The 141,102-nt window shown below is 37.8% G+C and overlaps 15 protein-coding genes, 3 long non-coding RNA genes and 1 pseudogene across 25 annotated transcripts in view; 10 read left to right on the top strand and 9 right to left on the bottom strand.

The window, feature by feature from the left end:
• The window catches only part of LOC121762490 (low affinity sulfate transporter 3-like), an 8,170-nt gene extending 3,427 nt beyond the window's left edge, over positions 1-4,743 (bottom strand). The window contains exons 1-7 of one of the 4 annotated variants that reach the window (XM_042158374.1): positions 4,372-4,743; positions 4,225-4,273; positions 3,481-3,863; positions 2,716-2,781; positions 2,387-2,632; positions 1,849-2,020; positions 1,276-1,562 (exon numbers count right to left, since the gene is read on the bottom strand). In XM_042158374.1, the coding sequence (XP_042014308.1) occupies positions 1,276-1,562; positions 1,849-2,020; positions 2,387-2,632; positions 2,716-2,781; positions 3,481-3,863; positions 4,225-4,273; positions 4,372-4,683 (1,515 nt within the window). In that variant the 5' untranslated portion in view covers positions 4,684-4,743. The remainder of the gene's footprint in view (positions 1-1,275; positions 1,563-1,848; positions 2,021-2,386; positions 2,633-2,715; positions 2,782-3,480; positions 3,864-4,224; positions 4,274-4,371) is intronic. The other 3 variants (XM_042158376.1, XM_042158375.1, XM_042158377.1) reach the window with 3 other exon arrangements.
• Positions 2,445-2,893, top strand: LOC121762491. Its single transcript, XR_006042227.1, has 2 exons — positions 2,445-2,586; positions 2,672-2,893. It is a non-coding gene; the product is annotated as an uncharacterized LOC121762491 (long non-coding RNA).
• A 7,200-nt stretch (positions 4,744-11,943) lies between the features above and the next one.
• Positions 11,944-14,375, top strand: LOC121763063 (putative late blight resistance protein homolog R1A-4). The gene is made up of 2 exons (XM_042159123.1): positions 11,944-13,310; positions 14,038-14,375. Exon 1 carries the CDS (start codon positions 11,944-11,946, stop codon positions 13,303-13,305), a length of 1,362 nt encoding a protein of 453 aa, XP_042015057.1. The 3' UTR covers positions 13,306-13,310; positions 14,038-14,375.
• A 1,226-nt stretch (positions 14,376-15,601) lies between these two features.
• On the bottom strand, positions 15,602-16,749 carry LOC121761848 (somatic embryogenesis receptor kinase 2-like). The gene is made up of 2 exons (XM_042157536.1): positions 16,703-16,749; positions 15,602-15,987 (listed from the first exon to the last, which is right to left on the bottom strand). Exons 1-2 carry the CDS (start codon positions 16,715-16,717, stop codon positions 15,730-15,732), a joined length of 273 nt encoding a protein of 90 aa, XP_042013470.1. The 5' UTR covers positions 16,718-16,749; the 3' UTR covers positions 15,602-15,729.
• A 4,637-nt stretch (positions 16,750-21,386) lies between these two features.
• On the top strand, positions 21,387-24,434 carry LOC121761347 (putative disease resistance protein At1g50180). 2 transcript variants are annotated; one of them, XM_042157005.1, is made up of 3 exons: positions 21,387-23,139; positions 23,229-24,102; positions 24,218-24,434. In XM_042157005.1, exon 1 carries the CDS (start codon positions 21,472-21,474, stop codon positions 23,008-23,010), a length of 1,539 nt encoding a protein of 512 aa, XP_042012939.1. In that variant the 5' UTR covers positions 21,387-21,471; the 3' UTR covers positions 23,011-23,139; positions 23,229-24,102; positions 24,218-24,434. The 2 variants fall into 2 exon arrangements, with proteins under 2 accessions (XP_042012939.1, XP_042012938.1); XM_042157004.1 differs by having other exon boundaries at positions 21,387-24,102.
• A 10,223-nt stretch (positions 24,435-34,657) lies between these two features.
• On the bottom strand, positions 34,658-39,264 carry LOC121762320 (somatic embryogenesis receptor kinase 2). Its single transcript, XM_042158160.1, has 11 exons — positions 38,687-39,264; positions 38,021-38,153; positions 37,868-37,939; positions 37,463-37,606; positions 37,285-37,356; positions 37,112-37,183; positions 36,898-37,010; positions 36,680-36,811; positions 36,257-36,598; positions 35,773-36,167; positions 34,658-35,238 (listed from the first exon to the last, which is right to left on the bottom strand). The coding sequence occupies exons 1-11, from the start codon at positions 38,775-38,777 to the stop codon at positions 34,924-34,926; spliced, it is 1,881 nt and encodes a 626-aa protein (XP_042014094.1). The 5' UTR covers positions 38,778-39,264; the 3' UTR covers positions 34,658-34,923.
• Positions 39,265-48,806: 9,542 nt separating this feature from the next.
• LOC121761070 lies at positions 48,807-52,913 on the top strand. 2 transcript variants are annotated; one of them, XM_042156659.1, is made up of 4 exons: positions 48,807-49,115; positions 50,320-51,354; positions 51,665-52,511; positions 52,589-52,913. In XM_042156659.1, the coding sequence occupies exons 2-4, from the start codon at positions 50,386-50,388 to the stop codon at positions 52,594-52,596; spliced, it is 1,824 nt and encodes a 607-aa protein (XP_042012593.1). In that variant the 5' UTR covers positions 48,807-49,115; positions 50,320-50,385; the 3' UTR covers positions 52,597-52,913. The 2 variants fall into 2 exon arrangements, with proteins under 2 accessions (XP_042012593.1, XP_042012592.1); XM_042156658.1 differs by having other exon boundaries at positions 48,809-49,115; positions 51,665-52,913.
• Positions 52,914-53,568: 655 nt separating this feature from the next.
• On the bottom strand, positions 53,569-60,931 carry LOC121761069 (exocyst complex component SEC6-like). 2 transcript variants are annotated; one of them, XM_042156656.1, is made up of 25 exons: positions 60,635-60,930; positions 60,269-60,307; positions 60,014-60,102; positions 59,816-59,906; positions 59,301-59,390; positions 59,139-59,218; positions 58,614-58,706; positions 57,933-57,959; positions 57,736-57,843; positions 57,471-57,579; positions 57,342-57,386; positions 56,863-56,918; positions 56,618-56,726; positions 56,315-56,455; positions 56,049-56,228; positions 55,670-55,747; positions 55,494-55,580; positions 55,316-55,360; positions 55,123-55,201; positions 54,813-54,882; positions 54,606-54,693; positions 54,421-54,510; positions 54,071-54,187; positions 53,925-53,987; positions 53,569-53,824 (listed from the first exon to the last, which is right to left on the bottom strand). In XM_042156656.1, exons 1-25 carry the CDS (start codon positions 60,761-60,763, stop codon positions 53,705-53,707), a joined length of 2,223 nt encoding a protein of 740 aa, XP_042012590.1. In that variant the 5' UTR covers positions 60,764-60,930; the 3' UTR covers positions 53,569-53,704. The 2 variants fall into 2 exon arrangements, with proteins under 2 accessions (XP_042012590.1, XP_042012591.1); XM_042156657.1 differs by lacking the exon at positions 57,736-57,843 and having other exon boundaries at positions 60,635-60,931.
• A 1,551-nt stretch (positions 60,932-62,482) lies between these two features.
• On the top strand, positions 62,483-66,499 carry LOC121761042 (laccase-14-like). The gene is made up of 7 exons (XM_042156628.1): positions 62,483-62,615; positions 62,787-62,938; positions 63,077-63,321; positions 63,416-63,544; positions 64,689-64,899; positions 65,225-65,958; positions 66,335-66,499. Exons 1-7 carry the CDS (start codon positions 62,517-62,519, stop codon positions 66,463-66,465), a joined length of 1,701 nt encoding a protein of 566 aa, XP_042012562.1. The 5' UTR covers positions 62,483-62,516; the 3' UTR covers positions 66,466-66,499.
• A 490-nt stretch (positions 66,500-66,989) lies between these two features.
• LOC121761043 lies at positions 66,990-68,583 on the bottom strand (annotated as a pseudogene).
• A 16-nt stretch (positions 68,584-68,599) lies between these two features.
• LOC121761041 (TELO2-interacting protein 1 homolog) lies at positions 68,600-75,869 on the bottom strand. Of its 2 annotated transcripts, XM_042156626.1 has the most exons (17): positions 75,528-75,869; positions 75,094-75,292; positions 74,397-74,690; positions 74,198-74,287; positions 73,547-74,014; positions 73,344-73,451; positions 72,682-72,812; positions 72,464-72,596; positions 72,022-72,346; positions 71,477-71,943; positions 71,201-71,380; positions 70,964-71,122; positions 70,803-70,877; positions 70,569-70,731; positions 69,756-69,931; positions 69,407-69,622; positions 68,600-69,320 (listed from the first exon to the last, which is right to left on the bottom strand). In XM_042156626.1, the coding sequence occupies exons 1-17, from the start codon at positions 75,752-75,754 to the stop codon at positions 68,673-68,675; spliced, it is 4,059 nt and encodes a 1,352-aa protein (XP_042012560.1). In that variant the 5' UTR covers positions 75,755-75,869; the 3' UTR covers positions 68,600-68,672. The 2 variants fall into 2 exon arrangements, with proteins under 2 accessions (XP_042012560.1, XP_042012561.1); XM_042156627.1 differs by lacking the exons at positions 75,094-75,292; positions 75,528-75,869 and having other exon boundaries at positions 74,198-74,319; positions 74,397-74,530.
• Positions 75,870-76,765: 896 nt separating this feature from the next.
• Positions 76,766-79,383, top strand: LOC121760212 (probable F-actin-capping protein subunit beta). Its single transcript, XM_042155858.1, has 7 exons — positions 76,766-77,005; positions 77,855-77,925; positions 78,145-78,258; positions 78,476-78,558; positions 78,635-78,708; positions 78,777-78,896; positions 78,984-79,383. The coding sequence occupies exons 1-7, from the start codon at positions 76,877-76,879 to the stop codon at positions 79,179-79,181; spliced, it is 789 nt and encodes a 262-aa protein (XP_042011792.1). The 5' UTR covers positions 76,766-76,876; the 3' UTR covers positions 79,182-79,383.
• Positions 79,384-82,928: 3,545 nt separating this feature from the next.
• Positions 82,929-87,835, top strand: LOC121762514 (GPCR-type G protein 1). The gene is made up of 13 exons (XM_042158408.1): positions 82,929-83,411; positions 84,123-84,223; positions 84,466-84,573; positions 84,856-84,976; positions 85,441-85,570; positions 85,842-85,920; positions 86,015-86,103; positions 86,233-86,325; positions 86,454-86,480; positions 86,603-86,689; positions 87,093-87,164; positions 87,262-87,392; positions 87,528-87,835. Exons 1-13 carry the CDS (start codon positions 83,197-83,199, stop codon positions 87,679-87,681), a joined length of 1,407 nt encoding a protein of 468 aa, XP_042014342.1. The 5' UTR covers positions 82,929-83,196; the 3' UTR covers positions 87,682-87,835.
• Positions 87,836-88,398: 563 nt separating this feature from the next.
• On the top strand, positions 88,399-89,064 carry LOC121761946. Its single transcript, XR_006042134.1, has 3 exons — positions 88,399-88,528; positions 88,663-88,726; positions 88,833-89,064. It is a non-coding gene; the product is annotated as an uncharacterized LOC121761946 (long non-coding RNA).
• Positions 89,065-91,327: 2,263 nt separating this feature from the next.
• LOC121761016 lies at positions 91,328-91,964 on the top strand. Its single transcript, XR_006041889.1, has 3 exons — positions 91,328-91,377; positions 91,458-91,618; positions 91,735-91,964. It is a non-coding gene; the product is annotated as an uncharacterized LOC121761016 (long non-coding RNA).
• Positions 91,965-93,051: 1,087 nt separating this feature from the next.
• LOC121760032 (uncharacterized protein At1g76660-like) lies at positions 93,052-97,009 on the bottom strand. Its single transcript, XM_042155635.1, has 4 exons — positions 96,757-97,009; positions 95,791-95,950; positions 93,880-95,005; positions 93,052-93,510 (listed from the first exon to the last, which is right to left on the bottom strand). Exons 2-4 carry the CDS (start codon positions 95,842-95,844, stop codon positions 93,326-93,328), a joined length of 1,365 nt encoding a protein of 454 aa, XP_042011569.1. The 5' UTR covers positions 95,845-95,950; positions 96,757-97,009; the 3' UTR covers positions 93,052-93,325.
• Positions 97,010-97,903: 894 nt separating this feature from the next.
• On the top strand, positions 97,904-99,372 carry LOC121761302. Its single transcript, XM_042156954.1, has 4 exons — positions 97,904-98,024; positions 98,132-98,441; positions 98,529-98,678; positions 98,994-99,372. Exons 1-4 carry the CDS (start codon positions 97,974-97,976, stop codon positions 99,293-99,295), a joined length of 813 nt encoding a protein of 270 aa, XP_042012888.1. The 5' UTR covers positions 97,904-97,973; the 3' UTR covers positions 99,296-99,372.
• A 6,394-nt stretch (positions 99,373-105,766) lies between these two features.
• Positions 105,767-108,675, bottom strand: LOC121761080 (polyadenylate-binding protein 5-like). Its single transcript, XM_042156673.1, has 7 exons — positions 108,369-108,675; positions 107,333-108,108; positions 107,192-107,269; positions 106,943-107,032; positions 106,551-106,835; positions 106,242-106,463; positions 105,767-106,174 (listed from the first exon to the last, which is right to left on the bottom strand). The coding sequence occupies exons 1-7, from the start codon at positions 108,610-108,612 to the stop codon at positions 105,959-105,961; spliced, it is 1,911 nt and encodes a 636-aa protein (XP_042012607.1). The 5' UTR covers positions 108,613-108,675; the 3' UTR covers positions 105,767-105,958.
• Positions 108,676-118,624: 9,949 nt separating this feature from the next.
• Positions 118,625-122,740, bottom strand: LOC121761122 (protein PIGMENT DEFECTIVE 338, chloroplastic-like). Its single transcript, XM_042156717.1, has 8 exons — positions 121,810-122,740; positions 120,574-120,648; positions 120,412-120,483; positions 120,251-120,331; positions 120,067-120,164; positions 119,835-119,960; positions 119,401-119,449; positions 118,625-119,329 (listed from the first exon to the last, which is right to left on the bottom strand). The coding sequence occupies exons 1-8, from the start codon at positions 122,602-122,604 to the stop codon at positions 119,150-119,152; spliced, it is 1,476 nt and encodes a 491-aa protein (XP_042012651.1). The 5' UTR covers positions 122,605-122,740; the 3' UTR covers positions 118,625-119,149.
• Between the last annotated feature and the right edge of the window lie 18,362 nt (positions 122,741-141,102).

Here is a 141,102-nt window from a genome sequence, read left to right as displayed (position 1 = left end):
AAATATAACTAATTTTCACCATTATTTATTGGATTGATCGCATGTTAATTTTATCGGTAGCTACCCGATTAACCCGATGGGCTAGCCCGAAACCCGAGCTTTTAGGGTTAGGGCTGAACTTTTATAACCCGAAAAAATAACAACCCGATTAGCCCGCACCCGATTGGCCCGCAACCCGAATAGGGTTGGCCCGAAACCCGGTGGGCTGGCCCGATTGACATCCCTACCGAAAAGGATACAGTAATAATTCTGACAGCAACATAATCAATCTTAGCATGAAAGGTGCATAAAATAAACTAATAAATACAAAAACCAACTTAAAACATGATAAGTATAACACACACAAAAAATAATCGACTTAATTATGTATTGTAAATTTTAAATTCATTGAACCTAGACATTTTAATAAGATTAAAAATACTGTATACCACGAAATGATTGATGGAAACATATGCATTTCTTTAGTTGTTGATGGATTTTATTTAGTGGGTGTATATTCGTTTATAGTGGTGTCACAATTCAAGAATTCACTAGTAAACAAATTGGTCTCACACAACACGACATTGGTATGAGTCGACTATTGTGGAATTTAGTTACTATGCACATTTAAATATTTAGACCAAAATCATAGTAGAATAAATGATGTGCCCTACCAATAATTTTGGGTGTCTCTTATTGTATAAGACATTAATTAGTACTGTATGGAGTCATTTCTCACTTCTGGAATTTTGATCATTTTCAAGGTCAATGAGATCACAAGGCACACAGTAACTGCCACATAATAAAACTATATTTTTCAAAAGTATATTTAATCCTAATAATTCTAGTATTTTATACTCCACATGTTAATTTAGAGGTCATACCTAGTGATTTGAAGCACATCAAATTCAGGATGTAATATTCTGTCTCACAATATTATATTTTATGCCTTCGCACCATTAATTTTATGATAGTATATTAAAAAAAATAAAAAAACTTATTATATAAAGAATCATAATCATTAGCCCCAATAACCAATTATCAGCTTAACATTTGGAAACATAAAAAATTGATAAAGCTTAGTTAATCATCTTAAAATAATACTATTAGAATATAATAAACCTAAAATTGAAGAAAACAATACTAAAAGTTATAGTAGTTATAAAATAGTGACACATAAAAATTCAAGTTCTTATCTACCTACCTATCTACTAACGTAATTCAAGAAATTGTATACTTTAAATAAGACATTAAACACACAAAGAGAAAAATCGACAAGAAAAAGAGAAGGATTACCGCGACGAGGAGGCCGATCTCTATGGAGCCGAACAAGACGCCAAAGAAGGCGCCGAGAGAAACGAGGAAATCCAACTTGTCCACTTTCCATATGTTGTAAGCTCCATTGATGTCTATAAGTCCAGGCAACGCAGACAAGATTATGGATGCCAAAATAGCAAGTGGAGTGTAGTATAATAGTTTCGTGAATAACAACAGTGATATTAGCACTGTGATTGACATCACAATGTTCGATACTACAGTCTCGCACCCTGCACTGAAGTTCACCGCAGTTCGAGAAAACGAACCTGCATCATAAAGTCAGAATTTTATAAGTGGACATCTTAAATGAGACATCATCTCATATTTTTGTTATCGATATGGATAGAATTAATAGAATGCCCATGATCTACAAATCATAACTAGTAGAAATGAAAATTTATAAAGTATATACCCTATGAATGTATAGGTGGAGTATTAATTAATTATAAAAATTATTCCATAAAGCCAAAATTAAAGTTTGCAAAATAAATACCACTCCATAAAGCCAAAATTTAATTAGTGAAGTTAAATTAATAATATTAAAAGTCTCACCAGTTGCAGTGTAACAAGAAGTGAAAGATCCAACAATGTTCATGCATCCCATAGCCACCATCTCTTTGTTCCCATCCAAATGATACCCTTTAATCGAAGCAAAAGATCTCCCAACAGCAATAGCTTCCTGACCACATATACATACTGAGACTCCCAACAGCAACAGCAATAACTGAGACTTAGTAACTGAGACTTAGTAAAAAAATAACTGAGACTTAGTAATAACTGAGACTTAGTAAAAAAATAAATCAAACTATTTTTAAAAAAATAACTACAAAAATGCTAAAATCAAAACTTTTTGAAGAATTTTTGAAAACTTTACATGTCATTTGTGATTTTACACTTTGTGATAGGTCTATTTAAACGATCAAACTTTGTGATTTTACACAATTAACCCTTCAAAAAATATAATATATAGCACCAATAGGTCTATTTTTATGGGACGAGAGATTATAAATTTGTAATTCAGTTTTTCAAAAGACAATTTTCCTAGTATTTTACTAATGACTATGCTTTGCACGAGAGAAGAGGGACTCACAGTGAGAGCTATAAGTGCACAAATCAATCCAATTTTAGCTGCTTCTCCAACATGTTGAGCTCCGAAATCAAGCTGATGAACCGAGACGGGATTGAGGCCACCTTTCAGATGTTTGACGATCTTGACGCCGTGCTTATCGGCCTTTGTCAAGTAGACGATGAAGGTGGAGAGCACGACGGAGAAGAGCGGCGCCACCGCCGGTAACCAGAACACCTTCTTGTATCTTCTTCCCTGCACTTTCAACACCTTTCCTTAATTAATTAATTACAAACATTTTTAAATTAGGTCAAGAAATGGATGTTTTTTCAGACTAATTGTGATTAACTTACGATGAAACGGGTGGCTAGGATGAAGATCAGAAACGAACAGCCGAGGACGAAGTTCAGTGGATACCACTGTTGTTGCATAAAATATTTTAACAAATTTGTCAATACATATGAAGTTATTGAGAAATATAAAAGTTATTAATACTCCACATAAATTATAATATAAGTACCGTTTTTTTAATTTATGAAATATGACACTTAAATTACAAATTTTGGTCAAATTATAATCAGTAGCGTCAGTAAATGAAATATTAAATTACGAAATATCAATTTTTCGTTAATTGTCCATTTTATATTTCAAATATTCTAAATTGTGCAAATTATTAAATGGTATGAAAATATATTAAGAAATTCTATAAAAAAAAATTTGTACTCCCTCGTCCCCAATATTTGTCCACTTTGGTTCCGGCACGGATTGTAAGAAATATAAACAAACAGTTAGTTGAAAAAATTAATGGAATATGAGTCTAACTTTTATATATTGGTTTTATAATAAAATATGAATGAAATTGGTTTGTGGAATGTCGGATCTACTACTATTTATGGTTAAAAGTGAAAATGAACGATTAATGAGGGATGTACAAAAGTGGACAATTAATGGGGTGGGGGGAGTATGTCTGTTACCAAGAAAGATGGTTCAAGAAAAAAATTAAAGAATCGCCGTGAATTAAAATATGTCAAAGTTAACGTTATAAACTACTACTATTAACCACATGCACCTAAATAAATTAATTATATCAATTTTGAGAAAGTAAAAATCAATATTACTTGGTGATGAAGGGCTTCGACCACAGCCCCCAAAACGGATATAACATCCGTTTTAGATGTGAAATGGCTGATTCCGAGCAATCCCTTGAGCTGCTGCAGTCCAATAACTATGGCGGCGCCGCCCATGAATCCGATGACCGCAGCATGCGAGAGAAAATCGATCAGAAATCCCAGCCTGAATACGCCAAACAAGGCCTGAAATGCGCCGGTGAAAAAGGTGACGGTGAAGATTATCCGCCGGTACAATGCCGGGTCGGCCGCGGGGTCCACCACCTTTGACACCATGGCGGAGAGGAGCAGCGAGACGACGGCCACTGGGCCGATGGCCAGCTCTCTCGAACTCCCCATCATGGCGTAGATCAACGGAGGCACCACGCTCGTGTCTGAGGTCATTTATCGTTAGTCTAGTTCGAGTAAAAACGATGTTTTTTTGGGGATAATAGTCATTTAAATTAAAAAGTTTGATTAAAACAGAATAATAAATTACAAATTTTCAATTTTTTTAATGTATAGTATAAAAAATTCTTTCAATAATATGCAAGACAACATTTCATTAATAATAAATTAAGAAAAATAAAAATAATTATTTTAGTAAAACTATGCTGTTTTCAGCCTCAAATAAACCAACTAAAATAAATTGAAATTTAGTAGTAATATTTTTTTTTCAATTAAACTTTATGAGACCAAAAAAAATTTGATCATATTTTATATTTAAGTGATTATTATGTTATTTTTTTCACTTACATAATCCATATTGAGGGTCAAGCTTGGCTAGATTAGCATATCCAATACTCTACAAAAAAAAATACACATATTAATATACAATTGGAAAAAAAATGTAACATGCACAAAGCTCGAAAATGTGTATAAAATGACATCATCAGTATAAACCTGTGGGATGCAGAGGCTGGCGAGAGTCAACCCGGCAAGGAGATCATTCTTGAACTTTGTAGCCTTATAGTTTCTACCCCATTTAAGAATCGGAAACAAGCCTTCTACGAAGACTAGAATCTTGCTCCGACGAGGCTGCTGCCTGGATTTTGATCCGGGCAGCACAGACTCCTTGACGGAGGTGTAGACCTGCCTCCACGGGGCGGGCGGGGCGGGGGAGCTAAGCAGCCATTTGGCCCTCTCGGACGCGGCCGTGGCAGCGTCAAATGGCTGTAGCTCCATTGTGAAGGCCTCGGCTGGCTTGGTGGCCATGTATAGTGGCAATTTGAAGTGTTTGGGTGAACCCAATGAGAGAGAGAGAGAGCTAAGAAGAAAGAGAGAGGGATAGGAAGAGTACTTTAAATACAAACCCTCCATGGGGTGAGGGGCATTGAAATCGCCACGATATTTAATTTTTTTAGTCATATTAATGTAGGCATAAAGGAATTTTGGTACTATTAGATTTTGGTGATATAAATGTGCATGATGTTTAGATGTTACATCTAGGTAGAATATGGTCAATCTGATATTTTTTTTTACTTTTTGAACATGCCAACATGCTGAGAAAAATAAGAAAGAATTATCCTCAAGTTCATGTATATCTAAAATTAGCCTATAACGTTCACGATTAAGTGTGTTTTGATCTGATTAATGAATTAAATATGGATTAAAACATATTGTCTAGACCAGAAGTTAACAGGTTTAATGTGTAGGAACAAATAAGTTTTTGCACAAACGTTTTGGGTCCAATTTGGAACTCTAAAACGTGATTGACCGTTAATTGTTGACGAAATCGTTAAATATAGACCAAAACATATTGTTTAGCTATGACAATAATCAATTCTTTTAGCAACTGTACGGTTCTAATTTTGAACTTTAGTCCAAATAAATAATAATCATATGAGAAACTTGTGTTTTTTTAGGTGAATTACATGAATGACCTGATTTTTGGATTGGTATCATGGTAAGTCATATTATGGCCAAATAACATCATTTTTTTAAACGGAAATACAATTTTGAAAAATTCGACAAACTATATTATGAAAAGTTTTGCCTAATTACACCCACAAATAACTAAACCTAACGAACATATAATATATTCTATGGTGGGTTTTGTTTTTCGCCAACTCTCCACTAGGGTCTTCTACCACAAATTAATTGCAATTTATTATTCATTTTTATATTTCCTCTAACTTATTCTATCAGACGACAATGTATATACCAAACTGTGGAATATAAGACTTCCCATAAATATCTATTTATAGTTAAAACAATGTTTCAAAAATTAGATCAATAAGCGCACCGTCAAAACTATCGGTTCACGATTTAATCGACCAGACTACGTAACAATTAACCCTATATATAAATCACCACCTCTAGAAGGAACCACCTTTTGATACAACAAAAGTTGACCTACATAAGTATAGAGCGGCCTATCATAAGGTATGGAATAGTGATGGAATTTGGAGAGAACCATCCATTTGGAATGAATAATTTGGTCCAATTCCAAACCCATGGTCATGTGGTTAAAAACAATACACTTGTCAACTGCACTAGATAATTAGCTAATTGATAATTTGAAAATAACAATAAAAATACAAATAAACATATCTTATACAAAATATTGGATTATACCAAAAATAATTATTTTGTAAAATTTTTAAAATACTTGAATATGGTGTGAGTGTTCTTATGTTCTCATAAATAAGAGGGTTTTATTTCATCCAACCTTTAGAGATAGTACAAACTGAAATGCTACATATATATATGTATGTGTATATGTTACATTTATTCTTTTTGTTGTGACAGGGAGATCCAACAATTTTTCATTATAACTGAAATGTATAGAGAATCATTTTCCTTCATTAAATCGTGAAGATTACGATGAATGCATCACATCGCTGGATTAATGCAGTATTCGAGTTTGAATCGATCCTATATGATGTCAAAATTTCATTTTCTAAGTGAAGTTAATTTCTTCGTGGGTTGGAAGTCAAAATACATCAACAGAAAATGTCATGTCAACGGTTGAAGCTGTGTTGAAAACGTGCCGACATTTTCTGTTGGTCTTATTTTGTCATATGTTGACATTTTCTAACGGTACATAGAGTTTGTACACTATTTTGTATTTTTTCACTACCCTACGATTTTTATGGTAACTCAACTCCGAGTATATATGTATATATCGCATAAATTTATGTGCATAATTTCAAAATATAATCTCTATTACATTCAACTCATAAAACAATACCGAATAAAACAAGTGTCTAAAAAGAAATGATTCGATTATATCTAAACTTGCCGACCAAATCTTATCTTAACTTCATCTCTATCCATAGAGTATATCTAACTAGAGTGAACTCATGCAATTAACATGTGCTCTAAAATTTTGAAATTAAGTCCAACCAAAAATGAGACATTTATTCTCCATAAGTTTGATTTGTCGAAGAAAATGGAAGCCATCTTGATGGGCTGATAGTTTAGTTTTTATCGGGCTGAGGCCCGAAATATGACTTCATGAGAGTTTGGGCCTATCACATGACTCTACATGGAACCCTATCATCTAACGTCATTTACTTATTTTTTGATAAAATACAAAACAAATATCACAATAATTGATATTTTTCTTATGGTCATATCCTTTTAATTTTTCCAAATTCATGAAATATTTCGATTTTATTTTCAATACCGTCGTACCAATTTGAATGCAAAATGGGTACGACGAAGGTATGCATAAATGGTGTCTGCAGTTGTGTAACAACCCCAAAACTTTGAATGGATTTTTACAAGATTAAATAAAACACATTGCGGCTTATGTTTGTTGTTTCACAATTATTTTCAATGACTATCAAAAAAATAAATTCAAAATAAAAATTTATAATGTCTAATACATGCATTAAAAGTCCGATAAAGTGTAACATTACAAAATAATTGGATCCTAATCTATTACAATTAAAGAAAAGAGACGTGCAAGTCTAAGGCAGCCCGTTTGATAGTCGACACTCCAAGGAAAAATCTCCAAAAATAATTTCCCTACATGAAAGGGGAGTTAAAGAGTGAGATAAGATAAGCATTTAATACCAAAAATCGATCGAGTTCAGATTTACATATAGGAAGGATTTGCAAATCTCTACCAAATCCATGACCATAGGGATTTCCTTAATATAGTAAGAAAAATAAAATATGCCATCCACTTGCCAAAGATAACAAAAAGTATATATATCCCCTACATCAAGTATTTAAGTAGCAAGACAATTGTTCAAAATCATCAAATTTATAAAATAGATAAACCAATTTCTACAACTATAGTGAGCACAAGTTATGAACTTATCTCAAGAATACAAATCTGCCGGAATGCCAGCGATTGAGTTCCGGGACACCGTTGTTTTATTTATCTCTCTCATTTTTATTTACATATATAAATACCCCAAAAAAATGATTTATCTGTTGTTGGGATTTTTGAGCAATAATAAAGCCTTTTATTTATTTGTTGTTGGGCTATTGATTTGTTTACTTGGGCTAAGGGAGTGAGGATATAAATCCGGGCCCAACTCTCTTTTTATATAGTTGCAGTAAATAATTAGAGGGAGGCCCAATTCCGAGATTTGTTTGGGCTTAAAATGAAGTGAATCTTGGCCCAACTTCAAAAACAGAAATTAGTGGGAAGAAAATTTAATATTAAATTTTAGTCTAAGTTTTAAGTTAAGGTTCATCTAGTGTTTTTATAGTATTAATTGATTTTCATGGTTTTTCTAATAGTGAAATTAAGGCTAAAAGAGTTTTTTTTTTAATGTTTTAGCATGAACTAAATTAATTTTAGAACTAAATATTAGTAGAAGAAGAAGCATGGGATGAGATGCATGTCATCAAGTTATTATATTTTTCCTTGAAGCTTAATTTAGTTTTATATGTGTCCAAAAAAGGGAGAATCCAGAACAAGTAATATTGTGGAGCGGGGATTTTTTTTCAAAAATATTGGAAAGCTGAACTTTTCTATTCTAAGTACTAATGTGGATAAAATTGCAATATATGTTTAAAAGTTATTTTATGAAAACTCGAACTTATGTTCGTTGTTTATTTCAAGTGATGTTGTCTTGCCATAAATATTTTATGTGTGATGCCTATCATTTCAGCTAAGCCCAAGAAAGTGAGTTGTGAATCGAATTTAGGTTCCAGTGAGGGTGGTGTCCCTACTCGGACTAGTGTACACAGGAGACCTATGGCCAAATGACGGGTCTAGTGACCGTAGAAGGTGGCCACCTTTCCGGGACAAGAAAGTTAAGGTGACCGTAGGAGAACACCATCTCTACAGCACAAAATGTCCAGATATGATAAGGAACATAAAGAACTTAGATTGCGCAGTCGATCAAATGTTTTTTTTAAGTAAGCTCGGGTCTTTTCAATAAAACCCCTGAGTGTTACTGCGATAATGGCTTGACAATATTTTTAAATGTATATTTGTATAGTTTTCGGCAATGTGTTCACTGAGTACATGGTATCTACCATATCTATCAATAATTGAATAGATTGGAGATTTTGTCTCCAAATCAATTAATTTGTGAGTCATTATATGATTCTGTTTGTTTTATAATCGACAATCGCAGTTGCAAAAATCTATCTCTTTCCTCTTTTTTTTTGCATGTTTACGAAATTGGGATGATGATATGAATAAATAGAGTCGTGTGCCAATTCCAACACTTTTTTTATAAGCAAATTATAAACATAAATTTTGTCATATCATGTGGACTCGAACAACCACATAAACATCCCAGTCCTAGGAATTCAGCCTCGTGAAATTACGCATAAAACATTGAGACAATACCTACAAAATTGATGTACTTAAAAAATAGCATATGTTACAAAAATTGTTGGGTTCAATTGTAGAGTATTATGTTATTAGATGTTAGTTGATCATTTTGTTACTAGTTAATTAGTCCATGAACGAGAATTGGACATATAAAATGAGATAGTTGTTACAATTGAAAATCATTGTTTTAGCCTTTAGGTATGTCTTAAGAATGCCGATTGTTGACTTCAATAATTGAGCAGGTATGGTATATTTAAATTATAGTTCTACCATTAAACAAATCGAGAAGCAAGATAAGATAGGATGATTATATTTAAATTATAGTACTCTTTAGATTTATTTATGATCTTTTGGGGTTTTCTAACACTAGCTAGTACTTCGGTTGGTTTTCTCATGTAATTTTGTGTAAATAATTTTATTTATGATTATAAATAAAAACATTTTTTTAACTCCACGAATGTAGTAAAATTAATTTAAAAGCTATATGCTCGTTGTTAAATTACGTTTTTTAAATTTTCTAACATTAGTAAATTTTCATTTACATTTTTTTATGAATTTTCGCTTAGTACTACTATTTTTTATTGAAATTCTCATAGCTAGCCAATAATTTTGAAGAAATAATTTTTATAATTTAAGAATAGAAAGTAATTCTTTAATCCCATAAGTATGCAAAAATGTAAAATCAATTTCAATACACTACGCTATTTATTACTCCCTCCGTCCCCTATTAATTGTCAACTTTTGTCATTTTCGTTCGTCCCCCATTAATTATATCCACTTTGACTTTTTATCATAAATAGTAAGTAGTTTCCACATTCCACCAACTCATTTCACCCACGTTTTATTATAAAACTAATATATAAAAGTGGAACTCATATTCCACTAACTTTTTCAACCTACTTTTCTTTACATTTCTTAAAACCCGTGCCGAAACCAAAGTGGACAATTTACGGAGGATGGAGGGAGTATAAAAAATCTAAAATAAAAAAAATCTTTAATCTCAGAAATATGTATACCATAGTATAGTATTAGTAAAATCAATTTCAATGCCATAGCCTTTATTATAAAAAAAGCCATTCTTTTAATTATTTTAATATTGATATTGTCACTGTATTTAAGATTGTTTATTAATGGCACTACATGTTAACCACCTAACTTATTACCAAAATCGAAAATTAATTTGACTTTTCGATTCTCAGTCTATTTTTCTTCTATTTAAAATAATCAATGATCTGCAACTAATACTCATATTTTTAAAACAAAGTTAGTAAAAGATTACATATAGGTTGTGGGCTGTGTGCATGATTTATCACCCACCTAAAACTTGTTCGTCATCAATAAAATACAAATGATCTCACTGTAATTGGTTTTAATATTGTAGCATATTGTACATTTTGTTTATGATTAATTTGCTTTCTGTTTGCAATGCTGATTGTTGACTTGAACAGGTAGTATAGTTATATTTAAATTACTACTAATTTGTCATTAGTATAGTTATATTTAAATTACTACTACTTGCCAATGACAAATGTTGAACAGGTAGTATAGTTATATTTAAATTACTACTACTTGCCAATGACTTAATTTAAGATGGTAGTTTATTGTCTATTGGTTTCGGATATTCAGTTTTCGGTTTTTTTCTCACCCCTAGAAAAAAGTTGGAACATATGCTTATGGTGAAGGCACATAATTTTCCAATTGCAGCAAACAATTTCAGAATCCTCCTCCCTCTTCAGTCTTCACCACCACTAACTCAACTCTCCACAGCTGTTATTTCAAACAACCGAACCGATCATGGCGGCTTATGGTGCAGCCATATCTCTCAAGACTACAATTCGGCGTATTCTGCAATCGTCTCGCACTTGGCTCGTTCCCCATTCTCGAACCATCTTAAAACCGGCCTACGAGGCCATGGACCATTTGCAGGAAGTTGTGCTGAAATTGGAGTACACCGGGTACAGCAAGATGAGGACGAAGGTGAATGCTTTGGATGAACGTATCAAAGAGGCCATATGGGAATTCGAAGATTTACTCGAATCCCATTTCACCCATCAGATTCTTCCGCAACTCGAAAGCGACAGAGATCACATGGCAGCTTTCTCTGTGGATTTGCAGAGTCTGCGGCAGAGTGTTGATAGCTTCGTCGAGAGGGTGACGGTGATGGAGGCGGATTATGATATTGAACTGGCCAATATGCCTGAAGAAGAAGGCGAACCTATTTCCTCAAGGATTGATTTCCGTGGAATCGACTCAAAGATGGTTGGATTATCTCATGAATTTGAACGTGTCAGGAATCATCTGCTTGCAGAAGATAGAAGAAATTGGTCAGCACTCATTGGGATGGCAGGGGTTGGAAAGACAACTTTAGCTATGAAAGTATTTGACGATCCATCCATTCAGAGCCATTTCGAGCTTCGAGCATGGGTCAAAGTGGGCAGAAAATGTGAACCTAAAGAAACATTGCAATGCATTCTAGCTCAAATGGATCCCAACAACCACGGCCACATGCTTTCCAAAGGAGACGATCGTGACGACGAGGAATTGGTTGGAGTCTTGGAAGAGAGATTGAAGGATAAGTTGCTGAGCTCCTATCCAAAGAAGACAAGACTGTAGAAAACTGGATTGAGGTAGCTGAAAAACAACAAAATTCAGTGTTCGTGAATGCATATGATCAAATATCAGAGGTACTTTACCCAAGCTATAACTACTTACCTCAATACTTAAAAATGCTTTTTCTCTACCTAGGAGCTTTCCCTCCATATGTTGATATCAAAATACACAACCTCTTACGTCAGCTAATTGCTGAGGGGTTTGTTGAAGCGCTTGAAAAACAAAATTTGGATGATTTTATGGTCGATTGCATGGTAAAGCTTTCTCGTGGATATCATCTTGTTCTATTAGAATCGAATCGGCAATCTATGCTTTCAAGGCATGAGTTTCGTGTGCATTCTTGCTGGCAGCACTTGTGTAAGAAAGAAGCTAGTAAGACCAAGTTTTTACATGTTTTACAAAGTTGGGATGATGATGATGATATTATGAAAAACCAACGTCGGTTGTGCGTCCATTACAACACTCTATTTGCCTTCAAACATGTATGTGATTCAATAAAAAGTGAGTGCGCATCCACCGTCCGCTCTCTCCTTTGTTTGGGTCCTTACCACAAATATCCGGTGCCAATTCATGCCATGGATTTTAAGTTGTTGAGGGTACTAGATGCTCTTGCAGTCCGATTTTACCATATTCCACTTGAAATTATGAAACTAGTCTGTCTAAAGTACATTGCTCTGACTTGCAATACAAAGCTCCCTAGTTCCATATCTAACCTTTTTCACCTTCAAACCTTGATTATCCATCCACATATGTGCATTAGAAAGCGTGGAACATTGTCACATATGCCAGTGGAAATATGGGACATGCAAGAGCTACAACAAATTGACGTTAGAGGAAGAGACCTACCAACCCCTAACTCTGATGCTACTTTTCACAAACTCTCATTTCTTTTTGGTGTGAGTGCAGAAAGTTGCACTAGAGAAATCCTGAAGAGAATCCCTAATTTAAAAAGATTAGATATTCAAGTGGAGTTGAAGCCTTACGATGATGACAATGATAGCAATCCATTGAGTAGCCTAGGCTATATCTCAGAGGAACTTCGGAATTTGGAGGTTCTTAGATACCATGTCGAGAATCCTAAGATGGAGCATGAGTCTATCATTCCTCTTTCAATGTTTCCATCAAGTCTGACATCTTTGTATTTGAGTGGCTTCGGGTGTCCATGGAAGCACATAAATGACATTTGTTCGCTGCTACCGAATCTTATGGACCTCAGCTTACAACAGTATGCTTTTCGAGGCTCGGAGTGGGAAATAGAATCAGGTTGTCTTTTGAAACTTGAGGAACTTATAATTGGAGACACCAATTTATTGCGATGGAGAGCTCGACATGGAAGCCTCCCAAGGCTTCGCCTCCTAAGCATACATCACTGCTACAAATTACAACAACTTGATTGGACGCGTGTGATACGATCCCACATCGGTTTCACACGAAAGTGTGGAATAGCATATAATAGGGAGTCAACCCTTTACCTTTGACCATGGTTTTGGGTTAAGTTAGGGCTTCCTATCTTATATGCTTATCAATTTGGTGCGGTGAACGTGGATCCGGATGTCCTACGGAAAGGGGCTACCCGTAGGTGTGACCAAGGGGTGCCACCGAAAAAAACGTGGGCCCGAAAGGAAAAAGGGCCGTAAAGCGGATGGTGGGCCCGTGGCGTGTGCCGTCCGTGGACGTCCGGTTTAAAAGAGGGATGGATTGATACGATCCCACATCGGTTTCACACGAAAGTGTGGAATAGCATATAATAGGGAGTCAACCCTTTACCTTTGACCATGGTTTTGGGTTAAGTTAGGGCTTCCTATCTTATATGCTTATCAATTTGGTGCGGTGAACGTGGATCCGGATGTCCTACGGAAAGGGGCTACCCGTAGGTGTGACCAAGGGGTGCCACCGAAAAAAACGTGGGCCCGAAAGGAAAAAGGGCCGTAAAGCGGATGGTGGGCCCGTGGCGTGTGCCGTCCGTGGACGTCCGGTTTAAAAGAGGGATGGATTGATACGATCCCACATCGGTTTCACACGAAAGTGTGGAATAGCATATAATAGGGAGTCAACCCTTTACCTTTGACCATGGTTTTGGGTTAAGTTAGGGCTTCCTATCTTATATGCTTATCAATTGATAAGCATATTTAGTGGTAAGAATTCCACGTTCACCGCACCAAATTGATAAGCATATAAGATAGGAAGCCCTAACTTAACCCAAAACCATGGTTTTGGGTTAAGTTAGGGCTTCCTATCTTATATGCTTATCAATTTGGTGCGGTGAACGTGGATCCGGATGTCCTACGGAAAGGGGCTACCCGTAGGTGTGACCAAGGGGTGCCACCGAAAAAAACGTGGGCCCGAAAGGAAAAAGGGCCGTAAAGCGGATGGTGGGCCCGTGGCGTGTGCCGTCCGTGGACGTCCGGTTTAAAAGAGGGATGGATTGATACGATCCCACATCGGTTTCACACGAAAGTGTGGAATAGCATATAATAGGGAGTCAACCCTTTACCTTTGACCATGGTTTTGGGTTAAGTTAGGGCTTCCTATCTTATATGCTTATCAATTTGGTTCACCGCACCAAATTGATAAGCATATAAGATAGGAAGCCCTAACTTAACCCAAAACCATGGTCAAAGGTAAAGGGTTGACTCCCTATTATATGCTATTCCACACTTTCGTGTGAAACCGATGTGGGATCGTATCAATCCATCCCTCTTTTAAACCGGACGTCCACGGACGGCACACGCCACGGGCCCACCATCCGCTTTACGGCCCTTTTTCCTTTCGGGCCCACGTTTTTTTCGGTGGCACCCCTTGGTCACACCTACGGGTAGCCCCTTTCCGTAGGACATCCGGATCCACGTTCACCGCACCAAATTGATAAGCATATAAGATAGGAAGCCCTAACTTAACCCAAAACCATGGTCAAAGGTAAAGGGTTGACTCCCTATTATATGCTATTCCACACTTTCGTGTGAAACCGATGTGGGATCGTATCAGCGTGATCCTTCAATGGTGACAACGCCTACAATTGAATTAGTTGAGTGCAATCCCTTAGCTGTCGCTTCTGCCATGCAATTAAGCCCAGAGTCTCTCTTTAGAGTTCGTTGCCACTCTTCTTTTTGAGATGAGAAGTCGTAGCTAGACTCTCAATTCCGGTAACGGGTTAGTCTTCATACTTTATTTAATTTCACATAAGTTTATATCTTTCTTAATGAAAATGTTTGTGCTTGTGGTTTGAACTTGAGTGTTTTAGGTTGGTATCTACTCTTTCTTACTCATATTCGATTTTTCGTTTATTGTTTTCCAGGCAAATAAGAGAACACAAGGGTCAGACGTCAAGTTGAAGTAGTAGTAATAGTAGTAGTAGTAGTAGAGTCCTTTGTGTTATTAAATCGTTTTCTGTAATCGAGTTGTAATCAGGTATGATCATGTTACGTGTTCCTTCATGGGTTTTTCTTCGTTTGATTCTTTTCCCATGTCGTAGCCTTTGAATCAAACAGAAACTCTTTTATTTATAGAAGGCATCCAAAGAGAATATGAATGACCATGTAAATCTATAAACAAAAACAAAAATTTGGAAGATACTAATATCCAAAATGAATACATTGAAAAAAATGTTAATGCTTTTCTACTTACATAAGCAATTTAACTGCCTATGTATAAAAATGAAAAGTGAAAACCAGTCTAACTTGTTAACCAACTTTTAGATTTTTCTCTTTTTTTTATTGTGTAGGCAAATAGGGGCCTTGGATTACAAAAGGATTGAACAATTTATGCACAAATGTGACAAGACAAAGTTCACAATGCCACCCCATACCATAAATCAAATTTGTTAATTCCTCAACCCTAAGAAAGTGACATCTCAAAAATTAAAGTGCCTAACAATTTTCTTCTTTTTGGTTTCTCCATGTAGGTCACCTGGGACCAGACAACTCGAAGGCGTGTAAATTTTCAGTCGAGTCGACTATCCAATCGGAAGTCGGGTGGGGGGCGAGCTCTACCTCCTGCTGATGAACCTCCACCTTCTGCCACTCGTCCCATTTCTCTGCCAGCCCGTCGCCTTCTAGCATCCTCACCACTTCCGATATCTTGGGCCGGTCCATCGGGGAGCTCTGCGTGCAGAGGAGAGCGACCTGGATCAGCTGCTCGACTTCTGATTCGATGTAATTGCTCTGCAGATCAGGATCATCATGCGTTTCATTAAAAAGGAGACGCACGAGGGTCATGCGTCTCTCCCAAAGCCGGAACCAAAAAAAAGTCCAGTACACTAGAGGAATGACAATTGTGTTCTAGAACAAAAAAAGAAAAAACCCGGCAGTTCGTACTATCCGTACACAGTGATTCGATCCGAGATGCTAACCGATCCCCCTTTATTTAATACTACTAGTAAACTCAGGGATAACGAAATAACCTAGCAACGTGCACAACAGCTCATATTGCATCGATCGGGTCATCGTCTGTGTCAAGAAAATTCAAGAATCTACTAAATCTTGCTTATGAAAAGTCTTGACAATAGACTATTACATGTAAAATCTTACTGCTATTTTTGTTGGTTGGTCATATGCTAAATGTAACAAAATGGAATAAACAATAAATATAACCTTTTAAGTTACTCATAGGTCAAAACATAGCTCTAACATAATGTTAATAATTCACAGGTCAAACATCATACACTAATTAACCTTAGCTAGCTTTAATCAGTGATAAATTATTCATTTGACCATTCTTTATTTATACCAACTGCTTATAATTATTTAACTGACATTATTATTTCATTCCTCTACAATCACAATAAGACTGTCTAGTGAGATGCAACATTCCTACCTATCCATCTTCACTCGAAATTCGAATATATTAAAATTAACGAATAAAAGGAAATTTACGTACCCAATCGAGCAACATGACATCATCGTCATTCGCAAGGCGAGCCAGATCGAAAGCTCTGTTACGAATGCACCAACCCCATCGGCGGAGAACGTAGTGGAAGAGGCGGCTGGCGAGCAGACGAGGGACGCGCCAGCCGAGGATGAGGAAGACACGGAGAGAGAGACGCAGGCACCGGCGACTGCGTAATGTGACATCTAAAAGGTGAACTTTAAATCCCTAACTAATGTGATTAAAAGCTGAAAATGAAAAGGAGGAAAGAGAGATAGAGCACCCACAACCGTGCTCTTGCCAACGAGCATGGTTGTGGGCCCGGCGCCACTATTCCTGCCTGCTCTTAGGCAAGAGCACAACACCCACAGCTGTGCTCTTCCGCAAGGACGAGCACAATTATTTTTAAATAAAAACATTTCCATAACATTAAAATTCATTAGAAAAATCGAAATAATATTACAAATTACAAATAAATAAAAAAGACATAATTAAAATCCTAAAAAATAAAAATTACATAATTAAAATCCTAAAAATAAAAATTACATAATTAAAATACTAAAAATTAAAAATTACATACTTAAAGCTAAAAATATCCTCGTGGAAGACTACTCATCCGGCGGCACTACCCCCAATTGTTTTTGGAGGCAAAATATCATGTCATCGCGCGATCGAAGTTGTAAGGGGGTCATAGTTGACCTATCGGTCATATTGAGTTGGGCCAAAAGGGTCCACAACGAGTTGGTGGGGGTGGAGGTGGCGCATAGGGAACGGGAAAGGGAGCGGGGTCGGGAGCATCACCAGATGGAGTCGCGGCGCGATGGCGGTTGGCCGCCGCCTTCTTCCTTCCTTGCGGTCGGCATTGGGAACCGCTCGGGCCGGCGTCGGGGCTACCCAAGTTAGCTCCGACGAGTTGGCTAACCACGTCTTCGGAGCCGGAGCCGGAATCGGATAGGGATACCGACCTTGACCGATTGGAGGAGCCGCTAGAGGATGATGTTACGCCTCCCCTATACTTCGGATGCGACCGCGTCTCCTGACAAATGTTGAGGTACTTGAACGCCTTTTAGTTCATGGATAGGTAGGTCGACATGGCGGAACTGATGATGTCGACCTCGCTCCGGCAGCTCCCCGCTGACCGCTCTTCCTGGAGGTAATACCCCTGGCACGACGTGCCAGCGGCCCGAGTGCAGCGGCGGACGACGTCTTCCGTACCGCTGGCATGGACGAACGAACGCCGTCCGTCCACCGCCCGTGTATGCTCTTATAAATCTGATTCTAAAAGACATTAGACGGGAGAGCTAAAAGCTGATGGTACTTGTGTTCCCTTGAGGCTATTGTCCAATGGTTAAAACTAGTGGGTAAAAGTTTATAACTAATGTATCTCTAACTAACTCCTAAAAGCTGATTTCTCTTCTACTCCTACACTAAAAGGCACGGAATCATGGAGGAGAAAGAGAGTATATTGCTGCAAATTTGAATTACCAAAACTAGAAACACAAAATCAACAAGCAAATTAACAAAATATGCATTGAAAACAACAAAGTAAAAGCTGAAAATTAACCATTTAGACCATCCACAATGCTGCCCAGCCGACCGCCCACCCGAGCGCCAGCGCTGGGCGGTCTATTGCAGTCGCCCAGCGGGCGAATGGAGAGAGAAACCGCGCAGCGCTGGGCGGTCGCGTGGCGCTGGGCGATCCGCTCGGCGCTATTGCAGCGCCCGGATCGCCCAGCGCATCGCCTAGCGCGAAATTAAAATTTTTTTTTCCGAAACACTATATATATCATTCGCACCACTTGTTTTAACGAGTACTCTCTCTATCTTAATTTCTGTACAAGAGCAACAACGCGAAATGAGTAACGCTGGTGGTGGTAGTGGTGGTAGCGGAGGGGATGCTGAGGAGTACGAACGTCGAATGGCCGAAGCGTTGGACGCCTATACGACCAACGCGATAAACCAATGGATGGAAAGGGCCTTGCAGCCGGCGATACCTCGACCTCCCCAGTGGTCCACCGCCGCAGTGTGATTGATCGGGATCACGTAGCTGCACATCAGCGCCTATACGAAGACTACTTCGCACAGGAGCCTCGGTTCAACGCCAACCTTTTCAGGCGTCGTTTTAGGATGAGCAGGGACCTGTTTATGCGTATTGTCAACGCATTGGAGTCTCGATATCTGTATTTCCGCTTCAGGCACGATGCGGCTGGCAGACCCGGCCACACACCTATTCAAAAGTGAACTGCGGCAATCCGGCAGTTGGCCTACGGAGGCGCGGCAGACATGTGGGACGAGTATCTCCACATCGGTGAGACGACTGCCCTGCAATGTCTGAAGAATTTCTGTATGGGAGTGATAGAAGTATTCGGTGATCAGTATCTCTGAACGCCTACCCCCGAAGACTTCCAAGATCTGTTGCAGATGCACGGGAGTCAGCATGGGTTCCCGGGTATGTTAGGCAGCATAGATTGTATGCATTGGGAGTGGAAGAACTGTCCCGCAGCCTGGAAGGGGTTCTACACGTCCGGCTACAAGGGAAAGAATCCTACGATGATCCTGGAGGCCGTAGCTGATTACCGGCTTTGGATTTGGCACGCGTATTTTGGGATAGCTGGTTCGAACAACGACCTCAACGTCCTCAACTCGTCGCCACTTTTCAACGAGCAGTGCCAGGGCGTCGGTCCGGCCATCAGTTTTGTCGCCAACGGCAACCAACATGATATGGGCTATTACTTGGCGGATGGGATATACCCTAGGTGGCCCGTCTTTGTGAAGACGATCCGATGCCCAGGAGATGAGAAGAAGGCCTACTTTGCGGCACGGCAGGAGTCGGCGTGCAAGGACGTGGAGCGCGCATTTGGTGTGCTCCAGTCTCGATGGGCGGCAATTAAGGGTCCAACGCGTTTGTGGAATGTCCAATGCATTGCTGATATAATGTACGCCTGTATTATCATGCACAACATGATTGTCGAAGATGCAGGTGGCGAACTGACCAATTGGGTCAACGACGATAATGAAGCCGGTCCAAGCCACGGCGTGGCCACCCCCAACGTACGGAGTGGGGTACCTCACGATGAAGCCGGCCTCCTACAAGCACATGCCGACATGCGCCAAACGACGGCTCATATTCGACTCCAAAAGGATTTAATTGAAGAGTTATGGGCGCGGATGATTGACCGCCGTTAGTTTTTTTTAATTATGTAATTTTTTTTAATTAATGTACTTTTTAAATTTTATTAATATTAGTGAATTTTCTTGTTTTTGTGTCGTAAATTTAATTCCGTATATTGTATGATTGTTAATTATTTCATTTTGTATATATTTGTTAATAGTGATGTGAATAGTATGTGGCTGGGCTATGGCTGGGCTATTGCTGGGCTATTTGCTTGTTTTGATGATGTGGCAGGAGGATTTTTAGTGCTGATGATGTGGCAGTGGCTAGGCTATGGCTGAACTATTGCTGGGTTATTCCTATTGTGGATGGTCTAATGGAGATGAACAAGAACACAAGAGCACTTCACAATGGAGTTAAAATAACTAAAAATACGAAACCAACAAGATCTACACTAAAACATATTAAAAAAAGCAACTAGACAAGGAAAAATCACTAACTATTTGTTACTTGCACATACAAAATATTCTCTTTTCTCGACTAAAATTTGAAATCAACAAGAGCAAACTTTGAAACACCTTAAATATAAAAACACTTAGAGAAATAACTACTTGAAATGAGCTTTTAAAACAAGAACAACAACAATAATTAAGAGTGAGATTGATACAAAAGAATTCCAAAATTTAAAAACAAGCAACTAGAGAAATAAAGAATACTACGAAATTACTACTATTTCAACCCAAGGTGAACAAAGATCTTGGCATCCTTGAGTTTGAGATCTCTCTTCTTAAGGAAGAGAGAAAAGTTTCCTAGAGAGAAAGAACTCAACTAAAACTAAAACTAAAGCAATGAGTGAGTGTTGGAAAGTTTTGTACTTTTAATACATATATATATAATAAAAGATATTTTTTCTTCTTTTTTAGTCTCCCACTTTAACTATTTTATTATGATTTTTATAAAACAGTTGTGCAAAAGTGACCCGGACTCCCAAAGTGGGACGGATGGAGTATTATTTTAGATCAATTGTTTAAACTAAATAAATCAATTGAATATTTTTAATTAAATTGCTTTATGTAGTATCATTTTAGATCAATTGTTTAAACTAATTAAATTAATTGAATATTTTTAATTAATTGTTTTATAGTACTATCATTTTAGGACTAAAACATCTAATTTGAAATACTCAGTCGCTTTATATTATTATAAATATAATTCAATCGTTGGCACTCTTCTTTTTCAGACGAAAAGTCGTAGCTAGACTCTAATATAAAATGACATAGGATGTTAGTTGATCTTTTCGTTACTAGCTAGCCTTTCAATTGGGAATTAAGTATTATTTTAGTTTTGTTGACTTCAGTAATTGAGCAGGTATGGTTATATTTAAATTAGTATTAGACAAATCGAGAAGCAAGATATATGCAATAGGATGATTTTATGTTGTATTTTTGGTATGACTTTATATAAAAGGGTATAGTTTATTGACCATTTGTTACATATTTAGATTAAATAAAACAGGATGATTGTTATGTTGTATTTTCTGATTTGTTATTCCATTCATTAGCTCATTGCTTATCAGTTGCAGCCTACAATTTCATTATACCACTCCACCACCACCAACAACAACAATTGCAGCCTACTCTTCCTTGATCCTTCATATTTCCATCAAGTGATGGCGGCCTATGCCGCAGCGGTCTCTCTCAAGAATACGATTCAGTGTATTCTACAATCGTCTCGCATTTCGCTGGTTCCTCCCTCTCCACAAATCTTACACCCGGCCTACAAGGCCATGTGTCGCTTGCAGAAAGTTTTACTAAAATTGGATGAGACGGGCTACAGCAAGATCAGGACGAAGGTGAATGCTTTGGATGAACAAATCAAAGAGGCCATATGGGAATTCGAAGATTTACTAGAATCTCATTTCTACGATCAGATTCTTCAACAACTTGAGAGGGATCACTCATCTTTCTCTCTAGATCTGCAGACTCTGCGAGAGAGGGTTGATAACTTCATCGAAAGGGTGACGGTGATGAAGACAGAGTACGATACTGAACTGCTGAGTATGCCTGAAGAAGAAAGCGAACCTATCTCCTCAAGAATTGATTTTTGTGGAATCAACTCAAAGAGGTTTGGATCATGCAATTGTTATAAGTTTACCAAAGATAATATTCTTGCAGAAGGTCAAGGAATTTGCTTTTCCGTTATTGGGATGGCAGGGGTTGGGAAGACAACTCTGGCTAAGAAAGTATTTGACGATCCAGCGATTCAGAGACATTTCGAGCTTCGAGCATGGGTCAAAGTGGGCAGAAAATGTGAATCCAATGAAACATTACGATGCATTCTGGCTCAACTGGATCCCAGCACTCGCGACCAAATGCTTAACCAAGGAGAGGATGGCGACGACGACTTTGAGAAATTATTTGGAGTCTTGGAAGAGAGACTGAAGGATAAGAAATGTCTCATTGTGATGGATGATGTATGGGAATGGGACAGACAACTGATGGATAGATTTCCAAAAGAGAATGTCCGAGTCTTGCTTACAAGCAGGCTTAGAATGAAAGAATTTCCATTTCTAAGAATGTGCCTGTTAGATGAAAAAGAAAGTAAGAAATTACTTGGTGAGAAGCTGTTTGGTGAACATGGTTTCCCTCCTCACCTTGAGAAACTAGGAGAGAAGATTGTCAAAAAATGTGAAGGTATTCCACTTTTGATAGTCACAGTTGCAGAGCTCCTATCTAAAGAAGATATAACCCCACAATACTGGACAGAGGTAGTCGAAAAACAACATAACTCAGTCTTCGTGGATGCATATGATCAAATATCAGAGGTACTTTTCCCAAGCTATGAATACTTGCATCAACATTTGAAAATGTTCTTTCTCTATTTGGGAGCTTACCCTCCATATAGTGATATCCACAAAAGTGAATTCGAGCATCAGATGATTGCTGAAGGATTTCTTGAACCGATTAGAGAACATACTATACAAAAATATATCCAGAACTGCTTAGCAATGCTTCATGACAGGTATAATCTTATTATACACAAAGGCAATGTAAATTCTTGGTTTTCACAACACAAGTTGTGTGTGCCTTCTTGCTGGCAGCACGTGTGTAAGAAAGAAGCTAGTAAGACCAAGTTTTTGCATGTTTTACAAAGTTGTGATGAAGTTATGAAAGACCAACGTCGGTTATGTGCCCATTGGAACACTTGATTTGCCTTCAAAGAAGTGTATGATTCAATAAACAGTGATTGTGCATCAACTGCCCGTTCTCTCCTCTGTTTTGGTCCTAACCACCATTATCCGGTGCCAATACATGTCATGGATTTCAAGTTGCTAAGGGTACTAAATGCTTTTAGTGTCCGATTTTACCATGTCCCACTTGAAGTTATGAAACTAGTTTGTCTGAAGTACCTTACCCTAACTTGCAGCAAAGAGCTCCCTAATCACATATCCAACCTTATTCACCTTCAAACATTGATTATCAAAAGGCATATTAACATTAAAAAGCGTGGAGTTTTGTCATATATGCCGGTGGAAGTATGGGGCATGCAAGAACTACAACATCTTGAGGTCGTAGGAAGAGACTTACCAACCCCTAATTCTGATGCTACTTTGGAAAAACTCACTTGTCTTTGTAGTGTGACTGCAAAGAGTTGCACTAGAGAATTTTTGAAAAGAATCCCTAATTTAGAGATACTAGGAATTCTGATGGAGTTGAAGCCTTACGATGACGGTGATATCAGCCCACTAAGTGGCTTGGATAATATCTCTAAAATACTCCAGAATTTGGAGAAGCTTGTGTATACTGTACCGAACCCTGAGATGAAATATGAGTGTATGGTTCCTCTTTCAATGTTCTCGTCAAGTCTGTTTATGTTGGAATTGAGTGGCTTAGGGTGTCCATGGAAGCACATGAATGATATTGGTTCGCTGTTACCAAATCTTCGAAATCTCAAATTAGAACACTATGCCTTTCGAGGATCAAAGTGGGATATAGAATATGGTTGTTTTATGAAACTTGAGACACTTGTAATTGAAGATACCGATCTAGTGCAATGGAAAGCTCAACATGGAAGCCTTCCAAAGCTTCGCCTCCTAAGCATACGGCATTGCTACAAATTAAAGCAACTCGATTGGATGCGTGACCCTTCAACGGCCACAAAGACTACAATTGAATTAGTTGAGTGCAATCCCTTAGTTGCTGGTTCTGCAGGGCATTTGAAAGAATCTCTCTTTAGAGTTCTTTGGCACTCTTCTGTTGTTTAGATGAGTAGCCTTTGCTAGACTCTCAACTTGGTTCTGGTTAGTCTTCCTACTTTATGTAATTTTCACAAATAGTATCATTCTTTCTTAACTTTAATTTTTTTTTTGTGATTTGAACCTGATAAGTTTTTTGTTATTCATTTATCGTTTTCAGGAAAATGAGAGAGCAGAAGGGATAAGACGTCGAGTTATCCCATCATTTTAAGGATTGTGATTTGTTATCGAGTCCGTTGTATTTTTAAGTCGTTTTCTGTAATCGAGTTATAATCGCGTGTGGGCATGAGCTCCTTCATGGGTTTTTCTTCGTTTGGTTCTTTTCCCATGTCGTAGTGTTTGAATCAAACAAGACTCTTATTTCTTAATACTGCAAATTCTACTTAATTATTTTGAGCTGTGTGAACCTTAATATCTCTCATTCTCTAACCATTTATTTCTTCTCTTCTTGTGATTCTTCGAAAAAGTGTAATCAATGTTGTTCAAGTATTTATCATTTAAATGTTGTGCATAGTTCAGAAACTAGAGGGTTGCACCTATTTAGTGGACATCATGTAACGTTCAAAATTTAGATACAAAAAAATGAAAGATTCCTAATTTCCAAAATGAGTATGTTGAAAAAAATATATAGTCGTTTAAATAACAAAGTAGTACTATAAATAATCGAAAATAGAATATTAAATTAAACATTTTCATTTTTTATAAAATTAACCCACCTGTATAATTCGGATAAAATTGATATCAAAATTATGTAGCAAGGAAATAGCCATTAATACATACTAACTACAAATAAAATGGGGGAACTTAGTCATTCATATTTGTCACTAAAAAAAATCTCATATTAGTATGAATTAAATCAAAGATTGTACGATATTATTCAAAATTGTCCATTAAATATTATCAAACCTATATATAAAGAGAGTTGTAGTATTTCAATCTCCACTAAAAAAAATTGAAGAACCATCATGGCTTCTCAAAAGTCCATCTTATTGGTTACCCTTATGTTGATTGTCATAGGTTTGTGTCTCTTCTCTTACATCAAATTTACATTCAAAATTCTCTTGTTTTCTTATCTATATATCACGGTTTAATTTTTTTACTTTTTATAGTTTTGCACAACCAATAAAGATTGCGATTATCTAGTTCCTATTTGCGAAAAGACACACCAACAAGCAGTTTGTTTTACAACGCGGCGTTGCCTCTGTGATGATTTGCAAGGAACTGAGAAGATTGATGGTAAATTCAACGATGAGTCTTTCAATATACACCCTTCGTTCCATGGTAGTAGAGTCATTTTTTTTGGCAGAAGTCAACACATTTCTTCTCACTTACTCTATTCTCTCTTATTTTATTCTCTTTTTAGCTCTCTATCTTTTCATTTTATATTTTATTTTTCCATTACTTAACTCACTTAATACAATTTTTTCTTAAATCGTGTGCCAAAAAGAAACACCTTTACTATCGAGGAACGGAGGAAGTATAATTTACGAATGACCGTCAATCAAATCACAATTTTTCGTTGGCTTTTTCAACAATCTCGTACCTTTTGAACTGTGATGTTAAATCATAATTTTTCAATTTTTTACAATTATCAAAAAGTTGTCAAAAAAATAATATTCTCTCCGTCCAGTCTAAGTGAGACGTATTCTTTTTTGGTACGTCCCAACCTAAGTGAGACGTTTCCTTTTTTTGACAACAATCAACTTACTTATCTTTCTTACTTTATTCTCTTATCTCTCCTGCGTATCCTCTATCTTACTCTATTCTCTCTTTCTATTTATTACTTTATCTTATCTCTTACTTTTTTTTTCTCTATTTCTCTTTCTCTTTCTTACTTTACTTTTTCTTTCTTTACTTTTAATAATATAATTCATTGAACAACACTACCTAAATTCCTGTGCCAAAATAGAAACGTCTCGCTTAGGTCGGGACGGGATAGTACAACAAAAATTAAATATGATATCACAACAAAATGACACTATTTTATTTTTAGTGTTGATCAAACCAATGTCGATTTATCTAAAACGACGTGGTTTTGTGCCATATCATTATTGTATTATTTTGATAACTGTTGAAAAATTGTGAAAATATAAAAAAATATATTTTTATATTTCATTTTCAAAAGTAATAAGAAAAATTGTATTGTCCCTGAAAATTTGTCACTTATTTTCATTTTCGTCCGTTCCAAAAAATTTGTCACATTTCACTTTACCATTTTTAGTAGTAGACCCCACACCCCACTTACTCATTCTCACTCACATTTTGTTATAAAACTAGGAAGACTCACATTCCATTAACTTTTTCAACTCACTTTCTATTACATTTCTTCAAACCTGTGCCGAGTCAAATGGTGACAAATTATAAGGGACAGGGGGAGTAATTTAAATAATAATTTCTCCTCGTAAATGTATACGTCGTTATTTAAATTCAATATTTTTATGCGTGTTATTCAGATAGCCGAGATGCAAAACCAATGACGACTGCAAACTTAAATGAAAAATAAGTATGAAGCTATGCATGAACGGCGTCTACAGCTTTACTTTAGAGTAAACATGCAGTGAATTAGAGAAAATTATACTCAAAATAAGAGCAATTATATTTTTGTTGACCATGCTTCTACTATCTATCAATTTAGAGATTTTGTCTCAAAATCAATAAAATTGCAAGTCTTTACATGATTATGTTAGCCTTTGCGTTTTATCAATCATAATTGTAAAAATATATCTCTTTCTTCCTTTTTTCCTTCTTTAGTTAATTAATTGGCTCAATTTAATGAAATGAAAATTATTGAATATAGTCCGAAAGTATTTTTCTCAATTTCCATACAGTGTAAAAACTAAAAACAATATCAACATTATGTAGCAAGGAAAATAGTCATTAATACATATTGCCACAAATAGAAAGGGGGAAATTAGTCGTTTATATCCTACCACTAAAAACAAAATTTCCATGAGATGGAACTCAAATTTTGTATTCAAAATCATCCATTTAATATTTGTAAATTGTCTATATAAAGAGAGTTGTCGAGGCCTCACTAGAACAACAAATATAGTAATAAAACAAAAAAAGAAAGAAATTCAAGAACCATCATGGCTTCTCAAAACTTGATTTTGCTGGTGACCCTTTGGTCAACTGCCTTGGGTTAGCATCTCTTCTTTAACATCAAAATTACATTCAAAATTCTTTTGTTTTCCTATGTATATATCATGTATCAACATGGCTTAATTTATTTGTTTATTTCTTTATTAAAACAGCATGCTCATCAGCACAGCTTTGCCAAACCAATTAGAGCCTGTTTGCCATGCGATCAACTTACAAGCAGTTTGTTATAAGTTTTGCACCTGTGGTAAAGCTGTTTTGCAAGGAACTGAGAAGATTGATGATAAATTCATCGACTCTTTCAATATTTAATCTACGGATACAATTTTCTGTTGATTTTTTGTCAATCTCGTAGCTTTTGAAACTGTAATGTAAAATCATAATTTTTATAATTGTCCAAAATGGTCCAAATCTAAAATATAATGACTTGTTTTAAACAATATGACATCATTCTATTTTTAGTGTTAATTAATAGTATTACACTGATTTAACTGAAACCATGTGGTTTTGTGCCACGTCATTTAGAATTTTGACCACTGTATTGTAAAGTTATGATTTTATATTCCACTGTCAAGAGCTATGGGACTGACAAGTCCATGTAGTAATAGTATAAATTACAAGTATCTCTTTAATGTATATGTCCATTATTTTAATTCTATATTTTTATGTGTGTTATTCAGTTAAGTCAATATGCAGAAGCAGCGAAGACTGCAGATTAGAATGCAAAATAGGTACGAAGAAGGTATGCATAAATGGTGTCTGCAGCTGTACTCGAGAGTAAAGAGAGTTAGGGAAAATTCTCTTAGAATTATAATGTTATGTTAACCATTTTATGGTGTTTCTAATATCTATCAATAAATGAATAGATTGGAGATTTTGTCTCCAAATCTTTTAATTTGTGAGTCATTATATGATAATGCTGTTTTATCATCAGATAAAAATCTCAGTTGCAAAAATCTCTCTCTTTCCTTCATTTCTCTTCTTTACGCAATCGTGATTAGCTTGATACACCACGGTACAATGGGTCCGGACCACCAAATTTTTACTTTTTACTATTATACTTTGCTGTTTTAAATATAGCCGGGATTTAAAATTTCGATTGCAAAGGAAATTCTAACTTGTGGAAGCCCATAATTAAAATATTGAGTGTAAAATAAATAGGTAAGGATGTACCGAAATAAATAGGTAAGGATGTACCGAATTTCAATTCATTTTTTTGTAATTTTAATAGGTCTACATTCATTTACTGAATAATCTTATTAAATGACTCATACATAAATTATATATGGAGCAATAAAAGAAGGCAAACTAATATATGAAGGTCGATTGCTCGATGGAGCTTTCTCATTTTTTTCTTTTTGATAAAAATAAAAGGCTCAAACCATGAGTCGTGAGCACAAGTTCGCAAGGCGGCAAAACCAAGTACAAAAACTATCCGAGCTAGCAAACTCCCTTAGCACTCAAACGTTAACAAACGCTAACAAGTCCATTACATTAACGCAAAAGTACCTTGGAGAAAGCCAACCAAAAAAACAAAACAGCCAAAAGAAAAAAAACCTTGTACTAAGGCCTTCAAGAAAAGGATCAACTCTCACCCAAAATCTCTGTTGGAAAGGAAGAATTTGGGTGCCAACATCTTGTCCACAATCTTAGTCGCCAAATCATTTTTTTCTTCTCAAGCTCCCAATCCGGCACAAAACCTTGGAAGATCATTTTATTCCGAATATCCCATATCAAACATGAGATAAAAAAAAGAAGAGAGAAATCCTCACCTTTTTATTGGCTTTGTGAAGAGGAGTGCCCAGCCAAGAGAGGAAGAATGCAATCGGGTCCTTAGGCAAGCACAAGGAGCTTTCTCGTTAATACCATCTTGTTTTGTTAGAATCAAATTAAGAATCTATGCTCTCGAGGAATGAGTTTCGTGCGCACACTTGTTGCATAAGAAAGCTAGTAATTAAGATCAAATTTTTGCATGTTTTACGAAATTGAGATTATGATACGAAAAATCAGAGGTGTATGCCCATTCCAAAACTTTTTCAGTAGACAAATAAACAGAAATTTTAAGGTCGCATAACATGGACTCGAATTGCAACACTTTATTAGCCTTGAAATAAACATGCGATTCACTAAATAAGTGATTGCGCGTACACTGTGGGTGTCTTCGGTTTGCAATATTGTATTCGGGATTAAATTTAGAGTACTCCCTCCGTCCCATAAAAGATGTCTTATTTTCATTTTTAGTTTGTCCCACTAAAAATGTCACATTTCCATATTTAGAAAAAATCCTATCTCACAATAATATAAATATTAAATTTTCTTTTTCCACCTAACACACAAAATAAAACTTCCTAAAGTCTCGTGCCGTTCCACAATTGTGAAATCTTTTGTGGGACGGAGGGAGTATGAAGCTATGCATGACCGGCGTCTGCAGCTGTACCTGAGAGTAAACATTCAGTGAGTTAGAGAAAATTGAACTCAAAATAAGAGTAAATTATTGACCATGTTTCTAATATCTATCAATTTAGATATTTTGTCTCCAAATCAATAAAGTTGTAGTAAGTCGTTATATGATTATGTTATTCATTGTGTTTTATCAATCATAATTGCAAAATATATCTCTTTCAGCTTTTTTCTCTCATTAGTTTAATTAATTGACTCAATTTAATGAAATGAACTTAGTTAAATTTACCAAACCTTGCTTATGAAAATTATTGACTATAGTCCAAAAGTATTTTTCTGCATTTCCATACAGTGTAAAAACAATATGAACTTATGTAGCAAGGAAAATAGCCATTAATACATATTGCCACAAATAAAATGGAGGAAATTAGTCATTAATACATATTGCCACAAATAGAATGGGGGAAAATTAGTCATTAATATCCTATCACTAAAAACAAAATTGCCATGTGATGGAACTCAAATTTTGTATTCAAAATCTTCCATTTAATAGTATTTGTAAAATGTCTATATAAAGAGAGTTGTGGAGGCCTCACTAGAACAACAAATATAGTAATAAAACAAAAAAAGAAAGAAATTCAAGAACTATCATGGCTTATCAAAAATTGATTTTGCTGGTCACCCTTTTGTCAATTGCCTTGGGTTAGCAATAGCATCTCTTCTTTAACATCAAAATTACATTCAAAATTATTTTTTTTACTATCTATATATCATGATACATGACTTAATTTATTTGTTTATTTGTTTATTAAAACAGCATGCTCATCAGCACAGCTTTGCCAAACCAATAAAGATTGCGTCCATCTAGAGCCTTATTGCCATCGGATCAACTTACAAGCAGTTTGTAATAAGTATTGCACCTGTGGTCGCCCTGTTTTGCAAGGAACTCAGAAGCTTGATGGTAAATTCAATATTTAATCATAACTTTTCAGTTTTTTATAATTGTCCAAAATGCTCCAAATCTAAAATATAATGACCAGTTTTAGACAATATTTTGAGTGCTAATTAAAATTACACTGATTTAACTGAAACCATGTGGTTTTGTGCTACGTCATTTAAAATTTTGACCACTATTAAACAATTGCTAAAATTTGTAAAGTTATGATTTTATATTCCAGTTTCGTGAGTTTAGGGGACGGACAAGTTTAAAAAAAATAATATTATAAATTACAAGTATCTCTTTAATGTTTATGTTCATTATTTTAATTCTAGATTTTTATGTGTGTTATTCAGTTAAGTCAATATGCAGACGTAGTGACGACTGCAAATTGAAGGTATGCATAAACGGTGTCTGCAGCTGTGTAACAACCCCAAAACTTTGAAAGGATTCTTACAAGATTAAATAAAACACATTGCGGCTGATGTTTGTTGTTTCGCAATTATTTTCAATGACTATCAAAAGAATAAATTCAAAATAAAAGTTTATAACATCTAATACATGCATTAAAAGTCCGATAAAGTTTAATATTGCAAAATTGAATACTAATCTATTACAATTAAAGAAAAGAGACGTGCAAGTCTAAGGCAGCCCATTTGATAGTCGACACTCCAAGGAAAAATCTCCAAAAATCATTTCCTTACATGAAAGGGGAGTTAAAGAGTGAGATAAGATAAGCATTTAATACCAAAAATCCATCAAGAAATTATCTTTCAGATTTACTACATGATTTGCAAATCTCTACTAAATCAATAGGGATTTCCTTAATATAGTGATATCTCACGGTTATTACTTGCTTGTATTAAATGCTAAAATCTTGACACAAGCCCAAGCCTTTCTTTCTTTCTTTCTTTCCTATATATACAAGCATGCATATATAACAACACACAGAAGTTCAACCTGAGTTCACCATCAAGTGTTTAAAATCATCAAATTTATAAAATAGAGGGAGGCCCAATTCCGATATTTAATTGTTTGGGCTTAAAATGAAGGGAATCTTGGCCCAACTTCGAAAACAGATTATTGGAAAGAAAATTTAATATTAAATTTTAGTCTAAGTTTTAAATTAAGGTTCAACTAATATTTTTATTTTATTAATCATCTTATTCAATTTGAGAGGGGAACAAAATATTGGTTTTCAGAAAATATGTTCTGCGTGCATTCTTGTTGGATGCACTTGTGTAAGAAAGAAGCTAGTAAGATCAAGTTTTTGCATGTTTCACAAAGTTGTGATGAAGTTATGGAAGACCAGCGCCGTTTAGACATGCCCACGGTTCGTAAACCCGCGGTTCTGGTTTCGAGAAATGTGGAACCGGAACCGAACCATGAGGCTATTTCACGGTTCCGGTTTCGGTTCGAAAACTGGCGGTTCCGGTTCTGGTTCCGAACCGGCGGTTTTCTATGTTTTTTCACGGTTCCGAACCGCCGGTTTCAGGTGGTTTTTGGCGGTTCCGGCTAGATTTCACGGTTTTCCGACGGTTTTTCACGGTTCCGGTTTGGAATCGGCGGTTCTGGCACGGTTTCTGTTCGTAAAATTTAGAACCGGCGCGGTTCCGGTTCAAGAAAAAAGTCACGGTTCCGGTTCGGAACCGGAACCGGCGGTTAACTGCCGGAACCGAAAACCTTGGGCATCTCTAGCGCCGTTTGTGTGCCCATGGTAACATGTTGTTTGCCTTCAAACAAGTGTATGATTCAATAAAAAGTGATTGTTCATCCACTACCCGTTCACTCCTTTGTCTTGGTCCTTGCAACCGATATCCAGTGCCAATACATGCCATGGATTTCAAGTTGCTCAGAGTACTACATGCTAATGCAATCCGATTTTACTATTTCTCGCTTGAAATTGTGAAACTAGTTTGCCTAAGGTACCTTGCACTAACTTGCAACAAAGAGCTCCCTTCTTCCATATCCAATCTTCTTCACCTTCAATACTTGATCATCGAACATCATGTGAACATTAAAAGGCGTGGAGCTCCATCATATATGCCGGTAGAAATATGGGACATGCAAGCACTACAAATTATTAGAGTCTATGGAAAAGACCTACCAACCCCTAATTGTGATGCTACTTTGGAAAAACTCCATTATCTCCTTGGTGTTAGTGCAAAGAGTTGCACTAGAGAGGTTCTCAGAAGAATCCCTAATTTGAATGTTTTGTTAATTCTGATGGAGTTGAAGCCTTATGACGATGACGATGGTAACAACCCATTCAGTGGCTCGGATTATACCTTGGAAGATCTCCATAATTTGGAGACACTAGCATATGTTGTCTTGAACCCTGAGATAAAGTATGAGCATAGGGTTCCTTTTTCGATTTTTCCATCAAGTTTGATGAAGTTGGATTTGTTTGGCTTAGGGTGTCCGTGGAAGTACATGAATGATATTGGTTTGCTGCTACCAAATCTCAAGGAACTCAATTTACACCACTATGCCTTTTAAGGCGCGTAGTGGGATGTAGAATCGCGGTGTTTTTTGAAACTTCGGACACTTGTAATTGAAGACACTGATTTGGTGCGATGGAGAGCTCAACGTGGAAGCCTCCCATGGCTCAACCTCCTAAGCATACAACATTGCTACAAATTACAACAGCTCGATTGGCAACGTGATCCTTCAATAAGCAGAGCAACAATTGAATTGGTTGAGTGCAGTCCTGTAGCGGGGTCGAACAACGACATCAACGTCCTCAACTCATCCAACCTCTTCACCGAGCAATGCAATGGCAATGGCAATGGCCCAGCCATCGAGTTCACTGCCAACAGACGCTAATATCATATGGGGCACTGCTTGGCCGATGGCATATACTCAAGGTGGTCTGTTTTTGTGAAGACGATCAGCTGCCCAATGGGTGACAGGAGAGTTTTATTCGCGCAAAAGCAGAAGGCTGCGCGGAAGGATGTGGAGCGGGCATTTGGTGTGCTCCAAGCGCGGTGGGCTATAGTGAAGGGTTCGGCCCGATTATGGTACAAGGACGTCATCACCGATGTCATGTATGCGTGCATCATCTTGCATAACATGATAGTCGAACACGAAGGTGGAAGAATCACCGATTGGGGCGATGATGAAGCTGGATCTAGCTCCAGTCAAATGAGGTTCTATCTAAACAGACCTCAATGCGCAACCAACAAGGTCATGCTCAGCTCATGAACTACATGATTGAAGAAGTTTGGAACCGTAACGGCCATTGAGAATTTGTAGTTTTTTTATTTCGTACTGTAATTTGAACTTTCAATGAAATGAAGTTTTTTTCCCAATTTTTGTAGTGTTTTAAATATTCAAATAAATAAAATGCTTAGGGCAGACTATAGGGCGGCCTATAGGGCATCCCACTGCAGGTGGAAGGGTAGGAAGACAAAATGCTGATGTGGTTGAGCATAGGGCGCCCTATAGGGTGGACTATAGGACGTCCCATTGTGGATGTTCTAAAGTATGGATTCGAGTTGTAATTGCGTGTTAGCATGTTATAAGCTCCTTCGTGGGTTTTTCTTCATTTGATTCTTTTACCATGTCGTAGTCAAGTCCACCATGCAGCACGAGACACGCAAACAACGAAGAGCCCATCACCGGGAAGAAGGATGGCGGGCGAACCAAAAGAAAGACCTCAAGGCCAGCAAGATTCAAGGATTTTAGTTCCCATTAGTTGATAATCTGTTTCCTTTTATTTTGCTCAATTATTTCTTTAATATTGTTGAACTACTACTATCTTTAGATTAGATTTGAGTCAACCTTCTCGGATTTTCTTCTTGAGTCTTCTCGAGTCATAAAATCGAATCAAGCAGGCGGGGGAGTCTATAAAATGTAGACTCTCCTTTAGATCAAGTCATTGAGTAAATATGAAATAAAATTCGATTTGTCATTCATCTTGTTCGAAAACATGTTAATTCCTCTACAATTCTCATGCATGCTCTCTAATCCCCTCGATAGGAAATTTTAGTTCTATCAATTGGTGCTTCCATTGATGACTCGTCTCCCATGGGTGCGAGCATGTCAGACACCGAAAACTTGACTCCGCCACTGCATAACTACTATCGTTCAAGAGATGGGACAGATGATATTCGACATGTAAATCTCAAAAAACAAAAAAGTTATTGCTCTCTGAACAAGTTATTTTTCTTCTTAGATATGCAATCTATCTTTCATGCATAAAAAATTAAAAGTACAACCAGTCAATTTATCTTTCTTTTTGTGTAGGCAAATGAGGGCCATTGATTACAAACGGATTGAACAATCTATGCACAAATGTGACAAGACAAAGTTCACAATCCCACCCCCTACCATAAATCAAATTTGTTAATTCCTCAACCCTAAGAAAGTGACATCTCAAAAAATTAAAGTGCCTAACAACTTTCTTCTCTTTGTTTTTTCCATGTAGGTCACCTGGGACCAGACAACTCGAATGCGTGTAAATTTTCCGTTGAGTCGACTATCCAATCGGAAGTAGGGTGGGGGGCGAGCTCCACCTCCTGGCGATGAACCTCCACCTTCTGCCATTCATCCCATTTCTCCGCCAGCCCGTCGCCTTCTAGCATCCTCACCACTTCCGACATCTTGGGCCGGTCCATAGGGGAGCTCTGCGTACAGAGGAGAGCAACCTGGATCAGCTGCTCGACTTCTGATTCAATGTAATTGCTCTGCAGATCGGGATCGACCAGCATTTCGAGCTTTTTCTCTTTTAGAAGTCCCTTGACCTGAAAATGGCCAGAGAATTCTTGTTAGGGCAGTTCGTACTACCCGTACATAGTGATTCAATCCGAGATGCTAACCGGTTCCCTTTACTTAATACTAGTAAATACAGGGATAACAAAACGACCTAGCATCGTGTGCAACGTCTCATATTGCATCGATTGGGTCATCGTCAAGTGTCAAGAAAATTCAAGAATTTACAAAATCTTACTATTTTTGTAGGTTGATCATATACTAAATGTAACAATATGGAGTCAAAACATCTTCTAAGTTACTCATAGGTCAAAACATGGCTTAAAAATAATGTTAATAATTCCTACAACACTAATTAACCTTAGCTTTAATCATTTATAAATTATTCATTTGACTATTCATTAATTATACCAACTACTTTTAATTATTTAACTGACATTATTATCTCATTTCCCTACAATCACTAAAGACTGTCAAGTGAAATACAAAATTCCTACCTATCCATCTTCACGAGAAATTCGAATTCGAATATAATAAAATTAACAAATAAAAAGGCGATTACGTACCCAATCGAGCAACATGACATCATCGTCATTCGCAAGGCGAGCCAAATCGAAAGCTCTCTGCCCAGTTATCAGCTCGAGAAGCATGATCCCATATCCAAAGACGTCGGTTTTCTCAGATGATTTTCCCGTGGATAGGTACTCCGGAGCTATATGTCCGATAGTTCCACGTACAGCAGTCGTCACATGGGTATCCTTATAATCCATAAGTTTAGCCAAACCGAAATCACCAACAACAGCCTCGAACTCCTCGTCTAGCAAGATGTTCGCAGCTTTGACGTCACGGTGAATGATCTTCGGGTCACAATGGTCGTGCAAATACGATAAGCCCCGGGCGGATCCGAGAGCGATGCGCTTCCTAGTCGGCCAATCGAGCGGCGGCTCATTAGGCGGACGTTCTGCAACAGACGCAAATGGACGAGTTTCTTTAGCTTCTAAAAACACTTAACATCGAAGTAAATACTATTCAATGAGAAAAGGAAGGCACCTCGTAAACATGATGCAACGCTCCCATTAGCCATGTACGGATAAACGAGCAACCGTTCCGTCGGAGTCATACAAAAGCCACGGAGTCTAAGAAGGTTACGGTGCACGGCCATACTTATCATCTCGACCTCTGTTTGAAACTGAAGCTCTCCGCCAGGTGTCCTCTCCTCCTTGAGTCGTTTAACGGCAACCAGAGTGCCATCCGCGAGGCGTCCTTTATATACCTTCCCGAAGCCGCCTCTCCCCAGAATATTCTTGTTGCTGAAAGTGTCGGTCGCGACTTGCAGCTCTCGGAGAGAGAATCTCTTGAGCTGTCCGAGATGCACTTCGGGGTCCTCCTCAGCTGCAAGCGTGATCAGATAAGTTAACGAGAAACGACAAGATTGTTCCATAGAGTTACATTGCTGAATCAAAATCACTTTACCTGGTACATCAAAGAAATATTCCTGTGGTTTTCTCCTACGCCACCAGGCAAAGGCGATTGCCGGTGCAGCGAATAGCAGAGCAGCACCAGCGGCAACTCCACCAGCAATGGCTCCCGTTACACTATTCCCTCCTGCATTTACATCAAGTAAGTAGGAATACAAGCCAATTCAATTTTATCGAGTCGCTGAAAAAGCTATGATATTAAACTAAGAATACCTGGTAACGAGATAGGGGGTGGCGGGATAAAAGGAGGGGGTGGAGAAAACGGAGGAGATCCCGGGCATGGCCGTCCAGTGACAGGGCCGCACAGGTTCATATTATTTGCAAAACTGTGAACGCACATCATCTATGTCAGAAGCCGATAAAAGAGGGAGGCCGCACTGGAAGACGTCGTTCCAAATTAGTGCTAATAGAAGCATGATCGGAATACCTGATAGGCGTGAACAACGAAAAGGAGCCGTTATCCGGAACCGCACCTGAGAGCTGGTTATTTGATAAATCCCTGCACGAATTCACGACAATGCGATGATAATCACTACCCTGTTTCATAAATGCGCGTCAAGAACAGAAAATAAGTATTTTAGACGAACTCCGGACACTCACAGCACTTGTAGGGCCGAGACGTTGGTCAATGACATAGGGATGGGGCCCGATAAGCTGTTGTTGTTAAGCCGGCTATACTTACAAAAACATAACAGCAAACAATAAGATTCACGAAGCAACAATATGTTGTTAATAGAAATGCATATCCTATTTGCTCGACTAAGAGAATTTCACTCACAGGAACCGCAGTTTCGACAGCTTCCCCAATGATTCAGGAATGGGACCCGTGAAACTGTTCAAGTACAGGTCCAGGCTCACCAGATTAGTCAGATTTCCAAGATCACCCGGAACTGGCCCGCTAATGTTGTTACTGTATAACTCACTGTCGCGTCGTATAAATCAACAGAAACAACATGAGTGCAAATAGGATACACTATTTATACTAACACAGCAACTTATTCATTGACTTTGATCGAAAATAAGATACAAAAATCAAGCATATTCGCTTATTGTCATGTCAAGGCATCAAAATCATATCATAATGTTTCTGCATTTCTCTTCCAACTCAGTTTTTGAAATATAAGAACACTGCCAGATCAATAGTTGAAATCACGAAAAAGGAAAAGCAACAAACGATGCTTACAGGTACTGCAAATTCTTCAATAGGCCGAGTTGTGGGACCAATTGGCCTGACAAAGCAGCATTTCCTAGATCACTGAAAACAGAGGCGATCAAAACAGATTAGGCCAACACTCCGACAAGCATGAGACGAGGGGTACAACGAGCAGATTCTTACACTCTTATCACGCTGTTATCGTTGTTGCAGGTGACATGAAACCATGTGCACGGGTTGACAAGGGTCGGGTCCCAGCTTTGCAGCACATTATTAGGATCTTGTAAGTTTGTCCTAAGGCTATGCAAGGCATCACCTATTCAAACATGCCACGGTTCAAATCAGACGCTACGAGTAAAACTGTCAACGCATCAACAGCTCGTTCGGCAACACATTGCATAAATGTATCTAAAACACACATTTTGTGCACAAACATGAAATCAAGCAATTCCAATTACAACTCCTAGGCTTCTAATCCCTAATAACATCCTATTCGCAATAAATTTCCATCCACATTGCAAAACAGCCATAATTTTTCACAAGAAATGCCCAAAGAGTAGCATATCTGCAAGAATAATCTCAAATTTCTTGCTTAACACACATATCTAAATGAACAAATTCACAAAATCATGGAGGAAATTCAATCAATAATCCAATAAGGGCATAAACACAAATGCATTTTAACTTCTCACCTTACAAAACCGCTGCAATATCAAACTAAAAATCAAACAGCTGAAATTGCTCAAACCAGAAATAGAAAAGCACATTCAGAGGAACAAATCAAGAATCCCTTTCAAAACAAAAAAAAGGCCCAATATTATTTAAATATCCACATCAAAGAATACAAACCTTCCATATTAGCAAAAATATGCACCACCAAGATCAACCAAACCACCAGAGAAACCAAGCTCCATCTCCCCATCAACTTCCTCATCATCATCCCCACATATACACACAAAGAAACTGTATCTATAGCTCAAACCCACAACACCTCAGATCCAAACGGTGAAATCCACAGCATTTACAGAAAACCCACAAAAACCCAGATGCCATTCTCCCTCATTTAGCCCCAAAGCTTCGATTTTTTTGATTTTCTCCTCTCAAGAAACCGATCCCATCACACAACCTGGACTTGGAAACCCCAGAAATCGAAATGAGTATTTTTTTTTCTTGAATGTGTGAGTAAAAATGTGTACTTTAGTAGTCTTGATACTTTCCCAACACTTTCAATAGCTCTCTGCAAACTTTTTTACCTCTGTACTTTGCTTTTCAGTTTCGCTCTGTATAGAATGGATATCACCTCTCTCTCTCTCTCTCTCTCTCTGCAGTGAGAAGTGTGGGATAATAATCGTTTTTCTTTTTTGGGGGGTGTGTGTGAATTGTTCACTGTTCGAGAGCTGCCCGAACGGTGAGAAGGGCTGCCCCATCTGCCCGTTTCCATAGCCTAGAACGGCTTCGAGCTCAAGACTACAACACTCTTTTTCTTTTGAGCTTTTCTTTTTTTTTGCCGTTTCTTTTTTTTTTTTTTTTTGAGAAAGTCATAAATAGTTTGGAGGAAAATACATATAAAATGATATAAGTATTAATCTTTATTGAGTGAATAATATAATTTGCTAAAGTTAAAAACTTGACAAAATTCATATATGGAGTAATAAATACAGATATAAATTTAAAGAGAGTATCTTATTTTAGAATTAATTGTATATAATAATGTTATTATATTCATGGTCTAATTTATAATACAATATCTGAATTTTGAAAATCGGAAGTATACACCTCCCTCCGTGAATAAAAGTTTCGTTTTTCCATTTTGATCAATCTATGAATAGAAGTTCGATTCATTTTTACCATAAGTGATAATAGATCCACGTTCCATTAACAAATTTCACTTATATTTTATTTCAAACTAAAATACAATGAGACTCTTATAGCTATAGTTTTATAAATAAGGGAGTATAATAAACAAATAAAGCATTACATACCCAAAGAGAATATCTTCACATAAGAAAATTTTGAACTTTCGGAAAAGATTCCATCTCCATCTCACTTTATTTTGCGAATATATCAAAATTCAAAAGGTGGGTTAATTAATTAAGTATTCCTAGTATAAATATGGGGGCAGAATTATTCGACCTGAAAAAATAAAGTTACATTTCTTGAAATTCTCCACTATTATGGAAAAAGTGATATTTGATCATTTTATGAAATTTAGAATTTCGAAATATAATTGAAGTCGTGGAAAGTGACGGGACACTAGAATCATAACCCCGTTCAAAGGAAAGCACCTTTCAATATTCTTTTTCCCCAGATATTAATTGTGGGTCAGCTTTATTTATCATTTATAATTAATAGAGCCAAAATGCAGTTTGATTTAAGTTTTTATTTATTTTGTCGTTATTATTATGACAGACTTTGTATAAATTGTCAAATTTAGAACACACGTTCGATTTTAAAGTTTGTGTAAATTGTCAAATTTAGAATACACGTTCGATTTTAATAATAATTAATAATGGATTTATAGTATATTCAAATCGTTAACTGGTCCAATTATTTTAGGAGTGTGTAATATATATTGAGAAATTATATGAAATTTTGAAGTAATAGTGTAATGAATGCATACTTATATACAAATGCAAAACGATTACAACATATATTAACTATTTCTCTCTTTGTCTATTTTCCTAGGCAATAGCATATATATTCTTTAATGGAAAACAGATAATTACATAAAATTAATTCATAATTTTATTATTACTTGTTAGCATAATAACAAATAAATTTTTTTAATATCATGATGGACCTCTTTTGTCGAACTAAATGTATAAATATATTTCCACATTTTTTTGTCACGTTTCCTTAAGTGAATTGGGTTGGGTAGAATTCTAAACTGTTAATCACTTAACAGGCTACTGTGTGAGGCCCATTACCAGTTCAACTAATGGGCTTATTGTAAAAGAATAATTTCAGATGCTATTTTCGTTCGCATTTCAACCTTATAATTTTTTTTTAATAAAATGCAATTGTTAGTATTCTTTTTTATTAATTTATGTTAATACAACAAAATTATAATAGTCCCTGTTAAACATAGCAATTTTACTTAGAGTCAAATTGTATTGCGTCTCCCATTCATGTAGCGTTAACATTTTTCTATGATAGGTTACTAGTGGAGTTAAGTGGATTGGAATAGGTAGGTAGATATAATTTGATTATTAATAATTTAAGGGTGTGTTATATTGTTAACTCATCTTTAAATTGCTAATTATAACTAAATGATATGCATTAGATCTTTAAATCAAACGCCAATATCATTCAATTCCGAGTATCAATACATTATACAAAAAATATCAACAAAGATATTAATGTCAATTAACATCGAATTAGTTATAACTAAGTTTTAAAAAATATCACAAAACTTTAAATGTATATACCTTTCACAATTTATATTATTTTTGCACACAACATATATCAAATTAAATATAATTTTATAAGGATTCTAACGAGATCTCACTTGCATATGTTTCGAACTTCCGATGTCAAAATTTGAAAAAATAAATAAATTCAATTTTCGTAATTTTCCAACCAGATTAATGTCCATATAACTATCATAAAATGTAAACATAATATGTATAAAATGTCAATTCAAAACTGTGTTGACATATTCAAGACATCATAATGATATGATTAATACACTATATTGACATTCTAATCCAAAATCCAAAATTTGATAGTTTTTCTCGTCTTTTTTAAATTTAAATAATAAAAAAATGAAATTACACGTGACAAGTTATAGACCAGTAAATCTTTAAAGATCTTATGGTCTTAGTAGTAATTAGCAATTTAGAAATAGTTGGTAATTGATCACATTCCTAATAACTTGTTATAGTACTATCATAGTATTAACCATGAAATTCAATTGCACACTAACATAGAAATAAATAATAATGCTACTATGTTGGTATACATGATTTTAAAAACTTGAGAGAGTATATGAATTTAATTTGCTAAATACTTTCCTAAGGCCACCCGCAACGCGTCACGCGGGTGGCCCGTAATCCGTCACACCGGGACGAGACGACGGCGTGACGCGTTGCAGCGCCCCGTCTCGTCCTCAGCCCGCCGAGCGTTCCGTCCCACCTAGACGGATGGAGAGACGTCTCGCCACGAGCCAACGCGACGTGGCGCGCTCCAGCACCATGCGCGACGCCCACTCGCACGCCCGCGAGTGGGCATCGTCACGCTAACGCAATAAATCATTTTTTTAAAAAAATTCAAATTAAAAAAATTTTAAAAAATGAAAAACGGTAATATTACCGTTAATATTACCATTTTTTTACTCTATAATTACTCATAATTCATCCTCATTTCACACACAAATACACATCTATTCTTCCCAAATCATCTCCATTTCCTTTTCAATTTTCATCTAATCTCTCATCACAAAATGTCTGGCGACGGAAACTCTGGCGGTGGCGGCTCCGACGGGTTCGACATCAACGCGTTCAGCGACTGGGGTGGCATGTACAATGTCCTGGGTGGTGGTTCCGGTTCATCGACGCCGGGCACCCAGGGTTCGTCGACGCCGGGGGGTACCAACCACCCCATTTTGATGTGGATGCATACGTCCGTCCCTCCGCTCCGAGGTATTCGCATGGATTATCCCAGATTCGGGAGGATTATTCCGTTGAACCCACTCCGGAAGAAGGCCGAGGCGGTGGAAGCTCCAGGGCGGAGGCGGACGAGGAGGAGGAGGATCTAGACCGGCATCCGTACAACCCCAAAGAAACGTTGGCGGTGTACAACGCCTGGATCAGCGTCTCGTACGATCTTATCGTCGGGAATCAACAATCCCGGAAGTGCTTCTGGGAAAAGGTCACCGAGTCCTACCACGAGATTAAGCCGAAGGGGTCCCGCCGTCGCACATATAAGATGCTTCGCGCTCATTTTGACCGAGTCGACAAAGAGGTCAAAAATTATGCGCCATCTACAAGAGTGAAACGGCTCATTACTAAAGCGGAGCCACGGGAGCCGACATTCTGAGATCGGCTTTGCGAGTCTACTTCGACGACATCGCCAAATAATTCAGACATGTAGATGTTTGGGAGGTCGTCAAAGACGAGGAAAGGTGGGTCGGGGGTGTCCGGTCCAGCTCGGGCTCGACCTTGAAGCGCATGAAGCACACGACGGGTGGTCAATACTCGTCTAGTGAGGCCGGTTCGGGTAGCGCCACACAAGAGTTTGCCTCGCAGGAGGTTGAGGGCACGGCAGACGATGCTGGGGGTCCTCCCGTGGGCGCCGTCGGCCGCAAGGGATAAATGCAGCGAAGGCGGCTAGAGGGAGGAGGGCCGAGCTGAATCAATCCAGGCGGGCTCGGGCTCGGGCTCGGGGGCACCCTCGAACTCCCTAATGTCCATGTACAGACCGCCACAATGGCTGACACTTCCCGCATGACGCCTCCCCAATACCAAGCCTGTCTTGCCGGAATTGAGTTTATGGCAAGACAACTTGGTATTCCGCCTCCAGGTGGCTTCAGTGCACCTCCACCGTCTTCGGGGGATGATTCACTAGCGAAGTAGTTTTTTTATTTTCTATAAAATTGTATTTTAAATTATGTAATTTTTATTTTTTTTAGGATTTTAATTATGTGTTTATTTTTATTTTTTTGAATTTTAAGTTGTATTTTTATTTTATATTGTAATTTTATTTTATTTTATTTAATGACGTGTGTTTTTATTAATTGAATTTGGTTGGAAATAAAAATAAAAAATGAAATTGAATAAATAGTAACTTAAGAGACGGTTAAGGGACGGATAAGAGATGAAGGGTTGCAGGTTCTGTCCCTTAGTTAAGAGATGGAGTAAAAAAGTACATTGATGCCCATAAATAGTAATTTAAAGGACGGTTAAGGGACGGATAAGAGACAGCGTTGCAGATGGCCTAAGCTCGGTATAACCATTTTGGTCACTGAAAATAAATTGGTAGCTAAGAAGGATGCATGTGCCACCGTCAAATTAGGGCGCAGTAACATTGAAAACACACACACGTCCATGATTTATGAGATAAATTTGAGTAATATAATTTTCAAAATAAAAACAAAACTTGGTATACTACGATACCAATAGTATAGAAAGATATATTCATCATCTTTCTTATTTATACAACTAGCTAGGAATTAGGAAATAAAAATTATACAATAAACTTCCTAATATGCACAATGTTTTCTTTGATGATCCATTAATGTTAAAGGGTTGATTAAAAACTTAAATAACTATACAATTAAGTTATGCTGTGTGTGTATGTATGTATATCTCTGTGTGTATTTTCATTTATATTAATATACATACGTACATGTCAATCCTATTTAAGCTGACACAGCTGCATTAAATTCCACACCACCAACTCATCCATAAATTCCACACAGAGAATAATACTAATATTCACACAAAAAATGGAGGTGAAATCTGCAGATGAAGACTACATTTCTCTTCAAAATCCATGCAATTATTTTCAAGAATTCATGAGGGCTGTGCTCAGATGTCTAGGTTTCAATTCCGACAGCCGAGAAAGCAGCGAGGGGCAGACGGCGGAGGAAGAGCCTTCCTCCACCGCGGATCCCCCGGTGGTTCTGGCCGCGCTGGTCAGAGTGCCGCCGCGACCAGTCATAGGTGGCGGCGGCGGCCCTCAGACCAACTCAATCCCTAATTAGGTTATTTTGTATTGATTTGGTGATTTTATGTAATTTCATTCCTTGTTTTTTCTTTGCAAGCTCATGTTTTAGGGCTTCTTTTTCTCTCACACACACCTAGAGTGTGGGGTTTTGGAAGTTGATATTTGTATTTCTTTGTTTGTTGTTTGTGGTGTGTATATATGTGTAGTGTTTGTATCAAGATTCTTCATGATATGTGTGACACTACATATGTTGCTAAATTGATTAATTAATTATGTGTTACTGTTTTGCTAATGTGAAGTTGCTTTCTTCCTATTGTGATGTACTAATATATTCATGTGTATGATTATATATGATCATTGAATTTGAATGTTATTCATGATGATATCATATGTTGAAATCGAAACACTACTATTGTTTTGCTTTTAGTGATTTTTGTTGAATAAGAGCACCCGCAACGCGTGCCGAAACCGTTCCGCGTGCCGTTCCGCCGGAACGGTTTCGCCGCGGAACGCGTTGCGGCGCTGCATTCCGCTCCCGTCCCGTTCCCATTCCGTGCCGGGTGCCGACGGCACGTAACGCGGCACGGAACAAGCCGCCACTCGCCTGGGCGACGTGGCCGATCCCCGTGCGTGCGTGCTTCCCACTCGCCGGCCCGCGAGTGGGACACGTCAGCAATGACGCAATAATTATTTTTTTTTATAAAAATCGAATTTTAAAAAAAAAAAAAATTTTTTTTAAACGGTAACATTACCGTTTTTTTTAACTTTTTCTTAATTTTTTAATTTTTATTTTTATTTTCTTATTCTATAAATACACCTAATTCATTCATTTTATACACAACTACACATCTATTCTTCCTACATCAACATCAATTTCTCTCCAATTTTCATATTCTATCTCTTCAAAAAATGTCCGGCGACGGCAATTACGGTGGTGGCGGCGCCGGAGGGTGGGATCTCAACGCGTTCGGCGATTGGGAGACCATGTACAACACACTTGGTGGTTCTGGGTCATCGACGCCGGGCACGCAGGGGTCGGCGACGCCGGGTGGGTACCAACCACCCACTTTCGATGTGGATGCCTACGCTCGAGGCTCCGGCTCGCGGCTTTCCCAGGGTTTGTCCCAGATTCGGGAGGATATCCCCGTTGAACCCACTCAGGGAGGAGGCCGAGGCGGTGGAAGCTACAGGGCTGCGTCTGAGGCACCCGAGGAGGATGAGGAGGAGGAGCCGGAGGATCTGGGCCGGCATCCCTACACCAACGAAGAAACAAAGGCGGTGTACACCGCCTGGCTCACCGTCTCATATGATCCCATCGTCGGCAACCAACAAGCCGCCAAGTGCTTCTGGGAAAAGGTCCGTGATGTCTACCACGAGACTAAGCCGAAAGGGGCCCGGAAGCGCAAATATACAATGCTTCGTGCTCACTTTGGCCGAGTCGATTTACAGGTCAAAAAATTCTGCGGGATCTACTCCTCCGAAGCGGCGCACTACCAAAGCGGAGCTTCGGGCGCCGACATACTGAGGGCGGCTATGCGCGCCTTCCACCAGGACACCGGTGTACAGTTCAAATATGTTGATATTTGGCAGCTCGTCAAGGACGAGGAAAGGTGGGCCGGTGGTGTCCGCTCCAGCTCGGGATCAACCTCAAAGCGGACGAAGCACACGACGAGCGGCCAGTACTCGTCTGGTGACACCGATGCGCCCAGTGATCGTGGCACGCAGGAGGTTGGGGTTACGGCCGCCGAGTACGAGGGATCTAGCCGTGGGCGCCGTCGTCCGCAAGGGACGAAGGCGGCGAAAGCGGCTAGAGCGAGGAAGGGCCGAGGAGAATCAAGCCAGTCGGCCTCGGGATCGGGCTCACAAGGAGGCTCGAACACACTTATGGTGGCGTACATAACCGCCACAATGGCGGACACTTCCCGCTTCTCGTACGCCCAATTCACGGCCTGGTGGAACGGAATTGTGCATATGGCAGGACTACTTGGTCTTCCCCCTCCCCCTAAACCTCGACCGCCTCCGGAGGATGATTCGCCGGCGGAGTAGTTTTTTTATTTTCCCACGTTTAATTGTGTGTTTTTTATTGTGTGTTTTTTATTTTTTTAGGATTTGAATTGTGTGTTTTTTTTAATTTTTTTAAGTTTAAGTTGTAATTTTTTTTAATATTGTGTGTTTTTTAATAAAGTATGTTTGTTTTTTAATAAAGTATGTTTGTAGTGTGTTTATTTAATTTAATTTAGTTGGAAATAAAAATAAAAATTGAAATAGAATGAATAGTAATTTAAGGAACGGTTAAGGAACGGTTAAGGAACGGAGGGTTGCAGGTTCCGTTCCTTAGTTAAGGAATGGAGTAAAAAAGTACAGTGGGGCCCTCAAATAGTGGTTTAAGGAACGGTATAGGAACGGTATAGGAACAGCGTTGTGGATGGCCTAATTGCTAGCATTTATTACCTGACATGAAATAGTTGTCATGACTTGAATGAATTTATTCATGAATATGCCAGATGCATTAATTTATTCACAATTCATTTACGAAATTTATAACCTTCTTCTTCTTCTTTAAATCATTATTAATGTGAGTTTGGAATTTGGATGGTTCAATTCCTAAGGGTGTCCACCATGGGATGAGATCCCCTGCCGTGCAAAATGCCACAACAGGGGTGCTGTGGTGAATCTAACCATTGATTTTTTACATGAAAAATAATAATACAAGTAGGGGAAATTAATTTGTGGTGTAGATCACCACAGCACCCCCTGCTGTGGCATTTTGCACAGCAGGGGATCCCATCCCGTCCACTATAAGGCGGACACCCCAATAGCCCCGTCCCAGTTTTTGTCAATAGCCCCAGTTTTTTTTATCTATAGCCCTAAAATTTTGTTTCCGCCACTATGGGGGACACTTCCAATAGCCCCAAATTTTATAATCAATTTTCATTTTAAAATATTTTTTGTTTCAATCAAGTATAATTAAAATCATCGCAATGTAAATAATTAAAAAACGAGGTAATTGGACCCGAATATTCGTTGTGTAGAGATTGAATGGAGGGATTTTGTGAAAATGGTGAAAAAATAAGGGGGGTGGAGAGTGGTATTTATAGAGGTAAGTAATAAAAAAATAATAATAATAAAATTTTCGAGTGGACCGCCGGCGCGCCGATCACCGGTCACTATGATCGGCGTGCCTATAGGCGCGGCGAACGGACGGCCCTGCGCGTCCTCGTCCTCCCATCGCCTGTCCGCTGTCCGCCCCCCACCGCCCCAAAATCGTCGTCCGCCCCGGGGGCGGACACCTCCCCCACTATAAACCGACCCCCCCGCCGGGGCTATAGGCGGGGCGGTCCCATAGTGGATGTTCTAAGTCCTAACTATGTAAATGGGCCATAATATACCCTATTCTTTAGCAATGTTTATACTTTAATTTTGGCCCAATAGTTAAAAGTTACAACCATAAAAGTTCACGTGTTTATTTTATTTGCTATTTTTAAATTTTAAATGCATATAACAACCCAACTATTACTATAAACATACTACGGGGAGTATAATATTACTTGGATATAAACTCCTCCAAAAAAAATAAACCTCTGACTAATTCAATTGAATTTGAATCCAGTATAATTAATGACATTGAATCCAGTATAATTAATGGAATTAATTTAATTTTTATATGTGTAACATTAATTGTACAACATGCTAGAAAATGTAACACGTACTCCACCAAGAAATGTGTAAATTATTTGATCTCTATGTATACAATAGCCCACAATTTAAAGGATACTATTACTTTAAATCGATTGATACTATTCGAATTAATTCATTGAAGAACAAATAAGGGATATTATTTCATAAATTTTGGACTAATGTTTGAATTTGAATCCAACCTTGTAAACGAGATTGTAAAATTCTCTATAAATTTATTGATTTAAGAATATCCTAAAAAGTAAACGCCCATTTTGTCTTTCCTACTTTTAGTTTCAATTTCATTTATTTGTTTAATATTTTAGCAAGAAAAAGTTGAATGTAGTACATAAAGATTATAGGCAGCAACGGTAACCAAGGTCCCCAAAAATGTCAATTTATTATTAACAAACCAATTTGCAATCGCAATAATTCTTCCCATAATAATGCCAATGTCCCACCATTATTACCCAACTCATAGTACTACTTTGCTACTCATCACATAATCTAAAAACAATAAACAATCAATACTGTCTTATGTAATTAATTAATTAATTTTGCTATTGTATGAGTCATAAATGATCCCTGAGATTTAATTTTGAATTAATTAATAATTTATCAATTCAAGTTTCAACCTTTCCTTAGAAATGTAAAAGAACAATAGGAAATTTTTTATTACAAGATCTGCTCTTTGATGTCTAGCTGATTAAGTTCATACCAAAAAGAAAGAAAAAGGAGATCTTTTAGTCTCAATCTTTGCTGAAAAACCTCCACATTCTTCTCTGAAAAAGAATTAAAAAAAGTTACTAGTGTTTATGGTTATGTGTATAAACTACTAAAGCAAATTGCTTTTCAACAGCCCACGGAAAATAGAAGAAAATTTGAAGTGTGTTCATAGTTTTCTCGTGCAAGATTCAGAGTCTACCAAATCTTTCAGGTACAACTATCTATCTCCTATCCCACTTCCAAGATTTGAATTTTTGCTCTTTTCTTGTTTCAATTATGTCTATTGATGTAAAAACTGAAGTGGGTTCTCTTCTTGTTGCTGTTTTTTTGTAATTTGGTGATGCTTTGATTGTTTTGGGGCTGCTGGGAATTTTGGGGGAGCTGAGATTTTGCTTAAAGACTTGATTTTGCTGTTTGTTGATGTTCTTGATTGCTCTTCATTAGATCCATCAAGAAAATGAGGTCAAGAATGATGAATGGTTGGATTTATTGTTAATTTGGTGGAATTTGGTGATGGCTATTATCTTGTTTTAAGCCCAAATTGGTGTAAAATAGTTAGATAGCTACCTTTAGTTTGTTTATTGCTGAATTTAGTAAAAGACCACTCTTTTACCAGCTTAAATTGGTTGAATTTCCTAACAAAAAGATGGGGAATGATTAGAAAACCATGTTTCATTGGGTTCAAGATTTGTAATTTTCTTAGGTTGATTGGAAGTTTATTACTTAGAACAGAAACAATAAAACTTAGTCAATTAATTTTCTATGGAGATACTCAAATATAAAAAAAAAGTATAGGATAAACAGTGTTTGAGATCTAATCTTCATAAATATAATCTATAGAAATATGAACTACAGAATAGAAAAATATGACATACCAAATATAAGAAGACGTATTGCATTCGAATAAAACGGAATCTTACCTATGAATGGTTTTGTGGAAATTTTCCATATCACATGTTGCCTTTAAGTATTATAGTGAAGCATTTGATTATTAGGATACTAATGGAGTTTGAATGTTTGAATTTCGATTCTCGATCAGGAGGAAGGATGATCAAATGATCGCTACTGCCTTAGTTTAATCGAGACATTGAGTTTAAAACATATCAACTTGGATTTCCATCTTGCAAGATTCAATTTTTATGGTAGTATTTGGTTGTGTGCTCAATCCGATTGCATAAAATGTTTCTTATAGTCAGTAAGCGGACGTGCTTGGCTCAACGTTTTCTACTAGGAACGTGATGCTAGTTTTCATGAGTATAGTATCATTTATGCCTGCCGAATGGACTCTCATGTAATTAGTACTATTTCGTTGGATTTTTCGCGTGTTTTGTGGAAGAATCAGAGTTTTTTCTTCCCGAAATTTCAGCTCAGGAGTAAGCATTCTAATGAATTACTTTTGCATATATCTCTCTTAGGTAGCTGGTTATGAGAAACTAGTCGCCGTGTGTGTGTGAAGGCAAAGTCCCCGTTATTTTGTGAGCATGGATAAAGGTTCCCCGGACTGTCCATACCCCGGTTGCTTCTTCTGCGTCATGAAAGAAGGGAATCCAAGCAAGCGTAGAGCGAGTTTATTGAAATTCTTCCGAGAACTCCCATCTCAAGACGATGACGGTCAAGTCCTCCCGATCAGTGGCCTTTGGAACACTGCCATGGCACATCCTAATGATCCCGAATTCATCGAATTGGGGATTTTCGAATGCATGTCAGCACTCATCTGGAAGGGCTTAAAGAACCGACACTGGCTATCTCATGACCAGAACATTTACATCCCTTACTACGCAGCACACATAATCGGATCGTACACTATGAACGTGGAGGAGTTCGCTGAGATGGCGGTGCACGCTGGAGTCATCCCGGCTCTGGTCGAGCTTCTGAGAGGGAGGCTAACTTGGGTCGAACAACGAGTGGCGGTCCGAGCTTTAGGCCACTTAGCGACTTACGCAGCGACGTTTCCTGCTGTAGCGAGCCACGGAGAGATCTTGGAGCTGTCGATGCAGCTTGCGGTGAGCTCTCTCGAGATTGTTTACACTCACTTTTACCAGTACGTCGACAGGAGGCTTAGTTACCACTGTGATCTCCTCACGCGTGGTATGGGAGGCGTTGAAATGGAGTCGAGAAAGGCTGAGGAGTGGGCTAGCCAGCTGCAGTGCTGGTCCCTTCAGCTCATCAATTGCTTTGCTTTTAAACCCGAGTTTCTTACAACTATATGCAAGCCGGAGTTTCTAGCAAAACTTCCCGGGATGTGGGGAGGGCTCGTTAACGAGAATTCACCGGCTGGAATTGGATTGTTAAGGACTATTTGCCATCATAAGTTCGGTAGAGGTCCAATTGCAAGCTCTTCCGGAGTTATAGATGCGTTGTGCAACATAGCACGATCTTCGGATGACTGGCAATATATGGCCATCGATTGCCTCCTTTGGTTGCTCCAAGACCCGGGCACCTGTCATAAGGTAATTTGCTTCCGAAGTCATCTAAATATCGTTAACGATTGTTTAGGCTAATTGGTTTTGGTTTTGCACATGGCTTTCAGATCTTGTTCTTGAATACACGGACTTTACATTGTTCACAACTTTTTCTCCTAATTTCACTTTCCGAGATTTTGAAGCCGGCTTTAAATTTGTCGAAAAGTGAAATTAGTCGAAAGTTGCAAACTATGTAAAGTCTGTGTATTCGAGAACAAAATTTGGAAGCCAAGTGAAAAACCGAGTCGTGGCAAAGTTCGAACTTGCTGCTCATGCCCTATTTGATCTAATTATGCAGGTTAGCGATAAAGTTGTGCCTACACTGATCGACCTTGCAGAAATAACGACGTTGGGGGATCATAAGAAGCTAGGGGATTCCATCGTTAGTGTTCTTGAAGAATGTATGCAGTCGTCCGGAACAGGTAGAAACTCTATAAGCAGCAGTGCAAAAGAAGAGATCGAGGAACTCCTCGCTGCTCGACAAAGATTAAAGTGGGAAAAAAGCATGCCGAAGGAGGATCTTCATATCAAACATGCAGCTGCATTGGTGGTTAAACTCGAAGGGAACTCCCTGTTTTCGTCCGGGGATATTTCTGCCGCTGCTTCAAAATATTCTGAAGCATTAGCTTTGTGCCCGATGAGGTCGAAGAAGGAAAGGGTGGTGCTGTACAGTAATCGAGCGCAATGCCATCTTTTGCTGCAGCAACCGTTGGCCGGTATAAGTGATGCCACTCGCGCACTTTGTCTTCACAGCCCCGTCAACCGCCATGCTAGGAGCCTGTGGAGACGAGCGCAGGCCTACGACATGCTTGGTTTGGCCAAAGAGAGCCTTCTAGATGCTATTTTGTTTATAAACGAGTTCTCCCAGTCCGCTGATCCCGATCTCTCCTTGAGGCAGAACAAAGTGCCCGACTATGCAGAGCGCATGGTCAAGAAACAGATGCGGGCTGCTTGGTTGTTTAGAGAGGCTTCTGTCAAACACGGCGGCGTGCGATGTGAAGGTGATGCTGGAGACCACTGTGGCCAAGAGACGGAGGACTCAGAATGGGAGACGGCCAGCGAGAGTGATATGGGAAATGACGTTAAGGATGACTTGGGTGATGATTTTGAGAGGAAGGATAGGCATGTCAAAACCTTGATGAAAGGTAAAGTCCCCGATATTGAGACATGAGGATAGGACTTGAATTCGTTTTGAACCGAATCGGACTTTGGAAAAGTGCAGATATGTAGCAGCTAGAGCGAATGGGATTTGTTGTGAGATGAGTTTTGGTCGATCCGTGGCCTCGTTTTGGGCGTAAGCACGGGTCGAAAACGTGGTCATGAAGTGCATATAAAGATCATGTAAATGTGGAAGAATGTTTTTGCATAATTTGTGTGTTGCAAGTTTACTTGAAGGGATTGGTAAATGGTTTGTAAGTTTGTTAGTTATCTGATTAGTGTTCTTGTTTTATTTTTGGATGTAATTTTTTTTTGTTTTATATTAATGAATTGTGTATATAGGTTTGAAAGCTCTGTTTGAGAATTCTTGACATTTGTTTCTGCGCTAACATTTGTTCATGTTTTCATTTTTAGATTGATTTTAGTATCGGGGACTTTACCGGGTCAACCGGGTAATCCTGGTCAACCGGGTTTGCGAATTAAGACTGAGAGTCTTCCGGCGGGTGGCTGGGTTTGAGCCCGGGTAATTTTTCCACTTATTAATTAATCAATTTATATGCTAATAGTTCTCATATTATTATGTCTCGGCTTATATTAAAATTAGTCCAAACCAACTGAAAGTCTGATTTAGTTAAAGTAAACTATCAGTATCATTTAATCATGGTTCAAGTTAAAAATAATTGTAATTCAGTTAATAGTTAAATCATAGTCCAAAACATACTACCTTTTCACATTTCAGGCCCAAAAGAAAAACAATTTGATAAATCCATCAACTTCATATTTGCTCTATTTTTTTATCCTTTCCCCCCATTTTTTCACTTTAAGGGGCATTTTTATTCATTGACTATATTTTCTATTTAAAAAATACTTAAAACCATATTAAGTTATTTAGGTACCTTCTTTGTTGGAGTGTGATCTTGATTTTTATCCATTTCTATTTCTTTCTTCTTTCTTTCATTTCTTATTTTTCTTTCTTCTTTTTTATCGTTATTCTCATTATTATTAAGGAATACTTGCAGAATATCAAGGGACCTCAAATTTTGATTTTAGTGAAAATCTTCTTTGCTTGAATAAAACATGTATGTTAGATAATCTGGAGTAAAAATTATAAAATTAATAAAAAAGTAACAAAAATATATACAATATTAGTAAAAAACCGATAACTGAACTAGGTGAGCTTTCACCATATTCGTCCTCTGGAAGCCGCCACGGCCTTCAGTTTGGGGAAGACGAAGCCCACCATCGGAGGATTGCCATCAACGAGAGAGTTTTCGTAGATTTCTCTGCACTCTTGAACGACCTGTTCCACAGAGTAAGCAACGTCAACCCAGTAAAGCAGTTGCTCGTCTTGGAATGATTCGTTTAAGATGGATCGGAGTTATTTAGCTTAATTTGCTTACCTGTTTGGCATCTTTCCTCGGTATACCTTCGCGTAAGCTCATCAACTTGTCGACCACCTCTGGCTGCAGTGTCGGAAGCGTTGAAATGAGAATAGAGGTTACAAGCGAGTATACGCTGCAAGGATAGTACAAGTAAATAGCCTTACAGGACAGTCTGGTTGATGTTCGAGAATATTTGTGTACACGAGTGTGAAAGAATCCGGGCTCTCGGCTGAAGCAAGTTCTCTCAGGTCAACCAGTACCCTTACTCTATTTTCGACTTTCTGCAACACCTTATAGTGTTAGTATGTCACAAATATCTCACAGATCTTAATCATGTATGATCTTCATATTTAACATTTGGGGTAGATGTTGAACTAAAGATTCAATTTGATGCAAATGTAAATCCTTTTTTTTGTAGAAGAGTCGCAACTCGAATGTGTGCATTTAATCCTTTCCATGAGAACAGACTATTGAACCGAGCATTCGAGTTCCATCAAAGAGCAGCAATACTTACAGAAATGCTAATGTACTCCCGAAAAAAGTCCATGAGAACCTCTTCGTCTAGCTTCATCCTTTCGACCGTCTCTTCTTTAATGTAATTTTTCTGCAGAGCAGACACAATGGAGTCAAATCTACAGAATGATACGACTGGAATGTGAACTGTCTATTCTCTATAAGAAATGCTTCCGTGATAGTAACCTGCACAAGCATATGGTCGACGTGGACAATAATAGTTTCTTCAAAACAGGCATCAACAAATTGCCTAAATGATCTTTCTTCAATGTACCTTCACATACGATGGCAAACATTGAGATAGAAAATGATTGGAGCATTGGAAAAATATTAGTCAATTGCTGGATTTGCCAGTTTGTCAGGCTCTATTTAATTAGCATTTCAGTAACTTACGTTTTGACGACTGCAAAGTAATCACCAAATATTTCAACTAGGTACTCGGTTACCTGTCCTTCCAGCCAATCTGAAATAAGATCGGAAAAGCGATGTTCACAGGATACAAATGAGAACGTAGCAATCTAACAAGCCTTCGAGAAGAAAAATGACATTTTGTGTACTTTTTCTATTTTCTTTTGCATCATCCTATACAAATAACCCGGTGAAGCGTTGTTTTGCTGACACTACTGATTCAGAAATGAACACTTGAACACATAAATGGGGAAAGTTCCCAACAAGAAGGTCGCCAACAGGGAATATCTATTACCTTTCTGATACAGCTTTTTAAGCAACCCCTGAACTTCCTGGTCTTCGAAAATGAAACTGACAGTTTCATGTACAGCTTCCTAATGTCAATTAAGAATGATTATAGTTGTAATGTATGAGTATAAAATTGTAAAAATAGCCACGCAGTTGGTGTTGAAATTGCATACTGGAATCAAAAGATTCGATCAACATACCTTTGCAACCTCCAGGAAGCCTTTGCAAGCGTCGTCAAAATTAACCTGTAAATGTGATGGTGACACAGTATTAAGAAAGATCAAAGAATCCACACTGGGAATATTGAAAACGTAAATCACACTGCAACTAAAAGGCAAAAAGAAGAATGGAAGGTATAGAAGTTCTAAATATGCACACCTGCTCTGCATAATTTTGAGGAAGAGCTTCAAGGGTGCTCGAGCTCAGCTCCATGGCAAGATCATAGCAGCAAAGGTTGTTATTAATCTGTCATAAAATGATTCATCACGGGATATAAAGATGACTTATAGAATCATTTGGACAAACATGTATATAATCTGGCATTATTCTCATACCATAACACATAAAGCTTCAATTTTAGAAGCAGGTTCTTTGAATCTCAGCCTTGCAGCTCCTTGAAAATCAATCATAACCTGCAATTGGTTGGGAGGGTGGAAGGCTCAGCAATGTTTCATCCATTTAATTTGTTCTTTTCATGTTTATCTTTCCATTCTTTTTGGCTGGGAGATTAAGTGGCATGAGAAAGTGGTAAAATAGTTTCACAATGGAAAAATCATATATTACGGTACCATATTTTCAGTTGATAAAGTTGAAGACAGACTTGAGTATCCTTTTCCCCAACTTGAAATCAAAGAGAAAGATTGAAAATAGTGTATTTGTTTAATAAAAAGCTGGCTTTTGGTATAAGTATAATGCATTCTTTAAGTTGTCTACCTGAATGATGGCCAATGAAATTCTATATAACATGACATCCGTGCTATTTTCCCGTACAATTTGTACTTGCTCTCCAAGAATGCAAAAGAAATCAACAGCAGCTGGGGTGAAAAGCTTCCCATCAACTGTTTTCTTTGGTGGCTGGACCTTGTCAGCATTGAGTATATTCAAGTACCATTTCTACAGAATAGGATGGATTTAGTTGATTATTTGACCAGAAAGGTGACTTGATATCAATGGAATGGAAATGCCTCTAGTCTAGCTACCCTTGTTGTGGCTTGCATCCGTTCAACATAAGCATTCATAAGGGGGTCCATGGCACCACTTTCAGAACAAACTAGAGCTAGAGAGTCGTCAACACCAAGTCCAATCAGATTTTCTTGGTACTCAATTACCCATCCAGTTACCTAATAATTAGAAGAAGACATTCAGAAATTAACAACAGCTCCAATTTTATCTTATCAAGCAATGATGTATAGCAGAGCGCAACTTCAGGCATTAATGTAACAAAAAGGGTCCAAAATATTATATTTATTTAATATAAAAAACTACAGGTGCAGATAACATGCCTTTAAAATATCCATAGCTGACAGATCATTAGCTCTATCACTCAGTAATCGTAGCCAGTGAATAAAACGCTCTGTGTATAGGTTCACCATGAGCTGGAATATGTTGTATCTGAAAGCAAGGAATTCAAATTAAGAAGCTGAATTATCACAAAAACAAAAAAAACTATATATCCCAGCAAAGCTTCGGGACTACAACATATCTCAATTAACATACACTGTTGTGTATACCAACATAGATGGCCAACCTTGGGGGAAAGCATGGAGCAACATAGTCATATATATCTCCAAGCTCTTCACCAATCTGACGTCAATGAGGATCAATAACCAAATAATCAGATAAATAGATAATTTTCCTTCAGTTATTCAATCAATGCCAGCAAAGGTAAAAGTGAAATGTGGCAAAGACATAAATTCAGCAAAAAATCAAATAAGTATTAAGTACAGGATTCCAGAATATTCATTAGTTTCATAAATTAATTGAACACATGCATCTTGATATGAAGAATGTTACCAAACATTTGTTATTTAGTTAACTGATCCCATAAAGAATGAGTATATGCTATTTCAAAAATAATAAAGATGATATTCTATGGTTTTTACAGCAAAATAGAATATCAACTTCTTAACATTCCATTTCTAACTTACTTAAAAAAGAGTAATAGTTATTGATAATTTAACTGACTCTCACTGTCCCACACAGACCATGAAAATACTAGATGAATACCTTTTTAGCCTCCTCTAAAGATCCTTTTAGGTTCTGAATTTCAAACTGAAAGAAGTACCACTATCAGTAAATGAGAACTCAAAAAACTCAGGATTTGCGTTTAGCAACAGAAGAAGAATGAATGTCAACCTCAGAGAGCAATTGGCTAAAACGTGATTCAACAGACTTCCTTATTTCCTCATAACATTTATCCTTGTAGCCTTTGCCCTGAAATTTCAACTTCTTCTGTGCAAGATTCCTAGAAGATGACATTGTAGTTGTTGATTTTGTAATACAAAACAAGAAGAAAACATAACATCAACAAAATTATGCTACCCTAATATGCCCAAAACTTGGACCGGGAAACTAAATAACGAGGCAATGAGTAGATAGTTCAGTTTGACCAGGTAAGTACTTGGCATTTCTGCGAGGATTAGTTATAGATTCCAAGGAACCATGTCCTTCTGCTTCAGCTTCTTCTTTAGCTAGTTGTTGATCCAGGGTTTCTTGCATTTCAACAACCCTTTTTGTTTAATTAATAATGAAAAAAGATGCATCAATGCCAAGACGGAGCCAGCCAAAAAATATCTTATCAACTTCACTCAGACATACCTCAATGCACGAACAAGTGTTTGTGGGCTGCAAAGCAAAATAATTGCAATAGATGAGTAGCACAAACACTTGGGAATTGGGATAACTTTCCGAATGACTGCAGAAGTGTAAGACATGAAAATGGAATGCACTATTTATTTATGCAAGTTGTTTTCATCTATAAATGGAAAGGTATATTGGGGCCCTCATAATTTCACTTTTTCCTAGTCGTCCACATATATTTATTAATGGCTAAGTCCCTATATTTGAAATTCTGTTAAGTTTGAGGCAAATAATAGTATCAAGGACTTCAATTAAAAATATAAGGACTCATCTGTAAAAAGAAAAATGTGGCTCTGCCATTGGGTACCAAGTATAAAGAAAAGAGAAAAAGTTTAAGTCCAGGGACCATATATGTTTTTTCTCCTACATAAAATGGCACCTAAACCTAATTCGAAACATATACGAGCGCATGTACAATCTGTTTTCCTTCTAAAGTTTTAATTTAGTTTATATCTTCAACATATTCAACAGCAATATCATGTTTAAACCAAGCTCCTCAAAACAGTTTTCTCGCTAAATGCGCAAAGACAAGTTTGGGACAATTAAAACTGCTGATTTTGCAGCCATTAATGTGAACGCCAAAGCTAAAGAACCAGAAAAGCACATCCCAATGAAAGCAAAACCATTAAACTATTATACCTGTCTTTAGCAAGTTGAAAGAAGTTGCTTATATGACCCCACAATGTCTTCTCGAATATCTCCCATGTATGATCTATATCTTCAAAGTATTCCCTGCAACATGTTATAACTACTTCAGCAAAAGTAAATTGCTCATCTTTGAAAGTTCAGTGAACAAAAACATATGGGATAACTGCTTCCCATATTCAAACAAAAGGAGTAATAACATCCAAATATTTGTTTTTTTTTGGAGGATTGAACTGGTTGAAAGGTTTACCCTCCAAGGAACTGTAAGGCACACTGAATATGAAGGTCTTAAAAGAAAAGCACAAATAATCAATGCACCATCATTTTATTGAATTTTTAAAAGAGTAAAATGTTCTGAAGATGCGCTTAAGTGCATGACATGATAATATGAGGATTGCTGATTTGTAACTACTCGGTACTAGGTAGCAGTATAGATTATTGATAGATAAACTGATAATAGGAAGAGTGCAACTCAAAACAGGGTTCCTCTACACAATACATGCAGATAAGCTCTCTGACCTCAGCCGACCAATCTCGTTTTCATGAGATGATGCAGCAGCTAATGCAAACCTCCTTTTTCCATCCAGTGCAGTTAACCTCTATATTCCATTTAACACACCGAGATAAGAAGCAAAGCTTTTGAAATTTACGATAACAATCAAGCCAAGAAAAAGTCAAAACCTCATAGGTATTGATAAGTTCTTTGTCATCATTTAAAAAATCACGTGCTTCAGAAGCCTCACTAGAGATTGACATCATACCCTCGACATCCTACAACAGAGCAATCAAGTTCTATCCCAAAGATTATAAAGAAAAAAAAACTGAATTAAAATGCTAACCATAAACACTAACAATGAACTAGTAAAGGAGAGCATGAGCATCTTCAGTCCAGTTCAGTATAGGTTTACCAACGGACATGGGCGGACACACATGGGAGGGTCTAGGGGCTTAAGCCCTTGGTAAATAGGATTTTTTAATATTTTTTCTTTGTAAATTTTATTAATTTATACTAATTTTATGCAAATTCTTATACAAAAGCCCCTATATATGAGCTAAATAATACATGAATATAGTTTAAATAATTTTTTTTATAAAATAGCCCCTATAAGTGACGATTTCTGCGTCCGCCCCTGCCAACGGATATGGGGACAAGGGTAAAATCCATATTTACAAAATCACATCAGTCACACACTCACCTTCAGAGTTGTGTTTAGGTTATTCCTTGCATTGCTGAGGAGCTTTATTTGGTCATGATTATCAATCAATGTTAGACATTCTTGGCATAACCTATTATAAAAGAAAATCAAAGATCATCTTAGAGCATCAAAGCCATGCATGACATGCAAGGATGGAGAACATTCATAAACCATGAGAATATAAGAACATATTCCTACTTTTCAATCCCAACAAAATTTTCTCTGAGATGACTTGTTGTTGTCTCTGACAAGGACAATGACTCAAGACCTTCTTGTGCCTGCTCAACCTGAATTTGAAATTCAGATAGAAAAGTTAGATGACTGTAATAGATCAAGGAAAATGAAATTTTGCAGGCTCCAACAGTACATCTCAGAGAGCTAAAGTGGAAGATATTGAACGTCCACTACAATAATTTGATTTTCAAAAAGAAGGTTTACAGGCTCAATTTATACCTGTTCGACAACCATTGTACTGAGTTGTGCATCATTTGCCTGAAACCAAACCATACAGAAAGAGCCAATCACCATATCATTTTAGCACAAGCTAGAAATAATGAAAAGAAACGAGAACAAACAGAAATTGAGTATCAATATCTTAACTTCTAATAATTCGGAAAAGAAGCACATGGTGATATTTATAAAAATAAATATCTCAGAAACTTTAGTTGCCAATTGTGGCAATCAAGGTCATTTAATCTTCATAGAGACTCGAGTAAAAGCAAGGAGGCCTAGTTCCACACTAAAGCAGAACACAAATATCAATACAGAATCCGATTAAGTTTCAGCAGTAATTCCGCGGCTAAAACCTCCAAAACTAACCTGTTGGCGCGAAATGTAATCAGCTTTGATCGAAGCGATGAACAGCAAATGCTCCGGCAGCGACAGCAGCTTCAATACCTCCCGCACCGCCGCCTCCTTTGCCTCCACACCTAGATCCTCCGCCATCATCGTTCCTCGCCTCTCCGCCAAGCTCAAATCCCTCCGATTAACCGGAGCGCTCAGTTAGTAGTTGGTACAATTCCTCTTTTTGTTCCGAATTAGTTACATAGTCAAAAAGTGAAAAGAAATTGAAGTAATAATAGATAGTACTAGTATCTGTATTTCCAATGATATTGATCAAATTGTTTAAAGAAATTGAAACAATAATATTATTGATATTTGCAATGATATTTTATATACTTTAAACACGCGTAACTGATTTTTTATGTTATTTGGATCCGGGTCGGGTATCAGCCCGACAAAAGATCGGGTAGGGCGTCCATTGGGCATTTAATTGGATCAATAACAAGAAAAGTTTCTACGGATTATTACCCATTATAATATTTTGTTGAAACAGATATATTTTCTCGCTAGCAATTAAATAACCTTTAATTATCTTATAATTTTATCTCTGATATTTAAAATTTTTAATTTTTTATCAATTATATCCTTTTTTTTTAGTAATTTACTAATTTTATTTTTATCTTTTCAATTACTAATGTTAATCTTTTTCACATAAGCATTTCTAAAATATATAAAATCCTTATGTACAATTTATTTTAAGAGAAACGATTTCACAAAGATTTAAATTACTGATTTTGATTTTTAAGGTTTGATTTTCATTTGATTATAAACTCCATTTTCAAAGCTCGTATTCAAACCACACAAATATTACATTAATCCGTGATTAATTAGGTGGCCGATGGCTATATTGCTTTATTGTGATGAAAAAATATTAATTTATCCTCAAATCAAACGTGGTGTCATATTATTGGGATATATATATTCTACATAACTTTGGTAGACTATTAATCCAACTTATATATAACGTGTAATTTTAATTATAAAAGAAAATAAATGAACTCAACCTTTGACTTTAGAAAAAAAAATGAAAAGATAGAAAATTAGAAGGGCTTTCTTCTTCGACAATGGAACTAATTCGAAAGTAGAGTAATTGATTTTACAAAATCAAGTAACACATATAGTTGGACTATCGCTACTAATTGGCTGATAAAACTAGTCACAGTAAATTAAACGACTAGACAGAGATTGGTAGAAATTAAATAACCATAAATGTGTGAACCATATCAATAAAGTCATTTTATATAATCAATTTAAATCCTCTAAATTTCGCGGGGAAAGAATAATTAAGAGTGCAAGCAAGCAAAGATCGATCTTGATTAATACTAATAGTTTCCTTAATGAATATTCAAACCATGAAGAAGTGCCGACACGTGTTAATGTAGAAGTAAATAATAGTAAAGTGTTTTTTAGGCGAAGATAAAATAAAAAGGATTATAAATAACACCACTTAAATCAATTACGTACACCCCTAAATGATTAAAAAAAACAGTATGATTTTCCTAATCAACCAAATTTCTTTTTCATTTTCTGAACTAAAAGTTACTACTACTAAATAAACTAATTAGCTTCCAACACTTGTGGACTGATGAATATTATCCTAAATTTTGCTAAAATAAGTCATAACTTAAGATTCTAAATACTATATATATATTAGGTGGTATGTCTTCTAAATATGAGGAAAACACCCAAATTCCTATTGGAAGACGTGTGCAGAAGATCATGACCAAATCAATTTTACATTTTGATTTCTTCGATATATATTACTTTATACATATGCATATAGAAAATTGGGAGTTCAAACTTATTCATCAGAGTATATATCCACAAATAGTTATTAGTTATAACAATAATCAAGAAGATGGGAACTACGAAGGCGATGATCTTGCAAATTTTAGTAGCTCTTCTCTTGCATAGTGGAGTGATTTATAGCTATGCTACAACTTACTATAACTTCGAGGTAATTAATTAGTTTCTTGATGATAGATTTAATTTAATTTCAGCTACAAATTTTTTATCTTTTGAAATATTGCAATGACATATATGTACATAATACATTAGCTAATAGCAATCCCACCATCTATATATACTCTTTCTCTCATGAAAATATCTTGATATTATATTTTTGTAGGTGGTTGAAACACCATACAGTAGGTTGTGCAGCAACAAGACTATAATGACTGTAAATGGGCAATTTCCAGGACCAACTATATATGTAACTGAGGGAGAAACCATTGTCGTCGTAGTCGCGAACAAAGCACGACAAAATATAACCATCCATTGGTAAAGTCTCGATTTCTCTCCTCTCGTTCGAATCCCACCAATATTTTCGTGAAATTTGCAAATTATTACACAAAACACCGTATTTACCTCGCTACCAAAAAAAGAATATAAATCCTAATTGAGGTGGTCTTATTATAGGCATGGGGTGAAGCAACCGAGATATCCATGGTCAGATGGGCCTGAGTACATAACCCAGTGCCCTATTCGACCCGGGACTAATTTCAGTCAGAAGATTGAATTCTCTGATGAAATTGGGACTCTTTGGTGGCACGCACATAGTGACTGGTCACGTGCCACGGTGCACGGAGCAGTGATTATACATCCCAAGAAGAAGGATAATTATCCTTTTCCAGTGCCTCATGCTGAAATTCCAATCATATTAGGTAAATTTTAGTTATAAATAGGCAGGTAGCTAGATACTTGGAAATTTAGTTTTTAAAAAAATAAACTGCTTTCTACGTTAATTTTTTGTTGTAGGGGAGTGGTGGAAAAATGATGTTCAAGAAGTTCTTAGTGAATTTCTTGAAAATGGAGGGGAACCTAATATTTCTGATGCTTTTCTTATAAATGGTCAGCCAGGTGACTTGTACCCTTGCTCAAGAAAAGGTTTGAGCTTCTTACTCTAATTTAATTTATGGTTTTTTAATGTTGGTTTACATCGTGTGGATCGATGTTCACGAGGTATGTATTCGAGATTTATTAGGGGTTGGTGAAATTCGAATTTATGGCTTTTTCTATCGTCAGATTTTTACCATCATGATGACTTGATCTCCGACTTCTTAGATGAAGAAGAAACTTCTTACCAACTAAGTTATTTTATTTTCAATCATTTGATACTAATTCCTCATTAAAAAAGGAAGAGTATGTTTTGCAACTCTCTATTCTAAATGGAATTGTCATCCATCACATATGAAAGTTGATTGATTAACACTAATTAATTAATTACGGTTTAGGTGATTATTCATTGACCACGTTTGTTTCCAAAAATTTGGGTTTAGAAGTATATATTTTCATGATTTGACCTTTGTTTACAAGTACACACGATAAACGACTATGTATAGCATGATGAAAAGTGAGATGATTAAGTAATTTCTTGTTTTCAGAATAAAAATATATTTCCAATAATAGTACATTCAACGTATATAGCCTTCAAAAAAGACCATCTCATTAATTTAAGGGATATTGGCATCTAATATCATACAACTTTCAAAAAGTTGGGTTTTTCCCTTGAACTTTAAAATTGACAAATAATATCACAAACTTTACCCCGGGTTTGTTTTTTCCCACGAATGAAAAAATTCCCACAAGTAATATTATGATACGGATTTTTTTTCGTAATTTCTCGACAACAATTTTGAGAGCTTCAAGTTTTTCAATCTTTGAAGATAGTTTTTCTTGAAGCACACCCTCCAAAATTGTTCTTCAATCTATTAAAATAACATGAATTTTTTCATTCGTGGGAAAAAACAAACCCAGGGTAAAGTTCGTGATATTATTTGTCAATTTTAAAGTTCGTGGGAAATACCCAACTTTTTGAAAGTTTCATGATATTAGATGTCAATATCCATTAATTTAATTTTACTACGTTCATATGAGGAAAAAATATTGATACAAGAGTAATTTGTAATGTAGTGAGAATAGGAAATGAAACACCATATATGTAGACAATGGGTATCAATAATTCATTAACATATTGTTTATGATAATTAAATTATAGCCTGAGCTTTTAATCCATTTTAACTTCATGTAGATACATTAAAGATTACCGTCGACCATGGCAAGAGATACCTAATTCGGGTAATCAACGCCGTGATGAACACCATCATGTTCCTCAAAATAGGCGGCCACAATGTCACCGTCGTTGGCACTGACGGGGCTTACCTCAAACCCTTCACCTCCGACTACATCGCCATCTCCCCTGGCCAGACCATCGACTTCCTACTCCTCGCCAACCAAAAAAGGTACTACTACACAAATATTTTTTCTTGTGTTAATCTAAAGTTGATATAGACCATTATATATATTTAGCTAGCTAAACATGATCAGTACCCTATTAAGTATATAAGAATGTGACGGATTCATAATATAATTTTAGTGAGTATAAATAGTTGCACTTGCACATGAAGTGAACAAATTAACAATAGAGGGATAAGAACATTTTTCTTTTATCAAGGTTAAAAACATGATGTGATGTTTTACTATAGTAAAACATCATGTTTTTTATATACACTAATATTTTTATATGCTAATGTTTTTTATAAATCACTATCATTTTTTTTCTTATAGCCAAAACTACTACATGGCCGTCGGGCCCTACTCCGTGGCCGGAACCTTCGACAACACCACCACCACCGCCCTACTCGAGTATCGAACCACCCCCTCGACCCCTTCACCCTCATCCCCACCGCTTCCCACCCTCCCCGAGTCCAACAACACCCTCGCCTCGGCCGACTTCACCCGAAAATTGAAAACCCTAACCCTAGAAAACCGCCCAATCAATGTGCCCTTAAACCCTTCCACAAAACTCTTCTTCACTCTCTCAATGAACACTCTCCCATGCCCCAACTCCACCTGCTTAGGGCCATTTGGGGATAGGTTTTCCTCAAGCATAAACAATCTAACATTCGACCAACCAAATATCTCAATCCTAGAAGCTTATTACAAAGGGATCAATGGCGTCTACCGCGGGGATTTCCCGGGAAGGCCACCGCTTGCCTTCAACTACACTGAGGCCTCCGTCCCGAGGGAGCTGTGGGTCCCGGCCAATGGGACGAAGGTGAGGTATCTCGACTACAATTCGACGGTGGAGATCGTTTTTCAAGGGACAAACACCGTGACAGGAGTTGATCATCCGATGCATTTGCACGGGTATAGCTTCTACGTTGTTGGTAGTGGATTTGGGGATTTCGATGAGAAGACGGATCCAGGGAGCTATAATCTTGTCGATCCGCCATTGATGAACACCATTGCAGTTCCGGTCAATGGATGGACTACTATTAGGTTCCGGGCCGATAATCCAGGTTTTTTTTACTTCTGTCGTTTCGAATTCATTGTCAAGTTTTTTATGTCTTACACTATCTGCAAGCACGGTTTCAGTTTAGTCCATGTTAGAATTTTATTTTTTTAGCTTTATTAAGCTTAATTAGGAAATTGTGACCGGGGTAATCAGATTTACAAATTAGGCTTTGATGTTTATGTAATTAATAAATTTTAAAACCTCGGTCACGATTTCTACGTTATATGGAAAAGGAATAGAATCCGAAAAGAGAAAAGCTAATGTGGGTTAGACGCAAATGGTGCTCACAAATTGTGTGCAACGTTATGTAGTGTTATTTATTTTGAAAGTCTCAAATATTTTAATTTGGAGTATACTAAATCTATTTTAAATTTTTTAAGGGGTTTGGCTGTTGCATTGCCATTTGGAGAGACATCTAAGCTGGGGAATGATGATGGTGTTCATCACTAAAAATGGGAAGAGCCCTTCTACTCAAATGGATCCTCCACCTCCAGATTTCCCAAGATGCTAATTAATGTGTGTGTGAAAGAGAGAATATATACGTTAGCTAAAAAGAGGAGAAAAATATAGATTTATTAAGTATACGTAAAAGCATGCATGAGATGGTATATTGAACATGATTTGGTTCTTTTAACTGTCACACTTATATTTTGTGGTAATCCTCAAATTTTACTATTATACATGCATACAATGCGTATAATTATAAGACTTTCGCTATTAACATTAGGGTCAGAATAAATTCAGTCAAATATATAGGTTTATCAATAAATTGTAGATTTTGAAGAGTTGCTTATAAGCTGTTATAACTTCGCTATCTTTTGATTTTACGACCGTGGTGAAACTAGCCTTTTTCTCCTGGAATGGGCCCACGTATTCGCGAACGGACAAAGTACCCTCCGTTCCGGCTATTGTCACATCCATGTTTAGGTCACCTAGGAACTAGCAACAGAAGGTCCCGGCCCTGCCATCTTGCCATTGCAGTTTAGCACGGCAAGACAAGATGATGCCGGCATTGTTCAGGACCGCGTCGGGTGAAGCGATTACGGATTGAGGTAGCTCGTAATCGGCGGCCCACACGATTGATCGAATGCAGTACCATCCTGCCGGAAATCGAAAATGTCGTTTTCTAGAAAATCTTTTCCTGCCGGAAATATAAAATTACTCTCCACCTATAGAAAAATAATATACTCCTTATTTATGTTTGAAATACTATAATTTTTTTACACGAAAAGGAATGCTCGGAGCTAAAAGTAACGAGTGAAAAAGCAACAATAATGAAACAGTTCAAAATAAGTAAAGAGATACGGAATCAATTAATAGAACGCATTTTATTACTACAAATTAGTACTACAATGACTAGAGTTGGAAAATAGTGGAAAAATATGGGGAAAAAAATCAAATTCTCAACTAACACAATAATGCCTCAAAATATTTCATGCATATTTTGACACGAAAACTAGTGCAGCATTACAACTTTGAAATTTCGATAACATGAGAAGTTCCTCTTAATCACGTATCCAATTGGCTTTTATAAATTTGAAAAGTATGTTCGAAATTTAATCCAAACACAAAAGTTACAAACATCAATAAAAAGAGGAACTCTGTCACGATCTTATTTTAAACTTTATTTTTAAATTCTAATTTACTAATTAATACAACCAAGATTAGCCTCTATAAATCTAGAAACACTAGAAATTAGTACTACATTGCTAGAAGTAGAAGCACTAGAAATTTCGTCCTAAATTGAAGATAAAACGACGTCATTTCACTAAAATTTACCGCTAAAATGAGTAGAGATGTCAAGATTGCGAAATAATAGTAGTAAATTAACCACATTTTTTCTATAATTCACAACTTAAATCCTTCTTCGTTGCGAACCTACCATATTATAGCTATAAATTAAGACTATTCATGTAAATTAAGCTCCAAAACAACACTTTAATAATAATAAAAAAAGACAGTTATTTTGTATTTTTATAACTATTCCAAAATAACAAAGCCGATATATTGGTGAATTAAAAATGCAAGAAATGAAACGTACTGATTTGAGGTGCCCAAAGGAGGAAGAATCGGAGAGAAAGTCCTTCATCCGGTGGGTCCGGGGGTGGTGCATCCACATGGTAGCGTCATGAACTGCACCCCACTCGATTCGCACTCCGCCAGTATCACATCCAGCTCTGCGACTCCAGCAGCACGTGCTTCCCCTTCCGGGCCGCCAGCACGGCCCACTGCACGTGCAGGCTCGTCGGCAGCTGCCCGTACACCGCGTCAACGTCCGGATCGTCTAGAACGGCGTCGTACGAGCCGTAGGCCCTCACGGACGCCGGGAAGGCGTTCTCCCGCGCGAATTCGGCAGCCTTCTCCGCCGATCGGCTGCCGATGGCGGAGATCGAGGCGTTTCCGGAGAGGGCAATGGCGCGGCATAGCTTGCGAGCGATCTTCGCGCAGCCGAGGATTCCGAATTTGATCGGAGGTGTAGACATTTTCGGGTATGCTGGAGATGGTGAGGGAAGAGTGGTTGGAGTGTGGAATTGAGGTTTAGTTTTGGGGGAAAAGTGTTTTGAGTGTATATATATGAATGAATGGTGGGAAATACTACTCCGTAAAGATAATTTGAACTCTGCATAAAATGGTGCAAATTTTGATTTTCGGCATTAATATATATATATAATGAAGCCCTTATTCTAATACAAAACCAGAAATTTACCCAAAAAACAATTATTTGTACATTTGCGATGTAAAAACAATGGAGTTTAATTTATCTAAGGCAGTTTCCACAGCGGCAAAATCAACATCGAATCCATAGCTCTGACCTGCATACAACACGTACAAGTAGTGTTTGAGCGATGGTGGCGAAGGCAACACCTCAGAGATCTCCGGGAACTCGCCGGACGGGGGCGGAGGCGGGCTTTTCACCCGCGAGTAGTACACGTCGGCAAGAAGCAGCCATATCAGATCAGGGTCGATGGATGCCAGCGCCACGAGGGCGTTGGCGCAGGCGTCCTGAAGGCCCTTCACGCCGCTGCACACCATCCCGACCACGACGCCGCTGACCTTCTTGAGGACCGGTTCCAGTGCCGGCGCGCTTCTTTTGCTCCGAGCTAGGTCTGAGATCATGTCGAGGATCGCTACCTGGACTTTCAGGGTTGATAGCTCGGCAGGCGAATCTTCGGAAGATGTGAGGCTCGTCCTGTAAGGGAGTTGGAGGGGGGTTCGTTCTTCCTTGGCACGGGTTTTCTTTTGAAACGGCGACGTGCTTAGGAGTCTCCAGATGTGGACACCGTCGGTGTGGAAGCGACGAGCGAAGAACTCTCCACCGCAGATATGCACTACGGTGCTGATCGTGCGACAGCATCTTCGGATGGCCTGTGGAGCGAGACAGAAACATGATAGGAACCGTTTTCAGCACTTAGATCGTGAAGATTTCGCTATGAAACTGCTCTTTTGCTTACCACTAGATTCTTATTCCGAAAACAGGTAATCAAGTAAGGCCAGATTTTGTTCATTGCAGGAAGTGATCTATTCTCTGAAGCTTCATCCTCAGCAGCACCGAGTGTGTCGAGAAGATGGTATAACGAACATGACTGAATGACTTGTTCGATTGCTTCTTTCGTCTCACTCTCATGCTTGTAGGCTTCTTCCACTTTGACAAGTGTGGTAATACCATCCTAAAAGAAAACCAAGGTATGACAAAGATTCAGTTGAATTTATTGAAAAATAAAAACCTAAAGTCTGATTTTCGAGAATTATAGGGGAAAATTTATCAGGCACAACTTGGTAAAATGTGGAAATGAAAGTGACCTCAACTATATCCAGAGCTGTCAAGCATGCTGTTGCATCAGATGAAGCAATTAGCGGAGTAACAGCAACAATGCATGACCCTGCAATAGATCCAACTATACGCCGATATCTTTTTGAATCGTTAAACTTGAATACAACAGATTCCAATTCAATGGCACATCTTCCCTCGTCTATTTCTGGGGGGGGGGGAATGGACAAAGGTGAGTTAGCCAAGTATCCTGTTAACTGCAAAACCAAATACTGAACATCAACTGTTTCGGTGCTCCGGAAACAGCTTTGAGTTAGCTCTTCCTTAAGGATTGTTCGTAATCGAATAGAAGAGAGGCTAGAAAAGTAGTCAGACTGCTGGTTCTGTATCTAGAGTTGGAATTCATTTTTTCTTTATAACCTTCTAGTTCATATCTTCGTACCAATCATCTCCCGAATTTCAGATATTATACTAGTTTCAGATATCTTGGCAAACAGATATTATTATTGCAGTACGACAAAAAGTCCACACAAGTCAAGACGATGACAGTAAAATCAGATAGATCATAGATATCAAAACTGAAAAGCTTCCTATTTATGAAGGCTATATCATGAAGATCTTTTATGTTCTCGGTTAAAGGAAAAGAAAACCAAAATCAAGTCAAATGTGGCCACCTTCTAGGTCTCACATTCAACAATAGTTTCATAGAGCTCAACCAGAGAGGTTATAGGCTTAAAGCATCATATGTTACTGATATATCTAATTTGCACCAATACTGAGCCATGAAAATAAAATGTCAAAAAACACATAAGAATATAACATATGACTATATGAGAAGTACTCACCGGAGTCAAGATTATTAGCATTTGATTCTGAATGTCGAACATTATTTCCTGTTCTTTTCTCTTCATTCCACATTTTTGAATTGACATCATTCTTGTACAACTCTAATTGACCGGAAAGCTCACCAGCCTCCCTTTTGGAGGCTTTGGCTAGTTCTGCTACGGCCTAAACAAAGAAAAATTAAGAACTTAGGACTATCAACTAAAGATATTACGGAAGTGCTTCCTAAAACTAACCTTTAAGAAGGGGACAGTCAAATTAGGGTGATGATGCCTCCCAAGAATTTCAAGCTCCATGGAGACTGCATGCATCTGTACAAGTCAGTAACATCAGGTTATCAGGATTGCCAACAATTTTTAGCAATTACTGTAACATCCGGAAGACATTAAACTTGTACCGGCTCCTCCAACAGTGGCAATATTTTGTCAGCTATCCCAACGTAAGAGAGCACGGCGGAGAGAACATTAGGCACGTGAGGATTACAATCTAGATGTCGCAGTTGCCTACATACGGAGTCAATCACATAATCTGAGTTGTCGACAACCAAGTGGCCCACCTGAACCAATTATATGCAGTTATAGTAATACTTGTTGATTCAAATGCTTACATAACAAACTGCATAATGAATACTCACAGTTGGACAGTTGTGTGTAGCAGAGATAACATGTAGGACAGTATCAGCTGCCCTCCTGACTTGAAAATCTGAGCATACGATATTTTCAAGTAACATATAGAGAGAGGAGTGAAGAAATCCACACGATGAAAATTCTTTGCCCAGGCAAATATTGAATATGCCGATTCCTTCAATAATGACCTGATACGGGAAATGTGTACAATATCAGTGTTACATTGCACAAATCTGTATTGCATATAAACACTAAACCCTAAGCAAATTTTAAGTCAAAGAAACCTGCTGCAGCATTGCACAGTCACTGAAAAAATGCATATTTACGTCGCCTTCTCCAGAGGGAGAAGCTGATAGTCGAAGTGGGAGATCCCAGACTTCAGGTGATAAATATTCATGTAGGATACTACCAATGCAATCAATCAAATAAGCCCTGGAACTAGACTTCTGGTACTTCTCCTGAGCATGATTTTCTACAAAAGCATCATCAATACCATTACTTTCATGGTGTAGACGATGACCGAACATTCCAAAAGATGTCATGGCCGGGTCAGACAGCCCAAAAATCATTTCATTGAGGATGCATGCAGCAGTACTAGCTTGCCGAACCAAATGCCCTGAAGCCATTCTTTTATACCAAGACTGCCAGCTTTCTTTATGGAGTTCTTTCAGTCGCAGCTCAGATATCAGTTTACGGAAGTGTTCAAGGAGAATATCAATTAAACCAGAGTATGAACCCTGACTTCGAGAGTCTGAAATAAAATAACCTTGTCAATGGCATGAAGTTGTGAGCACAAAGATTAGTTGGTAAAAACACCTAAATAAACCACCTGTGAGCACATATAGACTGACTAGCCTCAGGATTCCTGAAAGAGTCTGGTACAGCTTCTGACTATCCATATTAGTCAACCAAGGTGGAATGCTAGGCAGCTTATATTCATTATTTCCATGTTCGTATACATTTGAAATTTTCCTATTCTGGAAACCTGATCCCTGAGAACCTTCAGCACTAGTAATGGCCTGGATCTCAGCTATTGAATGCATGAAGCCGGATGATGTGGGTCTTGCTGCTGCAAGCTTGTTGAGTGAACCAGCATAAACAGAGTTTTGACTTAGACAGAGCGCAAACACATCCAAGAAACATGCAGCTGTCACCTAGAAGAAGTCAAGTAATACAGAGCCACCAAACGAGGATGAGATTTTGGGAACTGAGATATCTAAGTCTTAGGTGCCATTTACAAAGCTAAACAAGAGTTTAAATCGTAAGCCTACAGGAGAAAGAAGTAGGTAGTCTGTAACAAGTTTGGGACCACCGAAATATGTAATTGCTAGCAACTTTCGGGCATGTGATAGTGCAAGTGACTCCTCATTACCCAGTACCACTTGAGGAAGTTTTTCAATCAACCTGTATGTATGTGCGTGTAAACAAAGTTACAAAAAATTCAAGGTTTCACAAAAAAATCAACATAATACAGTGAAAAAAAGTTTACCTGCGAAAAAGTTCAACAACCTCATGTTTTGTTTGATGCTTTCCTTTCGATGAAATCAGAAGTCCAAAAAAGGCTTGGGCTGATGAAGAAACATCTCCAAGATCATCACAAACTAACACACACAAGCATTCCTGCACAGAAACCAGCCCACACGTTTTTATACCACAGATGCTAAGTTGCTAACAAAGAAAATGAGAATTTGATTTATTCAGATAGGGTGAAGTGATTCATCATACAGAATTCCATCTAATAGACTAAACCCTAATGGCATCTCATAGCTGGGTCATCGGTCTGTGGCCTCAAACAATTTGAGGCCACACACAAAAAAAAGAACAGTTACCAAAACAGCATGAACTAAGAGGAGCAGAATAGAGGATAACATCTCTCTTTTCAAGTCTCACCTGATTCTGCAGTTCACTCCATAATGGGAATTATTAGGTATATATGGCTCGAGATGAGCAGTACACTTAACAACTATATAGCTAAGAACAAAACATGGGCTCGTTGAACTCTTGAGCCAAACAGATGGGGAAGGTCAATTGTGATGTTGAAACTAAACTATTTAAATATTTATCTCTATGAAGTTATCAATTCAAGAATGCTAGTACATTGCCAAAAACACATAAAAGGGTGATTTGTTAACATTCTAGGTTCTAGCTCACCAGAAGAGTTAATCTGCTTTCTTTCAATGTGTAACTGCATTTACATAAGAGCCCCTGTAGAGAAGCCAAAAGTCCTAGTCTCACATTTTTGCTAGGATGAACACAAAGCTGCAAGAGCAAAGGAAAGGAGTTCCAAATAAATATAGTAACAGGCAACATAAAATAGTATAACGTATGCTTGAAAACAGCCATGTTAATCTTACAAGAGGAAATGTTGCACATAGAAGTTTATTAACATGAGCAGCAGTATTTGCTAACCACTCCTCTGTACGGTTTACATGCAGTGATCGAACGTTAAGGTCAACAACACCCTGCACATTATCTCCTCCAGATATTATGCTGCCTTTCTCTATAGATTCAGTAGAGTCTCTGATATCACCCTGAGTTGTTTTTTGAGCAGGTAGATGACGGAGTTCCTCTAGGAATGAAGCAAGAGGTTTCTCTTTAGTTGATGAGAAGCCAGAAATGTCCTCCACCTGGGCACCACGAGGTGTAGAAACGCCATCGTCGAGAACCACAACAAGGTATTCAGCCAATGCTCTAACTGCCTGATCCAAGGCTTTTGTACTTCCTGCCGCACCGCTAATCATAGATCTTGAAGTGTGCAACACCTTCCCCAATTGACTTACGACACCTGGTAAATAAAAAGCCAAGGCATCTGCCGAGCCAACCTGCAAGGTCGACACAAAATTATGAATTACAAGCTTACTTATTTCCTGATGAGTAACATTTTGAACCTTTGAGAAAAGCGTGAAGCTTTTTAAATGAAGTCCCTCAATTTGTTAGACAGGTTGTACATATGCCAATGTCTTGTATTACTAAACAGCACAGTAAAGAAAATAATAATAAGTCACCTTTGCAATAAGCACTCGAAGTGTCATTAAAGCTTCAACTCGAAGGCTTGAACTGCCCCGATGACCTCGTGTGACCTCAATATCTGCAGCCTTCAAGTAGACATCTAGTTAGATATAGAAACCTGCCACATAATCAAAGGACAACCTGCTTAATCACAATATCTCTTATAGATACTCATCTATGAGGACATATACATGCCTTGAGCATAAGAGACAGCCAGTGTCCAATCGCAGCAGAAGCAGGTTGAGACTGAAGAAATGCTAATGGACACTCTTTTGAGACTGAAATATGTCCTGGAAATTGCCACTCTTTTTCATCTGGAAGAATAGGCCTATTACTTATTCCCTTGCAAGGACAGGAATCATCGGAACAAGGACCCAAATTCAGCAACACGGCCCTAAAGCACCTTATCACTCCTTCACGAAATTCTTCTGAAGCTTCCAGTGGAGAAAGCATAGCTCCAAGTGTCAATTTCTTCAGTATAACAACCAACTACATATTATTGAAAATATTATGAGAACAACTTCGATGGACAACACAAACGACTTTTCCTAAATATATGGCATTAGAAAAATAAGTTGAACTGAATGTCAAAGGATTGAATTCTAAGGTAAATATACGAGAGCCGCAGCCTGAAGTGCCATACTAAAATCCCAAAATCAATACTGACAACTACAAGCACTGAAAAGCAAAGTTCTTTGATTATATCTTCATCTTGAATGACTTCTATATTTAGAATAGAGAATCCTCTATATGTATTATGCAAAACTCTGCATAAGATATGCAAATAGTGGAAATGTGAAAATATAAAGAACCAACTATCTGTACAATGTAAGTCTGCAATGGTGAAAACATATAGTATGTCATATAAAAAATCCCCTCTAGCTTTAGATACCTGATCAATAGATCCTAATTGGCACTTCTTCAGCACTTCCTCCAAGCAGAGAACCACGCCTTCCGTCACCGAGTCACTCACTTTATGTTCCATCAGTAAGGTGCTAGATACTAGAGAATCATCTTTGGAATCCGTTTTCGTCGACGACCTACATTCTACTGATGCGTCGAACAGAAGCAGCAACGGGAACAAAATAAAGCTGAGGAAAAAATACAAAAAATTAGATAAACAACAGATCATCTGCACATTAAGCATAAGATAAGCAAACACATAAGTATCTCGATAATGAATTAACCTATCATCTCCACATGTTTTAGCACATTAATTCATTAGTTCCACTGTTAAAGTTCCAGCAAATGAAATATCGAAAAATTCAACTGAAATAAATAACCTAACATAAGCCAATTAAACGAATTAGAGAAGCTAGGGCATACTCGAAAAGCGGCTGGAGAGATAGCGTGGAGGACTTCTGAAGCAGGTGGAGGAGATGGGAGAGAAAGGAGGGATCACCGTCGGGGTTCCGAAGGAGGTCCAGCAGCTGCACGCAGCTGTGCTTCAGTTCCAGAAAAAGAGCGCTGTTTCGAGTGTCTTCCTCGTCAACTTCCTCGAAAATTGAGCCTCTTATTCCTGATTTTCCGTCGAGAATTTGCGTTTCTGCCATTGCTTCGATAACAGAAATTGCAGTGGTTTTTAGGGGGAAATTGGATTGTTTGATTGTTGAAGAAGATTCAGTTCAACTCATTCCAGAGTCGAGAGAATGAATTGTCGCCATTGGGGCAATTGTTGAAATTATTTATAGTAGTAGTTTTTATTATGTTGAAAATAAATTTAGTATAGTTATATTCTTGTTAATTTAGGTAATTTATTTTCATATTGAAATTTTATTTTTTAGTATAAACTATAATTGCATTTTCAAGATCATTACTAGGGTTGACTGATAACTAGTCTCGTGAAACCTTGATTTCAATTCAAATAATTTTAGACACCCTAATTATACCAACTCTTGAAAATGTTAGATTGAACATATTTATGTTTAATAATAATAATAATAATAATAATAATAATAATAATAATAATAATAATAATAATAATAATAATAATAATAATAATAATAATAATAATAATAATAAATGGAACACGGGAATTGCTGAGAGCAAAAAAAAGATGAATGCACACTAAGTATTACCATATAGTGATTGATTGAAAAGTTAGGCATACAAAATGTTTGATAAATGAACAAATTGAAATGGACTATAAATGAATGGCGTGATAAATTTTATTGCGAATGTACTAAAAATAAAGGATGTGTTCGACTCAATCCAATGAAATTTTTTTGAATAATTCGACTCATCCATTTTCATCTACAAGAGCTATCTCAAGAAGACTTATGAATTCTGATGCTACTATAATTCGATAAAATTAAGATTAAACTTATCGATAAGTTTGAACTCTTTTATCTTAATATTTAAATCAATTTATGTCACTAAATATTCGAATTGTAACTTTGAAGTTTGAACCAAATGAAAACATGACATTTGTGGCAAACAAATGTTAAACACAATTACAAATCATGAATCTTTAAATTTATTTCCATATTTACTATATTTAACCAAAATAAAATAGTGTCTCATTTTTTAGCTATAAATTAGTAGTTCCATAGCGCGATCATAAGAAAAGCTAAAAATGACATTTTTAAATCATTTTCTCTCAAAACATATACGCAACATTTTTAAGAATTACAGAAACATAAATTGATCCTAAAAGGGAGAAACGAAAGCTCAAAATGGAGGCAGCAATGGGATTGATGCGAAGAATTCCGCCCAAGCATTCGGAAGCGGCGCTATCGGCATTGTTAAGCCTTTTACCGCATCTTTCCGCCGATCTCCTCTCTCAAGTTGACCAGCCTCTTCAGGTGAAATATTTGCACTGCCTTATACAAGTTTAATTGGATTGATTCGATTCAGTTTCATGTATATATATATGTGTGCGTATGCTCGAAATCGTCTAGATTGAGAATTTCATCGGAGATTAATAGATTATGCGATTTGAATTTTGAAGGTTACTTTTTTTCCGTGGCAATTGGATTTTGTATTCTCTGTTTTTTTCTACAATTTTTTGGGGAAATTGTTGTGGCGATGTATAATTCAGCTGTACATTGGATTTTGAGTTCCTAATCACTAATTGCGTAATTTGTTTATGGTTTCTTCTCTAAGTCTAGGTTCTGAAATTTTAATTTTATTTATATAAAGAACTGGCTGTATCTTCGACTTTGTCATAAATAATTCAAAATGAATTGTATTTTAGGATATTATTCGGTCTTAGTTTTACATGCTACTAAGAACCTGAAAGAGCTCCTTCGGTTGGAGTTGATTCTCATGTTACTCCGTATCTTTTGATTTATGAATTGCTGTGGGATTTTTTGCTTTATTTTATGTTGATTCGTGAAGGAGTTTTGAGCCATAGCTGTAGGTCCGTAGGGATGAAGAACATCTGGGGTATCAGGATCATTTCATACATATTTTCTGCTTGCTATTACTTTTTTTTCTTGGTTTGTTGCAATCCTATATACCGATGGATAGGAAGATGATTAGTCTCTTATTTGGCATGATCTGAACTGTATATCTTGCTTTTAAATTTGGTCTTCATGTACCTTTACAAGCAGGCCTTCTCTCTATGCAAAATATGACCTTACTGTGATCTTCACTGCAAAAATAGTTATTTACTAGTAGGTTATTTTGCTAAACATAATGTTGTTCCTCAGGTTTTATGTGATGTTGATAGTGGGAAGGAGTTCATATTATGCGAATATAACCGAGATGCAGATTCTTATAGGTATGTCGCACACGCAGTAGTGTATGCTTCCATTAATTCTTGTGAAATAACATCATCAAGGGCCAATGATTTATTATGTTTATGATGAGCCTTTTTAGCAAATAAACTGGAGACTGGACCATGGAGCATTTAAAAGCCAATGCTTTTATCTTCTTCTTATCTTTACCGCCCTTACTGAGACATAGTTATTTCGGTTGTTTCTTGTTTTGGCTCCTGAAGGTCACCTTGGTCAAATAAATACCATCCCCCACTAGACGACGGGCTTTATCCATCTCAGGAGCTGAGGAAACTTGAAGTGGAAGCAAATGATGTCTTCATGGTTTATTGTGACCAGTGAGGTCTTTTACTTACCTCGCAATTTATTTAACTATACAAACTTCTTGCAAAAAATAATGAATAACACTGCTTCCTAACTACTCTAGGAAGGGATGTTGCATTTGTTGGTATAATATTTGTGTGTCTATAATTTTATTGTCATCGTTACTTTTTCCTATTTCTATTTTGTTTCTCTGAGAGTTCAAGCAGCTTAAGTGGACCAATCAATCAATAGGTACTATGAAGGTGGTACTTCATCAGTGTATATCTGGGAGAACGAAGACGAAGGTTTCATTGCTTGCTTCTTAATAAAAAAGGGTGATAATTTTTCTCCCATTTATTTATTTTTATTACTCTTCTTCCTCAACTTATGCATTGATTTTCGCTTTCAAAGATGGCTCGAGGACTGCAGATGGCAGAAGAGGTTATTTAGAAGAAGGATCTTGGGAAGCAATACATGTCATTGAGGTATGTCATCCGACTCAGAAACAGAGTCCGTGTGGTCTAGTTATGCTCATATGTTTTCGTATTTATAGGTGGTTCCTCTAGAGGAGGCAACTGCTCGTTACTGTTTGACTAGCTCTGTGATGCTTTCGTTGACCACAAACGATGAGTCCTCAGGCAACTTCAACTTGTCAGGATCGATTAGAAGACAGGTATTTTCCACTTTGACTACAAATGGTGGTGATTTGGTATTGATTATCCGCTTCTTATCTCGCTTCTCGCTCCTTTTCCCCATACAGATGAATATGGATCTTCCGGTTGCAGAGGGTCATCTCTGTAATATGGGCAGGATGATTGAAGAAATGGAGAGCAAGCTGAGGTACTCGCTGGATCAGGTCTATTTTGGGAAGACGAAGGAGATGGTCTGCACATTGCGACCGCCATCTGAACCCGTTCAAACGAGGCTTCTCGAGCATATCAGCAAGAGACATCCTTGAAATCAATGTTTTCTGGCACATGAGACATAGTATTAAAAATCAGTTTTATGGTGTATTGTCTTATTTTGTGAATCAGTTGTGGAATCCTTTTCAATGAAATACTTTGCTGAAACTCCAAACTAGAAAAAAATAATATTACAATGATATTGTAAGCATTGAAATGATTATGCTAAATTTGCACAATACTATTTGATTTCATTTATTTTTATTAAAATAAATAAGTTTGGATTATGATTAATCAATTTTAATTATTTAAGTTGCCAATAAATTAAAATAAAACAAATATAATCAATCTTGTTTCTAATCTCAACTACAAAATAACTTAATAAAATTATCTTAGACATAATCTTAGCCAACCAAACATAATTATAATTTCTTCACGTATAACATAATTTTATAAATATCTTCTCCAAATTAGATCAATATCGTTTCCTAGTTAAATAAGATAGACATAGATTGATTAAAATTATTTATATGCATGAAATCTCAAATCAGATTTATTACTTTCTACAGGAGTTAATAGAATATATATTTATGAATAGAATACATGATTTACTATAAATAAGGGTGTATTGTTGAAGGATACGATAAGTGAAAACTATAAATAAGGGTGAATTGTTGAAGGAATTGCAAGTAAAGATGAAACGCATCAAGGGTTTTGATTTATTTGGAAAGCTACCACAAGAAGTCATAATAGATATAAGAGCATGCACAACGGTGGCGCCGGGCCCGGCCAACATAACAATGTTCGGCCAAGGCGATGACCACCCACCCTCTCACGGTTGGAACCCCGAATGGTTCGGTTGACAACCGTTGTTCGGGCATTCCGGGTGGCTACCGGCCATACCCAATCGACGATCAAGGTGCCTCCGAAGGGCGATACGGGTGGACACCGGAGCCTAGGCCGACTGCCCCCTCCCAAACTCCGACTCCTCCTACTCGCGGTGTCCGCACAACGTACACTCCGGCGGAGATGGATAAATTGTGCAAGGCGTACTTGGAAATCTCCGAAGATGCGGTGGTTGGCACGAACCAATCCGGCGAGCACTTTTGGTGGCGCGTCGCTCGCCGGTACAATGAAAACCGGCCGCCGGGAACGATCGAGCGCAACGAGAGTATGGTGCGCAACGCCATCGGTCGAGCCAACTATGAAATTGGCAAGTTCAATGGCTATTTCCTCCAGGAACAGCGGAATGTCGGGAGCGGCCGGAGCGAGGTCACATCATCACTGCCGCGCTGAGCACATACCAATCCATGAACTGCAAGTCGTTCAAGTACCTCAACGTTTGGTAGGATACGCGGACGCACCCGAAGTATATGGGAGGCGTAACATCCTCCTCTAGCGGCTCCTCCAAACGGTCAAGGTCGGTATCCCTATCCGACGCCGACTCCGAAGAAGTGGCTAGCCAACTCGCAGGAGCTAACTTGGGTAACCCCGACGCCGGACCGAGCGGTTCCCGAACAACTCGCTGTGGATGCTCTTAGGACAACTCAATATGGTCGATATGTCAACTATGATGCCATGATATTGGGTCTCCAAAAACAATTGGGGTTAGTGCCGCCGGATCAGTAGTCTTCCACGGGTAATATTAGCCAATAATTATGTAATTTTTTATTTTTAGGAGTTTAATTATGTAATTTTTAATTTTTAGGAGTTTAATAATGTAATTTTTAATTTTTAGTATTTTAATTATGTAACTTTTAATTTTTAGGATTTTAATTATATTCTTTTTATTTTATTTGTAATTTGTAATATTTATTGTGGTTTTTTAATGAATTTTAATCTTATGGAAATGTTTTTGTTTAATTGAATTTTAAATTTAATTGTGCTCGTCCTTGCGGAAGAGCACAGCTGTGGGTGTTGCTCTCTTGCCAGAGAGCAGGCAGGAATAGTGGCGCCGGGCCCACAACCATGCTCGCTGGCAAGAGCACGGTTGTGGATGCTCTAATGCTGCGGACACCGGAGTTCCGCGACATTCCCGGGACGTCCGCCATTGCGTTGACACGACTGACGTTCGCACGAACGTCCCGATTTTTTATTTTATTTTAAAAAACCCTATATATGTTAGGGAGATTTTTAAGGAGTTTCGAACATTGTAAATCAGTCCTTCGACTATCAAAAATTATATTTCTTGATGAATCAGTCCTTCGACCCCAGCCAGGGGCTCTGCCCCCAAACCCCTGTCTAATCATAATGAATTTAAACAAGCGTGCACTCCGCACTTCTAAACTTATATGATGTCTTATTATGACAATATTGATCAATCAAGTTAATCCAATTACACTAAAATAATCAACAATATATGATGTCTCGTTGAACTATGTATTTTTGTATTTTTTTAAAAAATTGTGTATGTTTTTTTAATAATTATGTAATTTTTTTAATAAATGAAGTGGTTGCATTTTCTCCGTATTCATAAAAAAAATTTAATTCCGTCAATTGTTTAATTTGTGAATTTGTGAATTTTTTTTATTTTGGGAAGTCCGTCGAGATGTCTTGGGGATGTCCGCCACTGTGCAGTGGGATGTCCGTATGACGTGGCATCCGCAGTGGGAGTCCGTCGGGATGTCTTGGGGATGTCCGCCACTGTGCAGTGGGATGTCCGTATGACGTGGCATCCGCAGTGGGATGCGCGTATGACGTGACAGGAGGTGTTTTTGAGATGTCCACGAGGCTGTCTGCCTGAACATCCGCACCACTACTAATGGTCTTAAACAAAAATAAAAAGAACAATTGAAAAACCTCAGTAGAAAATAGGAGTAAATGATTGAATTCAATTTATGAGTTTCTAACACAAATTCAACAGTTTGCAAACGAGAAATTTCGGAATAAGGGGTTAAATTTGCTGACATTTCGTAATTAGGGATTCAATTCGCTGACCTTTCGTAATTTGGGATCGAGACATGCATATTCTTCAGAATAAGGGATTTATGATATTTTATCTTATTTATGTTCTTTTTTAATATTATTTCCCACTAACTATTTATTAATCGCCTAAATTACCCCTTCAAATTTTTACCTAAATTCTACTACTTCATCAAAAATTCAGCCAACGAAGAACTTGTCAAACTTCGACAAGAAGTTGCTTCTTTGCAGGATGCCTCGACTATGTCCACCAGTGACGGTGAGGAAGATGACGATGAAGGGAATGATGTGGGAGAGAAGCTGACTGAACTGTATGAGAAGTTGCAGTTAATGGGATCCGATGCTGCTGAGGCTCAAGCTTCCAAAATTCTTGCTGGGTTGGGTTTTACTAAAGATATGCAGGTCGAGCAACACGGTCCTTTAGTGGTGGTTGGAGAATGAGAATTTCATTAGCCAGAGCACTTTTGTTCAGCCTACTTTGTTGCTATTGGATGAGCCTACAAATCATCAGGACCTCATGGCTGTTCTCTGGTTGGAAGAATACTTATGCAGGTGGAAGAAAACTCTTATTGTTGTCTCACACGACAGGGATTTTCTTAATACTGTTTGCAACGAGATTATTCATCTCCATGATTTGAAGCTTCACGTGTATCGTGGAAAATTTGAAAAGGGTAATTTAGACAATTGATAAATGCTTAGAGGGAAATAATATTAAAAAAAAACATAAATAAGATAAAATATCATAAATCCCTTATTCTGAGGAATACGCATGCCTCGATCCCAAATTACGAAAGACCAGCAAATTGAATCCCTAATTACGAAAGGTCAGCGAATTTAACCCCTTATTCCGAATTTTTTCTTTGCAAACGCACACCAAAATCTAAATCAAATCCAACTATTCAACGCCCAAATGCTTTAGCACAAATCAGCAATTGCATCTAAAAAATCCATGATCGATCCATCATCAAACGCAATCTCGAAGGTTTTCTACTAATTCCTGCAAGTCTCGGAAGCTTATTCAGCGATTGATGACCATTGCGGAACCGAAGTGGCGGTGGATTGAAGAGCGGAGCTGAAGAGAGCGAGCGAGAGGGGGTTTGTGAGAGTGAGAGAGAGAGAGAGAGAGAGAGAGAGAACACATATTGTAGGATGGGGTGGGGTAGGGTGGTGTACGAGGGGGTGGTGGTGGTGGGGTCGCTGCTGCTGCTTGGATGGGGCGGCTTGTGGTTCCTGAACCGCCGGCTTTACAAGGAGTATGAGGAGAAACGGGTGCTGGTTCAGATCATATTCAGTGTTGTTTTTGCATTCTCTTGCAATCTGTTCGAGCTCGTCCTGTTCGAGATTATTCCCATTCTCTCGAAAGAGTAAGCAGTTAGCTGTTGTACCTTGTGCTTTTCCCCTAATTTTTAGGTCGAGAGAGCGTTAACTATTCATTTTCTAGCATGTGTTGATTTACACCTTTTGTAGTTAATTCGTAAATTCCTGATTGTGAAATGCTTTGTAGTTCCCTTTAATTGGACACTGTAGCCTAGTTTAGTTGCTATCAATGAGCGTTTGGATATTCAGATCACAAACCTTATCTGTTGGGTTGTTGTGACCGTGCAAAATACCGTAAGGTTTGAAACTTGATGCAATTAAAAGAAGCTCGGTGGTTAAAGGCGTTGGACTTCTTGATCCAGCAGTTATCTTTCGCTGCAGTTGGTTGTGTGTATAAATGATTCATTGCTAGGATAGAAGATGATAGATAGCATATACATGAGTGAGATTCAACTTGTGGTTTTGTGTTTCATTTTGTAGTTCGAGTGTTCATTGTAATTTCTTGATCAAGTGAATAACATAGATTAATCTCTTTTCCTTAGATGTAGACTTATGTCGAACCACGTAAAGCCTTAGTGCTCTTGCGATCTTTATTCGTTTTCTTTACATTTTTTAACTAGTGTACGTGTGTTATTATGATCTCATGGAGAACTTTGTTTAGTTTGTTGAATTTGTGATGCTTGGTGCTCCGTCTTCATGGAGGGCTTTGAGGAGTTTGCTCTGATCTGAGATTGCTTCAATTGCTATATTGTCTGCAGGGCAAGGTGGATGAATTGGAAGGTGGATTTGTTTTGTTTGATAATGTTGCTCGTTTTCATGTTGCCCTACTATCATTGCTATCTGATGCTTTCGAACAGTGGTAAGTTTGGCAGTTTTTTTTATAAATTTAGTGTGTTCTTTTGTCTCCATTTTAATTGTCTTCTTTCAAACATATGGTGATGGAGGGTGGGTGATTTTAATTTCTAATATTGCTTTTTCGCGGTGAATGTGGGTGAGGTGGGGGTGGGTGGTAGTGTGGTACCTTTTATTCCTCGCTCTATTTTCATTTCACATACATATGGAGGCTTCCGGTTAAAGCTCTATTATCTGCTTTTCTTTCAGGTATTAGAAAGGAGCGGGCCTCACTCGGTGCTGTTATATTCTTGTTGGTCTATCTTTATGGATTTTGGCGACTGGGTATTCATTTTCCGATGCCTTCACCGGATAAAGGTTAGGATTTGTTTGATGGTGCTAAGGGCTTCGAAGTATATAATCACTATGTTTGGTTCAATTACCTCGTCATGAGGTTAACTATGCTGAACTACTGTTCGCCTTTACATCTAGCCACTCCATTTCTCCTACTATTTGCGCTTTCACTCCATATAGTGTAATCTGAAAACATAAAGTGACATGTTACAATACATTGCATTTGATATGTTTCTTTTAAATAGTACTTATATATTTTTTGTTCTGTTTTTTTCTTTTTTTTGTTATAATAATATTTCTTGTCAGGATTCTTCACCATGCCCCAGTTAGTGAGCAGGATTGGGGTCATTGGTGTGACTGTCATGGCTATACTTTCTGGTTTTGGAGCAGTCAATTTACCCTACAGTTACCTTTCTCTCTTTATTCGGTAAGAGTTATGTGAGATATGTGGCTTAGATTACTGAACTGAATATTGTTTTGCGTATCACAATTAGTTCGTGCATAAAGCCCAATTAAAAACATGGAAGTCTTGAGTGGAACCTTTTCTTTCCTTTTTGTGTGTGAGCGTGGGTGTGCATGTTTATCTGCATCATCGTGGTTAATAGTTCATTGTACTTTCTATTCTAAATTTAATTGGTAGTAATAAACAACCATGAACAACAGCGTATATTTGTTATGTATTGAGCTCCACGAACATCTCTAAGAGATAATACTATAAGTAGTCTTAACCTTCAACAGGCTTCTTAGTACACGCATTAGAGTTCTGCTCATAGCTCTTTGTTTAATGATGTTTGCTTTTCTTTAGAAGTTTTACCTTTCATATATTATTCCACGGTTCTCAGCACAATGATATAATAGTTTAATATAATTTCCTTTTCTTATGAAATGAAGAGAAATTGAGGAAACAGAGATAAAGGGAATCGAGAGGCAGTTGATGCAGTCAATAGAGACTTGCATATCCAAGAAGAAGAAGATAATTCTTTGTCAAATGGAGATAGAGCGAAAACAAGGGTCCGAAGAGGTTCACTTACCTTTCTATGGATTAAATATGTTTTTTTTTAAATCTCATTGTACGGTTCAATTAACATTTTTTTTCCAAAAACCAATTTTCTTGTTCTATGAAGGATGCTTTTTCCCTTACCCTAGTTTCTTGTTTCATCCCACTACTGCTTGTGGCATTTTGATAACAAACCATATGAATCACTGTTTTTCTAAAAAAAATATGAAGTATTCTCTATAAGATCTTATCTGTGACCTTTGAGTCTAATTTCTGGTGAACTTTAATGTAACAGAAATCAAACAATAGGTCCTTCCTAAAGCGATTAGTTGGCACGGTTGTTCGCTCTGTACAGGATGACCAAAAGGAGCAAGGTTAGTAATTGTCGCGCATGTATTGGTATTGGGGTGTTAGTTCTTTGTGTTCTGCTTTCTTACTTTTCTTGTTGTTGACTCTTTCTTTGTGTAGATATCAGAACCTTGGAAGCAGAGGTACAAGCTTTGGAGGAGCTCTCAAAGCAGCTATTTCTGGAAATCTATGAGCTTCGCCAAGCTAAGGTATGCTAAATGCTCATGTCTTTTCCTGTATGTTGCAAGTTGAAGATTCACAAGAGTAAGATTGAAAGAAATTGCGGACTGACTTTAATTTTCTTGTGAAAAACGTTCTCTTTCATCTCTCGTATTCAGGAAGCTGCAGCATATTCTCGAACCTGGAAGGGTCACATGCAGAATCTCTTAGGATATGTCTGTTCGATATATTGTGTATATAAAATGTTAAAGGTAAATGTGACTTTTGACATGATTAAAAGATAATTTGATTCACAATGTTTAAAATTTATCAGGACTAAGCATTCTGGATATTCTCAAGTACTGACTGTTGAATTATCTTTGTTTCCTTTATTGTGCAGTCTTTGCAAAGTGTTGTGTTCAAGGAGGTAATACTACGACTCTGTTTTACTTATCTCCTCATTGTTCTATTTAGTATTGTTACGTTCAACTCAAAGTTTACTATTCTGGAGTTGAAAATGTTCTGGTTTAATGCCACCACTTTTTTCAGGCTGGTTCCGTTGATCCCGTTACTAGGACAATCAGCATCTTTCTGCAGTTTTTTGATATTGGCATCAACGTAACTTTATTATCACAGGTTAGTTTTTCCTTGGTATTGCTTCGACAACTTCCCCCATGTATATGTTGCATGCAATGGCTATATATTTCAAACATGATTTGTCAGTCAAGTCATAGAAAATATTGAGCTCTTTCGTCAGTGTGCATCAGATACATTCTTATTTTTATACGTGTAGAGTTGGGGAAGGGTGGGGAATCAATTTGTAAATCACCTTCTTAATACAGAGGGGATCACTGTAAAATGGCTTAAAAGAACTGATGCTTCCTGACTTATGACTATGGAGATAAGTTAGCCTCAAGAACAACCTATTTCTATCAGGATAGATGAGTTCAGTGAGAGTGATCGTTATGCTACCATGTACTACTACCTAATTACCTTAACAGTCTTCGCTTTATATAATGTTTTCCTTCCTTCTGTGTAGTACGTTTCCCTTCTATTCATTGGGATGATGATCGTCATATCTGTACGGGGATTCTTATCCAATTTGATGAAAGTAAGTTTCAATTATTTTCTCAAATAAGACTATTGGTTGGCTGATCTCAGAATCCATCTTACGTTGCTGTGACCTAACTCTTATGGCATTTGAACAGTTCTTTTTTGCTGTTTCGAGAGTTGGGAGTGGATCTTCAAGCAATGTCGTCCTTTTCCTCTCTGAAATAATGGGAATGTACTTCGTTTCTTCCATATTATTAATCAGGAAAAGCTTGGCCACCGAGTACAGGTACAATTTCTAAACCGACCTTTTCTCATTCAGTCGATCTGGCTTTTCTTAGCCTGACTATAGAATTGTTTACCTCAACTCGAGAGCTTCCCGTATTTAGTTTTCGTCATGCCTGAAGTGATGGTCTCTTTGCAGGATGATCATAACAGATGTGTTGGGTGGTGACATTCAGTTCGACTTCTACCATCGTTGGTTCGACGCGATATTTGCAGCAAGTTCTTTCCTCTCTCTGGTTTTGCTATCTGCTCATTACACTTCCAAACAGGCTGACAAACACCCCATTGATTAATTTGTAGTTATAGTATTATTTTTTTATTCCCATTTTTTTAGAAATTCCCATGTGGGTTTGTGGAAGAGTGGTTACATTTGAAAATAGAATGGTTGAATTTGAAAATATTTACGTGCCACTTTGCACATATAGTGTTACTATATTTTTTGTATTACTTTCGAGATTTGTTGGGGATTTTTACATTAGTTATCGAAAAAAATAGAAAGTGTGTAGTAGTAGTGAAGTACTACTATTCAAGAATTGAGATTTGATATGCTAAGGGACTTGAAGAATGTGTTACATAATTCATTTATTTATTCCTTTCCATATTGTAACCTGTCAAACTTCATACTCAAATTATAGATCTTACTATACAGTTACGAAATACGAAAAACCGGAAATTCAAGTGTAGTAAATAAAAAATGGTAATCATCGTTGAACGTTTCGATAGCCAGAGCATTAATTCGAACCCGTTTAATAATTTAGAGCTCGATTTGTTAAGTTATATGGATTTTAATGATACTCCATTTACCAAATAATTGACTGACTAATGTGTTTGTTCAGTGTGAAGACGTGGATTCATGCCACTCATATATTTCCGTCTCGAACTCGAACTCGAACTCTCTCTCACCTTTAATTCTAGCTTATTCAGAGCTTGTAAAGTGGCCATAATTCATCTATGGCGGCAGCATCGCTTGCAGTCGGGCTGAGGACGGCGTTTATGGTTCTCGGATGTATCGCCGCCGCCACTGTCATCTACACCAGCATCTTGTATTTTGAATTTAGACAAAAAAATATGAGAAATTGGCAATGATCTTGTTGATGCAGGTGGATGGCAGCAACCTTGGTTGATTTCTATATCAATATCGTATGCCCTTTCTCTCCAATATCGGCTCAATCTATGATTAACTATGTCATACTAATGCATATGATGTTGGAATGAGTTTTAATTCCAAAATAAGCATCATCTTCTCATATTATGTAGTGGAATTATGATATCAGATGTGGATAATCTACACTGGATTTCCTCACTTGTTTGGATGGTTTTGCTTATATGCTTTGGAAGGTATATATATAAACTCATCTTCTTCGTTTCGATCCCCATTACTCCTTCATCGTCTCAGACGTTAAATCGACATTACTAAACTTCCGTTACCCCTTCTCCTTTGCAGCATCAGCACATGTTTGTACGTCGTTTTGCAGTTCCGAAAGCTCACTCCTCATGAATCACAGTTAGATCCCATCTACTTTGTTTTGCTCAGAAATAAGAAAAGGTAAGTTTGTGTTTGATGAAATCCTGTGTGTGATAGGTTTGGGTGGCATTATGGATCATTTTGTTGATATGCTTCGGAAGGTACGAGGCTTCTCCAGTTAGGGTTAGGTGTCGGAACGGTTATAAATCAAAACGTGGTCTCATTATTGCTATAATTCATTCGTATTAGCACTCCAATTTCTACTATTCACACCATCTTTGACTTTGTTTTGCACATTGGCACTCCAATTTCTACAATTTATATAACCATTTTTATACCATCTTTGACTTTGCCTAGTTGGTACTCATTAAATTCTACTAGTATTTTAAACCGATGTTTTTGATGTTTCAGATCATGTCTTTTATTCACGTGCATAATTCACTAATTGTCTTGGATTTCCAACTTACCAGCTAATCAAAACGGGCTTATTATTTTGATAGCCATAACATTATTATGAACCTGTTTATAAATTTAATATGGCTAAGTTATATGGATTAAAAATTCGAGTGAATTACATATTTAGTCCTTACACAATTACTCCCTCCGTTACGAGTGTCATTTCTTAGCGTTACGAGTGTTTATAAATGTTAAGAAAAATTGATGGAAAAAAATTAGTGAAATATGGATTCCACTTAAATATATTAGTTTTAAATGAAATGTGAGTTGAATGGGTATGTGAAATGTGAGACCTTGTTACCATTTATAGTAAAAGTGAACCGAAACACCTATTCACGGACGGACTAAAATGGTAAAACGGTACTTCTATTTGCGGATGGAGAAGTAGAAATTAACATTTCCGGACAATTTTATTAGCATCATTAATCTCTAGATATGGTATAATTATATTGAGGGACTTTTGCACTATTCCTAGACATTTGTATCCTTTTAGCTACTCCAGCTACTCCCTGAGTTCCATGTTAATAGAGTCATTTTTCTATTCTAAGAAGTTCCAAGTTAATTGAGTCATTTTTATTTTTGGTAAAGAGTAATTCTCACTTTTAATTTATTCTCTCTTACTTTTGCCACAATCCATTTAACACGCTATTCTTTAATTCCGTACTGAAAAGAAATGTATCTATTAACAAAGAACGGAGAGAGTATAATTTTAATTGGAGGGCAAAATTGTCTATTAACTATGTATCCATCATGCGTCATTCAAATGGTACATAAAACAATATTAAATTATTTATAGTGATTTTATTTTAATCAATTTTTTTTCTTTTTTATCAACTACTACCATGTTTTTCTTCTCAAACTCTCACTCTCGTCTCTATATAAATATATATACATAGGTCCAGCTTAGAAGCGTAATTCAGAGCTTGCAAAGTAGTGATCTATGGCGGAAGCATCGCTCGCAATCAGGCTGAGGGCGGCGTTTGTGGTGCTCGGATGTGTAACCACCGCCACCATCATCTACACCGTCGTCACTCATGGTTTCCGCAAAGAAATCTACTCCCCGTATTTATACATCTCCCTCTCTCTCTCTGATTTCTAAAACAAATACAATTTGAATTCAAAATTCACAATTTTAGTGTTTTGATACTGTTAATTATTTTGAATATAGACAAAATATTGATGAAGTTGTTGATGCAGGTGGTTCACATCTATGCGGCACGGATACGGATACGCGTATCAGTATCCGAAGGATACGGATACGCGGATACGGCTCTTTCCCAAACAACCCGATACGCGGATACGTTTTAACTATTTTTTTAATAAATAATAATAGTGCATAATAAATTACAAAATAGATATTCTAATGTTATTATACAAATAAAAATAATAAAATTACAAAATATTAAAAGCTAAAGTCAATTTCTTTTATGGTCGATTACACCACATCGATTTTTTGGTTATACTTATCCATATTACCAATAATATTGATCAAAATATTTATTTATAGTTACAAAATTAGACAAAGTTAATGGAGTAATAAATTGGCCCAAAAAATGAGCCCCAAATATACTCCTTTTCCATCGTGACTACTTCTTGCCCAATTCATTCTCCCATTTCCAATTTTCTTCAATCCCTAGTTGAGGCAATAGCGGCGCCTCCCCTTTCTTCTTCTTCTTCTTCTTCTTCTTCTTCTTCATATCCGATTAACTGTCAATTTTGTTCCCAAATCGGATTGAAGTTCGTAAATTGAAAGTTGCGAAGTTCTTCGACAGAGATGGACGTTGATTTCGAAGAGGAGAACCTCAGATCTTTGCAGATAGAGGAGGATGAAGGCCCAATACGGCCCAGCTCGCGGATACGCCGAAGGATACGTATCGAATCTGAGGTTTCCCGGCCCAATACGGCCCAGCTCGCGGATACGCCCAGGATACGTATCGACGGTGTATCCGTCGCGTATCGGTATCGGATACGTATCCGATACGTGATACGGCAACAGGGTGGCGTATCGGTGTTATATAGGTTCACATCATCCTTGATTGATTTCTATATCAATACCATAGCCATAGGGGTATGCCCTTTCTCTCAAATATCACCTCAATCTAAAGTATCATCTCATTCTCATATTATGTAGTGGAATTATGATATCAGATGTGGGTAATCTACAAGGAATCTAGCTGGATTTCCTCACTTATTTGGATGCTTTTGCTTATATGTTTTGGAAGGTATATGTTACATACTCAATTCCCACATCGGTTGTGAGAACAACTGGTGTGGGGTATATATGTTAAATGGGCTCTCTTACCTAACAGGTTAGTTTTTTGGGATGAGTTCTCATGTTTTGTTTGGTCTATATTAGTATGTATAAACTCTTCGTCTTTGTCATCGCCTCAACACTGCTAAATTCGTCTTTCTTCGTCCCTTGCAGCTAAATTGATCGAGCCTAATTCCTTTAAGTAGCGACGATGCTTCCACTCATTCAACAACAACAGAATTCAAGAGATATAGAGTAGAGTGGAGAAGTTTTTCCAACTGTGCATTTGTGCTCTCGAAGCAAGTCGACTTCGAGCGAGTTGAGAAAGTTCTGTACTTGTAAATCTCCGAGAGAATTGAGTGTTCTTGTAAATCCTTTTGAGTGATCAATAAACACATACACTAGTTTTCTGCCCGTGGACGTAGGCCTAGAGCCGAACCACGTAATTGCTGTGTTTTTACCTTTCTTGTTGCAGTTTATTCAATCGTGCGACTGGTGTCTCACAACTGTTCGATCCACATTCACATTGTATAAATCTATACAGATTCAATGTTGAACTCTTTGATCATCTAATCATTCAAATACTAAATCATACTACTATGTTTTAGGTTTATCAATTGAATCTAATATATCTCACAACTGTTCGATCCACATTCACATTGTATAAATCTATACAGATTCAATGTTGAACTCTTTGATCATCTAATCATTCAAATACTAAATCATACTACTATGTTTTAGGTTTATCAATTGAATCTAATATATCACACGAAGTAACCATCATAATTGACATATAAACTATTACAAATCGACTTAGAATCTTACACTATATTCCTTGAGATTGCGATTCTTTTTAGTTTATTTATATCTGGAGGAGGAAAAAGAAGATCGACACTAAATTAGATTTTTTTATACATTTTAGATAAATTTTAAGATACGCATTATTATAGTAATTATGATACGAATTGGATTAGAAATATACAATGAAATCTCAAATCAGAATTATTACTACTATTTAATGAGTGAATATATTGTTTCCTTTCTAGGCACATGAATTATTATATATAATAATATAAATAAGGGTGCTTTGTCAAATCAGATTCATTACTAATTAATGAATGAATAAATTGTTTCCTTTCCTAGATAGAAAATTTATTATAAATAAGGGTGCATTGTAGAATGAAGCAAGCAAAAGCAGAGATTTTTATGCAGTTTAGGTAACATTATTTAGCACGAGATTTTCAATAAATTTCGATCACTCTTGAACAGAGTACAAATTTTTTTAGGCAAGTAATGAAACGAAACCACTCAATCAAGAGATCCTATATGTGTTAGGGAAATTAGTGATTCATATTCTTGTTAGATAGAATCATAAATGGACTAACTAATAGTAAACTCGTTTGATCATCTAATCCTTCAAATACTAAATCACATGGTTTAGGTTTATCAATGGAGTGAGTATATAACATTAGCAACAGCTAGAAATTCCCAAATATAGATATATATATTTCAGTCTATTTTCATAGTTTAACATATACTACTAACATTTACATACAAAAAAGTACACATTGCATTCTTTCTCCAACTGAACTATATGCCAAAAGTTGTAGTCTCTACACTTGATGCAGAATTCTTGAATGTATTTATATATAACAGACACTCACACAAAAGGAAGGTTGGATCATCAGGATGATAGCAAGGGCTGCAAATACATACACGAGTGATTTTAGGGCGTTCGCATCAGCCTCCTTGGCCTTAGCTTTACCTACCTCCGGTTATGTTGTTCTCTCAGGCTCCGCCCTCTCCTGTACTCAATCTCCGCATCAGAATTGGACGAACCAAACGGATACTTCCGGCCGTTTCTAGGAGCCCCCATCTTCGAGTATATGTCTTCATCATCGCTTGGGATGTGGCTACTTGGCAACCCTCGCCGTTTTTGTGGGGCTTGATCTGAGAAAAGAAAGATAAGATAGCAATTTTCTTGTCAACAAGGCTTCATTAAGGGGTGGCGCTCGTTTATTTCATACGATAAATTAGATTGACAATACGTATGATTGAGTATTTGTAGGATTACGTAAATGTGTAACCAAGGTTTAGTCTAAGTTATCTTTGTCCAACTATGCTAGTATGACCCAAGGTAGACACTCTTGAAAAAGAAAAGAGACGAGCAAATTCACACAACGAATCGAGCAAGCACGGTGTAATCCAACCTAGTCAGCATTCAGTGAAGAATCGTAGGCATCTTTTTTTAGGTTTTGAAATGTATGACTTAGCATAGACTGTGGTGAAATAAAGATACAAAGAGGTAAGCATATTTACCTTCGGGGCTGTTGTACGAGCCGGGATGAGTCGGTCCTGCATCTCCAAGCTGCAGAGCAGGAAAGCCTTCTTGCTTCTTGCCTATCTCTGTCCTCTCTCTTGATGGTGCATTCAAGATGTTTCCATCCCCGGGGGGTTTGTCGGGGGTGAGCGGTGTCATGCTGAAGGAGTCGTCCGACACGTTTGATATCTCAACATAATGTGCTGTGGTGACGATTTCATCAGCACTGAACCCGAAAGAAGCCCTATAAGCCTCCAGTTCCTCAGGATCAGGTTTGGAAACTTTCGCCTGCCTGTTTTGGTGCCCGTTTCCGCCGTTCGAGTAAGCATCCGATTCTCGGGAGATACTTAACCTACCACCGGATTGAGAAAGCGAGGACTGGTCAAGATAGAACTGCGCGAACGTCTCGGGACAGAAGAAATTGGAATCTTGGTGCGACTTTCCGGCGCCGTCTGCCTCAAGCCCGATATACCGGCCCGACCCGGATTTTGAATGCCCGGGCTCTTGTGAAGGGATCGAAGGACTCCACTGAGAGGGATATTCTTTCTCTGGCGTCAAAGAAACAGGCGACCTGAGGGCACTTGCCGGGCTTCCCGGGTAGAGCGAATACGTGGCGTGAAGATCATTTGCAGCGAAGTAACTGTGCCTATCAGCGCCTTTCATATTGGTGGAAGACGAGAGGAAATGGGCGTAAGGCACGTCGGGGGAAGACGGAGTGGTCAAATGCGCCAACTCCGGCGGAGGTGTATAAGGAGCCGTGGATGGCTCGGTTGTGAAAGTCGAGAACACCGGAGGGGATACCAGCTGCGTCTCATGGGCGTATGGGCCGGTGACGAACATAGTAGACGAAGGACCGCTGGGAGAGTTGGCAGACAAGAAACAGTTGGGAGACTGAGCTGTCGACGGGAGTGCAGAATTCGAGAAAGAAGCAGGCGAAGATGGCGGAGCATAAAGAGACTGGGGGATTCCGGTCGTCTGATTAGGCAGCCCAATGGCTTGGGGGCCGTTCGGCTGATTCGATACTTGGTTCCCTTCGGGCATTCTTGATGCGGGCACAATCCGTTTTCCGCCTTTATTTTTACTGAAACAAGAAAGTCCAGTCCAACAACCTCCCCACCTCTTGCGCTGCAAATAAAGTAATACCATTAGCCATAATGTTCCATCAAATAAAGAGATGCTTTAAAAGGGAAACACAATCCTAATGAAAGAATCAAGCAAAGAATTTGGAAGAGGAGCCATAGAAAACAGGCGTTTTTCGAGGCATGGATTATGTAAACTTCTAATAATATGAAATGATATGGTCACATAATAACTATGTGAAAGTAAAGTAGAAGACTAGAAGTGATCAAGAATAAATAACTAAGTCATACTAATTGATAGATTGATGCATGTTCAGGAACTTATTGTTTTTATTAGTGATACTAATTGATATGGCCGTTTACATCACAAGAACTCGGATTTATAAAAAGATTAACTGATGGATTAGCAGTGAAATATACATCCATCATCGCAATACAATGACAGTTGATATATCATACATCCGACTACTGAAGCCACAACTGCACATTGAGTCACACGGCATAAGTTAAAACGACTATCTAGGCGTGCACCATGTTAATGTCGCTTACCAAATCAGGACGCCAATCAAACCTGAGAAAATATTTTCTTTTTTTGTATATTTATGCGTTTAATATCACAAACAAGTAGGCGATAAGGCCGTTGGCAGTTCTACAGTATCTAATGCAACACCATATCAATGTCTCAAATACTAATGGACAAAAGCATATATGACACTCCACAAAGCTCATGATCACAAAAGCATCGAAGCAAGACAGTCGTAAATTCCACCCCAGGCATGCAATCAATCACAGGCGGAAACATAAAAGCTTAGGGCTCATAATGCAATATACCCAGGAAGCCGGTGCTTGCTGTGGCTGCAGAAACCTAATCTGCTCCGATGCCATGGCCAAGTTGGGTTCGAAGGCACAACACAACCAAAATCTTTTGTATTAACTCTTTGCAACCCAAAAATTGTTGATGACACTTTGTAACTCTTATAATATCTCCTCTCTGTTATTCAAAACACAAGAAACCAACATTACATATGAAGAATGCACTAAGCAAGCATACTTATTTCAAGAAGACCAATGATAGTAAGATAACCTCTATAAATATTACTCCCTCCGTCCCGCACTACTCGCACTTATTTCCTTTTTGGGCGTCCCAAGTTACTTGCACTTTTTCCATTTTTAGTAAAAAATTTCACATACAGCCGTCATTTTTGACTTTCCTATACACTCATTCCTTAATCTCCGAGCCGAAAAGGAAATGAGCGAGTAGCCCGGGACGGAGGGAGTACTACTTAATTTCTACCTAATATAAAGAATTGGCCAACAAAGACAGTTCTAAAGAATCATTTTTTTACATTTAAAAAAAATTACTTTACACATTGAACTCCCACAATAGAAGCTCACATACTTCCAATTCTAACCCATCCAGATATTGGAACTTGTCATTGAGTTTTTGTCAGTTGTAACAACAAATAATTCCATGCCAATTTTGGACCCAAATATATGCATAATTTTTTTGTTTCAATTATGCTGAAAGCGACCCCACTAGAAATTAAAAGGAATAAAGTTCTTGTTGCCACTACTGAGGATGACAATATTCACCAACCTCCCAACAAATTCTCCACAACATCACATCATTATCCAAACAACACCAACAAGAACACACACACTGAGTAAAATTCCAAGCTTCAAACTTGCAACAAAAAATAGTAAAATGAGAGAAGCCCATTACAATTAACACGAAAATAGCAAGGCCCATCAAATTAAAACTACCAAAATGGAAATGTCAGAGACGAATTTCAGTACCTGAGCTGAAAGAAAAGGCTCACATTTCCATTGTTGAGATCTGCGGAAGCTCACTGATAAATTAATCAGCTAATGAAGAAAATACTGTGTGTGTGTATGTGAATAAGGTATGTGTGAAAGGTAAAAGGAAAAGCAATGGCTAGATCTAATCTGCAATCTGATTTCTTTCTTTTTCTCTTTCTTTTTGTTCTTTTTGATGGATTGTCTTAGTGTTTGCGAAAACTGCTTTGCTTTTACTTTTCTTTTTGTAAGAACAAAAATAGTGGAAAAAAAAGTAAAGACAAAGGGCTGGTCATAACGGCGTTACTGAATCTATACCTTTTTTTTACGTTGGTGGGATAATGAGTGGACGTGGCAGTTCATGATTGGCTGGTTTTGTCTTGGAGAATCATCTAGTACACGTTTTTTTTGCCCTCCTTTTAACTCGTGGGTAAATTTTTTTAATTTTTATGGAGGATCCATCCAGTTTAAAGTGAAACATTTTCATCTCCATACGAGATATTTTGAGTATAAGAAACACTACTATGACAGTTCAAATGAGAAGATACATAAAAGAAATTGAGCCACTTTAAATAAGACAATGAGTCAAGGAGTATATCTAACATACACATGTCAATATTTTTTTGTAGTATGCGTACAATAAATCTTAAATGTGGTATACAAAACACCATAATAAATGTATGTTATGCAATGCCAAAAAAGGGAGTACAAAATTTTTATTAGAGTGATATTAGATTGAGCATGACAGTTCACAAAAGGCATCAAAATTAATTGAAGTTATGTGATATCATTACATTATTGAACATTGATAAGTTGACGATGAATATCGGAATAAATCGGTTATACGAGATCTCTACCATACTGAAACACTTGATAGTAGATACCCGAAATAAATAGAAGTTTATATAATGCTGGATATCTTTACAACATTGAAATAACCCTTGATAGTAGATATGAAATAAATTGACCTTGTATTTTGTTTTCTTATCTCTAAAATTTAGTTAACAATGGTCACGCAGCTCATGTGGGCTTGGACCGTAGGAGTATGACTTATACTTGCTGGCCCATTTAGGCCCATTCATTTCGGGATGAGGCCCAAACTAAATTCAAAGGGATACACAAAAGAAGCGCGCATTTCCAAATTGTATTTCCGCGCCAAATTGCGCATCTCTTGTTTCTTTCTCACTCTCACACTCAAGCAATCGCCGGATGCAAAAATGCCGATCTCTTTCATCGCCGTCCAGTGTTTCGAGTGCTCCACCATGCAGGCAATCTCTCTCTCTCTCTCTCTCTCTCTCTCTCTCTCTCTCTCTCTCTCTCTCTCTCTCTCTCTCTGTTGTGTGTGAAGATGATAATTAGTGAAATGTGGAAGCAGGTGAAGCAGCAGAAGAAGAGCAGCAACAAATGGATCTGCGTGGTGTGCAATCAGAATCAATCCGTGCAGAAGGTGTTCGCGCAGTCGTTCACGGCGAAGGACGTGCGCAAAGTCGTACAGAATTTCAACATATCTCGCCAAATTTCCGATCAGCAGCATCCGATCTCCGGCGAAGAGCCTCAGATCACCGCCGACTCTCCAAAAAAGGAAGAGCAGAAGAGGAAAAGGAGCGATTGGACGGAGTACATCGATAGCGACGATCAGGAGGAATGCTCTGCTAAATTCGAGCTAGGGGTGCATTCTGCACAAGGTGTTCGATGAAATGGTTATAAGAGCAATCGCTCGATTTGTGATTTTGCTGTTTTTGTTTGTGTTTTTTGATGTTTGAACTAAGCAGGGGATGGTGGAATCGAGCCATTGGTTGTGACAGAGATGCCGAAGGCGATGTTCTCTAAGCCTAAAGTAAGGAACTACTCTTGCAGAGGGGAAAAGCTTTTGAGACCTTCGTTTCCAAACAGAAGAGATGGCAAAGTGCAGCAAAATGAAGGTAAATTTAGGAAAATTCTTCGCAGTTATGAATTTTGAGATAGAATAATAGTTATTCTCGTTGTCATCTATTGATATGCAACGGAAATAAAGAATACTATCCATGTTCATGGATGAAATTACGAGATAGGAACAAAAGAGCAGCTCTAATATAATATGGGGAAATATATGCTGAGTTTATTTCATTTGTCTGCTTTTATATAATATGCATCAAAATGTAGGTAGGTTAGGAAAATTCTGCACCGCATTATGAATTTTTGCTCAATAAAACTGCAGTCTTGAGTTAGACTTTTAAACAATTGATGTTTTTGTGCAGATTTGGGAAGAAATTCCAATGTGGTAAACGCTAAAGACAAGGGTTTGGATTTGAAATGGAACAGTTTTATGGCACAAATTCGAGAAAAACGTGATTTAGTCGGGGGAGAGAAACGCGATTCAGCAGGCAAGAACACGGTTTCAAAGTGGAGTAGCTACATAACTGCAGAGGATGAGGACGGGGACGAGGATCCTCTAACCTCGAAGATTATTGAGAAGAGAAAAGGTGGCGAAGATCATCTCTTACAGTTGTGGATGAACGATGAGGGATTAGAGGAAGACATCCACCATGATTTCCTCTGAAACTTCATCACCTTTCAACTTTTTAAACAATCTGTTTGCTATTATCTGCTTATTTTAAACCATTTTTGGAGTTCAAATATGATGTGAGCCTTGCCCGGAACCAATACGAAACAGGTAGGGAATTATGTGATGGTAGAGTGAATGATGCCACGAACGCGGTGAAATCTCGAACTAGTATAAATCGATAAACTATTTCAAGAACGAACATTTTGCTATAAGTAATCGGAATGGCGTATGCAAGAATAAACTTGACCAAAAACACATCAAAATTCTATTATCGAAATCTGGAAACAATCGACAATCTGAAGCCTTTTTATAGGCCTCGACTCCACAATAGATAAACTTGTAATGAAATCCTAATCTAATTGATAAACTCAAATATTATTGTGTAAATCCTGGAATGAATGAACCAATTATCTTCGAGATAAATACGAATCTTAAATTACTTAATTGAATCAATCTAAACCAATAAACTAAATACTAGTATCATTTTTTTTCATGCAAGAGCCCTTCTCCATGTGAAATAGTTGCTCTTCTTGCAAACTCTCCGGTCCATCAACAAACTGCACTTCCACTTTGGCCAAATGCATCTCCCCGTTGATCCTTCCTTCGCACAACACGCACTTTCCGACCCCATCTTCTCCCCCGCACAAATTTGCGAGCTCGACGAAAAGCATCCATCGGTTTGAACTAGTTTTGATCGGTTTTCGAGCACGTGTCAAAATAAATATAAAAAATAATCACTCAAGAAGCCCTAGCAAAAACGGAAATTTGTTAAACAATGGTTTTGCTCTGAATATTGTGTGTATTTACTGGAGGAACTATACGTGATACGAGGGTACTCGTATCGGTTCCGGCAGCGCGAAGTCACCGGAGAAGGGTTAGGTTCGTTCGCGGGATCCTCCCGTCGAGCAGCCTAGGGTTCTCGGTCAATTAGGGTTTGACGAGATGAACTTGCGAAAAATAAAGTACAATAAAAGATAAAGTAACATAAAGGATAAACTGAATTGATATTTCTTGAATGATTGAACTAAAGAACAATGTCCACTATTTATAATAGTGGATACTAACTTAATGAGCAAGACAAAAGATATGAAAAAGATATGCAAATCTATAATTAACTAACTAAATAATAATAATAATAATCGTATCAACTCCCCCACGGTTGAAATCCACCTTGTCCCCAAGGTGGGCACCATGAAGCAACAATGAGTGTCGAGGAATCCTCCTGGGTCAAACATACACCGAATAGTTGAGCGTCTCCCTGCATCAATGCGTCCATGAATGCTCAAGCATAGAGTGTCATTTTGCAGAGGAATCAACCGGGCATCGGCGTCGAGGAAAGTTGATCGATGATTAATACCTGTAACATCACCAACATGCCAAACCACATATTCACAGGCAATTACCTTCTTCATATTCTCAATGGAACCATCTTCGTCCTCTTTCAACAAAAAGAATCAATCTTGTTGCTCAACATTGTAATATCCAACTTGTTATGCTCTACCACATGTATAGGTTCTCGGCAAGTAAAAACAACATTACATGGATCATTTATGTCATCTTTACTACCATAAATTGGTCCACTAACATCAACACTAGAATGAATAATATTTTTTTCCTCTTCATCATTATCAACGACAATTAATTCCATCGAGTCATACCCGAAATTGGAGTCGCACGACAGAAATATTGTGGCTGGTGGAGGCGGGATAACACCGACAACAGGCAGCGAGGTTCTAGATGGATCGTGATGGAGATCAGCTGGGGCGGCGGCTGTCATCTGTGGTAGTGGACACGATACCAGCTCCGTGTACATGACACTGGTTGTAGGGTCTGGTGGAGGTCTTGTCGCGGCGTGTGGATCGCCCAGGCAGCGTTTGTTTGCATCCATCCGAGACGTCAATTGCTTGATAGTAGCAGTCAAACGCTCGAGCTGTGAAGCCAAGGCAGCCACCGTTAGGTTCGGTTCAAACTCCGGCGTCACTGGATCACGTGGCATGTTGAGAGGCTCCATATGGCCGACATCGTTGGTCGTTGGGAGACATTGCCAATCCGGTTGATTGGGAGGTTGCGGATATAACAATGGTGAGTCTGGATAGGAGTATCCAAATTGCACGTTCTGGCTCTGGAGGTAAAAACACGATGTGGGGCTCGGCATGGGCAGTGGCGAGAGGAACGGTCTATTGAACTGGCGATGGACGTAGTCAGTGTAGGTGTATGACATGATGGTGGAAATACTGAGGATGAGCTCTCAATGAAAGCACCAGATGATACGAGGGTACTCGTATCGGTTCCGGCAGCGTGAAGTCGCTGGAGAAGGGTTAGGTTCGTTCGCGGGATCCTCCCGTCGAGCAGCCTAGGGTTCTCGGTCAATTAGGGTTTGACGAGATGAACTTGCGGAAAATAAAGTACAATAAAAGATAAAGTAACGATAAAGGATAAACTGAATTGATATTTCTTGAATGATTGAACTAAAGAACAATGTCCACTATTTATAATAGTGGATACTAACTTAATGAGTAAGACAAAAGATACGAAAAAGATATGCAAATCTATAATTAACTAACTAAATAATAATAATAATAATAATAATAATAATAATAATAATAATAATCATCGTATCAATACGCCTCTTTATAGGCTAGAGATTACACTCATATGGTAAGAAACAATCATGGTAATTAGTATCCCTATACTTGGTATGCTAAATCAAATTCTCAAATTTTGTCAATTATATGATTCTGGAAGATTTCTTTCCAACACTCCCCTCAAGCTATGTGACGGGATAACCGATACTGAGCTTGCCCAATACTTCATGAAATGACTTCGTGTTGACTGCCTTCATCAGGATGTCCGCCAGTTGATCTTCAGATTTGACATAAGGTAGTTCCACAATTTTCGACTCAATATTCTCCTTAATGAAAAGTCGATCCACCTCCACATGTTTTGTTCGATCATGCTGAACAGGATTTTCAGAAATGATGATAGCAGCTTTATTATCACACAATAGTCTGCACGATTGTGGAGACTTTAACTCCAACTCGGTCATGATTCTCTTCAACCATAGTACTTCAGTTAGTCCACTTTTGATTCCACGAAACTCAGCCTCAGCACTTGAAAGTGCTATTGTTTCTTACTTCTCCATGTCACCAGATTTCCACCAATGAACGTGAGGTACCATGCCGTAGATTTTCTATCGTTCGGGTTTCCTGCCCAATCTGCATCAGTATATCCATGTATCTCTAGGTGCTCATTTTTTTTAAATAGTACTCCATATCCAATTGTTCCCTTCAGATATCAAACAGTTCTCAGAACTGTTTCCTAGTGTTCTTCCTGTGGTGCATGCATGAACTGGCTTATTACCCCAACAGCATAAGCTAGATCTGGTCTTGTATGAGAAAGATAGATTAACTTTCCTACTAGCCGCTGATATTTCCCTCGATCAGCTGGTCTCCCTTCTTCCTTGATTTGTAGTCCATGATTCTGCATCATTGGTGTTTCTGCAGGCTTGCAGTCGAGCATACAAGTCTCTGCAAGTAAGTCGATGACATATTTTCTTTGATTGATGAATATTCCTTGTCGTGATCTCAGTACTTCAATCCCCAAAAAAAACTTTAGGAGACCTAGATCCTTCATCTCGAACTCACGGAAAAGATTCTCCTTCAACTGACATATTTCTTCCTCGTCATCTCCTGTAATGATCATATCATTTACATAGATGATGAGGCATGTGATCTTTCCATTCTTCTTCTTGAGAAATAATGTGTGGTCTGAATTACTCTGCAGATACTCATATTTCTTCATCACTTCAGTAAACCTTCCGAACCAGCTCTTGGAGATTGTTTGATGTCATACAGAGTCTTCTTGAGCTTGCAGACTTTTCCCTCACAAAATTCCCCAGAGATGGGGGTTCCATGTATACAGGCTTGGTCAACTCTCCGTGCAGAAATGCATTGGTTACATCAAATTGATGTAAAGGCCAGTCTATTTTAGCAACAACTGAGAATAGAACTCTTACTGTATTGATTTTTGCAACAGGTGAGAAGGTCACAGCATAATCCATACCATACGTATGAGTGTATCCTTTAGCTACTAGTCTAGCTTTGTAACGGTCAATCGATCCATCGGGTCACCCTTTGATTGTGAATACCCATCTGCATCCTATAGTTTTTGCTCATTTGGGTAGTTTGCTCAGTTCCCAAGTTCCATTCTTCAGTAATGCTTTAATCTCCACAAGCATTGCATCCCTCTAGTGTTTGACTTTCCACGTTTCTTCTGCTATACATGGAATGTTTTATTCTTCATATAGGGCTGCTTCAAAGGCCCTAGCCATTTTGTCAGATTCCCTTTCACACAATTAGCAACTGCATAACGACTCTTCTTGCCTATTTTCTCAGGCGAGAATCTCTTCGCGGGAATTCCTCGTGTACTACGATATGGAAGCACATACTGACAGGTATCTCCATCAATAGTATTATCTCATGTATCTTCAATAGTGTCAGCTGAAATAGTACTGACCTCAGTTGGTACAGGGGTTACCTCAGATATCGGATGAGAAGAGTCATCGGGAAGTGACACGAAAGACTCGAACTCTGGCATGGGCAAGACCGGTCCGACGGCAATGCTAACCGGCTCTGGTGGATTCTCGTTCAAGAGATTTGGCGGTGACACAAACCAACTTAGGTAGTCCTCCCCAGGGCTACCCGAATCACTCTCCCCCTGACACTAAGGTGGTTATGGTAATAGAATTCGGTTTCAAAAAAATTACAGTTCATGGTAGTAACTACCCTCTTTGACATTGGATCGTAGCACCGATATCCCTTTTGGTTTATCCCATACCCAACAATGACGCATTTAGTGGCACAGGGTGATAGTTTAGACCTTTCATGTTTGGAAATATGAACATACACTGAGCAACCAAAAACTTTGGGGAGAAGGCTTAGGCTTTCAAGAATTTTGGCAAGTTTGGATAGTATATCGGGTGGTGTTTTTTTGTTTAGGATTTTAGTGGGAAGGCGGTTCATAAGATAGACTAAGGTGGCAATTGCTTCTGGCCAAAAAAGTTTAGGAACTTTAGAATCAATGAGTAGGGCTCGGGTGATTTCTAAGATCATTCTGTTTTTTCTTTCTGCTATCTCATTTTGTTCAGGTGTGTAGGAGCAAGTGGTTTGGTGGATGAGGCCTATTCCTGTGAAAAATTGAGACATGTGTTGATTAACAAATTCCCGCCTATTGTCAGACCTAAGGGTTTTAGTTGTGGTTTGAAACTGGGTTTGGACCATCTTAAAGAAAAGGATAAATTTATCAACTACTTCAGACCTGTGTTTCAAAAAATAAATCCATGTCATCCTAGTGCAATCATCAACAAATATCACAAAATATCGAAAACCATTACTACCAACTATGGGTGCAGGACCCCACACATCAACATGTACTAGGGAAAATATAGACTTCATACAAGTATTCGAAGATTTGAAGGATTGTCCGTGGCTCTTGGCTTTGAACTCCGAAGCCGTATCCGATTCCTCCCGATAAAGAGTCGGCGCTGCCGTGGCTGTCTGCAATCGATGTTGGGGACACCGGTGGCATGAGCTTTTGTCGAGCCTTTTCCCTCTTCACCCATCCATACACGATCTCCACCGAGGGAAGATAGACTTCTTTGAGAATGTCCCGTCGGATGCTATCGTACTCCTGGTTTAAGCCCGACAAGAACTTGAATAATCTCTTGTGTTCGAGTGCACTCGGAATTGACTGATTCCTTTGTCGCAACAGTCCACTGGTGATTTTTGGCTCCAGTCCACGCTTATCCACATCACGTGGATTTTTCGGTAATATGTTTCTAAGTCCATACTCCCTTGTTTGATTGAATTCGCCTTTTCCTCCAAGTCATATATGAGGTATAGATCTGCCTCACTCTCGAACGTTGTTGCAAGGTTATCCCAAATCGCCTTAGATGTTAGATGATGTGCAAAGTCGGCAATAATATCGTTCTCGATATTATCCACAATCCAGGAAAAGACTATCAAGTCGGCCTCCTCCCATTCTTCATACTCCTTGCTCCCCAGTTCAAGTGGTGCCGGTTTGCCTGTGATGTGTGCAAGGACTCCCCTGCATCCGATCTGAACTTTCATAAGTCTAGACCATAACGGGTAATTCCTCCTGTTAAGCTTAAATGCCACAATGACATTCTTGCTTGCCCTCAATCTGTTTGAGGACGATTCAATATTGGGTTTTTCGTCTGACATCTTGATGTAGGAATCTGGTTTTCTCGCTTGATCTAAACGTTTGGTCGGGATTGGAATGATAAGGCTATGATGATATTTTTCTGAGCCTAGGATTTAACCTAGGATTTAACCTGCTCTGAAGCCATGTTAAACAATGGTTTTGCTCTGAATATTGTGTGTATTTACTGGAGGAACTATACGCCTCTTTATAGGCTAGAGATTACACTCATATGGTAAGAAACAATCATGGTAATTAGTATCCCTATACATGGTATGCTAAATCAAATTATCTAATTTTGTCAATTATATGGTTCTGGAAGATTTCTTTCCAACAAAATTAATATATCTATCTAAGCAGCATCAAAAAATAATTTTGAGTTCAGAATAAATAAAGACCTTAGCAAAGGCAAAAAAATGGGTGGTTTGCTTATTGGTTTTAAGACAAGGATCGAAGTTGATCGCCGATGTCGGACCCGCTCGATGCCAAATGGAGTACATTCATCGCCTCAACGACTTTCTTCTTGAGGGCGTCCGGTGACTCTATCAGGTGAAGCACCTCAGTTTGGTCCATCTCCAGCAGCATGCCAGTGACTTTTCCTGCGTGGTTACGCTCTAGGCGCTCGACCAGAGGGTAGAGTTGTTCGCCGAGCATCTGCAGTGTTTGGATCTATGAGATGAAAAGGGTAAGATAGGAGATGGTGCGATGGAAATGGACTAACCATGCGCTGATTTTCTGGTGAAGCAGATGCCAAGGCTGATGCGAGGGTTGGTCGAGGCAATGGCAGTGAAATCGGGATGTCTAGAGAAGCTCCCGATGTTGGAGATGATGCATCAATAGGTAGTGGCATCATTGGTCCCATTAGGCCTTGAGGAACCATGGAGGGGTTGATGCCGTTTCGCGCATTCGGCATGTATCTGTTGAAACCTTGATTTCCGTACATCTGCACACAAACGCGCGCGCACACATCGCATTAGTACACATATACGAACAAACCATCATTGAAGAGACATGGGAAGGACGAAGAAACCTGTTGCTGAGGCTGTGGAGAATTTGCACCTCTCCTAGGATCCGGCCGGGGACCGGGCTGAGTTTGCTGCTGAAGTTGGAAAGGCAAGATGAAATTCGATGGGACTCCCGGCTGTAGAGCAGGCATGTGCTGCTGCTGAAATCCATACCCGGGCGTCTGAGGGATGAGCCCGGGACCAACTTGGCCGAAGTAAACTTGCTGATGAGCATGCCTCGGTGAGCTGGAGTGGAACCCCGGCATAAGTGGAGACATGCTGCCAGAGGATCGCGTCTGAGTAAAATGTGCCTGAGCAGAGCAAGACGCGGTTGTTCAATCATAACGCAAAATGTCGTGCAAACTTCAAACTCTCTTCTACTTATGGAAAAACTATCTTGCAAAGGTAGTGCATTTACCTGCAGCCAAGCTTTCCTTTCATCTTTTCTTTGAGCCACTGCAACATATAGAGGTTTCCTCCCAATAATCTTCCCATTCATTTCATTCAACTGCAATGTAATGAAGAGCTCTTAACAACTCAAGAAAAAATAAACTGAAATGTAATGAAAAATAACAATCTATGTTCTACATATAAAAGGCATAGTGCACCAAATGAACTCCAAGAAAAGCTTCAAATCTAAAAACACATGATTGAAGAATCGCCTTACAGCTTTGGTCGCTTCTTCAGGACTAGCGAATGCCACAAAACCCGAACCTTTGCTCAGTCCATTCAAATCACGCACGAGCTAACACAGAGGCAGAAAACATATCAGCAACATTTAAAACAAATCTGTGTGTTTAAAAAGTACCTTGCTTGATGTAATGTTTCCAAACTCTGAAAATAGTTCCTTCAGCCTCTCTTCATTCACACTATCATCAAGATTCTTCAAATAAAGGTTAGCACCCTTTAATTTCTCGAACCTACTATTCCTCTCCTGCTCGAACTGAGACTTGAGTTCCGCCTCTCTTTCCGCCTTCTTTTCAGCCCTTGCAACATACAACACCTTATCATCGGATGAGGATCCGTTCAGATTCTCAACTGCAGCAGCTGCAGAATCAGGGCTCTCGAAATTCACAAAGCCAAAGCATTTCGACTTCCCATTGCCATCTTTCATGATCACCGCGCTAGTGATCCCTCCAAACTTATCGAACATTTTCCTAAGGCTCTCATCCGTGGCACTCTCGGACAGGTTTTTCACGTAAACGTTCGTGAATTTTGGCGATCCTTTCCCCCGGTTTCTCTCCTGTCGACGCACAAAAATCCCCACGTAGACTTTCTTGTCGTTTATCAACATGCCATTCAGCCTTTGGATGGCGTTTTGCGCGGCTTCCTCCTTGTCGAACTGCACGAAGCCATAGCCCCTCGAGTTCTCGTTGTGATCGACCGCGATCTTGCAAGAGAGCACAGTTCCGAAGGCAGAGAAGGTCTCGTAGAGCGCCTTTGTGTCGATTGCTTGATCCAAATTCTTGATGAAGAGATTAGCATATCCACTTTTCCGGAGGCTAGGATCTCTGTGAGAGAACATGATCCGGATTGGCTTTCCATTTACATGAGTGAAATTCAAAGCATCCTTTGCATTAGAAGCTGCACATTACCACAATTTTAAGCCATCAAATATAAAATTTTATCTATCATCACTAAGCTAAATGGGAATCATAAGGAAATAGCTCAAAATTGATAAAATCAGAGAATTGGAAAATTGTACGCACACAATTCAGATTGGGGATCTGAATAATCAAATCACACCATCATCACTATTAATTCAATCATATTCCAAAAAAAAAACATGTGGAGGAATCAATTGGAAATGCATGCTAATTAAAAACAGAGTGAATTGCGATCACCGTCGATCGGAGAATTGAAATTGACGTAGGCATATCCGAGCGACGATCGGCGCGTCACATCTCTGCAAATCCTGACAGAGGCGACCGGCGCCACGTGGCTGAACAGATCGTAGAGCTTGCTCTCGTCCACCATGGCGTCCAGATCGCCGACGTAGAGCGACGAGTTAGGGAAAAGAGCGCCCGGCACAGTCACGGCCGGAGCTGCCGCCATCAACGCCGGTGGCGGAATCGCCGTCGCCGCCATGCCGAAAGCCTAACTCTTATCTAGGATTGCGATCGACAGCTGGTAACGGTGTAGGAATCACATGTGATCTAGAATTCCGATCGATTCGAATAATAAGCCTCTCATCTCTCTCTAAAATTCCAAAATTTGAAGGCGAAGGAAAACGTTGTGGTTGGTGTTTTATACGGTTGAGTTGCAACTAACTGATTCAAACAAGAAATCAGCGTGCGGCTGGGGAGTGATGACATGGCATTCTGTTCCGTTTTATTTGTGATTTGTTTTTCTTTTGATATAGTCAAAATATGATTATTACTCATTTTACACTAGATTTTATTTACATCTTCAAATAAATTGGGTCAATCATACTTTTCATAATATTTTCAACTTTAAAACTGTTATCAAACCATTATCAGATAATTCAGTTTCTAGTCTCCTTCTCCGTCCCAAAAAATATGAACAATAGGTTCGACACGAGTTTTAATAAATAAGGAAAAAAAGTAAAGGGAGTATGAACAATAGATTCAGCATGAGTTTTAATAAATAAGGGAAAATGTAAAGAGAGAGAAAGGGCATTGGAAATAATGTTAGTGGAGAGTAAGGTCCACATTATTGTAGTGGTATAAGTTGTTAATGGTAATGGTATAAGTTATAAATAAAATGATGTATATGGGTAATATGTTGTTTGAATTTTTCAAAATTAAAAAGTTCATACTTCGGTTTGCAAGATTGTATCTCATGATTAAATATGTAGTGTGTTTAGTTCATGAGATTCACTCTCACAAGTCAATCATAGATGGATAATCATGAGATAATTAGTCATAGCTAGTCTCGTCCAACTAAAATAATCTCACAACTCAATTCTATATTATATCTTGATACCACTTTATCTAGGAAACCAAACACCACTTTTAAGAACGGATAAAAAATGAAATAGTTCGTACTTTTAATGGTTTGATCCGCGGATATAAATGAAATGGGGAAGAATGTACACATGTGTTTTCAGCGTGATATGTCACGCCAAAATTGAAGATGATAGATTTGATAAAAGATTAGTGTTACAGACGTTCTCCGTAACGAGGCCGGATGGCTAACTTCTCGGAGAGATAAGGTGATCGAACCTTCGACGTGCTCGAAGGAAAGCTCACGAATTGCTGATTTTCGGACGTTCTCCGATGAACAACAATTTGGAAACGAAATATGATATTCTTGTTACTCAAGACAAGTTTGTGGAAAATAATATATTCATTGAATTATTCATTAAAACGATAACAACCTAGCCCTATTTATAATACTAGAATACTAGCTTAGGAAACAAGAAACAAATATAAGAAAAGATATGCAAATCCCTAATATATCTAAACTAATAAATAATGGTAGAATACTCGTATCAATTAGATATATAATTGATAGTGTTTTTACAAAGATTAGAGTAGATTTGAAAACACTGTAAAAGATCAGAAATCCCTCTAGCTAGTAAGCAATAAATTCCCTAACACTAACAAATAAGACAAATTTTGGGCAACATTTTATATGTGTCCCTTTTGAGTAATAGCCACATTACTGCCCATATAATTTTTTAAAAAAATATACATAAATCAATAATTCTAGCAATACTCAAATTCTATTTAATTATTCTATCTTAAAAGGAGTAAATGAACTCTTTGTGTTCAAGCAAAGTTTTAAGCGAAACAAAGGATGGCTTGAAATGGCATGCAATGCTATTTTGATTGAAAGAGCCAAAACCATGGCAAACTCGAGTAGTCTTGGTGTTGTTGTCGTAGCAATATCGTTCTTCTCTAGCCTCCATCAAGATCATGTCATTACCCATCACTTTGGTTGGGAGAGACCTCTTCATATCTCTCACAACCATATTCTTAGGTATCACAAATTGCACACTCCAATCCCCTTCTCCCCTCATTATCCACATTCTCATCCCATCCTCAGCACAATCACACACACACAAACACTCCTCCAAAACACATAGTCTCCGAAAGCCATTGGGACGAGGCGGAGCTGAGAAACTGGTGAAAACCTCGCTTTCAAGATCGAACGAGCAAACTCTCTCCCAGTGTTGTAGCCAGTGAAGCTTCCCGCCCACAGATGCACAATTTTGTTTACTTGCGATTTTGGGTGGGCTCCGGCCCACCCTCCAATGCCCTGTCCCTAGAGTGTGTACCTGACATTTTTTACCCCGTACTATCCAAACTAGTTTAAATTGCTTGTTTTTCTTGCTCAATCCGAATCCATAGTTAACGTCGTCGCGCTCCACCCGACGTCTATGGGTGACTGGATACCTAACGTTGTCAAATGTACACTAATGAGTTCAAACAAATAAAATAACAAATATTGGTCCCTAAAACCTTAAACTTGGGTGAAATTATGGTATTTCTCATGAACTTTATAATTTTGTCTAAAATATCACAAACTTTACATTCTGTTAGTTATTTCCCACAACATGTCAATCACCATATTCGATTAATGTATGTGACTTTTTGTTTATCCTTCTTGGCACACCTAAATCAAACGTGGCTTTTTATACTCCCTCGGTTCCTTGTTAATTGAAGCGTTTTTTTGACACGAAGTTTAAGAATAATGTGTTAAATAGATGGTGGATAAAGGAAGAGAGAATAAAATAAAAAAATGATTACTTTTTGCAAATAGAAATGACTTAATTAACTTGGAACTTCCGAAAACAGTAAAATGACTCTATTAACATGGAACGGAGAGAATATTACTTGGCACGAACTTAAAAAGTAATTTAAAATACCATAAACGTTTCACGGTTACCCATATAGAATAAGTTTTTGCCGAAAATATCATATTGGGCCAGTTTGGGAAATAACAAACACAATGAATATATTGTTTGTGATATTTTAGACCAATTTTAAAGTTTGTGGGAAATACTAAAATTTATAGTTTTAGAGACCAATATCCCATAAAATAATGCATGGAATCTAATGGAGAAAAATGTAGACTATTTGATTCGCATCAGATACCTAATGTCCGCAAGGCGGCCGTATCTTGCAGGATTGACCTCATCCGGGATGGCAACCCTCACGTACTCACGGGTGACCGGATTGCACACGGAGAGGGCTTGCGAACACGGCCACCACAGCACGATCAAGCCCTCGGCTGACGAGCAACACGGGAGAGGCTTGTGCTCGGCCAACGTGTGGAACGGGGGCAACGGGACGGGGGTGGTGGTGGTGGTTCCGTTTTTCATTAAATCCACAATTTTGAACGAGTGTGAGCCTGTGTGGTTTACGAGGACGCAGCCGTGCTCGGGGTCGTGGACGACATTGCGCGACAATTCCACGCATACGAAGACAGTGTCGTGTTCGTGTTCGTGTTTGAAACGATGGAGCCTGGGGAAGTCCCGGGATTTGACCGCGTCACGGAATGCCTTGAATGCGAGCTTGGATCGGATGATGCTACCGTAGGGAAGTCTGGAGATTATATTTACAGTGATTTCTTGTGGAAGATTTTCAAAGACATCGAAACCATTGTTGCGTTTCATCTTTGCTTGCTTCTTTCAACAATAACCCTAACTTATTAATAATTCAACTAACGATGAATCTGATTTAAAATTTGAGATGTCATATATAATACTATAACTTATTCTAATTAGGAAATTATATAAATATATGTATATAGAATCTAATTTGGAATCCATCTAATTTACTTGTTTAGAAAATCATATATATTTCCATTTTACTCGTGCATAAAATTCATTAGTCATGAAAATTAACATATATATTCATTATTTAAATATGAAAACTTTCCTTTAAATTTATAATATTATGTAAATTATGTAATTATTCACGCGACTTTTTTTACCCTTATGACACTTTATTTTAGGAGATCTCTGAATACATGAAATAAATAGTATTACAATGGAAATTAAAATATGAAGGGTTGATAATAAAACGAGCTACTAACATGTGGTTATCCAAATACAAAAAATCAGTATTTTACATTTCAATATCATAACAAAGGCCAGCATCATGCATGACCATTCATATTGGGAACAATGGGAAGAAAACGAGAGATATTTTTGTGCACCATATATTTGTCGTAGTAGCTAGTTTTTTTTATCATCAATTAATATTTTACTGCTATTAATTATACTATTATAAATATATAGCTTGAAAGAAAAGAAGTGAAATTAATTAATGTGGATATGAAAGTTGCGGTGAATAAGCATTATAATTAAAAACGGCGCATAAATTCTAAGGAAAGTTCCCATATTTAAAATAATGAATATATTTAGATTGACAGTTTTTAATATCCATATGTTGAATCCTCTAGAATTAGGTATCAAAATATCTAGATTTGTTTAGTAGAATTATTTATATACAGTATTATTTTGTTAAATATTATCTAATTATTTATATAAATTATCAAAGTGTAGAATAGAGATATCTAGAATAAGTGAGGAATGTCTATAAAAATGGGTGAGTTTCTATCATTTTGTATAAGTTGAGAAATTAAATAGTACTAAAATATTTTTTAGTTTGTCCAACACCAATATCTACTAAATAATTTGTTATATATTCCACCCATTATCCCCAAATATATCTTCTAAATTAAATCACTCATCCAATTTATTTAAAATTCATGTCTGCTTTTTTGCTTGCTTCATTCAACGATGCACCCTTTATTTATAATAATTCATGTAACTAGAAAAGGAAACAATATACCCTTATTTACTCCATGTGATTAGAGATATGGAAATCGAAATTTGGAGTTGATCTCCTTTAGTTGATTAGAATATTTTACTCATGTGATTAGTTTGCTTGAGGAGAAAAAATTCATTAGTCATAGAAATTAACATTATACTGTATATTCGTTATTTTAAAATACGAAACCTTTCCTTTAAATTTATGATCATAGGAAAATATATGTAAATTATGCATTGACCGCAACATTTTTACCCTTATTAAGTAGTTTCACTACATTAATTTTAGGAGAACTATGATTCTATAAATATATGTAATAGTATTACAAACGGAAATTAAAATATAAAGTGTTGATAACAAAACGAGTTGGCAACATGTGATGATACAAATACAAGAAAGAAGTATGTCACATTTCAAAATCATAACAAAGGCCAGCATCATGCATGACCATTCATATTGGTTTTTGTAAGAAGATATACTCAAATCACAAATGATAGGATTAGATTTATTTACCTTATGAATATATCCATATATTTTGCATAGATATCTTTTAGGACTATAATAAGAATTAGATTAGAATTAGGATTTTGTCTAAATTAAGAACCCATGATAGGTTACATGAAGGAGAACCATGCATATTACAATGTAGTCTTCAAAGTTCTTCCGCCTTTTATTTTCAGTATTAGCCTTTTTAATTGTTTGTATTATAGTATTTTCTAACAGTTTTGGTGGGAGGATGGGATGGTGCATTTTATACCTTGGTGTTCATTTGGATCGATGGTCCATGTCCATTTCCTCAGATAGAGATTCTATGTTTCTCTGTGAAAGAAGTTTGACTTTGGTCAAAACACTAATCTAAGACAAATCCACTTTTTATGGATTTTTAAACAAAATTTGCACAATGTCCTCGTTTGGTATTTCTTTTTCATCTCCAAGATTTGTTTTGCCACATTTAATAAATGCAATTTGATCTTTTATCTCAAAGAACTTATCTAAGTACTACTATATGCATAACAACAGCAGCATAGGTAAAAGACCTCTCAGTAACTTGTTAACATTACACCACTTGAAATATGCATAAAAAATTCATTTGTAGATATTTCTTTGGAAAATGGAGGGCATGGGTCGGTGAGAAAAACTTTAAATCTTTACTTACCAATGAGGATCATATTCTTTCTTTTGGTCTTCGAGTTAGTTTTCTTTAAAGATTGTAATTATATACACGTCACAATTTAACTTTAGAAAATCTTGTTCGCGCTTGTGGTGATACACGGATTATGCTTTACCACAGGCAGAATTTACTTATTCTAGTTGAATGATAATAATAAAATATCTCTTGATTGAGTGGTTTCGTTGCATTACTTGCCTATAAAAAATTGTATTATGTTCAAGAGCGAAGGAAATTTATTGAAAATCTCGTGCTAAATAATGTTACCTAAACTGCATAAAAATAAATTAAAGCCTTCAATCAAATGTAAGTTTTTAGAATTCATTTTGGAACAATTAAAGTTTAATAATGAATTTGATACAATAATACTCCATCCGTTTCTTAAAAATATGAACTCGAATTTGATAAAGTAAGAAAATATTAATGGAAAATGGATCATACATCATTAGTGAGGAAGAATTTTTATAAATTTTTAAAAGACGGAATGGGCATAGTTTAATAACAAAACATGATTAAATAATAATGCATACTACAAGAAAATGAATCACTAGTTTCCCTAACACCATGGACCCTACCGCTGATTATGAGCCAACCCTCCATTGTCCTGTTCCTAGAGTGTATACATGGTATTCGTAACACCAAGAGATATAAACTAGTTTATATTGCTTGCTTTTTTTGCTCACCCCGAATCCATAACTAACACTGCCATCCAGATATTTGGCGTGGTCGACCACACATGAAGCGAACGGATCAGGACTGAAAATTCTCACGAGTGACCGGATTGCATACGAAAAGGACATCTGAACGAGGGCACAAAAGCAACATTAAACCCTTGACCGGCGAGCTATACGGGAGGAGGGGCTTACACTCTGCCAATCGGCCAGCCCGGCATATAGTGGTGCCGATTCCGTATTCCAACAATTTGTATGCTTTTGAACCTCCAAAGCTAGTCCGTACAAAGAAAGTGTCGTGCTCGTGTTTGTGTTTGTGCTTGTGTTTGTGTTTAGAAAGATGGGCCTCAACACACTCGTGAGACTCGACGAGCTTGGTCCGGGTAAGGGTTACGATGGGAAGTCGGGAGAGTATATTGATAGTGATTTCTAGTGGTAGCTCTCCAAAGGAATCGTAACCATTAATGTAATTTATCTCTGCTTTTTTGCTTGCTTCATTCAACAATGCACCCTTTATTTAATCCATGTAACTCAAAAAGGAAACAACGTAGAGATATATAAATGGCTAACTACAACTAATTTTAAACCATAGAATTTTAGAAATTTAATGGTCTATAAATTGTCATGTGTAATTTCGTTTTATTATTATTTAAATTCAAAAAGATAAAAGAATTATTAAATTTAGGGTTTTGGACCAAAATATCAATATAGTGTATGAAATATATCAATGCGATGCTTGGAATATGTCAACATAATTTCGAATTGAAATTTTATATGTATTGTGTTGACATATTATAGTATTAGTTGTGTTTACATTAATCTGGCACTACAAAAATATGAAAACTCAATAGTTTTTTTCGAATTTTGACATCGGAATATATGCAAGTGAGATCTCGTTAGAATCATTATAACATTATCTTTAATTTTATATGTGTTGTGTGAAAAAATAATTTAAATTGAGATAGTTATATGCATCTAAACTTTTGAAATATTTTTAAAAAATAGTTATAACTACTTTATTGTTAATTGACATAAATACCATAATTGACATATTTTTTGTTTGATGCATTGATACTCGAAAATGATAGATGTTGACCCTTGATTTCATTTAGTTGTAATTATCAATTTAAATATGAGTTAGCAATATAACACAATCTCTATCTGAATATATGTAATAGGAGAGTATTACAACTAAGAAATTAAAATAAATAGTGTCGATTATAAGTAATGATCCAAATATAAGAAAACAGTATTTTACATTTCAAAATCATAACAAAGGCATCATGCATGACCATTCATATTGGGAAGAAATGGAGAGATATTTTTGTGCATCATGTATATACTAGTATTAGCTTTTTTATTTATGAGTATAAAATGCTCAAATCAGAAAAGGTGAGCAAAAGTTCAACAAAAAGGAAAGAGAACCATGAAACACACCGGTGACCTGATCTTAAAGTGTATGTCTTCTATGTATTCGAACCACTCCTTGTCACTGATTTTATCAATCATCTTTTTTAAAAAAAACATCGGAAAAGGAAACACTATCCTCTAATCCATGCTCCAAGACGCCAAAATAACCACAATTGGATGGAGTGTCTAAGTTTCATTTCCTCTTATAGAAACATTAATTATGCATTTCGAAGACTAAATCAAAAGTAGTAAAAGTAATGCATCATAAATTCCATCTAACAAGAAAATGAATCACTAATTTCCCTAACACCTAGAAATTAAAATCAAAAGAAGTGAATGATAACTTTGTCCTGGTGTTGGAACAAGGTTTTGAGTGAAACAAAAGTAGGATTGAAAGGGCATGCATAGGTATATTGTTGATTGAGGGAGCCGAGAGCGACATATATAGCCGATTTGAGTGGTTGAAGTGTTGTTAGTGTCGTACCAATATCGTTTACCACAGCCTTCTTTGGATGCCATCAAGATTGTGTTACCCAACACTTTGATTGGAAGAGACATATGCATATCTCCCCTAAGCTTATCCTTAGGTATCCTACATAGCAATCTCCAACCTCCTCCTTATCCATATTATGATATTAGCATATCCACATTATACATTGAGGATTTTGCAGCATCACATACACACAAGCCCTCTTCCAAAACACACACTCTCCTCAAGAAACAACCTATTCGAACATGAATACCTACAACTTGATAGGGACGAGAAACTGGTAAAAACCTCGCTTTCAAGATCAAAACAACAAATATTCTTCATATCTTGTACCCAGTAAAGCTTCCCGTCCACGGATGCCCAATTTCTTTTACCGCGGACTATACCTCTGATTTTGGGTGGTCTCATGCCCACTCTCCATCGTCCCGTTCCTAGAGTGTATACTTGGTATTCATAACACCCTGAGATATAAACTAGTTTATATTGCTTGCTTTTTTTGCTCACCCCGAATCCATAACTAACACTGCCATTTAGATAGCTGGGGTCGACCTCAAATATACCGACCGGATTAAAAACTTTATGAGAATGAGGGATGAAAACTCTCACGCACTCATGAGTGACCGGATTGCATATCAAAAGGACTTCCGAACGGGGCCCAAAAGCAACATTAAACCGATGGCCGACGAGCTATATTGGGAGTAGGGGCTTATACTTTGCCAACGTGCCCGTGCCGGATTTAGTGGTGGCGGTGGTGGTGCTGCTTCCATATCCTTCCAACCAGAGGCGGACATACGTTATACGATGGGGGATCCTTGGGACCCCCAACTATTTGTATTTCGAGTATATATTTTATATGCGTAAGATCGATTATATATTTATTTGCTTGCTCAGTTGGTTATGGAAGTGGGACTGGGGACCATGAGATCATGGGATCGAATCCCTCTTCGTACAAAGAAAGTGTCGTGTTTGTGTTCGTGTTTAGAAAGATGGGACTCGGCAAACTCGTGAGACTTGATTACATATAACGCCATGCCTTGGAGGCGAGCTTGGACCGGATAATGGTTCGATTGGAAGTCTGGAGATTATATCTATGGTTATTTCTAGTGGTAGCTGTCCAAAGAAATCGAAACCATTCATCTCTGCTTTTGCTTGCTTCATTCAACAATGCACCCCTATTTATAATAATTTATGATTTATCTACTTAGGAAAGGAAACAATCTATTCATTCAACAATGCACCCTTAATTATAATAGTTATTCTACCCTATCAAAGGAAACAATATATTCATTCACTAATTAGTAGTAATAAATCTGATTTGAGATTCATCATATCCTATCCTATTTAATTAATACTAGTACGTACTACTATAGTAATAAATCTGATTTGAGATTTCATATACTGTATTTTTTTAATCTAATGCGTGAGAGAGAGAGAGTGAGAGGTGAAGAAATTGAAAACTAAAATCAATTATATACACAACTATGAAATTAAATACATTCAATATTCATGGGTTACTTTAATAGATCCTTCCATTTAAATAGTACTAGGAGTAGTATTTGATATCACTTGATTCTTAATTAAATGAATTGGACTAGAAGCATCCATTGGAATTGGAAGAGTGTAATGAAAAGTGTGATTATTTTTTATTATCTTCTTACAAGTCAATTGACAATTGTGGGTTCCACTAGTACACACCAAACAAATGAAACAAGATTTCAATTTTTTTTAAAAACATAAACAACCTTTAAAAAAATCCTATCCTGATGAAACTTTGAAGCATTCAATAGAAACTGAAGAATGGAAGAAAGAAAACATGGATTTTTTTTTCTCTAACCCTACCATGCTTCTTTTCTTCTTCATATAAACAACAACTATAACATTTTGTGCAAAAAAATCGAGATTACGGTAAGAGGAGCTCGATTTACAAGAACCAGGGAAGGGGTTGTTGCACGAGCGAGTCCCTTCTCGTCTTGATGAAGAACGTGCTAACAACAGCAGAGTCATTTGGACTGTAGCGACAGCCGTCTTGATGAACACCTCCTCGGCATGTTGAACGAGGAAGGAGGGAAGTCTCGTTAGAGACAGCCCTCCTTCCCTTCTTCTTTTGATGGTTCTCATTCCACCCGGATTTCTGGAGTACTCACGGGTTGAGCTCGTTGTTTCTCTCAAACCTGAACCATTGCCAGTTAGCGTAGAGCTTCTCTTCGTCTCCGAATGGAAGGCCGTCCACGGGGAGGGCTTCTATCTTTCTTTTGGGGGAGACAGTTGCCATCCTCCGCCTGTACTTCTTCGCCATATCCTCAGCCTCCGATAATACTTTCTGCACGGAAAAGAAAAAGATGATCGGCAAATGCCTCGAGTTGTTTTTTCTTCAGAACATAAAAATAATACCTCCTTGTTCGACAGGAATAGACCGGGCTCGCTTTCGAGATCAGCAATGCTGCATGAAAAAAGATTAAATATAAGAGGATAAAAGAGAAGAAGCTAAGTACCATTCGTGCAAAGAAAGATTCCAACATAGAAAATCGAGCATTGTAAGTCCGACTTCGTCTAGCTCAAACTTGGACGAGGAAATACGACTTCTCAATGGAAAAGCTACCGAATACAACTTCGTCTGGCTCAAACTTAAAGTCTCTCTTTCTTGATTACTAAGAGCTCGTTTTGCTTGAAAGTCCGAATTAAACAACTATTAGTGATAATTTAGGCCAATTCGTTGATTATCGGTAATAACAGAATATAATGAAGCTATGAGGTTTCCTACATCATCATATGCAACAGCAAAGACTTCGGCAAATTGTAGGCGTGAAATAAGAAAAACGGCATACCTCAGAGAGATTTTCCCTGGAAACATCGACTTTATAACAAGAACTTTAACCTCATCGTCAACTGCAAGATAGTCGCTGACAGAAGTGATATGCCCTCGAGATATGTTTGAAATATGCAGCAATCCACTGCCAAACACGGCAATCATTTGGAAAGAAGAAAATAAATGTCGAGATTTCGGGAAGTTAGCAAATCACATTCAAGAAATATCATATTCAGTAATGCAGTGATCACCTCCTATTTGTATCGCCTATCCTTATCTGTGCACCATACGGGAAAATCTTCTTGACGGTTCCATTAAGAAGTGTTCCCTCTTGAAGATTCATGATCGCCTGCACAATTGGAAACGAAGCGACACAGCATCAGGCAAAAAGTTGCTGCAGAGCAAGAAACAAACATTAAAACGAGAAATGCAAACCCAAGCCTCCTTCTCGCTGAGTATCAAGTCATTGGTGTTTTCGTTGGTTCTAGTAATCTGCACGTAGAGCCTCCTTCCAACCTGCATCATCGAGATATCTCCCTTATCTTTTAGTAATATAACTATACATGCCAAGCAAAGAGAGTTGTAATTGATCATACATTCTCTTTAAGTTCTGTGTAATTGTTAACTCTGTTGATCAATTCGGCTTTTGGAAGAAAAGCCCTCAGCCCCTGAATGACAGAAATCATGTGTAACCATTGAATTAGATAAGGTGGTTTCTAGCTAAGCATGAATCTGAGATATAGACAGACGGAGCTCACCTCCAGTCTTGTAAGGAGACCGCCCGTATTCCACTCTGTGATTTTAACCAGAATTGGTTCATTTAGTTGCATAATCTGCCAAGAACGGCCAATATAAACTTCAAGAATGGTGAGATGATTTTACAGGTAAGTTGAGCTACTGTTCTAATATTGTGATTTAAGCAATACTAGCTATGTGGGTGGAAAATGGACATTTCTCCTAGAAAATGATTTACCACAAAGTAACTACGACAAATAAACAATACCCATGGTTATGAAGGGAAAGTCGAAGAACTGAGACTCTCAACGAGATGCAGCTAGCTGAGCTACTTTTCTAATATTGTGGTGATTTAAGCAATGCTATCTATATTTGCACAAATCACGAGAGCAGCTGAGTTCTTGACAATGGCTCTCTTAAGTCAACGAAATGGCATGAATATCGACCACCTAAATATTAAATTCGTTAAAAGACACAATTTACATTCTTAAGTTCACGTAATGATAGAGATGGTCTAAACCATTATATGTTCAGTGAAAATGAACTCTAATTTCATTGTATTTCGAGGCACCAAACAGCTGACTACAGCTATACACCGATTGCTAAAAGAAGGTAATGGTGGTAAAGTACAAGGTTGTATTAAGCACAAATGGAGTTGTTACGTTTAGAAAGAAAACTAGCAAACCATAGGATCAAACCAGCGAACACAAAAACTAGGGGGCCTGAGCGCAGGAGCAATACCCTTGAGACGTCACCTCTCAATGCACTACTAGTCTTTAGTAATCTAAACATGGTTACAGTACTCCCGATGACAATATCATTTAAGAACTGACCATTCTTCTTCCAAATTAGGCATTAATCCAATCCCGAATACCAATTGCATTAGCAATTTAGCATCAACAACTTAATTCATATTCAAAATTCAATGCCATCACACATAAGCCACAGACATTGAAAAAGTAAGGTATCAAAAACACAATTCCCCAATATTTTAATCTAAAAAACTCAGAAACGCCATCCAAAATATGCCCCAAAATTCACTTATACATGAAACAATGTGAAAACACATCATCTTAACAGCTCTCCATTCTTCTTCCAACATTGCCATTAACCCAATCCCCCAATTCCAATATCATTAGCATCAACACTCCTTCTCTAACCCTCTAATAATTCATGAAACACAATACACAAGCATAAAAAGAAGCAAAAACAATACTCAAGAATCCATATCCTAGCAAACAGATCAGCAAGAAAAAAACCTGCCTCACTCGGTGCCACGCAATCCGCCTAAAGAGCTTCCTACATGAAAGCAACGGCCTCCCACCAAGAGTCCTTCCCAAGACCTCAGCAAACAGAACAGTCCCCACATCCACCACAGGCCTCCCCGGCAAAGCCACACCGCCCATCGCCTCGTCGTTCCTCAGAATCCCCACCTTCCCACGAACCAAAAACTCCTCAGCATCCTTCTCCACATCACACAGCAAATCCCCCATCTCCTTATCATACAAAGGCAGCACATCCTTTCTCAGCATTGTCCCCAGCATATCTGCACCCACATTCACATCAAGCTTATTCTCATTGCCAGAAACCACCACCCCCACCACAAAATCCCCTTGCTTAGGCTCATAATACTCCACACCAATTTCCCCCAATTTCCCCTCAATTGAACCGTCAATTTGATCAATTTCTTCCTCTGGTGACCTAAACAGCTTGTAGAAAGGGGCTAAAATCTCATCAGCATCGACCTTCTTCACATCTTCCTCTTCCACAGCCTCGAAATCGCTCACTGGCTTCGGAGAGGGCTTGTTGAGCAGCTCAAGCTCTTCTAGCTCTTCGTCGCTCTCAGCCTTTTTGGGAAAAGGGGTTTCCTTGGATCCCTCAAAGACTCCATTTTTAGTGCAGAGTGGGACGTGGGTGCGTCTGAGTTTTGGTAATTTTAAATTTGTGCTAGAATTTGAACGGGAGAAGGAGGAGAGCGGGGAAATGGCGGTGGAGAGAGAAGGATTGGTGAAGAGAGATGATTTATTACAAGAGGTGTGGTGAGTCAGCTGCATCGCTGCTTATCCTGCGCACCTCGTCGACGGCGTATTTTCTTTGCCGCTTCTTTTTATCCGTTTCTAGGGAGTTATTTCGTGCGCCGTGGGTGCATTGCACCCACTATTTGGATTTTCTTTATTGGCATTGAGTGCGGATGTTCCCAAAGAAATTCACGATGTTCCCAACAGCATCACCGATGTTGCCATCAACACTGCTGTCGGGGTAGATGTGAGCGATGAAATTGAACAGAGTGAAGGATCTCAAGACGAGGCACGTGAGATGTTGAGGGACAACAAGGTACTCCCGAGATCTGCTCTGCAAGTGCTTCCCCAGAACCGAATGATTGGAGGACAACGTTTGTTGGACAAAGATGGTGTTGGGCAGGTCTCCTTGAAAGTTCTCGACATCGCTATGGTCATCTCATCTATGGGCGTGAGTCGCACGGAGCCCTTGCACATGACAAGCCCTCCAACGGCGTCCATGGTCCCGGCGGTACTGCCACTGCCAGGAAGCCAACAGCTAAACCAAACTGCAGCGATGTTGGAACACCTACTTGCCAGGGTGGTGCGTTTCGAGGCAAGACTTGATGAACACGAAAGGCGTTTGTCACTGAGGCCAGAACCTGACCCCCTGGATTGGCAGCAGCCATACCGGCCTTACAACTGGGGCGCGCACGCAGACCCGCCCAACGAACTGCCGCAGAATTACGTCCAGCCCGTTCCCGACCAGCAAGTCCCGACCGATGGTCTCGTGTCAGCGTATGATCCTGAGCTTTACCGTCACCAATTCAACCCTTACCCAGCCCCGCCGCCACCATCAGCGACTATCTTCTTGCCGTGTAGCTCCGATAGGATTCATACCTTATCAATAATTCCCTCAACTGCTGCCCCATCGCAGGTTCACGAATGTGACGGGGTTGACATACACTACAAGGGAAAACTGATTGATGGAACAATTTTCGATCCCACTTTTGAACGAGGGGATCCAATTGATATCAAACTTGGTAGTGGACAAGTAATCAAACGATGGCTACTAGTATTGGGGATGTGCTTATGTGAGAAAAGAAAGTTGAAAATCCCTTCCAAACTCAATTTTGGCGAGCATGTTTTTGATCCTGGAGGATTCCTCGTTGTTAGCTTCGTGGTTCCCACCTTGAGGACAAGGTGGATTTCAACCGTAGGGGAGTTGATACGATTATAGCTTCCTAAATATCTCTATTATTATATTATCATATTTTTTCCATATCTTTATTATCTTGTTCACCAATTTAGGTTATTCATAGGAGTATTATAAATAGGACCTATTGTTATTCTCATTATTCAATCAATGAAATCATAATTATTGTCTTTTATCTTTATTTAGTTTTTCCGTTTAGAATTTTCGATTGTCGACAGAGCACGGTTTCTCTGCGACTTTCTTTATCGTTTTCACTTGATAAGGGTCTTTCCCTTATCGATCACGTCGATATCACTAAATAATTATCATCGGAGATCTAATGAATATTAAATGAAAATAAATATCAGGTTGAATTTCACTTTCACGGTCACCGTCCACCACTTTTCTCCGAATCATAGTCAATACTATTACTCTTTTTTTTTGGTCATACTCTTATAAATGTATTTTTGTCTAATTAAAAGTTGTAAAATATTAACGTCACAATAACATATGAAAAGTTCAATTTTTTTACTTTTCAACTTTGATTTTGATGTATTTTGTAAATTAATATTAACATAACAATTTTTACTACTAGTATGATGTATCCAAGCTTTTTAATTCCGTGGAAAAGAATGACACACCATTCGTAATTGTAGTATTAAAAAAAACAAGTATGTGCATATTTTCAACTAAATATAAACAGCTAATTAATACTGCCAATAAATAAAAAAGATAGGTATTTTGCATTAAATTAGGGTCTAGTGTTATTGGTATATTTTCCCTAAAAAATGTTACAACTGGTTCATTTTAATTCTATCGTAGCCAACGGCGGATCCAGGTGAGGTCGGGTGGGGTCGGCCGACCCCACCACCGGCCCCGGCGTGCTGCCGGAAAGCTACTTTCTTCGCCCTCCGACACTACGGTGTTCGCATCTTCGCCCCACCTCACCCAGTGTGAGATGATGAGGAGACTGGGCATAGAGAGAAGAAGGAAATGAGTCCGGAATCCTGCGGCGGCATCACGACAGGGGAGGTTGTTGTCGAGATGGTGAGAATACAGAAGAGTTCTTCAGTTTTTCATTTCGAATAGAGATGAATGGAAATGCGCAGAGGGAGATGAGAGAGATCAAAGATGTCATTATTATTTCTACTTCCCTATATTTACCTCGAGAACTACAAATAAATTTTATCTCGTGAACTACAATTAAATTGTTATCAACAATAATTAAATTTAAAAGATTAAATATCTTGAATTATATGAAGTATTTAATTTTAGAATGGGCTTTGAATTTTTTAATTTATTTGTATTAATTCTCAAAAGTCCATTAAAAATATATTTCCATCTAACAATTTCAATTAATGTTGAATGCTGGTATATTTTTTATATATCAAAATCAACTTATCTAAAATAAACACATACTTATATAAACTAAATATTTTTAAATTTCTTCTAATTTTAATTGTATAATTTAAATTTTCAACCTTATTATTCATATTCAAATAATTTTAATTTTTTAAAATTTGGGATGTTACTAAAATGCATACTCCTCCGATCCACAATAAACGACTCATATTCATTTTTAGGACGTCCAACTAAAGTAAGTCATTTTTTGTCAAAATATAATAAAGTTTATCTTACTTTATTATCTATTCGATTCTTTGCTTAATCTTTTTTTTTAAATTAATTCTTCATATATTTGATATAAATACATGAAGTTAATTTATGAAGGAGGAAATTACAAATCAACTCCTATAACAAGGAGGAAAGACAAATTACGCCACCCAGGGTTCGAACTCGAGACCTCCAGGATGGACGCGGTATCCAGCACCCTTTACCGCTAGGCCAAGGGGCTTCGATTCTTTGCTTAATCTTATCTCCTAGTACTTTATTATTCTATACTTAAATATTTTTTAAAAAAATTTAGTGTCCAAAAGACATAGAAGAAGTATGTTGTTTCCAGAATCGATACTCATACGGATTATTAAAATTAAAATATATGTTTATAAAATAATTATTTTTAATATTTATTATTTGATTCGACCCCACGATATTTAGTCCCTGGATCCGCCATTAATCGTAGCTCAACTAAATCTCATGGTCGTACGCGCGTACTCAATTAAATCTAATTATCTACAATCCAGTTGTATCTTTTCAAATAGTATGGAGAGTATAATTAATCTCAATTAAATGCAATTCAAATTTTCCAATTAATTTTGCAATTCAATTAAGAGAACCGAGAGTAATTACTTTTCATTTTCCTTATTTTTATTTATCCAAAGTATCCACTGCTTTAAATTCAAATTTGATTTCTTTCCATACCTCACAAGCGGCAGCTAGTTCAGGACTCCATTTGGAAGCTTCACGGATAATTGTGTTACCCCTGATAAAGTGTAATCACGCATTTGGACCGTTCATCGAAGATCAGCAAGATCAACGGCTGGAGTTCAAATGCAACGGTTGAGTCGGTTGGTGTGAGGATTCAGCTGGGGCCACGAGCTGATGAAAGGGGCTGGTGCATCCGTATAAAAGGGGATCTCAGCAACGCATACACACTTGATGTGTGCACCAACAATCAAGATTCAATTCAGTTTCAACTACTTACTTGATTAACTTTTGAGAGAAAAGCGAGATTAGAAGTGAGTGTGTTGTATTGCAGATTTGAGTTCTTATCTTTGTAATCTCCCAGAAACCCTCATCAATAAATCATCTTCTTCCTCGCTCGTGGACGTAGATCGAGAGATCGAACCACGTAAACATCTGTGTACTTTTCCACTCGTAGTTCTTGTTCATCAGATCGGTCGCCAACCACAAGTGGCGCCGTATGTGAGAATCGGAATCGGAGTTGCTGGTGATGGCGATGACAAGATTTGAAGCCGAGAAATTCTCGGGAAAGAATGATTTTGGTCTGTGGCATATCAAAATGAAAGCTCTGTTGATTCAACATGGCCTCGACGATGCGATTGTGCCGATCGATCAAAAGGGAAAGGAGAAGGAAGATTTTGATGAGAAAGATGTGAAGAAGAGGGTGGATATGGCCAAGAAGGCTCACAACGCTATTGTCCTCAATCTCACGGACAAGGTATTGCGAGAGGTTTCGAAGGAGACCACGACATATGGAGTTTGGGCGAAATTAGAGAGTCTATACATGACTAAATCGCTGGCAAATTGCTTGTACATGAAGCAACATTTGTTCTCATACAAGATTCTTGAAGATCGATCTTTCGCGGAGCAGATTGATGATTTTAGTAAAATCTTGATGATCTGGATAATGTTGATGGCCCTATGAAGAATGAAGATAAGGCAATTCTCCTCATGAATGCTCTGCCGAAGTCGTATCATCATCTAAAGGATGCTATGTTATTTAGCCGAAATGCAGAATCTGGAATCACCTATGAAGAAGTTCAATGTTCTATTCGATCGAATGAGCTAGAAAAGAACTCCTCTGGTTCTAGTGAAAGTAGCAGCAGCTAGGCTTTGAATGTAAAAGGATTCAAAGGGAGGAAGAAGAAGAAGAAGAAGAAGGTTTTAAGCCTCCTCAACAACAAAAACAATCTGATGGAGGTGGGAAAGAAACCAAGAGCTGCCACTATTGTAAAAAACCCGGGCATTTGAAGAAAGACTGTTTCTCTTGGAAGAGGAAACATAATGAGGGATCACAGAATCAAGCTGATTTGGCTTTGGAAGAAGAACCAGCCCAAGTCTTGAACGTCATAGGGAAAGAGATAGAGAAGGCTTGGATTATGGACTCCAGATGTAGTTTTCATATCAGTTCTTGCAGAGATTGGTTCAAAAATTTTCTTAAAGCTACTGGATCAGTGATGCTCGGCAATGATCAAGTTTGTACAATTAGAGGAATTGGGGATATCAGGCTCAAGACTTGCACTGGAGCAGTGAAAATCATCACACAAGTCAGGTATATTCCTGACATTAAAAGAAATCTCATATCTGTTGGTGTTCTAGAATCAAAAGGTTTCAAGATTATCTCTGAGAAAGAGCAGATGGTTGTTTCTAAAGATGGTATTGATATGATGAAGGCTAAGAAAAGAAATAGCCTATACTACTTAAAAGTAGAAACTATTGTCGGTTCTTTGAACAATGCAGAGAAGATGGGTTTTGAGAAATGGCATAAGAGGCTTGGGCATATTGGTGAAAATGGGTTAAAAGAGTTGATCAGGAAAGGAGTTATTCAGATTGATGATTCTTCGAGGCCAAGTGTGTGTGAACACTTTGTTTTGGGAAAGAGCAAGAAACTCTCTTATGAAGCAGGTATACATTCTTCCAAGCAGATACTGGACTATGCCCATTCAGATTTATGGGGGTCTGCTACACCTCTGACCATGGGTGGAGGAAAGTATTTTTTATCCATCATCGATTACTATTCAAGGAAAGTGTGGGTTTATATCTTGAAAGAGAAGTCACAGGCCTTTGAGAGTTTTAAGGAGTGGAGAGCTTGGAGATGAAACTCAAAACTGGGAAAACCTTGAAGTGCCTAAGAATGGATAATGGCCTTGAGTTATTTTCACTGAGTTTGAGAGTTTCTGTAAGAACAATGGGATCAGCAGGCATAGAACTGTTCCAGCCAACCCACAACAAAATGGGGTGGCTGAAAGAATGAATAGGACTTTATTGGAAAGGGTAAGGTGCATGCTGTTATCTTCAGGTCTACCTAAGAACTTCTGGGGTGAGGCAGTATGCACTGCTGCCATTTTGATCAACAACTCACCTTCATCAGCCATAGGAAATGAGATACCAAATACTAGATGGTATGGGAAAGATAACAATTACATAAATTTGAGAATTTTTTGCTGCAGAGCTTATGCTCATTGCAAGCAGGGCAAGCTTGATCCTAGAGCTCTTAAATGTGTGATGGTTGGCTATCAACATGGAGTGAAGGGATATAGACTTTGGTGCACAGAAAAGGGAAATCAGAAGATCATTATCAGCCGGGATGTGGTTTTTGATGAAAAGAGGATGCATTTTTTGAGTACTGATGGTCCCATGGATTCTAACTTGATGACTACAGTAGTTGGGAGTTTTGATCAGAACAATAGTAGAGAAACTTCTGGTGAAGGTGGAGTCACTAATGGGGATTCTGTCAAAAATGAAGATGGAGTTACTGGTGGAGGTGGAGTTACTGATTCAGGTAGTACTGATGTTCCCACTACTGATTCAGAAACACCATCACAGAATAACAGTGAGTATAAACTTGCTAGAGACAGAGTCAGAAGAAGAGAAATCAAGCAGCCTTCCAGATTTAATGACTATGAAATGAGTTTTTTTGCTCTATGTGTGGCTAAGATAATTGAGCATGTTGAACCATCTAGCTATGCAGAGGCCATCAAGAGCAAGGAAAGTAAGAAATAGATCAAAACTATGAAAGATGAGATTGAGAGTTTATTAAAAAACTGGACCTGGATTTTGGTGAAAAATCCTATGACTCAGAAAGTGATCAGCTGTAAATGGATTTTTAAGAGGAAGATTGAAGTGGGGAAGACATAGACTATAAGATTCAAAGTCAGGCTAGTGGCAAGGGGGTTTACTCAAGAAGAAGGAGTTGATTTTAATGAAGTTTTCTCACCAGTTGCAAAGCATGCTTCAATCAAAATTTTGTTGGCCTTGGTAGCAAAGCATGACTGGGTTTTACATTAGTTAGATGTTACGACAGCTTTTCTCCATGGAGACTTAGAAGAAACTATTTACATGCATCAGCCCGAAGGTTTTGAAGTTCAAGGAAGTGAGGGAATGGTCTGCTTGTTGAAGAAGAGTTTGTACGGGTTGAAGCAAAGTAGCAGACAGTGGTACATTAAATTTGATGAGCATATCACTTCTATGGGTTTCAGAAAGTCAGATTTTGATAACTTTGATGAGCATATCACTTCTATGGGTTTCAGAAAGTCAGATTTTGATAACTGCGTGTACATTAGAGAAAAGAATGGGATTGCAATTGCTTTTCTTCTCCTATACGTAGATGATATGCTAGTAGCAGCTAAAAACGATGATGAGGTGATAAGGGTGAAGTCAGAACTGGAAACCAAGTTTGAAATGAAGGATTTAGGAGAGGCTAGGAGAATACTTGGAATGGACATAATCAGGAACAGACAGCAACGGGAATTGAAGCTAGTGCAATCTGATTATATCCAAAGGCTGCTCTTAAAGTTTCAAATGAGTGATGCAAAGGCTGTAAGTACTCCTTTGGCATCCCACTTCAGACTTAGTATGGATCAGAGACCAAAGAATGATGCTGAGAGAAGGGAGTTGAGCATAATTCCTTATGCTAACATCATAGGCAGCATAATGTACACTATGCTGTGCACCCGACCTGACTTAGCACAAGCCATCAATGTTGTTAGCCGCTTCATGTCTGATCACGGAAGAGAACATTGCAGTGCTCTAAAATGGCTCCTCAGATATCTTAGAGGTGCAGCAAAGTATGGTTTAGTATACAAAGCAGATGATACTCAGCAAGGTGAAGCACTCATTGACTTTTGTGATTCGGATTTTGCCTCAAATAGAGACAATCGCAGGTCTCAAACTGGTTATGTTTTCAACTTATTTGGGACTGCAATGAGCTGGAAATCAGGGCTACAACATGTAGTGGCATTATCTACGATAGAGGCGGAGTACATCGCTATCACGGAGGCAGTAAAAGAAGCAAAATGACTCAAAGAGATCTTGGAAGATTTTGGTGAAAAGCAAGACACTGTGGATATTCTCTATGACAGCAGCAGTGCCTTGGCTCTTGCAAAGCACCAAGTTTTTCACGAGAGGAGTAAGCACATAGAAGTGAAATTACATTTTGTGAGGGATGAAGTGCAAAAGGGAGAGGTCAGATTGCTGAAAGTGTCCACTGATCATGATGCAGCAGACATGCTTACTAAACCATTGCCAGCTCCGAAGTTTAAATACTGTCAGGAGCTGGTGGGACTTCAAGAATGATGGGAGAAGGAATAAGATAGGGAAGAAGGTGAAGTTGATGGCGTGGTAAAGGTAGAGATTGATAAAGTGTAACCACGCATCTGGACCGTTAATGTCTCGTCGGTGGAAATTGTCTATAGCTAAGACAAGATTTATGTTTCAGCGTGTTTTTCATTTTCTTTGTTTTGGTTTATTTATTTATTAATTAATTTAATTGGAGGTAACCTTCGCCGCTTAAGAAGTCAAGGAATATTGTCGGGTTCTCTGAGGAATTTTGAAGATGGTTTTAAATAAATGAGAATATTTATTTACAAATTGACAAAATTTAATGCTTAATAATACTATGAATTAACTAGTTGACGATATTGATTGGTCAATTTTAAATGAAAGATTCTAATTAATATCTGTTTTTATTCATATAGATGTCTAAATGATTAAATTGGATCATATAAAATATAAAAACTATTATAACAAAAAACTATTATTAGAGTAGAATAATGGAATACGTTTGTAAAAGTTGTTTGGAGTTTTTATGACTATTAGTTAATTAATATTATTGTTTTTAAGACTTATATACATGCACGTATGTATAGATGTAGTTGTGAAATTTATAATGTACGTATGTGGATAATAATGAGATTCCAAGAAAGTATGTGAACATGTAACTAAATGTAACATGGTATGTGAGTAGACATGCCCACGATTCGTAAATCGGCGGTTCTGAATGGTACCGCTTTTATTTATAGAGAATAATAATAATGTGTCTCGATCGACATCTTGTGATAATTATTGGACAATTCATATGTATGTATGTATGTATGTATGTATGTTTGTATGAGATTATTGGAAGAGATCGAATTGATTTCTCCCAATAAAAAGTAACTAAAATTTGAGCTTATCTTGAACCTAGTAAATAAAATGCACCTACTATACAATATTCATTATAAATTCGATAATATATATATAAAGAGGTGACCGAATATAGTAATATATATATTTTTAATACCTTATAATAAATTTGGATCATCGATTATCCACGATTTTTATATAATAATATTATAATATACTATATTATCATAAAATAATTAATTAAGCCTTATTGTATATATGTGAAAATATATTTAGTAAAACTAGAATTTTTTAATTTAAAATTAATAATTGCATTAATTAAATTAGTTGTACTTTCTACACATCCCTATGGATATAAATACAATTAACAACTATATTTATTTATTAAATATTCTTTATTGTCTCACAAATTAAATATATACACGTAAGCAACCCCACTTTGCGTAGGATATGCACTATGTGGTGTTGGTGAGTAAAAAAGTGGTCTAACTTTTTAACCAAATACAATAAGTAATTAACAAAATAAATAGCACGCCTCTTTTAAATTAATTAAATTAAAATAAATATTCATTTTATATTAAAGTCCGCACTCCAATTTTTCTAATAAGAAAAATGTAAGTATTGTAATAAGAATATACTAAAGATATGTGTGAGTTGGTCAAACTATTGAGGTATACTATTTGAGACCAAAGGTCCCAGATTCAATTCTTGCCTGCCTTTAAACTTACATTTTATTTACTAAGTAGGGTCTATGAACTATCCATATCATAGATGAACAATACATGAAATAAACAAGTTGTGTTTATCAAAAAAATTAAAGTAATTTATAGGTCACTTATAGAACCATTTGGTTACATTATACTTTTCCTCATTTCATTCAATGCAATTAAACCATTTTAATCTATGTATTAGGCATAAATATTAGGATTCAATGAAGTTTATGATCTTAATTATAGAAATTTTGGGATGGCCCGAATTTTTGTTTATTCTTAAAAATTTAGAACTCTCTACAATGTTCGAAGGGCTCAAAAGAATAACAAAAAATCATTGTTGAAAAATCCTCAAATTTTGAGGAATGTAAAATAAACGCCACCCTAAAGTTCCCTTTTTGATCAAATAATTTTTAGCCACACAAAAATCTTTACTAAAGTGCACAATGAATTACTAATAGCCATCGTGATATATGTGATGATAAAAAAAATAGACATCTTTAGGAATATTTATTTTGTGCAAAAGTAGGGTAATTTGTCGTTCCCGGTTCCCACTATCACATAAATTATCTTTAACCCACTAATTAGCTCATAACAATACAATTTTCATGATTAATTAATCTTAAGCTGTCATAAATTAAAATTAATTACCGGGATATTGGAATTTGGAACACTACAACTAACCCACTATAATACAATAACTATATCCTATTTGGGCGTTGGCACGATTCTAATTTACCAAGAATTCACCAATCACACCAATGCAATGTATATTAAATTATAATTCTTCATCACGTAACATATTTATCATTTTTTTATATTTTATTTCATAAAAGGCAAAAGCTCTGATAATAATATAACTCAAATTATATACTACTAATAAACTAGTGAAATTATATGAAACATTGCGAATCACTACATATTTTTTAGTATCTAAAGGCTAAAAGCCTAAAACCTTAGTAGGAATTGGATCACGTAAATATAATGGTCAAAGTCATTATCAAATAATTGCAAAAATGTGACACTCTAAAATGTTCAGTCATTATTGAAGTAGGTAAATAAAATCCATGTATTTTGTGGACATTAATTCATATGATATTGCGATTGCGATTGCGATTGCGATTGCGATTTGCGAGTGTTGTTAATGTGGGGACTGAGCTTTGGCATTCTCAATAAAGCATGAAAGGTGTATTTACACTATGATAGTAAGAGGTGCTCTTGAGCCCGCCGTTTGAACCCGGTCTGAACCTTCGATCTGATTCAATTTTTGAAAACTGGTATACTACTGTACTAGTAACTTTTATGCATTAAAATCATAGGGATTATATTATTTTTATTTACTGTTGGAATCGTGCTTGGTCAAACAACTTTGACTAATAATAAATGTTACAAGACATTTAATTTTGTGAAATTAAATGCAATAGCATCGATCTACGTACGTTACGAATAGATGACCGTAGTATATTCATTTTCTCAAATCCGATTCCCGGTGGGTGAGAAATAATATATTAAAGTTTGTCACAATAAAGCTAGAAATGAGCTATGAGAAAAACTAAGGGATTAATTAACTGAGTGTTAATTATCCCACATCATGGATGATAAACTTCTTTGATGAAGTATTTAATAAGATGAATTATTATGTGTAATAATTATCGCGGAATAAGATGGATGACAGAGCCCACACACGCGCGCCGCCGCCCGCCCGCGAGCCGCGCACCGTGCACCGGGCGCCGTGTGCCTTGGATCTTGGCAATTGGTCTTCGAGTGGTCTTTGGGCTGCTCTTTAGAGCTGGTCGGTGAGCGTGGTTCAAGCCCCGCTTGTTCTTTTTAGACCACCTCAAACTCCACACTATCCCCGACGGACCCCGACTCATGGTGGTCCTGGTCCACGTCATGTCCCCGCTGGACCCCGACGCATAACGGGAGACAAAAGGTCCCCGATGAACCCCGACGGTCTATGGTGTATCCCGTCGTGTAGTGTGTTCAGATGCGTCGTGTCTCTTCAGCTCCCAATGGCTAGTGCACCAGTCAGCAACCCCCGGCGGTTACAGTCAAGCCATCATGGCACACATAATGTTTGTTGACTCCATCAATGCCCAATGAGTGGACTTGGCCTATAAATAGGTAGTCACTCCATGCATTGCATACGATTGAACACACAACAAACTCATATCATTTGCATAGCTTAGTCTTCGGGTGGTCTTTGGGCTGTTCTTTAGAGCTGGTCGTTGAGCGTGGTTCAAGCCCCGCTAGTTCTTTTTAGACCACCTCGAACTTCACACTATCCCCGATGGACCCCGACTCATGGTGGTCCTGGTCCACGTCATGTCCCCGCTGGATCCCGACGCATAATTGGAGACAAAAGGTCCCCGCTGGACCCCGACGCATAACGGGAGACAAAAGGTCCCCGATGGACCCCGACGGTCCATGGTGTATCTCGTCGTGTAGTGTGTCCAGATGCGTCGTGTCTCTTCAGATCCCAATGGCTAGTGCACCAGTCAGTAACCCCCGGCGGTTACAGTCAAGCCATCATGGCACACATAATGTCTGTTGACTCCATCAATGCCCAATGGGTGGACTTGGCCTATAAATAGGTAGTCACTCCATGCATTGCATACGATTGAACACACAACAAACTCATATCATTTGCAAAGCTCTCTCCCTCTTTGCATAGTCGTCCTGTCGAAGCTCTGCCCCCGCCTTACTCCCGTTCGCCGGAGCTCTGATGCTAGCGGTGCTGCTACTTCAGAGACGAAACCGTTTTATCTTTGGGGACGACATGCCAAACCGAGAGCACTACCGGGGCGTATCTCGTCTTGCGGAAAGATGACTCCTCGACTCGGCTTACAAAATTATATCTACGGTTTATAGTTTCTAATTTGTTATTTCAATTCAGTTTATTTCTGTTTAGTTTCTCCGTTCTTCATTGGGTTGTATTACGCCCGGTTAGTGTATCTTTCTATCATAGTCAATTTTTCAACCAACATTTACGACATACTAATATTCATAAATATAAAATTTTTATTCATATAAAAACATTAACTCTTAGAAATGTGCTAATCATAACACAATGATTTTTAACAAAGTTATTTTGACGTTAAGAGCAATAATTATTTCTTAGAGCTTAAGAGCATCCACAACCGTGCTCTTGCCAGCGGCACGGTTGTGGGCCCGGGCGGTACTATTCATGCCTGCTATCTGGCAAGAGCACAACACCCACAACTGTGCTCTTCCGCAAGGACGAGCACAATTAATTTAAAATTCAATTAAACAATAACATTTCCATAATATTAAAATTCGTTTAAAAACCACAATAAATATTACAAATGACAAATAAAATTAAACATTACATAATTAAAATCCTAAAAATGAAAAATTACATAATTAAAATCCTAAAAATTAAAAATTACATAATTAAAATCCTAAAAATTAAAAAAACCACTACTCGTTGCCGAATTTCGTCCACATGTGGTTGATTAGGTCTTCTTGTAGTTGTTTGTGGATTCGAGTATCGCGCATTGTGTGTCTTGTCTCGATCCTCTGGCCAACCGTCGTATGCTCGCCTCGGCGTGGGGGAGATCTCGCTGTTGAGCTTCCGGCTTCGTCCTCGTCGTAGAAGCTAGCCGCCCTTGGTCCTTCGTCGGCTATAATCATGTTGTGTAATCAGTGGCGGACGCAGAAATAAATTTTGGCAGGGGCTTCACTAAAAATTTTCATACTCCCTCTGTCCCCTAAAAATAGAAATTCTTTTGTTTTTTTGTCAGTCCCCTAAAAATAGAAACTTTCCATTTTAGGAATTTTTTTCTCTTATTAAGGATCCATTTTCCACTAGCACATTTTATTTCTATTCATTTCTTATTTTACCAATTTTGGATTAAAATTCGAGCAGGTGAACAATGAGACATTTATTCATGGATGAATATAATTTTATATTAACAAAAAGAAAAATAAAATTGTTGTTTTTGTTTTGCTAAAGCAATAAGTATCTAATATTACATAAAAAAATGCATAATTACCTCGTAAATTTTAAAATTTGAATATAAATTTATGAACTTTTGATTTTTATAACTTTTCTCTTATATCTAAAATCAAAACATAGGTGTCAAATTAAAGCTTATGTGGCAATCAAAACTACACAAATATGTTTATATTAATTAAAAATATTAATTTGAATTTGTGAACTATGACAAAAGAAAAGGAAAAAACTGACCGGGCCTAACCCATTAAAGTGGTAAAGAAGACAAGTTGTAATTCTCGTTCGAAATTTGTGGGAGAAAAATTCAATATTTTTTTGTTCTACCGTTTGGAATAAATTTAAATGGAGTGTGGCTGTATAAGGGAAAAACTTTTTAGTTTTCGGTAAATTACGTTGTTCTATAGAAAAATGTTTCTTGCAAATTTAGGACACAATTTTTAAAGTTTTATTATTATAAGTAAGATCATTAAAATGTAGTTACACTTGCAAGATCGTGCCACCGTTTAACTAGGGAATAGGGATTCACTTTTTCAATATTATTATCATATTGTATTCATTTAAGTTTAACAGCTTTTATTTATTTCTATCTTCTTCTTCCCATTGTATGCGGTTGCCATGGTTCCAAGACGTTTTCTCGGTGATTTTATTTTTTCAGCCCCTCCTTCCCATTAAATCTTCTTCCCATTAAACCCCAAAGATATTAGCTTGGGAAGGGCTTAAGATAATTTCTAAGATAGTTGAAATTTTTTATAGTATAAATTTATTATAAAAAAAAAGTTTGGGAGGGGCTTAAGCCCCTCACCCCCTCCACTTGTGTCCGCCACTGTGTGTAATATAATACACGTGAACATGACGTCGGCGATATTATTCACGTACCACAGCCGAGCCGGGGCCTTCACAATGTTGAATCGAGCTTGAAGGACCCCGAAGGCTCTTTCGACGTCCTTCCACGCTGACTCTTGACGCTGCGCAAAAAGAACCCGTCTCGGGTCGTGCGGGTTGTGGTGCGTCTTCACGAACGTCGACCACCTTGGGTAGATACCATCGGCGAGATAGTAACCCATGCGGTATGTATTTCCGTTGATGGTGAAGTCGATCGCCGGTGCTACACCATTCATCACATCATTGAAGAGTGGTGAAGAATAGAGCACGTTCAAGTCGTTGTTGGATCCGGCAATGCCGAAATATGCATGCCAAATCCATAGGCGATAGTCGGCGACCGCCTCAAGGATAAGTGTTGGGCCGCCGCCTTTGTGACCGCTTAAGTGTTGCTCCCTCCAAGCAGTCGGGCAATTCTTCCACCTCCAATGCATGCAGTCAATGCTGCCAAGCATTCCGGGAAAGCCATGGACTGATTCGTGAAGACGAAGCAACCGTTGGCAATCATCGGTGGTGGGTGCCCGAAGGAATTCATCCCCAAAAGCAGAACGAACGCCCTCGCAAAAATTCTTTAAACAAATGATTCCAGTGGACTCACCGATATGCAAATACTCGTCGAAGATGTCGGCCGTTTGCCCAGTAGCGAGTTGTCGGATGGCACACGTACACTTCAGCAACGCCGTGATACTTTGCCGGCCGGCTGCATCTACACCTGTTTGAAAGTATTCAACACGTGCGGACAATGTGTTGACAATTCGCATGAACAAGCGCTTTGACATGCGAAAACGGCGCCTGAAGTAATCTACCGGAAACCGCGGATGGTCGGCAAAGTAGTCGGCAACGAGCCTTTCGTGGGCTCCCTCCCGGTCACGATGGATGTAGCGGCGATTTGATCTAGTGCGTTGAGGAGGATGAGTGGGGGTATTCGCCACGACATATGCTTCGTAAGCGGCACGATGTTGTTCGTAGTATTCTTGTTCTTCGCGCTCCGCTTCCGCCATGAGATGAGTGAAATCCATTTGATGTTTTGAGTGAATGTTGAATGTGTTGATAGTTTGTATAAGAATTATGAATGAGAGATGAATGAGAGATGAATTGATGTGATAAATGAGTGATGAATGTGTGTATTTATAGATGATTTTGGGGGAAAAAAATAAAAAAAATAAAAAAAATTCAGAAAAAACGGGAAAAAAACGGCCATATTTTTGGGATTTGGAAAATATTTTTTTTTATTTTTTAGCATTATTTATAATTAAATACCGATTTTTAAAAAAAAAAATAAAAAATGTTTAAACACAACGGCTATGCCGTTGACGAATGAGAGCGCGCTACGTGTGCGTCCGCTGACACGGACGTGCTCGATACATCGAGCAGCGCCGTGCCAGCGGCGCGGACGGCGGTGGCGACGGACGCCACCGCTGCGCATGCTCTAAGGGAAAGTTATGTCTAATCATTTAAATGCGCTCTAAGGGAAAGTTATGTCTAATCATTTAAATTACAAATCTTTGTTAAATTTTAACAATAAAATATCAAATCACACGATTTCAAGTGTTCTTAGTTGTCACATCTCATGTTTTTGGTGGTGACGTAAACAACATTGATTAATTTTCCATAAGAAAAAAAGGTAAATAAATTACAAATTTTCTTATTTTAATGAAATACTAATTAACATCGTTTTAAACATCACCAAAATATATCTTTCCATAAAAAAGTGAGATAATTGAAAAAAAAATCACAATCTAATTATCAAATTTTACAATACTGACATAAATCTAACCAAATTTTAATATTTTAAATAACTAATATTCCAATTAACAATATAAAAAACTCCATGTATATAAAAAATACTACTGCTACAGTATAAAATTAATTTGGTCTGCATATATATATATATATATATATATATATATATATATATATATATATATAAAATTGTGAGGTGGAGAAGAAGAGCAAAGATAATAGTAATAGCAAAAAATTTCCCAAATTGTTTAGTGGCGCCAAGCTAACTGTTGAAAAGTAAAATGCGGAAAATAAAAGTGATGGAACTCTTGAAGGCTACATTGTGATTGATTTTGGATTGTTTTTGTGATACATATTACATCCCTATTTATAGGACTATAGAAGTAAATGTACCTAGAAACTAATGAACTTGGGACTCTACATATTAATGAAATATTCCCTAGAGTCCCTAAAGGTACACTTTCCCACAATCTTGAAACTCTCATATTATATTTCCAACACTCCCCCTCAAGTTGAGTATCGAACTTTTCGATACTTAACTTGCACGATCTCCACTTTGATAAATAGTTTATACTCATATTCAGGAGTTCTTCAATTTTCATTAACAGTTTATACTCGTATCATAGAGTTTTTTTTTCCATTGAAAGTTTAGGCTCTTATAAGGAGCTCTTCATCATTGAAAGTTTAGACTCATTTCAAGGAGTTTCTTCAATTTTCTGTTGACAGTTTTAACTCGTGTCATAGAGCTCTTCAATTTTTTGATTGACAGTTTTAACTCGTGTCAAGGAGCTAATCTAGACATTTTTTACTCATGTCCGGGAGTCATCTTAGATAGTTTTAGCTCATATCCAGGAGCCACTTAGATAGTTTTAGCTCGTATCTAGGAGTCTTCTTATTTTTTCTGACTGACAGTTTTTACTCGTGTCGAGGAGCCTTTTTTTAGGACCATTTTCGGTCCATTCTCGCCCTCTTGGCCACTCCATCTCTTCCGGCAGGGTAATCGCTGAACTCCATGGAGCCTTTGCTCCGTTCCTCCGTGGTTGGCTTCTTGCGCCGATAAACGCTTCTCTAGCAGCCATTGTGGCCTTGCTATTGCCTCTATCGTCAGCGGCACTCGGCCACCGAACATTCCCAGACTGAGGTGTAACGAGCTCCACCTGACTCTCATCGTGCTCCCTTCTTTCTCTTCTCCAACCCCAACATGTAGAGCCGGCTAATGGGTGGAGGCTTCCGGCCATGTTTACTCTTCTCCAGTTTTTCGATAACCACACTCAACTTCTGGTTCAATCCATCAACCTCAGATTGAGCTGATGATACCTTCAGCAACTTCTCATCAAGCTGGCTCTTTAGGCTCTCATTTTCTTGACGACAAACATCCAATTCTTTTTCCTTCTCATCCAAACTGGCTTTCAGCAAGTTAATCTCCTCATTCTCTGAAGCCAACTCATCAACCAATGGATTCTCTGACTCAGCACTTGCTGGTGTTTCAACTGACAATGAAACAGTCTTAGGTTTGAGTTCATCATCTTCAGCTGGCAGTTCTGGTTCATCCTTAGGCTCCACGGTTATCATCTCATTAGGAGCTTCAAAAAATATCAGTTTCGTCCTGGATTTCGTCTGATGCTTCATACACTGCAGTGCTATCCTTCTTGCTGCCCCTGCGTCTTTACCCGGCCTTCTTCGACAATGGGTGAAATCATCCGACAATTATAGTGTTCGGTAGCTGGCTCGCTCTTCCACTAGCCACCTCCTTTTGGTTTCTCCGTGGAGGCTTTCTAGCTCTTCTTCCACAGTTTTTCCTTCGTGTGGCGACACTATCTCTCTCCCCCTCACCGCGCTGACGTTGGTTGCTCTGCCTCTTCCTCGACTATTCTCTCCTTGATTCAGAGATGAATAGTTTGGCAGCGGTTGCTCCATCAGCATCTTCTCCATCATTAAATGATTCTTGAGAATCTACGGACTTAATCTCACTTTTCAACTCCCCATAGTTGAGCAAAACAATTTTTTTTGTTGATGGCTTGCATTGTGGTGGTTAAGCTCATGGAGCCATCCTCCTCAGAACGACCAAGCTTACTGCCATCTCGATAAAACTTGTGAACCAGCTCTTGTGACCGATGCAATATGTGATAATACTGCGACACAAATACGTTCCCGACAACTTGAGCAGTAACTGGTTATTGAGTCTCCATCGCCGTGCTGCTGGCACAAAGTCGGTGCCTTACTGCCTTCGCCTAGCCTCCTCACTGCCACCGCTGCGACACTCTCTCGCCATCTCCGTTCCTTCCGTG

Source organism: Salvia splendens, chromosome 13, assembly GCF_004379255.2.
Source record: "Salvia splendens isolate huo1 chromosome 13, SspV2, whole genome shotgun sequence".
NCBI lineage: Eukaryota > Viridiplantae > Streptophyta > Magnoliopsida > Lamiales > Lamiaceae > Salvia > Salvia splendens.
This window is presented reverse-complemented; position numbering and strand designations above follow the sequence as displayed.

Coding starts and splice junctions, on each gene's coding strand:
- LOC121761041 (XM_042156626.1), bottom strand. CDS start 75,754: ATGGCAGAAACGCAAATTCTCGACGGAAAATCAGGAATAAGAGGCTCA. Junction 74,691..75,093: donor AATTAGGATCTATTGATCAG/GTATCTAAAGCT, acceptor AATAATATGTAG/TTGGTTGTTATACTGAAGAA. Junction 70,732..70,802: donor TGACTGTCCCCTTCTTAAAG/GTTAGTTTTAGG, acceptor TTCTTTGTTTAG/GCCGTAGCAGAACTAGCCAA.
- LOC121761122 (XM_042156717.1), bottom strand. CDS start 122,604: ATGCAGCTGACTCACCACACCTCTTGTAATAAATCATCTCTCTTCACC. Junction 120,484..120,573: donor GTCTCCTTACAAGACTGGAG/GTGAGCTCCGTC, acceptor TCTGTCATTCAG/GGGCTGAGGGCTTTTCTTCC. Junction 119,450..119,834: donor CCAGGGAAAATCTCTCTGAG/GTATGCCGTTTT, acceptor TTTTTCATGCAG/CATTGCTGATCTCGAAAGCG.
- LOC121761302 (XM_042156954.1), top strand. CDS start 97,974: ATGCCGATCTCTTTCATCGCCGTCCAGTGTTTCGAGTGCTCCACCATG. Junction 98,025..98,131: donor TCGAGTGCTCCACCATGCAG/GCAATCTCTCTC, acceptor ATGTGGAAGCAG/GTGAAGCAGCAGAAGAAGAG. Junction 98,442..98,528: donor AGGGGTGCATTCTGCACAAG/GTGTTCGATGAA, acceptor TGAACTAAGCAG/GGGATGGTGGAATCGAGCCA.
- LOC121761042 (XM_042156628.1), top strand. CDS start 62,517: ATGGGAACTACGAAGGCGATGATCTTGCAAATTTTAGTAGCTCTTCTC. Junction 63,545..64,688: donor GTACCCTTGCTCAAGAAAAG/GTTTGAGCTTCT, acceptor AACTTCATGTAG/ATACATTAAAGATTACCGTC. Junction 65,959..66,334: donor GTTCCGGGCCGATAATCCAG/GTTTTTTTTACT, acceptor AAATTTTTTAAG/GGGTTTGGCTGTTGCATTGC.
- LOC121761069 (XM_042156656.1), bottom strand. CDS start 60,763: ATGATGGCGGAGGATCTAGGTGTGGAGGCAAAGGAGGCGGCGGTGCGG. Junction 57,580..57,735: donor AATCCTCGCAGAAATGCCAA/GTACTTACCTGG, acceptor GTCATCTTCTAG/GAATCTTGCACAGAAGAAGT. Junction 55,202..55,315: donor GCTTCCTGGAGGTTGCAAAG/GTATGTTGATCG, acceptor AATTGACATTAG/GAAGCTGTACATGAAACTGT.
- LOC121761080 (XM_042156673.1), bottom strand. CDS start 108,612: ATGGCGGCGACGGCGATTCCGCCACCGGCGTTGATGGCGGCAGCTCCG. Junction 107,033..107,191: donor CTGAAGAAGCGACCAAAGCT/GTAAGGCGATTC, acceptor ATTACATTGCAG/TTGAATGAAATGAATGGGAA. Junction 106,836..106,942: donor AAAGGAAAGCTTGGCTGCAG/GTAAATGCACTA, acceptor TGCTCTGCTCAG/GCACATTTTACTCAGACGCG.
- LOC121760212 (XM_042155858.1), top strand. CDS start 76,877: ATGGAGGCAGCAATGGGATTGATGCGAAGAATTCCGCCCAAGCATTCG. Junction 77,006..77,854: donor AAGTTGACCAGCCTCTTCAG/GTGAAATATTTG, acceptor GTTGTTCCTCAG/GTTTTATGTGATGTTGATAG. Junction 78,897..78,983: donor CAGGATCGATTAGAAGACAG/GTATTTTCCACT, acceptor TTCCCCATACAG/ATGAATATGGATCTTCCGGT.
- LOC121763063 (XM_042159123.1), top strand. CDS start 11,944: ATGCTTTTTCTCTACCTAGGAGCTTTCCCTCCATATGTTGATATCAAA.
- LOC121761070 (XM_042156658.1), top strand. CDS start 50,386: ATGGATAAAGGTTCCCCGGACTGTCCATACCCCGGTTGCTTCTTCTGC. Junction 51,355..51,664: donor ACCCGGGCACCTGTCATAAG/GTAATTTGCTTC, acceptor CTAATTATGCAG/GTTAGCGATAAAGTTGTGCC.
- LOC121762514 (XM_042158408.1), top strand. CDS start 83,197: ATGGGGTGGGGTAGGGTGGTGTACGAGGGGGTGGTGGTGGTGGGGTCG. Junction 84,574..84,855: donor GATGCCTTCACCGGATAAAG/GTTAGGATTTGT, acceptor ATTTCTTGTCAG/GATTCTTCACCATGCCCCAG. Junction 84,977..85,440: donor TACCTTTCTCTCTTTATTCG/GTAAGAGTTATG, acceptor TATGAAATGAAG/AGAAATTGAGGAAACAGAGA.
- LOC121760032 (XM_042155635.1), bottom strand. CDS start 95,844: ATGGCATCGGAGCAGATTAGGTTTCTGCAGCCACAGCAAGCACCGGCT. Junction 95,006..95,790: donor AGCAAGCACCGGCTTCCTGG/GTATATTGCATT, acceptor CTTTATTTGCAG/CGCAAGAGGTGGGGAGGTTG. Junction 93,511..93,879: donor CTCGTACAACAGCCCCGAAG/GTAAATATGCTT, acceptor TTCTTTTCTCAG/ATCAAGCCCCACAAAAACGG.
- LOC121762320 (XM_042158160.1), bottom strand. CDS start 38,777: ATGATGATGAGGAAGTTGATGGGGAGATGGAGCTTGGTTTCTCTGGTG. Junction 37,184..37,284: donor GTCTCGGCCCTACAAGTGCT/GTGAGTGTCCGG, acceptor GAATTCGTGCAG/GGATTTATCAAATAACCAGC. Junction 35,239..35,772: donor ATGTCATGTTGCTCGATTGG/GTACGTAATCGC, acceptor GGCCATTTTCAG/GTCAAGGGACTTCTAAAAGA.
- LOC121761347 (XM_042157005.1), top strand. CDS start 21,472: ATGGCGGCCTATGCCGCAGCGGTCTCTCTCAAGAATACGATTCAGTGT.